Source organism: Lagenorhynchus albirostris, chromosome 3 (genome assembly GCF_949774975.1).
Source record: "Lagenorhynchus albirostris chromosome 3, mLagAlb1.1, whole genome shotgun sequence".
Classification (NCBI taxonomy): domain Eukaryota; kingdom Metazoa; phylum Chordata; class Mammalia; order Artiodactyla; family Delphinidae; genus Lagenorhynchus; species Lagenorhynchus albirostris.
This window is the reverse complement of record NC_083097.1, coordinates 164,760,380-164,863,173: the sequence shown is the minus strand read 5'-3', so window position 1 is coordinate 164,863,173 and position 102,794 is coordinate 164,760,380. Positions and strand designations below refer to the sequence as shown.

Genomic DNA, 102,794 nt, shown 5'->3' with positions numbered 1-102,794 from the left:
TTCTCCTTTTCCTTCAACATTTTACTGAAGTATAGTTGATTTATAATGTTGTGTTTAATTTCTGCTGTACAGCAAAATGACTTACATATATACATATATATAATTATTTTTCATATTTCTTTTCCATTGTGGTTTTTCACAGGATATTGAATATAGTTCCCTGTGCTATAGAGTAGGATCTTGTTGTTTATCCATCCTATATATATAATAGTTTTCATCTGTTCATCCCAAACTCCCAACTCTTCCCTCCCCCACCCCCCTTGGCAACTACAAGTCTGTTCTCTATGTCTGTGAGTATGTTTCTTTTTCATAGATAGGTTCATTTGTGTCATATCTTAGATTCCACATATAAGTGATAGCATATGGTATTTTTCAGGAAGACCTTCTTGACCATGAGAGGTCACCCAGCCTCATAGCTGCTGGCTTTAGTGAGTGAGTTCCACATCACTTAGGGGAACCAAGAAGAGCTTTGATTACCACCAGTCAGTGAGGCAGCAGAGGCTGATGGGGTGGAGTTGTGCTGGGCCATCTCTGAGGGAGACACTTTTCCAGTTTCCTCATCCCCCACCAGCCGCTTCACAAGGAGAGTCCCCTGTCTTGCCCACCCTCCACTGGTGCCACGACCACAGGAAGGCCCAGCCCAGCACTTGCTGCATCTTCTCTAAATAAACTCGGGCAGCTGAGCTATCTACCTCCCCATCTCCCTCTGGGTTTCTGTGGAGGTGTTGGGGTGGTGGTTAGGGGCGGCTCAGGCTGAGCCACAGAGAGGAGAGACTTGGGCAGGGAGCTGCACAGTGAGGCTGAGCCCTTGTCTGCTTCATGGGCTTGGCATGAAAGCCTACTGTTCCTGCTCTAGCTGACCTCTAGCCCATGCACTGCCTTCCTCCCTGGGCATCTGCTGGCTTTGACTCAGCCTTAGAGGACCCCTGGGCTGTGTCCTCCTCCCTTTCCAGTCCAGCTGGCCCTTGGGATGTGCCTTTGACACCCATCAACTCTTGGCTTTGTGAGGGCAGGGAGACTGTTTAATTTTCTTCTGCTGTCCCAGTAACCACCTTAGAACCTGACACAGTGTTGTATGCGTGAATGAATAAATATGCATCCCAAGGTGTTTTGTGAAGTCGATATTTTGTGGCCAAATACATCTGAGAACTTCGAAGTCAAACAAAAGTTAAACTTTTTTTGCAGGACTTCTCAGAGCCTTTAATGATTCTCATATCTTTGTGATTTTCATATAAGGAACAAGGAATGCAATATTTCTCAAATGTATTTGTATCTTTTTTGGGGGGGGCGGGGCAGAACACTGTTGCTACCAGGGTTCTTGAGAATATACTTTGGGAAATGTGGACCTAGGATCACGGTCAGAATTCCTAGGAGTGTTGTTATTTGACCGTTTATGCCTCTACCCTTTTTCAAACATGACCTGCATTAGCTTATGCAGACACAGACACTAAAGCCAAGAGCTGTTAGCACAAAATAAGACTAAATTCAAACAATAATATTGGAGAAGAAAAACTGCACTCCCAATACAAGAAAGCTACCAGAGTTCATCTCAAAACAGAGTGCCGAGGTTCCTGGTGGCCAAAGCAAACAGGGTGATGAGGTGGGTTTCATAGTTTTAGGAGGAGAAGGGCCAAACATTCTCTATGTACGAACAAGTTTCGGTTTTCATTCGTCTATCTGTCTACTCACTCATTCAACAAATGTTTATTTACCAACTACTATCTATGAGCCCAATGCCAGGCACAGGGATACAATGGTAGACAAAAAAAGACACATACCTGTCCTCATGGAGGTTAGTCAATGGTTTTTCAGAACAAAGATGCCAGCCCTCAATGTCCACTTTTCTCTGGAGCCCATTCTGAGTTCTCAGGCAGAAGCCTCCCACCTTACTCTAGTTTTTCTTTTTTCTTTATTTAAAAAAAAATTTATTTACTTATTTGGTTGCACTGGATCTTAGTTGCGGCAGGCGGCCTCCTTAGTTGTGGCATTTGAACTCTTAGTTGCGGTATGCATGTGGGATCTAGTTCCCTGATCAGGGATCGAACCCAGGCCCCCTGCATTGGGAGTGCAGAGTCTTATCCACTGTGCCACCAGGGAAGTCCTGCTCTGGTGTTTCTCTCCACCTGTTTTGCATCAGAATCACAGAAGGTGATGACATCCTAGGTGCAGGGAACCCAGGTGGTCAGTAGAATCAGACCGTTGTGTGAGGATTTTCAGGAAAACCAATGTGGGAAAATGGGCCGTGGCAAAGGAGGTGGTCCCCCATCCTTGCGGGGTGGGTATCCCTGGGGCCCTGGGCATCTTTTCTGAGCTCCAGCCTAGGAGTTGAGAATCTAATGACTTTGCTTCTTTTATCTGCTCCTATTCTTAATATTCTGGTTCTTCAACACTTTGCATGTGGGAAGTTCTTGTCAATTGCTTTTTGTTGGTTGAAAGAATGGATGGACTCATGGAGGGATATATAGATGAATGAATGGATTTGTGGAAGGTTGATTGGCACATAGGAAGGAACTGTTGGTTGAATGGAAGAATAGAAGGTGGATGAGTGAAGGGACCAATGAATGAATATGTGGATGGAAAGATGCCTGGCACTTAGTAAAGGTACAGTATTATTATCATTAAAATATTCTTAGTGTGGTAAAATACACATAATGTAAAATTTACCATCTTAACCATTTTTAAGTATACAGTTCAGTGGTATTAAATACATTCACATGACATGTATTGTGCAACCATCGCCACCATCCATCTTCATAACTCTTCTCATCTTCTAAAACTGAAATTCTGTATCCATTAAATGCTAACTCCCCATTCCCCTCCCCAGTCCCTGGCAACCACCATGATACTTTCTGTCTTTATGGCTTTGACTACTCTAAGTACTTCCTATAAAGGAAATCATACAGTATTTGTCCTTTTGTCACTGGCTTATTTCGTGTCTTAATGAAATAACGTCCTTAAGTTTCATCCACGTTGTAGCATGTGTCAGAATTTCCTTCCTTTTTAAGGCTGAATAATATTCTACTGTATGGATGGACCACATTTTGCCTATCCATTCATCTGTTGATGGACACTTGGGTTGCTTCCACCTTTTGGCGACTGTGAATGATGCTGCTACGAACATGGGTGTACAAATGTATCTTTGAGACCATGCTTTCAAGTCTGTTGGGTATATATCCAGAGGTGGAATTGCTGGATCATATGGTAATCCTATTTTTAATTTTTTTTGAGGAACCATCATACTGTTTTCCACGATGCCTACACCATTCTTTACATTCCCACAAACAGTTCATAAAGGTTCCAGTTTCTCCACATCTTGGCCAACCCTTGCTATTTTCTGTTGTTTTGATAGTAGCCATCCAAAGAGGTGTGAGGAGGTATCTCATTGTGGTTTTGATTTATATTTCCCTAATTATTAGTGACACTGAACATCTTTTCATGTGCTTTTTGGCCACTTATATAGCTTCTTTGGAGAAATGTCTACTCGGGTCTTTTGCTCATTCTTGAATTGGGTTGTTTGGTTTTTGTTGTTGTTGAGTTTTAAGAGATTTCTATGTATTCTGGATATTAATCCCTATGTAATCTGGGTATTATATCAGATATGTAATTTGCAAATATTTTCTCCCATTCTGTGGGTTGCCTTTTTACTCTGTAGATAGTTTCTTTTGATGCACAAAATTAAAAAACTTTCATAAGGTTCAATTTGTCTATTTTTTCTTTCTTTTCTTTTTTTAGGCCATGCTGCGTGGCTTGCAGGATCTTAGTTCCCTGACCAGGGATTGAACCCAGGTCCACAGCAGTGAAAGCGTCAAGTCCTAACCACTGGACCGCCAGGGAATAATTCCCTGTCTATTTTTTCTTTTACCTGTAGGCACAATATTATTTTTAAAATGAAGCTATCAGTGAATGAATGGACAGTTAGATGGATGAGTGAGTGGGTGGGAGATGGACAGAGGATTGTACAATCAGGTGGGGGATGGATGGGTGTTTGAAGGAGTGGATGGATGGATAAATAGATGGTGGATGGGTGGATCAATGGATAAATGGATGGAATGTGAGTTGGTTAGGTAGGTGGGTAGAGGGACGGGGAGATGAGTGAGTGGGTGGGCGAATAGAAGACCTTATGAATATATAGGTAGGGTGGCTGGGCAGGTGCAAAATTCTGGCCACAGATGGAGGACATCTTGGTGTACAACCTTGGCTCTTTTCAGATGAGTAGTAGCTTATCTTCTGACCCCACCTTGGCTCAGTTTAACTCCATGGGCACACATTCTCTTTTTCTAGGTTAAGCTTTCCTCCTATGTCTCTCTGGTTCTCCAGGAATCTTACCCTGGAGCTCAGATTGAACTGAGCCCTTGGCTTGTCTGCTGGCCTTCTCAGTGGTAAGAACTCCTGGAAAAGAGCCTGCGTCCTCCTGAGGATATGGTACCCAAGCAGCTCTCCATGACGACTGTGGTCTGCTTTTAAGCCTTATCCCAGTCAACCAACCTCTCTCTGCAGCCTCACCCACTTCTCCATCAGGCACTAAAGCATCCCACCAGGTCCTCACTCTCCCTGCTACACCTCTTTCTGCTTCCACCCTGGTCTCCGGCCCAATTCCCACTCCACCCGCGCCCCTCCCCCTGGGGATGGCGGAGACACAGGATAAATTAGAGGAAGGAGTCACCCAGGTCAGCCTCCTACCTCCAGTCCAAGAACTTTTTTCTCCTCCCCAGGGTCCCCAGGCAGCCATGGATGTGGGTCTCTTGGTCCCGCCAGATGTACCCCAGGGTTGCGGCAAAACCCTGAGGCGACCGTGGGGCCGGCGTACGGCCGTGCGTCGGCAGCGGGAGTTCATGCCAGAAGAGAAGAAGGATACGGTTTACTGGGAGAAGCGGAGGAAGAACAACGAAGCGGCCAAGAGATCCCGGGAGAAGCGACGTCTCAATGACGCGGCCCTAGAGGGCAGGCTGGACGCATTGCTCGAGGAGAACGCTCTGCTCAGGGCTGAGCTACGGGCTCTCAAACATCGCTTTGGCCTCCTGCCCCCCACTGGTGGTACCTGGACCCTGCCCACTCTGCTATGGGAGTCGCCCTGGGCTGGAGACCCCCACCCTAGGGCTGAACAGCTCCCCTCTCTTCCCGCTTCCCATGGCTGCCTCTTGAGACCGTGTTCCTTGGACGCTGGGGTTCCAGGATGCTGGGGCTGCCTGGTGGCTCCCAGCTGGACTGGCCTGGCCACTTCCCCCAGGTCCCTCCAGGACCCTGCACCCCCTACCCCCAAGAGAATGGACATGGCCTTGCAGAGTTCTCTTCCAGCTGCCTTCTTCAGCTGTCATCCCCTGGATAGACATGAGGGGCCCAGACCAGAGCTCAGGCCCTGCTGGGGGCTGTGGTCACCCATACCCCCTGGTTGCCGGGCCTCAGGGTGCTCAGATGTGTTGCTGATGCCCAGTATTGATCCCGTGGTGTTGCCTCCTGGGGTGGCCTTCCCGGTCCCTGGGAATGATCTAGAGGATCTGGCTCAGCCCTCCCTGCCCCACAAATTGCGTATCAAGCCCCAAGCCTCAGGCAGAGTACCTTGGGGCTGGGGGGATGGCTGGGCCCCCATCTGAAAGCTTCTCCTGGGCAAGGCCAGGCCTGCCAGGGTGCAGTGGGGACTGATCGTGGGTTTGTCTGGGGGTATGAGTGGCTTGGCCTTGACCCAGCTCCCAAGACTGGGAAAGGCCTGTGGGAGGCAGTGGGTGCCCTGGCTTGGGGGAGGGTCCACTTCTAAGTGTCCAGACCGGACCGTTAAGAGGAGAGGCTGGGGTACCTTGGATCATACCATGGCTCCTGTCCTGCCTAAAATATTTGTTTTGGGTAGTCATTTTTTCTTCCTTCTTCCATTCATCCATTCATCCACCCACTCATCCATCCATCCACCCACCCATCTACTCATTTGTCCATCCATCCACCTATCCACCCATCCATCCTTCCATCAGGCCATCCATCCATCCATCCATCCATCCATCCTTCCTTCCATCCATCCATCCATCCATCCACCTACCCACCCATCCTCCATCCATCCTTCCATCTATCCACCCATCCATCAGTCCATTTATCCATCTATCCATCCACCCACCCATCCATCCTCCATCCGTCCTTCCATTCGTCCGTCTATCCATCCATCCATCCTTACTTCCATCTCTCTATTCATCCATCTAACCACTCAGCCATCTAACCACATCAACTCACCCAACCATTCTCCCTTCCTTCCTCCCTCCCTTCCTTCGTTCTTTCATTCGTTCGTTCGTTCATTCATTCGTTCCTTCCTTCCCTCAATCTATCGATCCATCCTCCCAACCACTTTGCTATGAATCTACACACCTATCCATTCATCCGTTTATCTATCTACACATATGTCTATCCATTTGTCGATTCTTTTATTCATTTAATCACTCATTCATGTGCTCATTTGGTTATTCATTCATTCATTCTCTCACTCATTTATTTACAATTCATAGTGCCCAACTTGGTAACAAGCGTGAGGACACCTTCCTGGCTTTGGGGTTCCTGTTCTAGGGGGGATGATGGGGGGCTGGGAACAGACATACTGAGGACCATACTTGAAGGAGGACGTACTGTCTCAAGATGTCTGACCCTTCATTTCTTAGGGTTCCCTTGGGGTGCTTGCTTACCACCCAGTTTGGGGATCAGACTTATCCAGTTCAGATGGCTTTCTCTGTGTGTTGGGTCAGGGCCTTGAGCCATTGGAACAGGCCAGCAATATCTGAAGGGGGGTCAGTTTTCTCTCTGTCCCCAGCTGCTTGTGCCCCTGAAGACCTCTCAGCCCCAGCATACACAGTCCCAGCTGGATGGGAGAAAAGACCACTATCCAGGTACCCTGGAGCCCCCAGAGCTCACCAAAACCCCTTCCCTCATCAGTCCTCACTCAGAACCCTCCTTTTTTTAAAAAAAAAAAAATCATTTCAGAGCATTTGTTAGATTCTGGTTAAAAAAAGATCCCAGCTCCAATTGTGGGGAGAGCTGGGGTGGGGTGGGGTATGCCTCTGGGCTGGTGCAGCCGCTGAGCACTGGATGCCCCTGGTCAGCCAGGTCATTGGGCCACGGGTGCACCCTCCCCCCTCCGCCCTTACCAGGTTTGGAGGCTGGGCTAGTTCTCAGCCAGCCCAGTTTTATCATGGTCGCAGCACAGGGCACCCTGCATATCACGGCCTGGCCCTCCTCTGCCTGTTCACTCCTTGTTCTGGTCCCTCACCCATTCTCGGCCCTCCAGTGGGAGAAAACAAGTACCCAGCCAGGTCTCCCATCCTGCTTGTCACAGCTGCAGCAATCAGCCATGGGGGCCTTGGTGGGCACCTGCCCTTCTGAGGACCTGCACTGCCAGTTCAGCTGCGCCCCTGAGCGAGGGTGGGGGGGCGCCCAATGTCCTGGCCTTCTCCCCCACCTTTGGGCTGGGATTGGAGACTTACATCTCCCAAGAATGTCCTGGGGAGGCAGGAAGGAGGGCTGCCTGGAGGAGGCAACTCTGGCCTGTCCCTCCTCAGCCAGCACCCACAGCTGGGAGGGGGTAGACTGGGGGTGCAGAGGAGCCAGTTCTCAACACAAAGATGCCACACAGGGACTTCTCCGGTGGTCCAGTGGTAAAGAATGCACCTTCTAATGCAGGGGACTCAGGTTCGATCCTTGGTCGGGGAATTAAGATCCCACATGCTGCAGGGTAACGAAGCCCAGGCGCCACAACTACTGAGCCCGCCCGCCTCAACTAGAGATCCTGCGTGCCACAAAACTATAGAGCACACGTGCTCTGGAGCCTGCGTGCCACAACTACAGAGAGAAAAGCCTGCACACCACAGCTAGAGAAAAGCCGGTGCGTCGCAATGAAAGATCCCGCGTGCCGCAACTAAGACCCCCCCCCAAAAAAAAAGATGCCACACAGTTGTGTCTGATCCTGCATAGTGGATTTTAGTGCAGCCCTGGCCCTGGAAATATTAAAAAATTCTAACAAGGAGAGGGAAGGACAAAGTGGGGGCATAGCATCTTGCTGCTGGGAGATGTGGGTAGCTTAGTGCTTCCTCTTGGTGATTCCACCCACCAGGTGTGTCTAAAGTGTCTGGGCCCAGCTTACTCACATCCCATGGACTCGGGGGTGGGGATTGGCTGCCCTTGGGTGACTCAGGCCCCTTTTAACCTTCCTGCTCCAGTTGGAAAAGCCTGGAGAAGGATCTGCCTAAAACAGATCATAGAATTTTGACATCAGGAGGGGCTCCAAGAATCTAGTGATGAGTGGTCATCAGTCTCTACTTGAATTCCTCTAAGGATGGAGAACTCACTTCCTCCAAAACCCCATCACCATTCCTTCTCTAGAGCCAGAACCCACTTCTTGCAAACTTCTACCTCTGATCCTATTCTTACCAAGGGGGAGCCACTCAGACCCCCACCCTCTACCTGGAGGTGGCTGGTGGAGCCTCCTGTTCCTCTTCTCCGAAGTAGAGACCATCACACCTACCTCAGATGGTTTGAGAAGTTTAAAGCTCATTTACTGTGTGCATAGCATTTCATACACAAGTGCCTGACAAATATTAGCTCCTCTCTCCTTTTCCTTTTTAGAAAGCACTCATGCTCCCAGCCCCAGAGTAGTGCTGTCTTTAGGGGAAATGTCCTCTCATTCTTCAAAATTGTTTCCCTTCACTCTGGCCTGGCTCTTATTATTTTTTTGTCAATGCTGTTTATATATGATTGCTCTTGGAACTGAGTATGAAGCATTTCTGCATTCATCACATACCTATATGTTTTCAACAAATATTTTTTGGAGCTCCTACTGTGTGTAAAACAGGAACTGGATGAGGGAAAAATTACTCCACACTGAGGAATTTGCAAGTGGAAACTTGCACAAATGTCTAGAATGTTCACCCAAGACATGTTGATTACTGTCCTCCTGTGCTGGGCTCTGGGACCACAGGTGTGTCTTCTGCCCTCTGAGAGCCAGTGGGCATCTGGCAACCTTGTGTGTGGCTGCCTGGGAGCGGCTGCTATAAGAACTATTCAGTGCCACGTTCCACCCTGGGGCATCCATGGGTCCCTTGGGTCATGTCTGTCACACCGTGATTGACTCGGGGACTGGATTTTAGGACCCTGTGCAACTACATGTTATGTTTCCTCTTCCACCCATCCTTGAAGGCTGGGGAGATTTCTTTGGCTATCAATGCACGAAATTCCCTTCCTGCTTCGGGTGTGTCTGGCTCAGGTTGAGATTGCAACAGACGTTGAATGAATGAAAGTTTCTGCCCACTGAGTTGGTGATTGCTGGGGGCAGAGATAAAATGAGTTGAAGATGCTGATCAGGCCATGTTTATCTGTCTTGTCTGCAAAGATTCACAGACACATCCTGGCTGAACCCTGTGCTGCCTGGATCTTCGACACTCAAGTCATGATCCACGGACTAGCAGCATCAGCATCACCTGGGAGCTTGTTAAAATGCAGACTCTTAGGCCCCTCCCAGAATAGGTAAATCAGAACCTGCATTTTAATAAGATGCCCAGAAGATCCACATGCACATTGAAATTTGAAAAGCATAGATCCAGAGTAGGGGGTTGGCAAACTCTTCCTGTACAGAGGGGCCACAGAGTTAATATTTTTGACTTTGTGGGATGGCCGCTGTTGCAGCGACTCCATCTTTTCATTGTAGCATGAAAGCAGCTGTAGACAATATGTAAATAAGTGGGCATAGCTGTGTTCCAATAAAACTTTATTTCTCAAAACAGGTATAGCCAGATTTGGCCCATGGGCCATAGTTTGCTGTTGGTGTACAACTAGGAGGGAAACTGCAGATCCTCAGAGTGTTTGTCTTCAACCTGGATATTGCCAAAGTGTTCCACCGAGTGGTATTACCAACCTACAATTTCTTGCATGTAAAGGAAGTTCGTGTTCTGCCAAAACATGGTTTTTATGGACTGTTTGATTTTTGCCAATCTGGTGAGTGTAAAATGAACTTAACCTGCATTTCTCTGTTGAACATTTTTGCCAAAATCTGTTGGCCACTTGGGTTTCCTCTTCTATGAATTGCCTGTTCTGCTGGGATATTTACTTTTTTCTTGTTGACTTCTCAGAGCTCTTTATATATTCCAGATATGCATCCTTTGTCACATATGAACATCTCAGCATTCTCACCTAACTTGTCTTTTCACTTTATTTCTGCTGTGTTTTGTTGAACAACAGTTTTCAAATCAGATGTTGCCAAATGTATCCATCTTTTGTATTATGGTTTGTACATTTTTTTCTTAAGAATCCTTCCATGCCTCAAGGTCATAAAGATAATCTCCTAAATGTTCTCATAACTGTTTTAGAGTTTTGCTTAGTCCATCTCTTTGTGGGTATCTCTCTCTCTCACCTTGTAGCATGAAGTGCCATTACTCAAACTTCTTTGATCAAAAGAATCACTCATAGGTGCTTGTTTAATTACAGACCTTTTGAATTCAAACTTCCCAGGAGACGGGCCTTGGAATCTTTTTCACTAGCACCTAGGTGACTCTTATAATCAGACCAGTTTGGGAAAAGCTGGCTTAGTGGTTAACAGATGGGTTTGGGAGCTGGGCAGGACCAGCTGTAATCTGTAAATGGGTATTCTGAACACGCTCATCCTGCAGGGATGTCTTGTGAAGATTAATTGAGAAGTACATAAATGGCTGGGCACGCGCCTTTCCCTGGGAACTGGATTGTTTCATCCTCATAGAGAATATAACTAATCCTGTTTCCATTTTTGTTTTGGCCACCGGGGGGCTTGGGGCTAAACTTATGGCTCAGTCATAATAACTGTTCATTCACTCATTTAAAAAATTCCTTTACTCATTTAGAAAATGTTTATTGATCACATACCATGTTCCAGGCACTGGAGAAAGAGCAATGAACAGAACAGATATGGTTCCTGCCTCTGTGGTGCTGGCAGCCTAGTGAGGGAGGCAGATAAAAAAATAAACAAGAAAAACGTAGAGTAGGATCACTGGTGATAAGTGTCATGGAGAACAAAGAAGTAGGGGGCTTGGGAGAGGTAGTTTTGGGTGAGTTATAAAAATTGAAATCGAGAGGTCAGGTAGGTCCTTGTTGAGAAGGTAACACTTGAGCAGAGACTTGAGGGAGCTATACATGTGCTGGGGGAAGAGCCCTCCTTAGGCAAAAAGAACTCTCTGTGCCAAAGTCCTGAGAAAGGACCATGCCTGCTGAGCTGGAGAAACATAGAGGAAGCTCATGTGGCTGAGGCCATGATGGAGGGGGGAGTGTGGGAGGAGGTGGGGACAGGGAGGTGATGGGGGGCAGGTCACGCAGGGCCTGTGGGTCGAGGTGAGGACTCTGGCTTCCTCTCTGAGTGAGACGGGGGTGCCGGGGAGTTTCTGAGCATAATTCTGCTGTAACTGTCCTTCCTCCCCACCCCACTCCATCCTGTGGTGTGTGAGGCTGAGTGAAAATAAATAAAGCCACCACACAAGCACAAGAGAACTGGCTCATTGTCTTGAGAAAGGGGGTGACTAACCACAGTGTTGCTGTGACTAATCTTCCCACAGGTGGCCACACGTCCCCTGCCCTTAGAGCCAGGGTGCTTATCCTATCCCTGTTTTTAACCCTTTTTGTGATATGAGGGGTGAAGCAGGTAAAGCTGCTCCATGAGGCAGATTCATGGAAGGTAAATGCACATGTTTTTCTTTTCTTCGTTATAAAACTGCCTTCCAAAAAAACCCATTTTGGACAAGTGTGGGAGGGAGGGCTGTCAGGTATGTGTGTATTCGGCCAGAAGGTTGCAGGGCATGCCAAGGCTGGGGGGAGGTCAGCAAGTTAGTGAGCAGGAGAAGGTGATGTTGAGTGGGCTCAGGTAAACCGGAAGAGTTGGAGATAAGCTGGAGATAATTGGCTCCACCTGGCAACAGTGGGAGGACGGCTATGCAAGACCAGGGGGTGAAAATGAGGTAGAAGTTTACATCTGCTCTACAATTACTGTGACCCCTGAGGGTTTGTCACCCAGGACAAGTGGGCTCATTTCCCAGCTGCCTGGTTTGAGCCAGTCCCTCTGCCTTGGATTTTGTTTCACCTTCTGCAAAGGCTTCGTTATTATTATCCTCATTAACAGACAGGGAAGCTGAGGTTTGGAGCAGTTATACATGTTGCCTAACATCAAACAGCCAACACCAAATGGGTCATTTCACCCCCTCATCGCTGCATTGGTGTCATGGCCAAATTTCTCTTCCTTGAAATCCTTTTCTGCCTCAGGTTTCTGTCCTTGCTGTTCCCTCTGCCTATAATGCTTTCCCCTCAGTCTTTAAATGCCTCTCCTGGGGACTTCCCTGGAAGTCCAGTGGTTAAGACTCCGTGCTTCCACTGCAGTGGGCATGGGTTCAATCCCTGGTCGGGGAACTAAGATCCCACATGCCATGCAGCATGGCCAAAAAACAACAGCAATAACAACAACAAAAAATCCCCCCCAAACCCCAAAAGCTCTCCTTTTCCATTTTTAGGTCTTGGTTCAAGCACTACTTTCTTAGGGAAGGCTTTCCCTGAACACCCACTCTAAAATGCCTCTGCTTCTTTACGTCTATCCTACACACAGTAGGTATTCCATAAGTATTTGATGAATGAATAAACGAACTGGATAAGAACAGTTGATCCTCCTAGTAACAACTTCAACTGCAGTTGAATCCTGTGTCACCAGTTTTGTCTGTCTCCACCTCGAGGATGAAGGTGCCATGGGAATAGGGGGCCCGTCTGTTGTGTTCCCTGAAGGAGCCCGAGTATCTGGGATAGGATCTGTCAAAGAGCAGGTGCGTGATAAATACTGTCAAATTGAGTCTGAGGATTGACAAGGAAATTGAGGCCACGTTATGGGGCAGAGAGAGACAAGGAAGGACAGTGTCACGTGGGTCATTCATTCCGTCACTGACAACTTTTCAGAGAGGATGAAACCAATCCTTGCCCTTTGGAGCCTGTGTCTTTGAGGAGAGGGACAGCCTTTGAGTGAACAAATAGATGGTCAAGATTATGTCAGATGCTGCTGAGGGCTGTGGGCTGAGGCATTTGGGGGCGGGGGGAGGTCAGGGAAGGTCCCTCGGAGGAGGTGACATTTGAACCGAGATCTGGAAAACATGAGTGAGAGAAGCCGGTCACCAAAGGCCACGTGTTGTATGATTCCATTTATACAAAATATTCAAAATAGACAAACCCACAGAGACAGAAAGCAGGTTGGTGGCTGGTTGCCAGGGGCTGGGGGGAGTCAGGAGTGACTACTTAATGGGCACAGGGATTCCTTTTGGGGAGATGAAAATGTTTTGGAACTAGAGAGAGGCGGTGGTTGCATAACCTTGTGAATGCACTAAATACTCCTGAACTGTTCACTTTAAAATGTTAATTTTCACCACCTAGAGCGGTGGGATAGGGAGGGTGGGAGGGAGATGCAAGAGGGAGGAGATATGGGGATATATGTATACGTATAGCTGATTCACTTTGTTGTACAGCAGAAACTAACACACCATTGTAAAGCAATTATACTCCAATAAAGATGTTGAAAAAAAAGAATAAAATGGAATAATCCTGACACACACACAAAATGTTAATTTTCACCTCCATTAAAAAAAAAATGCCATTGAGTCTGCCATGCACAGAGGACAGATGGGCCCCTGAGAGATGGAAAAGAAGAGATTGACCAGGGAACTGGGCACAGAGTGCAGAGGGGATGTGGAAGGACACGGCCCCCTGTCGGGTCCCAGCCTGGGCACACCGCCCTCAGGGAGATGGGGGAGGGGCTGATCTAGGGTGGCTTTGGCCTGCAGCAGCTTGAAGCAGGATTTCGGTCCCCCGGCCAGAGATTGATGTCAGGCCGAGGCAGTGAGAGGGCTGAATCCTAATCACTAGACCACCAGGGACCAGTGGCCAGTGACAAGGCCCTGGCCTCTGTCAGCACTGTAGAAGTAAATTTCCACAAAGGGACAGAAAGTGGTGAAACAAGTAAAGTGTTTATTAGGAGGAAAAAGGGTATGTGTGGATAGACACTTGGGCGGACTCAGAGAAAGAGCTGCGCCCTCATGGTAGTTTTTGAGTCACTCACATGGGGCATTTCTTCCGGGTCTCCTCTGGCCCGTCCTCTTGCTTTGCCTGGTTCTGAGTCTGAATTTGGTTTATCTCAGGGTCCTCCCACGTGTGAGAGCGCATCTCTTAGCCAAGATGGATTCTAGAGAAGAGGCCTATGGGTACGTTGACATCAGTCCCTTTTTGACCTCCAAGGAGCCTTTCTGCACATGTACAGTCAGGAAGGTCTCCTTGACCTCAAGACTAAGACATATGTGGTCTCTGTTATCTGGGCAGGACCCAGCCTCCTCTCTGGCTCCTGTTATTTTGGAGTATCTGTCCACAGGGGACAAACTCCAGCTGCTCAGTCTGGGGCCCATCTATCTCCTGCTTCAGGGAAACTCCACCAGCCCCCCACTTTGTGGTATGCCTGGGTGACTGGGGGTGAAACGCCTGGGTCTGCCTGAGTTGACTTGTGTGCGCGCGCGCACACGTGCACACACACACAGACACACACACACACACACACACACTGGCCTGGGTGTGCACGTGTGATGTGACAAATGCATGCACATGTGTGTGCTAGGGTCTGTGTAGGGACATGAAGCACACACTTGCACACATATGCTAGAGCCTGGTGTGCAGGGAGCCCCTCGAGTCTCCACATACGTGGCCCCCTAAGCCCTCTTGCGGGGGCTGAGGCTCAAAGAGGTGGGGGGATGGAGGAGAGCGGAGCCCTCTCCCATAAGGCGCGAGCTGGGCCCCCTCGCCACCCACTCTCTCCCGCCGCCTCTCCGCCTGTGGCTCCGCAGGTTCTGGGGGCGTCCCCAACCTCCCCTCCCCCCATCATACTGTAAATTCTGAGAAATCCTGTCCGCGGTTTGGCCCGGCCCCTCCCCCGCCCTCTAACAGGGCTGTCCTGGCCACTGTCTTCCTGTCTTGGGGCCTGGGTGTGCGGCTCGAAGCGAAGGAGGGCTCTGCACTGCTTCTGGGGCCTTTGCATCACCTCCCTGGGCCTCAGTTTCCCCTTCTGTGGAGTGGAGATAATAACAGTTCTAACCTCAGAGGGAGAAGAGGAGGAGGTAACGCGCCCTGGGCGGTTAGCGCAGCAGCGTCTGGTAGGTAGGAAGGGCTGATACTTGCTAGTGGTTATTATTCTCCACTTCCTGCACCTTGCTTTCCCGTGGCTTCCACACGGCTACCTTTGCTGTTCCCCTACCCAGCATGCCCTCCCTCCTGTCCCCCTAGTCAAACCCAGGAATCATTCAAATTTCAGATCCTCAGGAAATAGGGGAGAGCAGTGAGACCAGCTGGATTCGGGAAACAGGGAACCTGGGTTCGAATCCGGGCTCTGCCAGGGACACGCTAGATGGCCTCAGGTTCCCTTGTCAGGTTCTGATGCTCTGTGGTTCTAAGCCTTCCTGATGAATGATCTTCGTGGGGACCCTCACCTTGTACCCCGCCCTGCCCCAAGCTTATCTGTCCTCTCCCGATGCTGAGCCATCTTCCTGGGCTCTTCTTGCCACAAACAATGAAACTTTTGGAATATATCATATTGGAATATATCACGACCTGCCCTCACCCCCTCCCTCTTTCTCCCCACTCACTCCACTGTGTTCTCCAAGCACACCAAGTGGGCCCTGCCTCCAGGCCTTTACCCTTGCAGTTCCCTCGGCCTGGAATGCTCTTCCCTCATCTTCTTGGGTCCTTCCTGTCTGATCACCCATCACATCACCCTGTTTAATTTTCTTCAGGGCATATTGTTTTTATTGGAGTATAGTTGATTTACAATGTTGTGTTAGTTTCAGGTGTACAGAAAAGTGAATCAGTTATACATATACATATATCCACCATTTTTCAGATTCTTTTCCCATATAGGTGATTACAGAATATTGGGTAGAGTTCCCTGTGCTCTACAGTAGGTCCTTATTAGTTATCTATTTAATATATAGTATTGTGTATTTTTACCATCTAAAATTCTTATTTCTTTTCGTGTTTATTATCTGTTCCTTCTACTGGGCAGAAAGCAATCAAACTGTCAAGTAAGTGTTGGTTGAGGACCTACTATGCCAGTTTCCAGATCTCCTGGAAGTCACAGTTCACTGGGGGAGGCTGACCTGGGCTGAGTCACATGCGCAGACATAATGCACAATCCTGATAAATGTTAGGTGGGACTGATGCCTGGTGCTGGTGGACCTGACCCACCTGGGCAGTCATAAAGGGCTTCCCAGAGCTGAGATTTGAAGCAGGGATATAGGCATTAACTAGGGAAAGACGGGAGATAAGGAAGTGTTCCAGGTGGATGGAGCAGCTTATGCAAAGTCTCTGAGGCGGGAGGGAAAGTGCTGAGTTCCAGGGAATGAAAGAAGCATTTGGGACTGGAATGCAGAATGCAGTGGGGAGCCATGCGGGGTTAGCAGGGCTTTGGTCCAGGCTTCATTGGGGTTCTGGGAAAATTATTTAGCCCCAGGGCCATGGGGAGCCATGGAGGGATATTGAGCAGGAGAGGAGTGTGATCAGATTTGCTTCTTGCAAAAGAGATTCATGGGTTTCTAAGGGGGGTGGCCGTCAGAATGGAGGAGAAGAAAGGGATGCTGGGTGCCCATCAGGAGGATGGGGGTGGCAACCCGGGTTGGGGGAGGCGTGGACTGGTGAGAAGTGGGTGGAAGATAGTGAGACCCTGGAGCTGACTTGCCCACTGAGGGGTGATTGCCAACCAGGTGGACTGGGCTTTTCCACCCATTGCTTGGTGACTTGATCAACTGTGAGTGGGGTTCCTGGAAAATCTATTAGCCCCTGATCTGGAACCCTGTCCCCTGGTCCAGTACCCCCTCCTCCACCTTTCTTCTGCACATCTGACAGCCTCATCTGTCCATACAAAGTTTCAAGAGGCCCCAGGTGATAGCTGGGGTAAGGGTGTGTGTGTGTGTGTGTGTGTGTGTGTGTGTGTGTGTGTGTGTGTGTGTGTGATTGTGTGTGTGATTGTGTGAACAATCCTGCTAAAACCAGAATTCCCTGTCTGTCGGGAGTTAAACTTCCCTGTTGGGTTTAACTTCACTGTGCTGGGATGGGGTGGGGTGTTGGCTGAGTCCTTCATTGCTCCTGGGGCAGTGACCTGGCTGGGGGTTGCAACCAGCAGCTGCAGGTACCCAACTGGGGGTGGTAGGTGGTGGTGTCGGTGATTTCCTGGAAGGAAGCAGGCCCTGCGGCCAAGGTCTAGAGGAGTCTGATCTTCGTGTGTCTCTTCCTGGGCCAGTCTCAAGAAAACCATCTGAGATCCTCACCACCTCCTAGTGTCCACGCAGCTGGGATTAGGGTGAGGCGAGTGAGGCATTCTCATGAGCAAATTTAAGGGGGCTCCCAACATCTCAGTAATCAAAGTGAAAAAACTTTGAAATATATTTCGCATATAACATTGTGTAAATTTAAGGTGTACAACACGCTAATTTGATACATTTATGTATTGTAACATGATTGCCACTGTAGTGATAGTTACACCTCTGTCGCGGTCCATTATTATCATTTGTCTTTAGTGGTTGGAATAATTAAGTTCCAGTCTTAGCAAATCTGATGATGATAATACAATATTGTTATCTATATTCACTATACTGTGCATTAGATCTCTAGGGCTTATAAAATAGAGAATATTTCAGTGCAATGCTTTTAATCGAGATTATCTCCCATACCATACAATTCACCCTTTGAAAGTGTACAATTCCGAGGTAGTTAGTACATTCACAGGGTTGTGTAACCATCACCCCTGTCTACTGCAGAACAGTTTCATCACCCCCAGAAAGAAACCCTATACCCATAGGCATCACTCTGCGCTGTCCCCTCCCCCCAGCTCCTGGCATCAATGCAATATGTAAAAAAATAAAAATTAATGCAAAAAATTCCATGATAAACAAGCGGTCAAATTTTAAAAGGAAGCCAAGCTCTGATGCTGTACTTTTCGGCCGTGCAATATTCACTCCACCTTAATCTCCAATTGGTCTGTGATTTACCTGGTGGGATGACCCCACCTCCTCCAAAGACTTCCTCTGCTGGGTCCCCCAAAGGACAGGCAGTCTGGACTAAGGTCACTTGGTGGATTCTCTCTCTGGTCAAACTCTTGGAGGAGGGTCTGTCTCCAGACTCTTGGTGGCCAGTGGGCTGGCTGGACGACATGGAATCTGTCTTTGGCACACTCTAGTTGAAACAGCTGCCTCATCACCATGTATTAACCACTTGTTGTGTACTGAGTGTGTTAAGTCCATTTTATGCATTACTCAAAATGGTTTGAAGGAATTATTTCTATGGAGGCATTTGCATTGTAGAACACTCAAACAATGCATTGATATACAGAGTAAATGCAAAAACTCCCGTCCCTCCTCACAGCCCCAAAGACAATGGCAGTTTGACATGTATCCTTCCATACTTCCCAGAGCACCTGTATGATCTGACTTAACCCTTATAAAGCCTCCCTGCAGTGAGCACTGATGTCACCCTCACTTTACAGGTGCGTTGAGTGAGACTCAGAGAGGTCTGGTTACTTGTCCAAGGTCGTACAGCATGTGAAGAGATGATGCTAGAACCCTGGTCTCTATGACTCCAGTGTCAGGAGGAAGAGAGGAAGAGGGGTCCCTATGTAGGAGGATTCCTCTTAGCTCAGCCAAAGTCACAGCTTATTCATTTAGTCATTCAACAAACGTTTATTGGGCATGACTGTGCGCTGGGTACATATACACATGGGGCCTCTGTCCTCCCCAAACTCAAGGCTGAGGCGGGAGACACCATCCATTGACATCATCCATTGACAAGGAATCAAACAAATCAGAGGATCACAGCTAGGGAGAGAGAGAGAAAACAGAGCTACCTGGGTGGACACCAGAGGAACCTAAAATAAATTTCCATATTAAAAAATATATATTCATAGGGACACACAGTTTTGAGAACATTAGCCCCCTGTGGCCCCCTTCACCTGGCAAAGCAATAAAGCTGTTCTTTTCTACTTCACTCCCCAAAAACATATTTACATGTTTCAAAATTTTAATATAGTAAGTCCCCTACGTACAAAGGAACTTTCAAAGATGCGAACGTGCGTTCTCATGTCCAATCACGTAAGTTAGTTCACGTGTCTGACGTACATTGTCATGTGTGTTCATTCATGTGTGTTCATTCTCTACAAGTGCTTTGTGTACTTTACTGTACAGTACTGTATCTTTATTTCAAGCCCAGGATGTCTGGAAGCAAGCGTAAATGTAGTGGTGATGTAGCTGGTACTATTGTACTTTTCAAGGTGCTATACTGTAAGATTAAAAATGTTTCCTTTATTTTGTGTGTTTGTTTGTTTTTTATGTATTATTTGTGTGAAAAGTATTATAAACCTTTTACAGTATGGTACTATACAGCCGATTGTGTTAGTTGGGTACTTAGGCTAACTTTGTTGGACTTACAAAAGAATTTGACTTACGAACGTGCTCTTGGAACGGAACTTGTCTGTATGTAAGGGACTTACTGTACTTCACAAGGGCAGGCAGTGAGCAGTCTCCTCCCCACTTTGCAAAGGCTCCCTGGTCACCTCCCCAAGAGCATCAATCCTCAGTGGAGATGATATTGTCCCCAAAGGAGTGAAAATTGGTTTAGGGGTGTGTGCAAAAAAACCTGTTTATGTATAAAGCACAGGTATACACAGACTATATATGTATAGATATAGTATAGATACATAGTACCTTTGTTGTGTTAAACTTTTGTATGGGACAATTAAGAAAAAAAAAGTCTAAAAATGATTGTTCCTTGAAGCGTAATAATGAAATAAAACTGGAAAAATTCTGGTCTAGCAGTAGCCACCAGTCAGATTTCTTGTGAGATCATCTAGAGATATTCTAGGCATTTCCAAGCAAATATCTACATATCCCTTTAATCCTTTTTTTTTTTTTTTACATAAATGGTAACATACCATTCTGGGCCTTCTTTTTTTTCACTTAAAATATATGTTGTCTTGCAGTCCATGTCAGTGAACAGAGCTTGCTGGTTCCTTTTTAAGAGCTGTGTAGTATTACTCTATGTTTGAATGACATTTATGTAACCAGTTTCCATGGATGGTCACATAACGTTGGCAACACATAATGTTTTTTCCTATGTTTTGCCACAATAAAGTGCTGCACCGTGCAGTGGATAACTGCACTGATGTCATTTCACATACGAGTGAGTGTATCTGAAGGAGAAATTCCTGGAAGTGTGATAGCTGGCTTGGAAGGTGTGTGTATTTGTCATTTAGGTAGATATTACCATTTGTTCTGCGTAAGGGTTTGTACCAGTTTCCTTCTGCATCATCAGAATAAGAGAGTGCCAGTTTCCCCAGAGCCTCACCAACCTGGGGAGTTATCAAACCTTTTTATCTCTGCCAATCTGACGGATTAAACAAACATGGTAGTGCAGTGTAGTTTTAAAGTTCATTTCCCTTATGAGATTGAGAATCTTCTCTTGTGACTAAGAACCATTTGTGTTTCTTTCTCTGTGAGCTCAAATTTAATATCCTTTTTTAACTTTTCCATGGACTGTTGTAATATTTTTCTTATTGATTGTTTCCAAGAGCTCTTTATATATTATGGACACTGTCCCTTTGTGTTATGAACTGTAGTTTACTCCATTTGTCATTTAAAAATTACTTATAATTTATTTAATTTATTTTTTGAATTGTCATTTGTCTTAACATTGTTCAGGGTGAGGAGATAAAGTAATTGAGTTACGTTTACCCTTCTCTTTGATACCCTAATTTAAATACTAGGATGTAAAGTGAACAATATTTAAATACTATGCTATAAAGTCAATACATCTTATGTTACATGATATGGAGATAAAAGAGGGAAGAACACAAAGATATTTGGTTTATATATATATATACATATACATACATATGTGTGTATATATGTAATATACACACATATTCATAAAAAACAAGAGAGAAGTACTCATGACAGTTATAGTCCTCATTTCTGTAATTGGCCACATGGTTGTAGCTGGCATTATAACTACCTTCCGAACCACACTTGGTAAAATCTCTCTTAGTCTACTGGGGTTGCCATAACAAAATAGATTACAGACTAGATGGCTTATACAACAGACATTCATTTTCTCACAATTATGGAGGCTAGAAATGCAAAGTCAAGGTGTTGGCAGGGCTGGTTTCTTCTGAGGCCTCTCTCCTCGGCTTGTAGATGGCTGTCTTCTTGTTGTGTCCTCACATGGCCTTCCCTCTGTGTGTGTTGTCATAATTTCCCCTTTTTATAAGGACACTTGTCATATTGGATTAGGGCCCAATCTCCAGCATAGGAATTCTGGGGGGGACACATGCAGCCCGTAACAGTATGTTTGAGGAACAGAAAGGCAACTGGTGTGTTGGGGGTGAAGGTGGTGGGAGGGAAAGTCAAGGAGAAGTCTGGAGAGGTTGGCAGAGGATTCAGAGTTATCATAAGAACTTGGGTTTTGTTTTCCACCAGAGGGTTCTAAGTTATGCTTTGCAGAAATCCTCTGCAAGGGCCTTCCAGAGGGTGAGAGAGGTGACCAGGGCACCAGGGAGGAGGCTCCCACAATCCTCCAGGTGAGCAATGAAGAGGCCTGGGCTGGGGTGGGAAGGAAGTGTGTGCTTTTCAGGCCATAAGAAGGAAAGGACTTGTGGGTCAGTGTGTGGAACAGATATCAGGCAGTTGGAAGTTGATGGAAGAAGTGACCTGGTCAGACCTTCCGAGGAGGGTTTGGGAGGCTGAGACCCCATTTCTTGTTCACTGTGGTTTCTTGAGACCCCATTTCTTGATCGCTGTGGTTTCCTTAGATTTGAGCACGGTGCCGGGCATGTAGTGGGTGGCCAGTGAATGTTTGTGGAATGGGTGCGTGAGTGACTTAAAGCCAGAAATGGAAAAACTTGAGGATGTTGGGTTTGGGAGAGAGTAGAGTCCAGGGGTGCATGTGGGCCTGAGTGGGGGGGCTCAGGGTCTCTGGTGCTCTCAGTGCTCTGGATGGGGGGTGGCAAGCAGACTGCAGAGGTTTACCTAAGACTCCTGGGATGACTTGAGATTTTTTAAAAAATTAATTTATTTATTTTGGGCTGTGTTGGGTCTTCGTTGTTGTGAGCAGGCTTTCTCTAGTTGCAGTGAGCGGGGACTACTCTTCATTGCGGTGCACGGGCTTCTTATTGCAGTGGCTTCTTTTGTTGCGGAACATGGGCTCTAGGTGCGCGGGCTCAGTAGTGTGGCGCACGGGCTTAGTTGCTCCACGGCATGTGGGATCTTCCTGGACCAGGGCTCAAACCCGTGTCCCCTGCACTGGCAGGCAGATTCTTAACCACTGCGTCCCCAGGGAAGTCCATGAGTTGAGATTTCTAACACAGACTTGAAGTAGTGAGCTCCCCATCCCTGGGAGTGTGCAAATGGGGGGCACATTTCCAGAGGGTTGCAGAGGAAATCTCTATCCCAGGGAAGGTTTGGAACTGGGGGAAACTTAGTCTGGTCTAAGTGAGTGTCCTTTGGGTTTCCCAGCAGCCCAAGGGTGGCAGGGGTTTCTGCATCCTCCTCACTTCCTGTGACTTCTGAGACTCAGCCTGTCCCACATCCCTTCTCTGTGCGTGTGTGACTGGCAGTGCCCTGACATCATGGTTTGGGTTGGGTCTGGGATGCCAAGTTTGCTGCAGCCATCGTGGTTCCAAATTCGTCTCTGCCCTTAAGGCCTTGTGCTTGGAGGTGCTGCCCCCTGGTGGGAAGAATGAACAGTTCCCCTCACCACTTCATAACCTCCTGGGAGATCTTGCTGATTCTACAGGTTGAGGCTGCCTGCGGGAGGGAAGGCAAGGCAGGGGGTCCAACCTTGCATGCCTGTGATATGGGGATCTGAGCCTGTCTGTGAGGCTGTCCTCTCAGCTGAGGACCACCCACTGGCCTGTGAGGGGGCTGGAGCCACTGCCCAGGACACAGTGGTACAGGGTGGGTGGGGATGACCAGGGCCTTCACTCCCTCCCATTGCCTGATGGCAGATGGGGGAGTGCGGTGGGCTCACACGCTCCATGAATATAGGAGTTTCCACGCTGGAAAATTCCTGCATAAGAACTAGTGCTGGCAGGTGAGTCAGAGAGAAAAACACATCAAGTGAACAAATAAAAACCAAAACCAAAGAGACACACAGAAGGACTCAGGGAGAGACAAAGCCTGTGAGTGAAGTTCAGTAAGCATTGACAGTTTGAATGAATGAATGAATGAATGATCCCTTGGACCCAGCATGAACGTGGATAAGCTCTGACAGCTCAGGCTTATTTTGTTGCTACATTGGGAAGATGTGTCCAGGCTGCTGGCCAGGGATCCTGACATTAACTGGGCTGGGCTAGACGGCATAAAGGCAAAGGGTCCTGCCTCCAGCAGGGGCCTCGGTGGCTGAGGATAAGGGCAGAGCAGGGAGAGGGGACTGAGGATACCCTGTGGGGAGAATGTCCAGCCCCTCCACCCTGCAGGTGGGGTAGTAGAGGCTTCATAGGACATCCTCAGGGCAGGTCCCAGAGAAAGCCCCTGGGGTGGCATAGTAGGAATATGCCGAGAGAGGTCTGGGGAGATGGGGCGAACTTGGAATGAAACACTAGTGGATGGAAGGCGGTGGGGATGGACAGCCCAGGACAACTAGCACTGGAGACTTGTGTGGGGTTGGCAGGAGGGAGCCAGTGTCCAGGGGGACCCCCCACCTGGGGTATCTGCCTCAGGGTCACATTGCGCCGGGCAGTCCTTGTAAATGTCACTGGCTGTTGGTGTCTCAACTAATGGGATGGGACCTTGTGGCTGGTCCTGGGGGTGAGTTCCGGGAGCCTGAGAACACCAGGATGGGGTGTCCTGGGGTTCACCAGAGGGCAACCCTGGGAAAATGTCTTTGGGGAGGGAGTTGGGGGATTCAGAACACAGGTGCATTACTGGGGTCATCACATGATGGTCCTGGGGGCCGTAGCCTTCCTGGGAGGATATTCCAGGAGCTGAGGAATGGGGTCAGGAGACGCACTGAGAAATCACGTGGGAGTATTTCTGGGGGAGTTACAGAGTGGGGGTGGGGGGTGGGCTGAGAGCAGAGGGGGCCATCCTGGGGGCTTTGGGGGTCTCAGAACTTGGTGTTCTTTGGGGGTAAAGATGGGGGATGGGTTGTGGGAGCATCTGGATGGAAGGAGTTTGGGGAAACGAATCATGTGGGGAGGTCAGAGCTTTGGAGGAGGGTGGAACTTGGGGGATGGACTTTGAACACTGGGGGATCCTTTAGTGTGCTGTTGTAGGGGAGACCCTTGAGGGTCAGATTCTGGATCTTTGTGGTGGTGTGGGGATGCAGCACTTGTGGGGGGATGTTCAGAACATCAGGGTGTCAGAGAACTTTGGATAATCAGACCCAGGAAACCAAAGAGTGGGTGGATTTGGGGTGCTGAGAACCAGGGATAGTTTTGGGGTGGGCTTGGGAAGGAGATCCCAACCCGAGTGTGGTGGGAGACTAGGATTGTGGGAGATGGGTTTGACAGGGTTAGCACATGGTGGTGGTGGTGGTGTGTGTGTGTGTGTGTGTGTGTGTGTGTGTAGGGGGGTTGATGGTGGGGGACGGAGGGTCAGGGAGTCAGAACTGGGGTGTCTCAGGGGATGGTTCCTGGGAGGTGAGTCAAAGCAGGGCAGAACCAGGGATGTCTTGGGAGGTAGTCCACCAGGGCGGGTGTGTCTGTGGGGTCACAGCCAGGCGCATCTGGGTGGGTCCAGCAGTGGACTGGGCCCGGCCTTGGGGGAAGGCAGGACGGAGCCATCTGGGTAGCAGAAACTTTACCGCCCATAACTCGCCCCAACCCCGCACCGCCCACACCCACCCCTGGCCGTGTCAGCAGCATTTGCGGTACACGACGTGGGGCCCCTGCTCTTCGTACTGCTCCCGCAAGACCCAGCAGAACTTGAAGGCGCTCAGCGAGGCGAGGATGGAGCCGCCGATCCACACGGAGAAATTCCTGGTGAGCTGGGCCGCCACTACCACGTGGGCCTCTGGGGGCAAACCGCGCTGCAGCTCAGCGCGGAAGCGATCCTCAAACCCGGTGAAGAGTGAAGAGCCCCCGCAGAGCAGCACGTTCTGGGCCAAATCGGTCCGCAACTCCAGCGGCACCTTCTGAAGACTCTGTTTCGCCATGGTGGGGACGCTCACGGGCGACAGCCCTGGGATCTCGGGGGGGCTGAACAGCAGTTCAGGGCACCGGAACAGCTCTTTGCCCAGCGTGACCATCCGCCCGTCAGGCAGCTTCAAGGTCTGGCGGCATTCCTCCTCGGGCCGGGCCTGTGCCTTCAGGAAGTCGGAGGCCACATAGCAGTAGCGGCGCTTGATGTTCTCCACCGTGTCCAGGTCATGCTGCCCCAGCGGCAAGCCGGAGCCGAGCAGCATCTCCGCCAGGAAGGCGGTCAGGTGGGTGCCCGCCAGGTCCAGGCGCTCTGTGGCGTGAGGCAGGTTGTAGCCCTGGAAGACGGGCACCGTGTAGGTGACCCCGTGGCCCGTGTCCACCACCAGCCCGCTGACCCGCCCGTGCGCGTAGGCGGACAGCACTGACTGGGAAGCCACATACATGGCGGGGGAGCTCAGTGACTCGAAAGCCACCTCCACCAGCTTCTCGCGGTTGGTGGTGGGGCTGAAGGGCGGATCGGAGAACAGCAGCGGGTGGTCCCGGGGGTTCACGAGGAGGTCGTGTTCCAGCATGTGGCGCCAGATCAGCTCGGCTGCGTCCCAGTCCACCACGATGCCGTTCCGCACGGTCTGCACCAGCATCAGCTCAGGGCGAGCGCGGGCTGCTTCGCCGATGAACGCCTCCAGCACCGGCGGCCCGGTGGTGGTCGACTTCTTGGGCTGGCAGCCGACGACGGTGGCCACGGTGTAGGTGGGCCGGGCCTGCCCCGCGAAGCCCACCTTACAGGTGCCTGTGCCCATGTCGATGACCACCGCCCGGGTCTTTGGGGGCAACCTGTCGCCCACCAAGCTGGGGGGTTCTTGCGGCATGGTATTGTTCGCCAGGATTGAGCAGGGGTTCGGGCTAGGCTTGGGGGCCTCTGGGGAGGTCTGGGGCCCCGGGGGGTTGCCCCGATTTGGATCCATGGCTGTAAGTGGTCGCGTGGGTTGCTTGGCAAGGTAGCCCACTTTCCTCTGGGGTGAGGGGGGTGTGGAGAGAAAAGGCTGAGGCCAGGCCTGGGGCAAGCACAGGCGGAGAGAGGGAGAGGGGGCGGGGCCGCTGGTCTATGACGTCATTTTGCTGCTCACAATGCAGGAGTGGGGTGGTGGGATGTAAGGGTGGGCCCTTCCTTGCTCCAGAAAGCTCCCAGAGTATTTAATCTGGGTTCCCCTCTCCGCTCTCTTTTTTAAAAAATTAATTAATTTTTGGCTGCGTTGGGTCTTCGTTGCTGCATGCGGGCTTTCTCTAGTTGCGGCTAGCGGGGGCTATTCTTTTGCTGTGGTGTGCGGGCTTCTCATTGCCGTGGCTTCTCTTGTTGTGGAGCATGGACTCTAGGCGCATGGGCTTCAGTACTTGCGGCACGTGGGCTCAGTAGTTGTGGCGCACGGGCTTAGTTGCTCCGTGGCATGTGGGATCTTCCTGGACCAGGGCTCGAACCCATGTCCCCTGCATTGGCAGGTGGATTCTTAACCACTGAGCCACCAGCGAAGTCCCTGTTATCTCTTTTCGATGCTAGTCATTCTAACAGGTATGAGGTGATGTCTTGTGGCTTTGATCTGCATTTCTCTGATAATTAGTAATGTCGAGCACATTTTCACATACCTGTTGGCCACTTGTATATCTTTTTTGGAAAAATGTCTATTCAATTCCTCTGCTCCCATTTTTTTTTTTTCGGTACGCTTGCCTCTCACTGTTGTGGCCTCTCCCATTGTGGAGCACAGGCTCCGGACGCACAGGCTCAGTGGCCATGGCTCACGGGCCTAGTCGCTCCACGGCATGTGGGATCTTCCCAGACCGGGGCACGAACCCGTGTCCCCTGCATCGGCAGGGGGACTCTCAACCACTGCGCCACCAGGGAAGCCCGGTTTAATGTGTTTTTAAAGCATCTTTCTTTGACAGTGATTAATTAGTTCTCATTTTCTACTATTTACTTAGTTGTTCAACACTAGTATACACACAAAGTAGTTTCAGAAGTGCTAATGCGTGTCATCTGAAAAACAATTTTTTAAAAACTAGAGTACAGAATTTCTGGACAGTTCTTTTTGTATTCAACCTTACAGTATCCAGTCAAAACAGTCTTCTAAAGTAAATTTGGTTTCCTTTTTGCCCTGTTCGTTGTGGTTATGTTATTCATTTGTCATACAGTTAGGTTCATTTGTTATAGTTTGCACTCCCTCCCCTATCTGGGGGATTACTTTTTCTTTGTAAACCCATAGTAATATTCACTCTCTGTGGTGGTTGGTACAGTTCTGTAGGTTTTGGCAAATGCTAGAGTTATGGATCAATCAACACAGTCACGACTGAACATGATACACACATGAACATCAACACATTTGTGACAGAACAATTTCATCACTCTCAAATCCCTTTGTTCTGCCCCTTTGTGGTCACCCCCCTCTCTTACTCCTTGCCCCTAGAAACCACTGATTTGTCCTTCCCTAAAGTTTTGCCTTTTCCAGAATGTCATACAATGGAATTATACAATAAATGTCTTTTTGTCTCTGGCTCCTTTCACTTGGCACAACTCTGATTTAAATTTAGGTATGTTACGTGCAGTACAACGTAGAGACCTTAAGTGTACAGTTCAGTGTGTTTTGACAAATGCATATACCTATGCTGCTACTAAGATACAGAACACTCTCCTCACCCCATAAAGTCCCTTCATGTCTCTTCAGTCAATCCCTGCCCCTCCCTCACAACCTGAGCTTAAATGCAACCACTGTTCTGATTATTTTCCTATCACAGATTTTTTGCTTGTCCTTGAAATACATACAAATATAACTGTACAATATTTACTCTTTTGAGTGTGGCTTATTTTGCTCAGTATAATCCCACAGTGAATTTTAATTAATTCATAATAAAAGATGAAATAAATATACGTTTCCTATACACCAGGAAGTCTCTTAAGTGTTTTACATGTATTGATTGAATCCTTAGTATATGTCTAAAAAAGTAGGCACTCTTATTGTTTCCATTTTACAGATGAAAAAACTTTGGCATGAAAAGTTTGTCACTTGCCTAAGGTATCTATCTCTAGAGAACCAGGATTGAGCAGAATAAGAGATTGAACTGTGATAACTTAAGAATGAAGACTACCCTTGATCCCATGGGGAGTTCCCGAGCTGAGGCTGACCCTTCAGGGGTGTCTCAAATTGAGGCAAAGTAATTGTACCTTTGTACCCCGCAAATGAACCAGTCATTGGAAGTGGACTGGCCCCTGGAGAGTTGCCATAATCTTAGGTGTCGCACTTTTCTTTGGCCCAAGGGAATTCCCAGAGAGGCTGTCAGCATGAGCCATTAGCAGCCAACACTTCCAGCAGCTGGGGAAGTGACTTAGTCCTAAAAGAAGAAACTGGGAAATATACTGGTCTCCCTTATGGTCCTCCAATGATGCCGCTCAGATGTACTTGCTTCTTACAGTGAATGCACATAGGATTCTGGTTGCTCTTGTTGCCTGGAGACATTTCCAAGAGAAAGATAAATGGGACGAACTACAGACAACTGTCCACAGCAGCTATTCTCAGCTGTTCTAAGCATCAGCTGCAACTGACACATCACTTTCCTCTACTACCCTACCCTACCCTACGTTCCTTTCACCCTTGACTAGCATCTCCGCTGGTCTAGGTGGCTTACCTGGCGGGATGATCCAGATCATCGAGGAGTCTGAACACCTGGTCACCATACCTTTCTCAGGATAGAGCTGCTACACTTGTTCATCAATAAAATTGGGAAAAGAATATCAAGAGACATCTCATTGGATTACCTGAATTCGAATGTTTTCTTCTTTGCCCTCACTGTGTAATAGAAAACCCACATCTTCTGGGTGACAGGACTAATTACCCATGCCAAAAGCCATGGTGACGTCTTTCCTTGTGTGCTGGCCTCATAGCAGCCATAAAGTTCAATGGGGTTCTTTGCCTCCCAGTGGGAGTGTTCGCCTTCTGGGAACCAGGACGTTTAGGTTATTTTTTGCACTTTCCTCCCAAGAACCCCATATCCATCTTGAAGAACACTTGTGGAGGAGACTAGTTTAGACCACAGATGTGAGTATATCAGCACTTTGACAGCACCCAGGATGCTAGAGTAGTTGATGGAATTCCTGGGTAGGGACATGAAGTTTCCACCCAGGTGACTGTTAAGAGTAGATTCTAAGAAGCAATAGGGGTGAGCAGTTCTGGTTTTCTTCCCCCACAGAGAACCCACTTACGCTACCTTGCTGCACCTTAGAAGGTTAGTCAGTATGAACTGTACCAATGGGCTTTCTTGACTTATAGCTTCTGGTTGGGTTTAGTCAATGGGGAGCCTGGGCATGAAACAGGAGGATGAAATAGACTGAAGTCTGGCACTGGCTATTTCTTGCAGAACCTGGGTCTGGACACCACCCCTGTCATCCTCTCAGCTCCTGGAATATGATTCTCTCCTCTCTTATCTCTGGATTTCAATAAGCATTCCCTCCCCTTGCCCCTTCAGGCTTACGGGTGTTAGAGCACTGCCTTTACCAGCTACTGGATACCAACCGCCTTTTGTGGTCTTTCTATTGATACATCCTTCCTACACTACTCTGTAAGTAGCCCTTTTATGAAAACTCTACTTGAACTGCCCTAGTCTGAACGTCCCAGCTGTTTCCTGTTGGGGCTCTAAGAGGCCAACTCATTGAAAGTATAAGGGAAAGTCCTAACAATAACCCATAAAACCCAACAAGAGCAGGATCCACCAAGTCTTTTCTTCTCCCACCCCCTCACCATCCCCAGCTTGTTCACACTGGCCTCCGTGGTGCGGGCCTCGGCATATGCTAAGACCGCTCTTGCCACACGAATTCATGTGACTCACTGTTCCAACTCATTAAGGTCTCTATGCGAGTGCACCTTAACTAAGAGACTTTTCCTTCCGATTCTACATAAAATAGCAGGATCCCAATCCCCTTTAACTATCTTACACTGCTTTCGTTTTCTACATCACACTTATAACAACATACTTTCTGGATTTTTCTGTAGGGAAAACCATTAGGATGTATTTTAATGGCAAAACTTGAGTTTCATTCATTGCTATAGACACCAGTGTCTCAAACAGTGCTTGGCATATAGAATACACTCAATAAATAGGCTAGTGGTTAAGAGCACAGACTGTCTGGATTCAAATATGGGCTCTACCATTTACTAGCCAGTGAACTTAGGCAAGTAATGTAAGTGTACCATGACAGTTTTCTCATCTGCAAAATGGGATATTAATAGTCCACCTTTCTTAAGCTTATACTGAGTACTAAGTTAATATCCATAAGGCATTTAGAAGAGTGCGTGGTCTTTGGGAAGAGCTATATAAATGTTCAACCATTTATTATTATTATATTTATTATTATTTTTTGCGGTATGCAGGCCTCTCACTGTTGTGGCCTCTCCCGTTGCGGAGCACAGGCTCCGGACGCGCAGGCTCAGTGGTCATGGCTCATGGGCCCAGCCGCTCCATGGCATGTGGGATCCTCCCAGACCGGGGCACGAACCTGTGTCCCCTGCATTGGCAGGTGGACTCTTAACCACTGTGCCACCAGGGAAGCCCCAAACCGTTTATTATTGTGTTGAAATACGTTGCTATGAAAAAATACGGCCCCTACATAAAAAAGAACAATTCACAAAACAATACCTAACCATTTATGTACCTATTTACATCAAAATACATAAAGAAAAAATGACAATTACCAAGAAGAATTTGTCAATCCGTAACAACGGTGGAAGACTTTAATTCACATCTATCACTAAATGAGCTTGAAAGAAAAATAAAAACCAACCTGAATGTACATACAGTATCTGAACATCATAAAGTCCACTTACTTGATAAAAATGTCATTAAATTAGAAAAAGGTATGTAGCAAATATAGTCTAATTTCTACTAGGATAAACTAAATCACTCAGGAGATAATCAGATATACCTTTATAAATATGCGATGTGTTAATATTTTTAGAGTAAATGATGATAAACATATTACATATAAAACTATGGAACATAATTTAAGGTTTATCTTAGGGTATAGCTATAGACATAAATGTTTATACTTAAGCAAAGACTGAAAATTAAAGAGCTAGTTGCCCCACCCTAAGGATGAGACACTGATAAAGGTAATCCCATGCTCATAATATTTACACTTTTCATTCCCAGTTTAAAGTATTCTGTGGCCACTCAGAGAAGAGCTGAGGCAATCTCATGTTGAGTATCTTCTAGGGTTCCCCACCTGCGTGGCTTCTCAGAAGTCAACAGACAGGACTCACCGAAAGATTTCCCAAAATTAATCCACAGGTTTTGCATCCAGGAATTTCATAGCTTTCCTAACATAAGAGGTATCATTAAAGGCATTCCCTCATTCTTTATACTCACAAATTTCTCTGCAACGACTTTTCAGTTTAAGGAATGTGGGAAAATGGAAGGCCTTCCAGTACTGATGCCATTCAATGGGACATTCTCTCCAGAATAAATCATCGTATCTCTTAAAAGTTGAGAGAACACTGAAGGCTTTCCCATAGTACTTGCACTCGGAATCTCTTCATCTTCTGTTCAGTAATGTAAACTCTTGTGCTATAGGGTTTTCCACATTCCTTATATGAGTGAGTGTTGCTCTGTAGTGATTCCTCATGTGTGTTCTAAGGGATGAGTGTCCCTGAAGACTTCTACATTCTGATGATATTCATAGGACTCTCCCCTTAGTGTGAATTGTCACATGACTCCCTAGATATCACCACTGTATTCCTCAGATTTATCCACAATACTTAATCTTTTGTGTACATTAGGGTGAATTTGAGCTGAAAGCTTATCACAAAGACGGGACTCATGAGGTTTCTTTCACGGGTGAATTAACATGAGAGTTATTAAATATTACTTCATACTGAACAGACTGAAAGAATGAGGGTCTCCTGAAGGCCTTACATCAGTGATTTCATGGAAAACTGCTCAGATGGTTCCGAACAATCTGTTTCCTGGTATTCATACTGAGTATGGTCTCTTCCCACACTGTATCAGGATTGGTCTGTGTGACCATTAAAATACGGAAGAAGTGATGATATGTCCTTCTGAGACTAGGTCGTAGAAGACACTGTGGTTTCTGCATTAGCTCTTCTTTAAATCAAATGCTTTGGGAGGAACCTGCTTTTACATCATAAAGACACATAGCCCTGTGGAGAGTCCTACATGGTGAGAAAATGAAGGTTCCCTGCCAACAACCAGCACTAACTTGCCAGGCATGTGACTGAGCTATTCTCGAAGTGGACTCCTCAGCCAGCAGTAAAGTAGATGACAGTAGCTCCTGCTGACATCTTGACTACAACCTAATGAGAGTTCCTGAGCTAGAACTACACAGCTAAGCTGGTTCTGAATTCCTGACCTATAGATAATAAATGTTTGCTGTTTAAAGCTACTATGTTTTGAAGGGAAATTTGTTATGCAGCAACAGATAACTCATACATCTAAGCGTGAGTTATCACAAGTTGTCTGAGAGATAAGAAATCAGTGAATGCTTTCCCAGTTATTGTAGTCATATCCACCTATTATGGATTCTCTTGTGCACAGAAAGGTAAGAGTTAGTGGTGAAAGATTTCCCACAATGATTACATTCATAGGGTTTTTCTCCAGTGTGAGTTCTTACATGTTTCTTAACAGCTGAGAGATTATTAAAGGCTTTCCCACAGTTACTGCATTCATAGGGTTTCTCACCGGTATGAATTCTCTTGTGCACAGTAAGAGAAAAGCTACTGCTAAAGGATTTTCCACACTGATTACACTCATAGGGTTTTTCTCCAGTATGAGTTCTCATATGCTGTGTGAGATATGAGCTCTTCCTAAAGGTTTTCCCACAATCACTGCACTCGTAAGGTTTCTCTCCTGTATGAATACTGTTGTGCCCAGTAAGGGAGGACCTCGTGCTGAAGGCCTTGCCACACTGATTACATTCATGGTGATTCTCCCTCGTATGAATTCTCTTGTGGCTTTTGAGGTTACAACTAGTGCGGAAGACATGAAAACACTGGTTACATTCGTAGGGTTTTTCTCCAGTGTGGATTCTCACATGCAGTCTGAGGGAGGAAGGATCATTGAAGGCTTTCCCACAGTCATTGCATCCATAGGGCTTCTCCCCATTATGTATTCTCTTATGAATAGTGAGGTAGGATCTACTGCTGAAGGATTTGCCACACTGATTACAGTCATAGGGTTTTTCTCCAGTATGAATTCTTTTGTGCTGAGTAAGGTTAGATTTTGTGCTGAAGACTTTAAAACACTGATTACATTCATTGAGTTTCACTCCCAGATGACTTCTCTCCTGTTAAGAGATGAATGAAAAGTATAATTTATAATATTTTTTTAATATTCAATGCTGTTATACAAATTCTCTCTCCCAGGAATTCTGTTACATTATTATAATTGATGTTTTGGTTACCTATTTTAAATGCCTGTCAAACTGGGCTTCTGCCCACTTTGAGCTCTTAGAAGTTAAAAAAAGAGAGACAGACACATTGCCACAAGTCCTTATCATATTCATAGAGCATTTTCTGATAAATTTAAGACCACTTTATAGTTCAACAGTCAATATTTTCATCACATTTAAGGAAATATTTACTTGTGGAAACTCTCAGTAAAGAAACAAGTCTGGAGTTAATTTATAGTTTTCTCCAAATTCACAACTGATTTACAGTATCTTTTCTGAGACACCATTATCTCATATGTAAATGACATTTCCCTTTAATGACTCTCCTGTTTATTCTGTGGCTTTTCTAACTTATGGAATTCTCCTACTGTGAAAAAACAGCAATCAACCATGTTAGTCTTACCACTTTTACACCATTAGAATGTTCTTTTCTAAAAACATGCTTCTTAGGAGTTAACCATTTTGCTTTAAGTACCGTCTCCAAATCTGAAACAAATTGAAAAGAAATTTAAGCTGATGGAGAAAAGAAACACAAAAGTACACACGAGTATAGACAGACTGAGGGATTAGGGTTTTTGAGCAAGTTTGCAATGAAAGGGATATGAGTATTCAAATTACAGGTATTAAAAAAGGATTCTAAAAGGATTAGGACTGATCAGAGATTTACAAAGGGAGGAATTATCAGGAAGGTAAAGTAGGAAGGAGTTGGACAAAGAGCTCATATGAGACTTAAATTTAAAAAGGAAAAGAGACGTCTTTATTTTTCCCCCCTCTGAGTCCAAAGTAAAGTATGAAATGTTGAACAGAAAGTTAAAGAGGAAAGAAAGAAGGTGCATGAGGAAGCTCATAACAAATGTTCATGGCCATCTCTGTCAGAAAAAAAGGACATTTTACAAAGTTCCCTGATTGCCATTTCCAAATGTAATACTCCCATGCCCTGAATCATTGGCTAGAGCTATTCCTCAAAAAGACTATTTCTCATATCTTCCTAGTGCTCACCTGGACAGGTGCCTGGAAGAATTCCTCTTTCCTCTGTCATCACCTTGTCTTCTTGCTCCAACTGGGAGATCAGACTGGGTTTATCAACATGATACCCTATTTGCGGAAAAAAGCCGTGTTATAGGGGGGCTGTGCAAGTGACAAGCAACTGCATGAAACTGAAGCCAGGAATTCTGAAGACGGGCAAGTGTGGCTTTGGGAGCAATGAAATAATTACATCTAAATTCTAATGAATATAGTAACTCTCAGGAAACAAAAATACGAGCAACTCATTCAATATCCAGGTGACAGGGCACACATAGGTCCAAAGTCCATGCCCAAGTTTTTAAAAAAATTTATTTATTTATTTATTTTGGAGCAGAGAAAGGTTTATTGCAAGGCCATGCAAGGAGACGAGGTGGCTCATGCCCTAAAAAGCCTCGAGCTCCCTGAAGGGTTTTGGCAAATCATTTTTAAAAGTCAGGTGGCGGGGGGCAGGGGAGTTGCAAGATACATGATCAGATCGTGCACAATTCTGATTGGCTGATGATGAGGGAACAGGGTGGTGCCACAAGGGTTAACTTTATCAGTCCTTAGGCTCCAGGAGGCCTGGGGCTATGTGCTCATGGTCATCAAGTAGTTAATATCTTCCATTTAGTGGTGGCGGTATGTGTGGGGGAATCATGCCCAAGTTTAAATACACACTTCAAAAGCTATAAAGCTTTTACATATGGAAAATATAAAGTCAGGGTAAGGAAATATTCAGTTCATAGGGAAGGAATTAAACAGAAAGCTCTATGAGCATGGGGACCATGTCTCCATCACTGTATTCCTACACCCCAGTAACAGACCCAGAAACAGACACATGCTTGACGTCTTGTGAAAAATGATGACAATGAAAATCATGGAATATGGAACTTCAGAAGTCCCCCTCTCTATGAAAACAGTGAATAAACTGATAAAAACTGTCAGAACAACTTTATCACAACTCTGAAAACTTATCAAAAGTCTACAGCAACCAGGAAAATGCTTAATCAAAGACAAAAAACAGCTGACATTTTAACTGACCCTTGCCTCATCCTCTACTCCTTGCTTTGGCTGTGACATTGAAGACAACTCCTAGTACTAGAGGGAGTAGGATGGACCTTATTCTCAACAAGCTATGGTTGTTTGTTTTGACCTTTCTGGTGGCTCCCTGAAGGACTGGCTCAAAGAGCTTGCCTTTACTTATCTAACCCCAAACTCTCTGAAGGCTGAGCTGGTTACCCAGTGGGCATGTGCTGAAGACATTAAAAGGCAATATATTAGCCACTACTGCCTGAGGCAAGTGGAAACAACAAAGGAAAGCAAAAGGCAAACCAAGAAGCCTGGAGGAAAAGTATAGAATAAAATGTTTGGGGGAATTTTTGAAAAGCTTTCTGAAAAGCTCCCTCATATTTCTTTGAATCTAGAAAGCCATGTGCATACCCAGGCTTGGGCACATGCTCAGAAAAGACATGAGAGGGCACTAAGTCCTCACCTTTGGCAGACCTTCAGGCTCTGCACAAACAGGAAGTGAAAACTAAGGCAGAGTTATAAACTGCTTGATTTTGAAGGTATGCCCCTGTATAGAGAGACTAGGAGTTTTTTATTTTTTGTTCCAAGTGTTCAAGGAAATCTGATAAATCACTAGCTAACCATTAAGATAACAGAACAGAGTCTTCAGTGGCCACATACAACAAATACTGACATTACAAAAATGAGTTCAGAAATATCACTAAACATACATACCACAGCAACAACAACAAACTCTAGGGATGGGGAAAAATGTGATTCCAGAATTACTATGTTGTAATATTCCAAATGTCTAGTTTTCAACAACAAAAAATTATAAGGCAGGCCAATACACAAAAGTATGGGCCATTACAGGAAAAAAAAACCCAAATTTAGTAGAAACTATCCTTCAGGAAGTCCAAACATTGGACTTGCTAGACCAAGAATTTAAATCAACTGTTTTAAATATGCTTAAGGATCTAAAGGAAACCATAAGAACAAATTCTGACCAAACAGAAAACATCTTAAAGAGACAGAAATTATAAAAAGAAACCAAACAGAAATTATGGAATTGAAAAGTACAATAACTATAATGAAAAATTCAGAAGAGTGGTTCAACAACAGATTTGAGCAAGAAGAAAGAATCAGTAGCCATGAAGATAGGACAACTTATATTACTCAGTTTGAAAAACAGAAAGAAAAAAAGAATAAACAAAATATGACCAGCACCTAAAAGACCCACGGGATACCATTAAACATACCAACATACACATAATAGGCGTCCCTTAAATGAAGAACAGGCAGAAAGAATATTTAAAGAAATAATGGCTAAAAACTTCCCCAAATTTGATGAAAGGCATAAATGTACACAACCAAGAAGCTTAACAAACCCAAAACAGGATAAATTCAAAGAGTCAGAATCCATCCTGAAACACATAATCAAACTCTGGAAAGACAAAGACAGAGTATCCTGAAAGCAGCAAGAGAGAGGAGATTCATCATGTGCACAGGATCATCAGTGAGAGTAACAGATAATTTTGAATCAGAAACCACAGAGGCAACAGGCATTGGGATAATATACTCAAGCTGCTTAAAAAAAAAAAAAAAAAGTGAACCAAAAATTCTGTCCTTTGAAAATAAAGAAATGAAGACATTCCTATAAACAAAATCTGAGTGTTTGTCACTAACATATCTATCCTACAAGAAATGCTAATAGGAGACTTCCAAGCTGAAACGAATGGGCAATGAATACTGACTCAAATCCACACAAAGATATAAAGAACACCAATAAAGGAAAATAAATAGGTAAATATAAAAGTCAAAAACAATTGTTTATTTTTGGTTTGTAACTTTCCTCTTTTTTTTCTAATATGATTTAAAAGAGAAATGTCTGAACTAAAAATTATAAATCCATGTTAATGAAACAATGTATGAAGTTATAATTTGTAAAAAACAAACAAAAAACAGCATAAGGAGGGGCACAGCTATACAGGAGCTAATTTTTTGTATACTGTTGAAATAAGTTGATATGAAATCAAAATAGATTGCTTAAAATTAAAATGATAATTGCAATCCCTCAGGCAACCACTAAGAAAATAACTAAAAAATATAAACAGAAATGAGAAGGGAATCAAAATGGTCCACTAGAAAATACCTAACACAAAAGTAAACAATAATGGAGAAACTGAGGAATAAAAATGATATAAAGCATGTAGAAAACAAACAGCAAAATGACACAACTAAGTCCTTCTTTATAAGTAATTCCATTAAATGTAAACAGACTAATCTGTCCAATTAAAAGGCAGATTTTGGCAGAATGGATAGAAAATAATCAATTATACGCTATCTATAAGAGACTTACTTTCTATCTAAAGACACTAACAGGTTGAAAGTCAACAAGTGGAAAAAGATATTCCATATAAACCACAGCTAAAAAAGAGAGAATGTGACTATACTAATATCAGGCAAAACAGACTTTAAGACAAAAATTTTTACAAGACACAACAAAATATATGATGATTAAAAGATCAATTAATCAAGAAGATATAATAATTACATATACGTACCTAACAACAAAGGCTTAAAATATACAAATTCAAAACTGACAGAATTGAAGGGAGAAATAGAGTTCTACAATAATAGTTGCAGACTTCAATGCCCACTTTTAATAATGGGTAGAACAACTAGTTAAAAGACCAACAAGGGAACAGAGGACTTAAACAATCCTATAAACTTACTAAACCTAACAGACATAAAACACTTCACCCAAAAACAGAACACACATTCATTTCAAGTGCATGGAAAACATGCTCCAGAATAGAGCACATGTTAGTCCACAAAACAAGTCTAAATAAATTTAAAAACAATAAAATCATACAAAGTATCTACTCTGACCACAACAGCAGCAAATTAAAAATAAGCAACAGAGGATATGTATTGAAAAATTTAATATTGTTATGACAATAATAACCAAAATCATCTACAGATTCAATGAAATCGCTACCAAATTTCTAACAGCTTTTTTTACATAAATGGAAAGGTGATCCTAAAATTCATATGGAATTGCAAGGCATCCTGAATAAACAAAGCAGTCCTGAGAAAGAACCAAATAGGAGGAATCACACTTACTGACATCAAAGCAATGGTAATGTGGTACTGGCACAATGCTAAACACAGATTAATGGAAAATAATTGAGAGTACATAAACTCGCATTTTATGGTCAAATAATTTTTGACAATTGTGCCAAAACAATTCAATGGGGGCAAGAATAGTCTTTTCTACAAAGATGCTGGGACAACTGGATTAATACATGCAAAAGAATGAAGCTGATAATTTCTCCTAAGCCATATAAAAATTAACTCAAAATAGATAAAAGATTTCATTAAAAAAAAAAAGATTTCATTGAAAAGGTAAAACTATAAAATTTTTGGAGGAAAACATAGAGCTAAATTTTCAGGACCATGGTGGCAATAACTAGGTATGATACCAAATGCACAAGAAATAAAAGGAGAAAGTACATAAATTGGACTTCGTCAAAATTAAAACTTGTGTATCAAAGGATACTATCAAGAAAATGAAAAGATACCATACAATGGAAGAAATCATTTACAAATAGGATCTAGTATTCAGAATATAATAAACCTCTAAAACCCAGAAACAAAAAAGATAACCCAATTAAAAAATTGGCAAAGAACTTGAATAGACATTTCTCCAAAAACGATATACAAACAGCCAATAATTACATGAAAAAAATGTTCAGTGCCATTAGTAATTAGGGAAATGCAAATCAAAACAACAGTGAGATACCACTTCATACCCAGGAGGATAGCTATATTAAAAAAAGCGAATGTTGGGGAAGATATGGAGAAACTGGAACGCTCATATATTGGTGCAGCTGCTGTAAAAAACAGGTTGGCAGTTCCTCAAAAAGCTAAACATAGTAATCTATAACCCAGAATTCCACTCCTAGATACATAGTGGAGAGAATTGAAAATAGGTGTTTGAACAAAGACTTGTACACAAATATTCAAAGCAGCATTATTTACAATAGGCAGTAAGTGGAAACCACCCAAATGTTTATCAACCAAATGAACGGATAAACAAAATGTGGTATACCCATAAAAGAGCATGTTATTCAGTCATAAAAAGGAATAAAGAAACTATACATGCTACAACATAGCTAAACCTTTAAACATTAAGTTGCTTGAAAGAAATGAGACACAAGGATCACACATTTTATGATTCCATTGATATGAACTGCTCTGAATAGGCAAATCCACAGAGATAGAAAGCACATTAGTGGTTGCCAGTAGTGGGGAGTGGGGAAGGTAACAGGTACTGGCCACTTAATGGGTACAGGTTTTAGGGGTGATGCACAACACTGTGAATTTATCAAAAGCCACTGTACAACTGATTCACTATGTTATAAAACAGAAACTAACACACCATTGTAAAGCAATTATACTCCAATAAAGATTAAAAAAAAAGCCACTGAACTGCATACTTTAAAATGATTAAAATGGTGAATCTTATGTTATGTGAATGATACCTCAATTTTAAAAAAGTCTTGTTACCTGAGTCATTAAATAAATGCAGGAATGATGTCACGCTTACCAAGTGAAGCCAGGTTCCTGCAGTTCTCCAGCATCACATCTTTGTACAGTGTTCGCTGAGAAGGGTCCAGCAGTGCCCACTCTTCCTGGGTGAACTCCACAGTCACATCCTCAAAAGTCACCAAGTCCTAAACCACCACAAACATCATGGCTTAGCCAAGGACCAACCCCACCAATGTGGACAGGAAAAGAGCCAAGGATGAGAGAGGAGTAGGAACAGGGAATCCAAAGCAGAAGCTGTATGGGCAGGGTTCTGATCTCTGCTCTCAACTGCTCCTAGGGTCAGCCCTGAACTCTCTTCTCCTGTCTATTCATGCCCACCCCCAATGTTAAATGTACCTCTAACACACAGGTGATTTTCTTTCCCAGTGAGACTGTGACATCCTGCAATCGAATTCCCCTCAATCTCAAAGGATGAGCATAGGCCTAGGACATTGCAGAAATCAGAGAAGTACTTGGTAAATGGATGAATGATGCCCTAATGGCCATCACCAATTGCCTGAGTTTAGGACACAGTCATGTCTTTCCTTAGCTTCCCCTTAAAACTCTCAGCAAAGGGGGAGGAGAGTAGGGAGGGAAGGATTGGGAGTTTGGGATTAGCAGAGGTAAACTATTATATATAGGATGGATAAACAGCAAGGTCCTACTGTATAGTACAGGGAACTATATTCAATATCCTGTGATAAACCATAATGGAAAAGAATATGAAAAAGAATATACACACACACACACACACACACATATATTCTGTCACTTTGCTACACAGAAGAAATTAACATGACATTGAAAATCAACTATACTTCAATAAAATTAAAAAAACAACAACAAAAAACAAAAAACAAAACCTCTCAGCAGAACATGGTGTAGACAGTGACCCTGGAGGAGGCTCTACATTGCAGTAAATGCTGACATATGCTAACACTGTTTGGGTTGCCTCAAACCCTCCATCAGATGCCCAAAGACCTGATTTGGCTCTGATGCTGCAGGTCACTGAAGGATAACAAGTCCAACTTCTGGTCAAAGGAATAATGATTTGGAAACAGGAATATCTGACTCACCTGTAACCAGTCTGTCAGGAAGCCATTAGCCAACCCTTCCTCCTCTGTGCATCCTTTCTGGTGAGAGGCTGGGTACGGGGAAGACTGAGCTGGAGAAGAAGAAATGTCCCAAGAATCCAGGATTGCCCCCTGTTCTCACACTCACAAATCTGGAGGCTCCCCCACCTACTTGTGATTGACTGTATCCCCAACAGACACAAATGACTATTCCCACACACAGCACATACCGACACCCAAACACCCACACCCAGCTTCCACAGGAAAACGGAACAGAGCACTGTCTCACCCAAAGCCAGAAAAAAGGGCCAAGCGCCCTCCCATGCTGGAGGAAAAGACTACTATTTCCATTTTGCAGATGAAGAAACTGAAGCCCCAAAGGACACCACTGTTATTTTTTTTTAATTTATAGAAAGAATTAGAAGTATAATTCAAAAGCTCCCACACATTCGCCACACAGGTGACATCTCCAGAGACACTCAAACCAGCTAAGTCCCAAATCCCAAGAACCACAGAGTCAGGCACCAATGACCTCCAGGTTCCTGGGGTAACACACCCACCTCAACTTCTCAGTCCCTTCCCTCTACCTGCTCTGTGGTGCAGGGGCCTTTAACACCTGGGCTCTGAGGGCTGACCCTCAAACTCACCAAAAGTGGGGGACAGAACCATGGTCGCCATCCTGTGATTCAGACAGTAAGTTTTCCTGAACAACAGGGAGCAGAAGAACGAGGATGCTCCTCCTCGTATCCCCACAGTGCACTCAGGACAGGGCTCTGGAATAAACGGGAAAGCACAAAGTGTTCACAACCAACTTCCCTCTCCAGGGTACTGAGGACAAATCTTTAGCCTGTCCACCATTTCCTCCTTCAAAATGCGTCTGCCTCTGCCCACAATGGTGGCTACTTCTCCATCCATCTTAAAACCTCAGCTTCACTGAGTCTCAGGGCACATTCTTCCCATCCACGTGGTTGTCACAAACACATTTCCAGCTACAATCCCTCATTCAGTGGAGACTCTGGCCCCTGACTCCCAATATTCTTTCAACCTCCCATCCTACCGCACTCGAATGACATCAGAGCCCAGGAGGGTGGCCCTCACAGTACTATGAGTCTGTCCTCATTCCACCTTGGCCACGCACTTCCCCAGGCACCACCCTAGACTTTGTTATCACCGGACATGATTCTACACCTACAACAATAGTTCAGAAATTTCTCTCTCTGAAGCCAATCTCCCAAACTTCGACCTTGCTCATTCACGTTTTTCTTTCACTACATGTGTTCTTCTCCCACGCAAAGGGCTCAGTCCACACACTCTCCCACCCTCCTGCTAGAGCCACCTCCTCTCCTCATTTTTTACTTTCCCAGCTTGGGTCTCACCGTCCTTCATTTCAACAAATTTCCTCACCCCTACCTCCTACCTTCACTCTGGCCCAGCAGAACTCCAACCAGGCATGGTTCCAATCATCTGCCTGCTCATGGCAACATCTGGGCAGACCAACCTGCACAAGAGTGGTCATGTTGCCACCTCTAGAAAAGCACGGTCAGCAACGTGAAAAGAGCCCTCAACACCGCAGGGCAATTCTATAAGTCAGTGTAACTTCCTACTCGTGAACCCTTCTCTTATCTCTTTAAATCTCACACAGCCTCACCTTTTCCCTCTATGGTTATCAGCTTCCTGAATAGCTTGAATGATCCAAGCTTCCTGGTATTCACAGCCACACTGAATCAGGGCTGACCTGTGTGACCAATAGAAAATTGTGGAGATGACTTCTGAGGGTAGATCCCTACAAGGCACTGTAGCTTCTGCTTAGTCTTCTGAACTGCTTGCTCTAAGGGAAGGCAACTGCCATATTCAAAGACACTCAAGCAGCCCTGTGGAGAGACCTACTTGGAAAGGAACTGTCCCCTCCAACAGTCAGCACTGATGTGCCAGAATGTGAGGGAACCTCCTTGGAAGTGAACCCTTCGGCACCAGCCAAGCCTTCAGATGACTGCAGTCCCAGCTGATAACCTCCTGCAGCCTCATGAAAGTCCCAAGCCAGAACCTTCCAGCTAAGCCGCTCCTGAATTCTGAACGACAAAAACTGTGAGAGATGGCAAATGATTATTGTTTTAGTCACTAAGGTTAGGGATGCTCTGTCATGCAGCAATACATAACAAATACACCCTCACTTTCAGCAGATGGTCCTGCACCTTACTTCTCAAAGTCATCTCCATGAGAAGGAATCCACCCTTCGTATCTTGCCACCAAAACTATATTCTGCACCATGGTTTCCTCCCTCTCTCGTTATAAACCAGGACCTGCCTTCTCTATAACACTGGGCTCTGCAGTTCTGTTCTGTGTTCCACTCCATCTGCCTTTTTAGGAGCTGGACACCATCGATTCTCTCTCCTTTACCCTTCCCTTCAAGCTCTCCCACTCTACTGGACTCCCTCACACCATTTAAACTCAATAAAGTGTTTTTGGTAGTGAGACACATTTATCCTAAGGGCATAGTTTTCTTTCTAGTTACCACCCAGTCTGTCTCCCTCATCTTTTTTTTTACTCTCTGTCTCATTTCCTCATGTCCCACCCACTCTGAGACACAGTTTAATTTGGTTTCCACCACTACCAATTCAATCAGTAGAATCATTATTGATCTTATTCACAGGATGAAGATGCAGATTGCAACTACACTGATACCATTTCTTATCTGTCAGATCAACAAAGACACAGGGGACCAACCACATCTTTCATTGGCAAGGCTGTAGAAAAAAGCACTCTCATACACTGTTGGGATAGAACTCCTGTGGAAGGAAATTTGTTATCCTCAAGCAAAATGCAAAAACATTTATCATTTCCCTGTCAATCACACTACAAGGAATCTATTTGAAAGATACACAAATACTAAAAGACAAGAGCGAGGTTACTCACTGTAGCATTATTTATAATATCAAAGGATTGGAAACAACACAAATTGCTATATATAGGAAATTGGTTCAGTAAACTACTGAAATGAAAAAGCATGAAGCCAAAAAAAGAAAGACACGATCTCTAGGTATTGATGGAGAGTTTTATCTCCAATAAATTTAAATGAAAAACAAAAACAACAACAACAAAATCAAGGTACAAAGCAACAGAAATGGTATGTTTCCTTTCTATAAGGGAATGCCTCCTCTCCCTGGAGTTGCAGAATACAACATAACACCATAAAACCAGCTTCTCAAGGTCTCTATCTGTGTCCTTCCTGCATCCAAAAGATAAAAGCAATAAAGTGAGTGTGTGCAGGGAGGGGAACACTGGACACTACGGTTGAGTGTCCAGGTGAAAAACTGTTGCAGAGAGTCTTTGACTCCTGGGCCTGTGGGGTAGACAGATTAATGCCTCTGCCCCAAAGATGTCCATGCTCTACTCCTCAGAATCTGTGAATATGTGACCTTACATGGCAAAAGGGACTTTGCAGATGTTAGTAAGGTTAGGATCTGGAGATGGAAAAAATTATTCTGGAATATACATATTGACCCAATGAAATCACAAGGGTTCTTCTTTATAAGAGGGAGGCAGGAAGGTCAGGGTCAGAGGAGATGTGAGGATGGAAGCAGAGGTCAGAGAAAAAGAGAGAGAGATTTAAAGATGTTCTCACTGGCTTTAAAGATGGAGGAAGGAGCCACAAGCCAGGGAATACAGGTGGTCTCTACAAGATGGAAAAGGAATGCAGCCCTGCCAACCCATTTAGGATTTCTGACCTCCAGAGCAAGAAAATAAATGTGTGTTACTGTAAGTCACTAAGTTTATGGTAGTTTGTTACAGCAGCCATAGGAAACTTGAACAGCTTCTCATACCAAATCTTCCCTGAGATCTTAGTGTGAGTACAGCAGACCCAGATAATTGCTGAAGATCTTCTCCACTCTCTGCAGGTAGAAGAAGTCTACATTCTTCCCACCAGGAACCAAATTTGCCTTTAGGAATAGTTACAGTCATGAGCTGAGGAGTGACAGGAGGGGTGGGATCCAGACACCCCCAAAGCCCCAAGAGGAAAGCAGGCTGGGAAGGTGCCCAGGACACTCCCAGGTCCTGAGTACCCTCTCCAGGTCTTTTGGCAGCTGAAGTCTCCTATTAGGGGAGGAGGGGGTCTCTGTTCAGTTTACAGATTCAGTGACTCCTGCACCTGGAGTCAGTGTTGAGAGAGGGTCAGAGAATGGGCCACTCTATACCAGTGTTGCTCAACAGAACTTTCAGGTATGATGGAAATGTTCTATACTTCTGCTCTGTCCAACATGGCAGTTCATATTTTCTATTTCTCTGATGAAACAGAAAATCTAAACAGACTGATCACTAGCAAGGAGACTGAATCAGTATTCAAAAACCTCCCAACAAACGAAAGTCCAGGACCAAGCAGCTTCACAGATAAATTTTACCAAACATTCCAAGAAGAACTAATACCAATCCTTCTCAAACTCTTGCCAAAAACAGAAGAGGGGGTAGTTCTTCCAAACACAGTTTACAAGGAAAGTATTACCCTGATACTGAAAACCAGACAAGGATGCCACAAAACAAGAAAATTACAGGTCAACATCCCTGATGAATACAGATGCAAAAACCCTCAACAAAATATTAACAAACCAAATTCAACAATAAATTAAATCATACACCATGGTGTAATCATACACCATGACCAAGTGGGATTTATTCCAGGGATACAAGGATGGTTTAAATCAAATGTGATACACCACATAAACAAAAAATAAAGAAAAAATATGATCATCTCAATAGATGCAGAAAAAGTATTTGACAAAATTCAACATCCATTTATGATAAAAATTCTCCACAAAGCAGGTATAGAGGAAACACACCTGAACATAATAAAGGCCATATATGATAAGCCACAGTTAACAACATACTCAATGCTGAAAAGCTGAAAGCTTTTCCTCTAAGATCAGGAACAAGACAAGGATGTCCACACTCTTGCCACTTTTATTCAACATAGTATTGGAAGTCTTCACCAGAGCAATTAGGCAAGAAAAAGAAATGAAAAGCATCTAAATTGGAAAGAAAAAAGTAAAACTTTTTCACTATTTGCAGATGGCATGATTTTACATATGGAAAACCCTAAAGGTTTCATTAAAAAACTGTTAGAACTAATAAACGAATTCAGTAAAGTTGGAGGGTACAAAATCAATACACAAAAATCTGTTGTTTCTTTGCACTAATAATGATCTATCAGAAAAATATATTAAGAAAACAATTCATTCACAATTGCATCAAAAAGAATAAAATACCTAGGAATTTAACCAATGGTGTGAAAGACCTATATATTGAAAACTACAAGACATGAATGAAAGAAACTGAAGAAGATACAAATAAATGGAAAGATATTCTGTGCTCATGGATTGAGAATGAATGTTGTTAAAAATGTCCATTCTACCGAAAGCAGTATGTAATCCCTATCAAAATTCCAATGGTATTTCTCACAAAAATAGAGAAATTTTGTATGTAACCACAAAAACAATCCTGAGGAAGAAAAAAGCTAGAGGCATCACATGCCCTGATTTATACTATACAACAAAGCTATAGTAATTAAAACAGTATGGTATTAGCACATAGCTCAATGGAACAGAATAGAGAACCCAGAAATAAACCCACTCATATATGGCCAATTAATTTATGACAAAAGAGCCAAGAATATACAATGAGAAAAGGGCAGTCTCTTCAAAGAATGCTGTTGGGAAAATTGGAGAGCCAAATGCAAATGAGTGAACCTGGACCACTATCTCACACCATAAACAAAAATTAACTCAAAATGGATTAAAGACTTGAACATAAAAACTGAAACCATAAAACTCCTAGAGGAAAACATAAGTGGTAAGCTCCTTGACACAGGTCTTGGTGATGATTTTTTGAATCTGACACCAAAAGCAATAAAAGCAAAAATAAGCAAGTGAGACTACATAAAACTAAAAAACTTTTGCACAGCAACATCAACAACATCAACAAAATGAAAAGACAACCTACTGAATGGGAGAAAACAATTGCAAATCACATATCTGATAAGGGGTTAATGACCAAAATATACAAAGAACTCATATAACTCAATAGCAAAACAACAATCAGATTTAAAAAATGGGCAAAAGACATTTTTCCACAGATGACATACAGATGACCAACAGGTACATGAAAAGATGCTCAACATCATTAATCATCAGGGAAATGCAAATCAAAACTGCAATGAGATATCACCTCACTCGTGTTAGAATGACTACTACGAAAAAGACAAGAAATAAGTGTTGGTGAGGATGTGGTGAAAAGAGGACCATTGTGCACTATGAGAAATATAAACCAGTGCAAACACTCAGGAAAACAGTATGGAGGTTTCTCAAAATTTTTAAAAAAACCTACTATATGATCCAGCAATTCTACTTCCAGGTATTTATCAGAAGAAAACAAAAATACTATTCAAAAAGATCTCTCTCTCTCTCTCTCTCTCTCAGTCCTGAATAAAAAAGCATGGTTGGTCACCATAAATTGTGCACCTGAAGAATATCTATTGCATGACAAGCAAACATTCCCCTTAAGAATGTCACAGGTAAGACAGAATGAAAAAGGCGTACGCACACACACTATTGATAAAACCCAACAGTATAAAATTACTCAAAATGGTTCTCTGCAATATGAATCACCAGACTGTTATTTCATAAAAGCTTAGAGAAACAAAGTTAATTCTTATAGAAGCCAAGTTGTAGAGTACAATCTTTGGAAACTATTGCCCTACCCTTCAATCTGCAAGTTGTTGCTTAGTACTCCTCCAAGTGATTTTAAATATCATGAAGAAAAAATAAAACAAACAAAAAACAAAACAAGAAACAAAACCAAACAGAAAACACTTGCAAGCAGAAAATACATCTGGTTGCTGGTCAATTCAATTTTAAATTTCTGTTGCCAATATAAAGAAGTTCAAATTATTTTTCCCCCATGTACCCCTATATTTTGAATCTTTGTGGAAGATGTGTAGGGTTTTAGAAGTCAAACTGAACTGGGCCTGAGGAATGTTGTTGAGTAATCCTGATATACACATAAAAAATTTATATATTTATACTTATATATAAAATCCTAAAATTTTTAGTATTATGGAATGCAAGTAAATCTATATTTGTTACTTATTTACAGTTATTTACATGCTTGCTTAATGTGTATTTATTTGCACATAACTGTATTTACTTATTTATACTCACATCACCACACACCTTACTATCTTTCCCTTGAATATAATCCGTCAAAAATAAATCATTTTTTTTAAGATGCCCTCACTCTTAGTGACTCCTTGTGTTTACACCTGAGCACAGGGAAGGCCTAGTAGCAGTTTTGCCAGCTGAGGCTGCTGGCACTATTGTTACAAGTTCCACACGGTACTCACCTGGTCACGCAGAAATCCACGGGTCAGTGAGGACAGGTGAAACTTGAGGCTAGTTTCAACTTAAACTTGAACTCCAGAGATAACTTGTATGTAGGAAAAAAAAGAAGGGTACAAAGATTTCTTTTGAGGCCTTTTATAGGGCATAATACAGCTGCTGGATGCAAAGGCCACACCACTCACTTTTCTTTTTTGTATTTACTGTACTGATTGAACGTATAATTGTTGGCTATGACTGGATTTTCCTGATTCCTATCCAGCCATCTGCTCTCCAAGTGGGAGAAGGCGGCTTCATGCGGTGTGCATTCATTCGCCTTGCTGAACTCTTCTGGCTGGATAGTGATTTGTGACTCCAGACGCTTTTAATACGGCTTGTCACTCAGGGGCGCTAAAAGTGACTCAGCTAACTTTTAAGTTCATTCAGGGCTTTGAAGATTGTAAGACCCTAGAGCAGGGTTTCCAAACCTCGGCACTACTGATAATGCTTTGTCACGGGTGCTGTTCAGTGCGTTGTAGGATGTCCAGCAGCACCCGTGGCCTCCACACACTAGATGCCAGTAGCAGCCCCTCCCATTTGTAACAACCAAAACAATGCCTCCACACGTGACTAGAAGTCCCCTAGGGGGCAAAGTCACACCGAGGAAAGGTGATGGGGAGAGGGGGAACTCTGAGGAGGGGACGGCGGCGCCCAGAGCTAGGAGGGAACGGAGGCTTTGGGCCAACCAGAGGGATGAGCCTCAGGGATCGAAACGCGGCTCGCGGGAAAGGGGGAGGAACGCCGGAGCCTGTGACGGGGGTGCCCCAGACCCATGCCCCTCCCTAGACTCCTACAGGAGTCCCGGGACTGCCCGCCGCTCACAGAGTCCTGACCCTCGCACTAAGGCCGAACGTACCACGTGAACCCAGTCCCCCGCGGAGAAAACTTTACACACAGCACAGTGAGCCACCCGCGTCTCCTTCCTCAGCACCGCCCGGCGCTTCCGCTTCCGGTCTCGGGCAGTAGCCCGGGGCTTCAGTTTCCGGTACCTAGCAGACGCGGATAGCGGGGCATTACGGGGCTCTGGGTTAAGGAGGCGGGCCGGGCGGCGGCCTCGCACCCAAGCCTCCGACGAGGTGTTCTCGTTTGCTTAGTGAGTGCAAGGCTGGGCCGTGGGCTGGGCCAGCGCCAGCGACTGAGACCCACTCTAGGGGCGGGGCTGTGGGATGGTACCAGCTTGTGGGCGGAACCAAACCCAGAGGGCAGGGTTGTGGGCGGACACCCGTTTCTTGACGGGACTGAGGGCGGGGCTGTGGCTGGGTACCGGATCTGGAGGGCGGTGCTAGAGTCTCAGCCTGAAGGTGGGCAGAGACTAGGCCCAGGGGCGGGGATAAGGCGGGGGTGGGTCTTGGGTAGGCGGGCAGGAGAGTGGGAGAAAATCAGCTCCAGGGACGTGGATGAAGACGGGGCTTTCCGTGGACTCTCCAGGCTGTACAGGTAGACGGATGCTAAACAAACAACTTTTCTTCAAGCCTTTCCCCATGTTCAGTTCGGAGCCTCACACAGCCCAATTAAAAGATATGCTCATGCTCAGGATTTTTTTTTCTTGTTTTTACTGATGTTCTGAATTTTTTTTAAAAAATTGGATCATATATTCACCTTTCTCTTTAACTTGCTGTCACAAGCCAGTAGATAGGGATCTAACGCTATTTTTTTAAATGTTTTTTTGTGGGGGAGGGGGCTAGGTCATAGATACACGTATAGGAAATCTTCAAACAGTGGTAGTCAGTAAAATATTCTCACTCCCATACCGTCTCCCGGTCCTTTCTCCCAAAGATAAACATCATTTTCTCCTCTGTCCTTCCAGATACAGTGTGTATATGTATGTATGTGTGTATGTACGTACAGGCCCAAGAGGGATGCCCCCCAGCAGGAAATAAAGCTGGTAAATTGTCTCATTCATTTGGATCTACTGAAAAGAGATTTAAATTTATGCCGGAGAGGATGAACCAGTGATGAATTGATAGAAATAAAACAAAGAAACAAGGAATTTTACCATTTAAAAAATCCAAAGAAAAAAGTGAGAAAGAGAATGTATTTATAAAATCTGGATCAAATAAAATAAAATAAAATAAAATCTGGATCAGACTCATATGTCATAAAATGGTAAACATCTATGTAATAAAACAATAGACACTGACTTTCGATTTATCCTAATTTATTATATAATTATATTGGGGGAGGGGAATTATGTTTTAAAATAGCAAGAGAACTACATGTTAATTTTTTCAGAGAAGAAGGTAATTAGAAAAAATCAAAAGCTGAAAAATGAAAAAGCTATATAAGGAGCTAATTTAGAAATACAGAATTACAACCAGAAAAACAAATAAGTTGTTTGTGGGAGTCAGAATAAAGACTGGGGGATGTAGCTTTTCATAAGGCTTAAAATATTATTTGAGACATATGTGTATAGACATACACACACACACACACACAGAAACCTGAAGTTTTATTCCAAAGGGATCATCAAACTCTAGGAAGAATTTATTTAAAAAAAAAAAGGTTCCCTTTGCAAAAATAGATTTTAAGAACCTCAGACTTCAAGCATTAAAAAAAAAATGCTATAATCACCCTGGTGGAAAAAGGAATAGGCATTACATTCCACAATACATGACAAGCATTTTATGTACATTACTCCTGAGTATTTTCATGGAAACCCATAAGGAAATGCTATTATCTATCTCCATTTTACAGATGAAGAAATCAATGGAAGCGTATTGCTAAAATGTTCATATTTCATTGAAATTTTCAACAGATATCATTTTATTTCAAAATCATTTATTGAACTTTATTTTCATTAATAAAATATCTCATTCTAGCAAATAATCAAACAGTAAGTAGAAAACAGTTTAATAAAACTACAGTTTTCTTTTGATATATTTAAATGTATCAATGTACAGGACATGATGTATGAAAAAACACAGAGATTGATGTGTATGTAGTAAAATTAGTGATTACCTTTTCCCAATTCCTCCTACATTCTGTGAAGGAAACAGGAATCTTTTCACATTCGCTTTTTGACATGTAATTGAGAAATTTCTATCCTCACTTTTTTATCCCTTTATTATTTGTAGAACTTTTCAAACCCCACCCTTTATTCTATGAATCTTAATCGTGCAGTGACTATTAGAGAAACAGATTCCACTGAGGGTCCTGATAATAAACACAAGGAAACCATACTTTTTTTTCTCTTTCAGGCATTCCTGGAGGTGTCTATAGAAGGTGAGGGTTCCAGGGAAGAAGAGAGGTACTGGATGAATAAATGTTAAATTGTCTTCACTTTTTCCCATAGTGAGTAGTGAATAATTTATTCAGTGTTACACAAACTAGAGCTGTGCCTAATCTCCACCTACACTGTGCTACCTTCTACTATATAGAAAAATGATATTTATCAGTCCATGACCTCAACCTGGTCAAGGTCTCATTGCATAAAAATAAAAATGTAATGGTCAGTCAGGCATCCAAGATAAAGTACTAATGGTATTCAATTAATTTGAAATATACCAACCTCATAATAGATGGTAGAAAGGATATCAACCTTTATTAATATCTTACCATGTGCATATATTATCTGCTTATTCCTAGAGTGCTTTAAGTTCTATGATTAAAAATGATTAAGAATTATACTGCATTGAGATTAAAAAAATACTGTCCCACAAGGTTAAAAATTTAGAAAGGTGATAGGGAAAATCAAATTTTCTGTCTGAAAAGTGCATTAGTTGAAACACTGCACTGGCCTATTAACGTGATGAATATGATAGTGTACACTTATTGATCCATTACTATGTCATAAACACTATTCTAATAAGTACTTTGGTTACCTCCTCTCAACCACCCTCTCAGTTAAGAATTTTTTTTAACACTATTCTACAGACGAGGAAGTTAAACAGAAAGATGATTTGTATTATACCCAAGATCACAGTTTGTAATATCAGGTAACTTATGAATTCTGGAATGCTCACTTAAAATTAACTTCATTATCAGGAAGAGATCAAGATGGTGGAGTAGGAGGACCCTTAGTGCACCTCCCTCCATGAACACAGCAAAAATACATCTGTATGTGGAGAGATTCTCACCGAAAACAAACTGGAAACTGTCAGAAACACTCTTCTGCAAACAACAACAAAACTGTAGAGAAGGACCCACACGGAGTTGGGTAGGAGGAAAGGAGAAGCGATCAGGTCAGGACCCGTGCCCCTAGGAGGGGACACAGAAAAGGAGGGGAATATAGTACAGGCTGGGATAATCTCCCTAGGGCGTGAGGGGTTTAAACCTCATATTAGACACCTCAGTGTGGGATCTGACACCGTGAAAACAATTCTCCCACCTTACACCTGTTAGACTGGCTATTACCCAAAAGCCAAAGAAAACAAATGCTGGCAATGATGTGTAGAAAAGGGGAATCCAGAGGCACTGTTGATGGGAATGTATAGCCACTGTGGACAACCATATGGAAATTCCTCAAAAATTTTAAATAAAACTGACATATGATGCAGCAATTGCACTTCTGGGTATGTATGTCGAAAGGCGATGACAAAACTATCTTGAAGAGATAACTGCATTGCATGTTCATTACAGCATCTTCCACAACAGAAAAAAGATGGAAACAACCTAGTGGCCATTGATGAATGAAGGGATAAAGAAATGTGATATACTAATAGTACATACAATGCAATATTATTTAGCCAGGGGAAAGAAGGAAAACCTGCCATTTGCTACAATATGGATGAAACTTGAAGGCATTATACTAAGTGAAATAAGTCAGACAAACAACTGTGTTATCTCTCTTACATGAGGAATCTAAAAATATTGAACTCATCAAAGCAGAGTAGATGGTGGTTGCCTGGGGCTGAGGGGTGATGGGAATGGGGAGATGTTGGTTAGAGTTATAAGATGAAACAGATTCCAGCGATGTAATGTACATCATGGTGGCAATAGGTAACACTATGGTGTTTTGTACTTGAAACTTATTATGGGAGTGAAGTTAATGTTCAAACCCTAACAACAACAAAAACAAAACGCTAGTTATGTGAGGTGAAGGATGGGTAACTAACCTTTTGGTAAACAAGTCACAATAGATACATGTATCAAAACAGCATATTGTACGCCTTAAACTTACACAATGTTATATGTCAATTATGTCTCAAAACGCTGGGAAAAAACACAAAAAACGCTGCTCTATTTTTGTTGGGAAACAGGTGCATCTACCTCTAGAAGAACGTCTGTAGTTATGTTCACCACTGTTCCAGAAGAATTAATGGAATGGGATAACAGCCAGAAAAGAGGACATGAAATGGTTTGTTAGGAAAAAGCTGTCCTGAATGACAAGGTGAAATGTAAGTCTAAATTATCCCATTTTCTAGTCATTAGGCAACATTTTAAAACTAAATCAATTTCACATTGTTTTTTAATCATTTAAATTCACCCAATCTTGTCCTGCAAGTGCATTTATTACCATTTTACCAATAGTGAACATTATGGAAAGGCATTTCATGAATTTGTAGAAAATCTAAGGTTAATACTCAAGTGTGTATATTCTATTATAATATTTTCAGATTTAAAAATCCCTATGTTCATTTATCTTTGAAATTTTTATTTATTTTTACTTTTATTTTTTTTAGCTTCTGCACAAATCTTTCTTTTTTTGTAACATATTTATTGAAGTATAATTGCTTTACATTGTTGTGTTAGTTTCTGCTGTATAACAAAGTGAATCAGCTATACATATACATATATCCCCATATCCCCTCTCTCTTGCATCTCCCTCCCACCCTCCCTATCTCACCCCCCTAGGTGGTCACAAAGCACTGAGCTGATCTCCCTGTGCTATGCGGCTGCTTCCCACTAGCTATCTATTTTACATTTGGTAGTGTATATATGTCCATGCCGCTCTCTCACTTCGTCCCAGCTTACCCTTCCCCCTCCCTGTGTCCTCAAAAATAGAACTACCGTATGACCCAGCAATGCCACTACTGGGCATATACCCTGAGAAAGCCATAATTCAAAAAGAGTCATGTACCACAATGTTCATTGCAGCACTATCTACAATAGCCAGGACATGGAAGCAATCTTTGAAAATTTTAAGAAGGTGCTATGTGAAAATAAGAGCTAGTAAATTTAGCGGAACATACTGGAAATTAAACCATGCACACACAAAAAAGCAACATTCCTTTGGTGCTTTCCAAGGTTTCTTGGCTATCTTTTAAGCTGGCATAAATAGATATAAAATATAATATTTTAAGATATATATTTATATAATATTTTAGAAATATTAATAATTTTAATGAGCAATATTTTTTCCCACTAAATAATTGTAATTCTCTTCTGTCACATGCATTCCCTTAATATCTAAGTTTGCCATCAATGCAGTAGTTGTTTATCCTCAGTTAGAAAATGCAAAGCAATAAAACTAGTTATGGAAAGCTTTCAGAAAGCCAAGATAACTACCACAAAAATGATGTGTGACATCTCTAAGGAATATTGGAAAACCATCTTGTAGGAAACAAAAGGAGCCCAAAGACTGAGTTACCCTGACTGAAGACAGTGAAGCATGGTGAAGTGCTAATAACCAGGCTGATACTAGTTAAAGGAGAGACCTCCCCATTCTGACAACATGATCCTTTGCAATCCTATAGTAATGTAAAAGAAGATAAATTTATTTTGATGACTTGGGTGATTTAATGGTCCTCAGGCATCATTAGAGCCAGTGCAATAGGAAAAATACTACCAATGCCTATTTTCCAGTTGCATACCCATGCCTAAGACGTATTATTGACAACCACCCATCTTACCTGTGCACATTTTGTAATCATGCAATTGCAGGCACCTCACAACACACTTTTATAACTTGTGCTACAATATCAGTCAAGGTTCAGTCAAAAAAAAAAAGAAGCCAATTAGTTATTTTAATGAAGAACATTTAATATAGAGAGTTAGTTAAAGCATTATTGAGAGACTGAAAGGCAAGAAAGAACAAAGTGGTAACATAGTAATCATAACTGAAGGAAGAAGCTACTCCACCAAGGGCTTGAGGGGTATAAAGGGATCAGTTGAGCATTTGGGGCACTAAGGCTTTTACAGACCACTGTTGAAAATATGTACGATGAGCACAAGATGGAACATAGAGCAGTGATTTCAAGCACCCCACCCCAAAGCAAGGCCCATGAGTATGATGTTGAGAAGCTATGTGAAGAAAATAATCAGAAATAATGGGGAAGGCCTTCCCTGGTGGCGCAGTGGTTGAGAGTCCGCCTGCCGATGCAGGGGACATGGGTTCGTGCCCCGGTCCAGGAAATCCCACATGCCGCAGAGCGGCTGGGCCCGTGAGCCATGGCCGCTGAGCCTGCGCGTCCAGAGCCTGTGCTCCGCAACGGGAGAGGCCACAACAGTGACAGGCCTGCGTACCGCAAAAAAAAAAAAAAAAAAGAAAGAACGGGGAAAACACATTGCCTTTACTACAGTAGGCTCTTCATATCTTCCCCCTTTGACCGCTGATCTCTTTCAGATCTTGGGCATTCGTCCATGAGCAGTTAGGACACAAGGCATACAGGTCACCTTTGAGTGAAAGATCTGACTGGGATCAGTAGTTCTCAACCTTGGCCACACACTAGAACCACCTGATATTCCTTTGTTAATATATACACGCCACAGTTTCTTTCAAGAAAATGAAGAGTTCCCTTAAACTCCACAACCTCATCAACATTTGTTATGTTTTTTTTTTTCAATAATAGCTATCCTAACAGATGTGAGGTGATATTTGATTTAGGTTTTGACTTGTGTTTCCTGATACTAACTGATGTTGAGCACTTTTTCATATACCTGGTGGTCTTGTTCTCATCATAAACCCTCCTATATATGGAGGGTTTAGGAGTTCAGCACCAGGGAAGGTCCCACAGCTGGGTCTGAACCCAGTCTTCTGATGTAGATGCAGCAGATTTTCATGTCAATTCTTCCTGATACAGGGATTGCAATTCCTTGTCTTCTCCTACCTGAAGGTAACTCAGTTTAATTATTTTGGCATGTCACACTATGATTTAATCTAGAATTATTCAAAATAAGTACTGTAAACACAGTTGGGCAGTTTCCTTATCTATGAAATTATGATAATAATTGAACCTACCTAGTAGGAGTATTGGAAGATTTTTTTAAATTATTAATATTGCTTAGACCAATGGTTTTCATCGCCAGTTGATTGGTAATTTACGTGTGCTTATTTTAAAGTTCACAGGTACCCTGGTCTCAGCCTAGGACCTATTTCAGAATCTCTGCATGTGCGTTTCTTGGTCACCCTAATGTCAAGCTGGACTTGATAAATACCACTTAGAATATTGCCTAACACTTATAAAAATTTCCATTAATATTACCTATTATTAGTCTCATCAATAACCAACACCTATTTTTAAATATAAACATTTAATAATATTTCCTTCAGATCTCAGCTTTTATAGAGATTTGAACATTTACTCATAAAAAGGGACTTTCTTGGTATCTAGCTCAATCCCATTCCTCTATATAACTGGCCCCCAAAAGCAACCATTGTCATGAAGTTGATGGGTATATTTCCCTGTCAGTGCTTCTGTAATGTCAATATTCATTTATGTATCTAAACTGCATTCTTAAAATCTTCCCTAAACAGAATACTACACATATTTCCTCTGAAATGTGCTTGTTTACCACAGCTTTGTGGTTAAGTCTCTTTGTGAAGTACATACAATTACTCCAAACATCTACCCAATGCACATTATTACATAAGGGAAAACATCCTTTACTTTATAAATTTATATTTATACATATAAATATAACAAATTTATATTTCACATATATTTAAAATGTAACAATATAATATAATGTATTTTCACTATTAAATAAATATTTAATTTACATTACATATTTTATAGTATGCTATTATTTATATCATTTTCTTCTTACAACAATCCTATGAAAATTCTGTACCTCGCTCATATGGTATCATACAAATGAGAATTTGTATATAATATGAGACTGGTGGCTAGTTGTGCAGTTTCTAAGAATTGATGCATGTTCAGTTTTACTAATGTTGTCTGTATTTGTTTCAATGCAAATATCATTTTCTATCAACCACATCATCATTTGTTAAGATATCATTTGAAAATATTCCTGAGGTCTATCTTGTGACAATGTCATGATATCTGCACATGACATTTTCATATTATACAGGAAATTGTTTCAACCTTAGATTTCAAAACTGGACTGCACAACATCACTATTTATAGAAAATCCTATAATCCATCATGTTAGTGCCATTCTGGCCCCTGTGAACTACTGGTGCTTTCCTGTAATTCACAGGTAGACTCACTGAACCAAAGAGGATGAATCAATTCTTCTACCTTCATTTCACATTCTGAGCCAAAAAACTAGATTAGAAAAGAAATGCTATTTAGCTACAGTGGAGATGACTGAGAACTGGTGCAGGAATAAGCAAATCAAGCATTGAGTCCTGGATTTTTCACCCCATGTATGTGGAGTGTGTATAAACGTCTCCTCCTCTCTATGCTTCTGTACCTTCCTGGAAAAAAAGTCTAATACCCAGCACTACACCATGTGTGGCACTTAAGGGATGTTTGTAACTTATAAATATTGGGTCATTTTTATAAAGAATGTCAATCATTATTCAGATAGTATGTTTATTAATTAAATATAATCCCCCAAATTTAATAATGTTTTATATGGCAGAAAAGATCGAAGCCTTTCCTGGCGCAGGATACTGGAGCATGGAATGATATGAAATCCTAAAATGTGTCTCAGCCCATGCATTAAGATGTATCATCCCCTCCATTTCTGACTCTTTTTTCCCCATACTTACGAAAATTTCTGCAATGGCTTTTCAATGATTGAATCCTGCATATGCTGTTAAATGAAAAGAAAATATGTCCCTTAGAAAGTCCATGACATAGACAGAAACAAGCACTATTTTATCTTGTCTCTATTCCTATGTGACATTCTGAAAAAGATGAAAACACCAGCATGAATGGTCCACCGTGTGGAAGCTATATTGCCCACACGGTTTATTCAACACTTAACAGTTTTCTTTTTTTTTAAATCCTTGGTGCCTCTTCTGTGCCAACAAGGTATAGGCTCTGGGGAATCAGAAATAAATGAGCCTCAGTCATTTCTTTTCATCTATGAAGAATGTACTTGTATAAAATAAAATAAAGTGTTCTGTCAGGGATGTAGGGAAACCATAACATCAGATCAACAGATATTTAAGTCTAATGACACGAGCATTAGCTTTATCATTATTAGTAACAAAATATCAAAAATGTATTTTGCCCTTTATGCATCCATCACATAGCTATTGCATAGAGGGCGACCATTATGTTTTTAGTCCTGATTCAGTGGGTTTGAATCAATGAGGAATCAACTCAGTTGACAATACTAAGTCTTATGGATTCTAAGAAATTGTCCCATAACACACTAAGAATTAGTGGAGCATACACGATTCAAAATTAAGTTTTGTTTTTTTAAACATCTTTATTGGACTATAATTGCTTTACAGTGGTGTGTTTAGTTTCTGCCAGAGCCCCCGAATCAGCTGCTCCAAAATTAAGTTTTTATGCTCCTAAGTTCCATGCCCTAAATGTCATTGTTTTCAGACTTTCTGAAAGTTTTAAGCAGAGGTACAGCAGTCTAACCACAGACGCATCTTGGGTAGATTTTTAAAACTGTTTTCATTTTCCTGCATAGGAATGAACCTTAAGACTCTGATTTTATGTCTCCTTTCATGATTGAGTCAGATGATTATAAGTACAGAGGAGAAGGTGGACAGGTGATGTGAAATCCAGGAACAGGGTCAACAGAGAGACCTACCCTGAAATGTCAGGTGCCGATTATTTCTATGACCTCACCTGTGTTCTTAGACATCCTTCCTATAGTTGATGCAGCAAGTGCTACCTACTACCCTCCCCTGTGTCCTCCAGAAAACTCCAAATAGGAAGGGCAAAGTGAGCAGGGAATCTCTACCAGGACTGACAGGAAAGTAACATGACTGTTTGGGGTGGCAGGGCGAAAACTGCCCAGATGCCCTGTGTCTGGACTCAGTCTGCCCAGAATGACTGGCTTCAACACTTTCTAACTCATGACCTGGTACCTGTTACATAAAATGCTGTGCTTCTTTCCTCTTACTATAATAATACTTAGGTGTGCACTTATAATTTGGGAGAAATTATGCAGGTGTAATCAAACAAGAAACATAAAAGTCATACCTCAGAGCCTGACACTTAGGAAGCCTTCAATAACATAACATAACATAACATAACGTAACATAACATAACATAACATAACATAACATAACATAACATAACATAACATCATAACTGATGTTATGGTTCATGTCATCCTCCTCATCCTTATTGCCACTTTCATAACTATTTGAAGTGCTTAGGGGGAAGGTTCCAGAGACCCATTTGCTGCTACAGTGGGGGAGATGCCAGCCAGAGCCAGAACCAGTGAGGGTGGAAGCAGATCTCTGAATGAGAGTTCTCACACCCCAACCAGAACAAAGAACGTTAAGCTTCAAAAGCCTTTATTCCAAAACTGTTTGTATTCGTGCCCTCTCATCTTTCTATACCAAATATCACATTTGTCCTCTTGAGGAGGAAATCCCAACCAGAACCAAGAACATAAATGTCATAGGGCTCTAATCTGAAATTTGTATACTGGTGTCCCCCCAACTGTCTGTCCCAACTGCCATGTTTGTCTTGTTGAGGAAAAAATCATGCTCCCAACACTCCCTTCATCCATCACTTTCTCCCTCAGCACTTACTGGGCTGGGCTGCATCTCTGCTGGAGCAAGACCAAGGAGCACAGATTCACTGCCCCTCTCCTGCCTGCTGTGTGATGAAGTCTCAGGGTGTGCCCTCAGGACTGGCAGGAAGACAGGCTCAGGCTGGGACCTTCTGATACTGCTTCCTACAAAGGATGGAGACACAGGTGGGGAGCCACAATGTTAGAACTGGCCAATTAATGAGCTGAAGACACTGGCCAATTATTTACAATGGTATGACCTTAGGGCTCAATGTCCAAAGCTCATAATTAGCCAGTTGGTCCACATTGTCCCAATCTCTGGAGACTTGCTAATATTCACGGAACAGAAAAAGGATAAAAGTGAATGTTCTGGGAAGGATCTAGGTCCCTCTTCTCCTCAAGAGGAAATTTACCTGTACTCTTGCTTCTTACTTCTAACTTGCAGAATTCTAACATAAAACTCAGACTTTTTTTCCTCAGTTTAACCACTCAATGTGTGGTTTTGTTATCTACAAATCCATTGTATCAATCATGAAATCTATGCAGCACTAGGTCTATACCAAGGATGTGATACTTTCCATTTTCACAGTTAATATGTGTCTCTAAGGATAACTTCTTATTTTCATTTCTTTACCCTTGCTCAGCTGGCATTAGATATGGTAGAGATTACTGGGTTGGACTTCTTTCTTTCCTTTTTTTTGTGTGTGTGCTAATTTGAATGAATCTTCATTTCTAAGTTTTTTCTCTAAATGAATTACATTGGCATATTAGAAAACTATTGACTTTTATTCTTTAATACCTGATACTTTAATTAAATATTTCACTGGGCCTCCCAGAAGGTTGCAGTCAAGATCAGCCAGGGCTGCAGGCATCTCAGAACTGGATCAGCAGATGTCCACTTTCAAGCACACTCACGAGGCTGTTGGTAGGATTCACCTGTTCACAGAATATTGTCCAGAGAATTCTTTCAGTTCCTTGACACATGGCCTCCGGGTTGGGCAGTTGTTTTTTTATCAATATGAGCCGTCAAGAATGCAAGAGAGAGGCAGCAAGAAGAAAGCCAGATTTTTTTTTACTCTATTCTCAGCAGGGACTTCCCAACCTTTCTTCCACATTCTCATTGTTGGAAGTGGGTCTCTATGTACATCTCACCCTCAATGGCAGTAAGATACACAAAGCAATGAAAACTAGGAGTTGGGATCAGTGAGAGTATCTCAGATACTGCCCACCACACAGGGCTCATCCTCTGTAAAGACTATGTGCTCCAAGCAATTCAAGACTCAGGCCCTGTCCATCTACTTTTCAGCATATCCCCAAATTAGTCACACCACCATGATCTCAACAAAAATTCCCTGGACACAAACTAGCATATGGGTAGAACTTTCTCTCCATTGGGTACTGCATTTTGTACGACAGACCCCACTCTACTGCTTTAGGTCATGCAGTCTCAAGTAGACCCCCTTGTTTCTGATGCACTAGGAGAGCCCCTCTATCAACACCAGGCCAATCTACAGCTATTCCATGGCCAAACGTAACAAATGTTCCCAGTGAACATGATTTCTTCTAAGTAGAGATGAATCAACTCACTCCAGAATATATATTTTCATTAGATTTCATTGTGGTCTTAGATCTTGAAGACTTTAGTAAGTAAAATGTGCTTGGGCTCACCTGTTTTTTCCTACTGTATAAAGTGGGATGTAAGTGGAAAGTGGAGTGATGTAACCTTCTAAATCCTGTCCATGCAGCCTTCCTGACTCAGAGACCTCTTTCTGAGGAAGGCAGAGATTGGTTTGTCATTGATATGAAGAAAACTTTATACCAAAATCATATTGGATATGGAGAGAAGGATGTTATTTACCTTGTGGGGATAAGTGACAGGGGGTATTTTTAGGGTAGAGCACATGGTGGATAGGTACAGGTGGATATGAGAGGGAGAGACTATGTGTTGACATATTTAAAATAATTCATCCACGGCAAAAATGTATTACTAAAATGCAGTTATTTCATAGAGAGTAAAATAAATAACTTACTAGAGTCAATGACAAAGTTGAATTTATAGGAATTGGGATATTAAAACCAAAGGTAGTTATGTCTGTGCCCTATAATGTGACGTATGCTTTGTTCTTTTCCCAATTCCCAGTGTCCCCCCCCCCCCACCCCCATGGTGAGTATCCTTGGCCAAATACCAAGTGAACAAAGGTGGATTGGAGAGACTGGAGGTAAATGCTGCGGTCCTTTAATGTGTTTGGACCTTAGCAAAAATAATGTTAAAATGAAGTTATAGCACTGTGAGTAGAAAAGATCAGATATTAGGGTCACTGCCAAAGATGAGCGTACAAGAAGTGGTACATGAAAAACAGATATTGATGTTTATGCAGTACAATTAGTTATTTTTCTTTTTGTTTTTCTCAGTTCCTCCACACATGATGAGTATCTTTGAAAGAACACAAACCTACTCACATTAATTTTTTGATGTGTAATTGGGAAATTTCTAAACTCACTTTTTTATCCCTTTATTATTTTTAGAACTTTTAAAACCCCATCCTTTAGTCTGTGAGCCTTAACCTCACAATAACAGGGGACATTTCTGCTTATCATAACTCAGTGCTGGCATCTAGTGGGTAGAGGTAAGGAGTGCTTTTAAATATCATACAATATACAGGACAGTCCCCTATGAAAAAGAATACAGACCAAAAATATCAATATTGTTGAGGTTGAGAAACCCTGGTCTAGACTGTTGAGGAATGATATTAAAATTTTTATCTAAAAAATTCCAATCAATCTCTATTATTTTATAATGACATTGAAAACATTATCTGAAATAAATCTCAATCTTTCTCCATTATTTTGCACTACTTAATGTTTTTTATTGTGGTCAAATTTATACAACATGAATGTAAAAGAATGAAATTAGAACATTCTCTAACACCATGTACAAAAATAAACTCAAAATGGATTAAAGACTTAAATGTAAGACTGGGTACTAAAAATCTTTTAGAGGAAAATATATGCAGAACCCTCTTTGACATAAATCACAGCAATATTTTTTGGATCCATCTCCACCTTAAGCATTTTTAAATGTATAATTGTGTACACTTGACATTAAACACATTCACATTGTTGGGCAACCATCACCACCATCCATCTCCAGAACTTTTTCATCTTCCCAAACTGAATCTCTGTACCCATTAAATGCTAATGCTATTTCCTCCCTTCCTCCAGCCCCTGGATGCCACCATTCTATTCTCTGTCTCTTGCTACCTCATGTGAGTGGAATCATATAATATATATCCATTTGAAATATCTCAATTTTGACATTTCAAACTTGAATCTCTAATGTCCCCTTTCCTTCCCAAATTTGCTCCACCCACAGCCCTCCCTGTCTCAATAGATGCAATTCCATTTTTTCAGTTGTTCAGGCCCCAACCCTGGAGACATTCTTGTCTCCTCTCTTTCTCTCACACATGTATCCTGCCTGGAAGCAAGTCCTTTTGGCTCTGCCTTCAAAATATAGCTCAACAGACCGATTCTCAACCCTTACACTGCTATCCCCACCTTGGTCCTACCCACCTATATCTCACCTAGCTTGCCTACAGGTAAACTCCAAGCAGGCTTCCTCACATCCTACAATCCACACTCAACCCAGCATCCAGAATAATCTTTTAAAATTCCTAATCATGTCATGTGTCTGCTGTAAACCCTACAATTATTCCTCACATCACTCAGAGAAAATGAAAGCAGAAGTCCTTCAGTGGCAGAGAAAGCCTCACACGATCAGCCCATGATACCTGTTCTCCTCTTCTTCTGTGCTCACTCGCTGTGCTCCAGCTACATTCCCCCCAGGCAACCTCCTACCTCAGGGTCTTTTTATTAACCTTACCCTCTGCCTGGGGCACTCTTTCCCCAGAAACCACTCACCTAAGTCATTCACCATCTTCACCAATGTAACTTTCTCAATGAGTTTACTAGGACCACCCTTTTTTACTAGGACAAACTGTCCTCCCCATGCTCCTGATTCTCTTTATCCTGTGGTAGTTGAGCCTAAAATAATGATCGACTCATAGTAAATACTCATTAAAAATAGGTTTGATAAATTGAATAAGTGAATGTGGCTCTGAAGGGGCTGCCAGTCACACTGTCTCTTGACCACAGTTGATTTGTCCAGCGTGGAAAGAGGACATGATTGTACCAATCAGAATTCTTTTCTGACAGATATAGATATATGTTTTTAGTCCTGAGCAGCTAAGTTGAATCCAGTTCCTCTTTAGTAGTGAAGCTACCAGGTATGAGTGGTGAGAGCTGCTGAAGCTGAATCTGACCTCTGTACACCAAAAACCGAATTAAAACTTGGAGACAGAGTTTTGGGTGAAGTAGAAAAGAATAGCTTTATTGCTTTGCCAGACAAAGGGGGCCACAGCAGGCTAATGCCCTCAAAACTGTGTGTCCCAACCTGGAGTGGGTAGTGAGGCATTTTACAATATGGTTCAAAGAGGGCATGATCAGCTCCTGGACATTCTTCTGATTGGTTGACGGTGAAGTGAAAGTCACTGTCATCAACCTTCTGGTTCCGATCGATCTGGGGTCTACGTGCCTGTGGGCAGCACACAGTTAAGTTCTTCCACCTGGTGGGGTTTTCAGTATCTGCAAAACAACTCAAAGATATTGTTATGTATATTCCTGCTCAAAGGCTGCACTATTGTTTCTTTTTTATTTTAAATCATCTATATTTAAAAAAATAATACTTGAGACACAAACATATCTGTTTTACCTATTAAGTATTTTTACAGGAAAATATGATGATAGATTATCTTTAATTTAAATCTCCTCTGTTTTAAAAACAGTTTTTTAACATCTTTGTTGGAGTATAATTGCTTTACAATGGTGTGACATTTTCTGCTCTATAACAAAGTGAATCAGCTATATGTACACATATATCCCCATATCTCCTCCCTCTTGCTTCTCCCTCCCTGCCTCCCTATCCACCCCTCTAGGTGGTCACAAAGCACTAAGCTAATCTTTCTGTGCTAGACAGCTGCTTCCCACTAGCTATCTATTTTATATTTGGTAGTGTATATATGTCAGTGCCACTCTCTAACTTCGTCCCAGCTTACCCTTTCCCCTCCCCATGTCCTCAAGTCCATTCTCTACATCTGCGTCTTTATTCCTGTCCTGCCCCTAGGTCCTTCAGAACAATTTTTTTTTTAGATTCCATATATATGTGTTAACATACTGTATTTGTTTTTCTCTTTCTGATTTACTTCACTCTGTAGGACAGATTCTAGATCCATCCACTTCCGGACAAATAACTCAATTTCATTTCTTTTTATGGCTGAGTAATATTCCATTGTATACATATGCCACATCTTCTTTATCCATTCATCTATAGATGGACACTTAGGTTGTTTCCATGTCCTGGCTATTGTAAATAGAGCTGCAATGAACTTCGTGGTACATGACTCTTTTTGAATTATGGTTTTCTCAGGGTATATACCCAGTAGTGAGATTGCTGGGTCGTATGGTAGTTCTATTTGTAGTTTTTTAAGGAACCTCCATACTGTTCTCCATAGTGGCTGTATCAATTTACATACCCACCAACAGTGCAAGAGGGTTCCCTTTTCTCCACACCCTCTCCAGAACTTATTGTTTGTAGATTTTTTGATGATGGCCATTCAGTGTGAGGTGAACCTCATTGCAGTTTTGATTTGCATTTCTCTAATGATTACTGATGTTGAGCATGCTTTCATGTATTTGTTGGCAATCTGTATATCTTCTTTGGAGAAATGTCTATTGAGGTCTTCTGCCCATTTTTGGATTGGGTTGTTTGTTTTTTGATATTGAGCTATATGAGCTGCTTGTATGTTTTGGAGATTAATCCTTTGTCAGTTGCTTCATTTGCAAATATTTTCTCCCTTTCCGAGCGTTGTCTTTTCATCTTGATTATCATTTCCCATGCTGTGGAAAAGCTTTTAAGTTTCATTAGGTCCCATTTGTTTTTGGTTTTGTTTTTATTTCCATTTCTCTAGGAGGTGGGTCAAAAAGGATCTTGCTGTGATTTATGTCATAGTGTGTTCTGCCTGTTTTCCTCTAAGAGTTTTTAGTGTCTGGCCTTACATTTAGGTCTCTAATCCATTTTGAGTTTATTTTTGTGTATGGTGTTAGGCAGTTTTCTAATTTCCTTCTTCTACAAGTAGCTGTCCAGCTTTCCCAGCACCACTTATTGAAGAGGCTGTCTTTTCTCCACTGTATATTCTTGCCTCCTTTATCAAAGATAAGGTGACCATATGTGCATGGATTTATCTCTGGGTTTCTATCCTGTTCCATTGATCTATATTTCTGTTTTTGTGCCAGTACCATACTGTCTTGATGACTGTAGCTTTGTAGTATCGTCTTAAGTCAGGGAGCCTGATTCCTCCAGGTTCGTTTTTCTTCCTCAAGATTGCTTTGGCTATTCGGGGTCTTTTGTGTTTCCACACAAATTGTGAAATTTTTTGTTCTAGTTCTGTGAAAAATGCCAGTGGTAGTTTGATAGGGATTGCATTGAATCTGTAGATTGCTTTGGGTAGTACAGTCATTTTCACAATGTTGATTCTTCCAATCCAAGAACATGGTATATCTCTCCATCTATCTGTGTCATCTTTAATTTCTTTCATGAGTGTCTTATAGTTTTCTGCATACAGGTCTTTTGTCTCCTTAGATAGGTTTATTCCTAGGTATTTTATTCTTTTTGTTGCAGTGGTAGATAGGAGTGTTTCCTTAATTTCTCCTTCAGATTTTTCATCATTAGTGCATAGGAATGTAAGAGATTTCTGTGCATTAATTTTATATCCTGCTACCTTACAGAATTCATTGATTAGCTATAGTAGTTTTCTGGTAGCATCTTTAGGATTCTCTATGTGGAGTATCATGTCACCTGCAAACAGTGACAGCTTTACTTCTTCATTTTGGATTTGGTTTCCTTTTATTTCTTTTTCTAGTCTGCCTGCTGTGGCTAAAGCTTCCAATACTATGTTGAATAACAGTTGTGAGAGTGGACAACCTTGTATTGTTCCTGATATAGAGGAAATGATTTTAGTTTTTCACCATTGCGAACGATGTTTGTTGTGGGTTTGTCATATATGGCCTTATAATTATGTTGAGGTAAGTTCCCTCTATGCCTACTTTCTGGAAGGTTTTTAACATAATTGGGTGTTGAATTTGTCAAAAGCTTTTTCTGCATCTGTTGAGATAATCACATGGTTTTTCTCCTTCAATTTGTTAATATGGTGTATCACATTGATTGATTTGCATATATTGAAGAATCCTTGCATTTCTGGGATAAACCCCACTAGATCATGGTATATGATCCTTTTAATTTGCTGTTGGATTCTGTTTGCTTGCATTTTGTTAAGGATTTTTGCATCTATGTTCATCAGTGATATTGGCCTGTAGTTTTCTTTCTTTGTGACATCTTTGTCTGGTTTTGGTATCAGGGTGATGGTGGCTTCATAGAATGAGTTTAGGAACGTTCCTCCCTCTGCTATATTTTGGAAGAGTTTGAAAAGGATAGGTATTAGCTCTTCTTTAAATGTTTCATAGAATTTGCCTGTGAAGCCATCTGGTCCTGGGGTTTTGTTTGTTTGAAGATTTTTAATCACAGTCTCAATTTCAGTGCTGGTGATTGGTCTGTTTATATTTTCTACTTCTTCCGGGCTCAGTCTCAGAAGGTTGTGCTTTTCTAAGAATTTGTCCATTTCTTCCAGGCTGTCCATTTTATTGGCATATAATTGCTTGTAGTAATCTCTCATGGTTCTTTGTATTTCTGCAGTGTCAGTTGTTCCTTCTCCTTTTTCATTTCTAATTCTATTGATTTGAGTCTTCTCCCTTTTTTTCTTGATGAGTCTGGCTAATGGTTTATCAATTTTGTTTATCTTCTCAAAGAACCAGCTTTAATTTTATTGATCTTTGCTATTGTTTCCTTCATTTCTTTTTCATTTATTTCTGATCTGATATTTATGATTTCTTTCCTTCTGCTAACTTTGGGGTTTTTTTTGTTCTTCTTTCTCTAATTGCTTTAGGTGCAAGGTTAGGTTGTTTATTTGAGATGTTTCTTGTTTCTTAAGGTAGTATTGTATTGCTATAAACTTCCCTCTTAGAACTGCTTTTGCTGCATCCCATAGGTTTTGTGTCATTGTGTTTTCACTGTCATTTGTTTTTAGGTATTTTTTGGTTTCCTCTTTGAGTTCTTCAGTGATTTCTTGGTTATTAAGTAGTGTATTGTTTAGCCTCCATGTGTTTGTAGTTTTTACAGATATTTTCCTGTAATTGATATCTAGTCTCATAGTGTTTTGGTCGGAAAAGATACTTGATACGATTTCAATTTTCTTAAATTTACCAAGGCTTGATTTGTGACCCAACATATGATCTATCCTGGAGAATGTTCCATGAGCACATGAGAAGAATGTGTATTCTGTTGTTTTTGGATGGAATGTCCTATAAATATCAATTAAGTCTATCTTGTTTAATGTATCATTTAAAGCTTGTGTTTCCTTATTTATTTTCATTTTGGATGATCTGTCTATTGGTGAAAGTGGGGTGTTAAAGTCCCCTACCATGATTGTGTTGCTGTCGATTTCCCCCTTTATGGCTGTTAGTATTTGCCTTATGTATTGAGTTGCTCCTATGTTAGGTGCATAAATATTTACAATTGTTATATCTTCTTCTTGGATTGATCCCTTGAACATTATGTAGTGTCCTTCTTTGTTGCTTGTAATAGTCTTTGTTTTAAAGTGTATTTTGTCTGATATGAGAATTGCTACTCCACCTTTTTTAAAATTTCCATTTGCATGGCATATCTTTTTCTATCCCCTCACTTTCAGTCTGTATGTGTCCCTAGGTCTGAGGTGGGTTTCTTGTAGACAGCATGTATCCAGGTGTTGTTTTTGTATGTCTATGTCTTTTGGTTGGAAAATTTAATCCATTTACATTTAAGGTAATTATTGATATGTATGTTCCTATTACCAGTTTCTTAATTGTTTTGGGTTTGTTATTGTAGGTCTTTTCCCTCTCTTATGTTTCCTCCCTAGAGAAGTTCCTTTAGCATTTGTTGGAAAGCTGGTTTGGTGGTGCTGAATTCCCTTAATTTTTGCTTGTCTGTAAAGGTTTTAATTTCTCCATCAAATCTGAATGAGATCCTTGCTGGGTAGAGTAATCTTGATTGTAGGTTTTTCTCCTTCATCACTTTAAATATGTCCTGCCACTCCCTTATGGCTTGCAGAGTTTTTGCTGAAAGATCAGCTGTTAACCTTATCGGGATTCCCTTGTGTGTTATTTGTTGTTTTTCCCTTGCTGCTTTTAATATTTTTTCTTTGTATTTAATTTTTGATAGTTTTATTAATATGTGTCTCAGCACGTTTCTCCTTGGATTTATCCTGTATGGGACTCTCTGTGCTTCCTGGACTTGATTAACTATTTCCTTTTCTGTATTAGGGAAGTTTTAAACTATAATCTCTTCAAATATTTTTTCAGTCCCTTTCTTTTTCTCTTCTTCTTCTGGGACCCCTATAATTCGAATGTTGTTGGGTTTAATGTTGTCCCAGAGGTCTCTGAGACTGTCCTCAATTCTTTTCATTCTTTTCCCGTTATTCTGCTCTGCAGTAGTTATTTCCACTATTTTATCTTCCAGGTCACTTATCCGTTCGTCTCCCTCAGTTATTCTGCTATTGATCCTTTCTAGAGAATTTTAAATTTCATTTACTTTGTTATTCATCACTGTTTGTTTGCTCTTTCATTCTTCTAGTTCTTTGTTAAATGTTTCTTGTATTTTCTACATTCTATTTCCAAGATTTTGGATCATGTTTACTATCATTATTCTGAATTCTTTTTCAGTTAGACTGCCTATTTCCTCTTCCTTTGTTAAGTCTGGTGGGTTTTTGCCTTGCTCCTTCATCTGCTGTGTGTTTCTCTGTCTTCTCATTTTGCTTAACTTACTGTGTTTGGAGTCTCCTTTTCGCAGGCTGCAGTTTCGTAGTTCCCATTGTTTTTGGTGTCTGTTCCCAGTGGCTAAGGTTGGTTCAGTGGGTTGTGTAGGCTTCCTGGTGGAGGGGACTAGTGCCTGTCTTCTGGTGGATGAGGCTGGATCTTGTCTTTCTGGTGGGCAGGTCCACATATAGTGGTGTGTTTCAGGCTGTCTGTGGTCTTATTATGATTTTAGGCAGCCTCTCTGCTAATGGAAGGTGCTGTGTTCCTGTCTTGCTAGTTGTTTGTCATAGGGTGTCCAGCACTGTAGCTTGCTGGTCATTGAGTGGAGCTGGATCTTGGCGTTGAGATGGAGATCTCTGGGAGATGTTCACTGTTTGATATCACATGGAACTGGGAGGTCTCTTGTGGACCAGTGTCCTGAACTTGGCTCTCCCACTTCAGAGGCACAGCCCTGACACCTGGCTGGAGCACCTAGAGCCTGTCATCCACACAGCTTAGAATAAAAGGGAGAGAAAAAAGAAAGAACGAATGAAAGAAAGAAAGAAAGAAAGAAAGAAAGAAAGAAAGAAAGAAGATAAAATAAAATAATGTAAAATAAAAAAGTTATTAAAATAAAAAATAATTATTAAAAATTTTGTTAAAGTAATAAGAAAATTAAAAAAAAAATTTAAAAAAAGAAAGAAAGAAGAGAGCAACCAAACCAGAAAACAAATCCACCAATGATAACAAGTGCTAAAAACTATACTAAAAAAAAACCAAAAAAACGGACAGACAGAACCCTAGGACAAATGGTAAAAGCAAAGCTATACAGACTGCAAGCATACACATACATACCCCCAAAAAGAGAAAAAGGGGGAAAAAATATATATTGTTGCTCCCAAAGCCCACCTCCTCAGTTTGGGATGATTCGTTGTCTATTCAGGTATTCCACAGATGCAGGGGACATCAAGTTGATTGTGGAGATTTAATCTGCTGGGAGAAATTTCCCTTTCTCTGTTCGCACAGCTCCTGGGGTTCAGCTTTGGATTTGGACCCGCCTCTGCGTGTAGGTCACCTGAGGGCATCTGTTCTTCGCTCAGACTGGACGGGGTTAAAGCAGCAGCTGATTCGGGGGCTGTGGCTCACTCAGGCTGGGGAGCGGGAGGGGCAAGGATGCGGGGCGAGCCTGCGGCGGCAGAGGCTGGAGTGACGTTGCACCAGCCTGAGGCGCCGTGTGTTCTCCTGGGGAAGTTGTCCCTGGATCCCGGGACCCTGGCAGTGGCGGGCTGCACAGGCTCCCAGGAGGGGAGGTGTGGATAGTGACCTGTGCTCACATACAGGCTTCTTGGTGGCGGCAGCAGCAGCCTTAGCTTCTCATGCCCGTCTCTGGGGTCCGCCCTGTTAGCCGCGGCTCGCGCCCGTCTCTGGAGTTCCTTTAAGCATTGCTCTGAATGCCCTCTCCTCTCGCACCAGGAAACAAAGAGGCAAGAAAAAGTCTCTTGCCTCTTTGGCAGGTCCAGACTTTTCCCCGGAATCCCTCCCGGCCAGCCGTGGCGCACTAACCCCCTGCAGGCTGTGTTCACACCGCCAACCCCAGTCCTCTCTCTGCGCTCCGACCGAAGCCTGAGCCTCAGCTCCCAGCCCCCCGCCCGCCCCAACGGGTGAGCAGACAAGCCTCTCTGGTCGGCACCGATCCTCTGTGCGGGAATCTGTCTGCTTTGCCCTCTGCACCCCTGTTGCTGTGTTCTCCTCCGCGGCTCCGAAGCTTCCCCCCTCCGCCACCCGCAGTCTCCGCCTGCGAAGGGGCTTCTTAGTGTGTGGAAACCTTTCTTCCTTCACAGCTCCCTCCCACTGGTGCATGTCCCGTCCCTATTCTATTGTCTCTGTTTTTTCTTTATTCTTTTGCCCTACCCAGGTACGTGGGGAGTTTCTTGCCTTTTGGAAGGTCTGAGGTCTTCTGCCAGCATTCAGTAGGTGTTCTGTAGGAGTTGTTCCACATGTAGATGTATTTCTGATGTATTTGTGGGGAGTAAGGTGATCTCCATGTCTTACTCTTCCGCTATCTTGAAGCTCCTCCTGATTCCATTTATTTAAAATTCTAGAAAATGTAAAAAAAATCTATAGTGACAGAAATCCAATCAGTGGTTGCCTGATGGGAAAGGCAGAGGGTTGGCAAGGAGGAATTGCGTTGGACAAAGAGGAAACTTCTGGGGCTGATGAATACGTTTATTATCTTGAGTAAGGTGGTGTTTTTTTTTTGTTTTGTTTTTTTTCTTTTGCGGTACGCAGGCCTCCCACTGTTGTGGCCTCTCCCGTTGCGGAGCACAGGCTCCGGATGCACAGGCCCAGTGGCTGTGGCTCACAGACCCAGCCGCTCCACGGCATGTGGGATCCTCCCGGACCGGGGCATGAACCCGTGTTCCCTGCATCGGCAGGCGGACTCCCAACCACTGCGCCATCAGGGAAGCCCAAGGTGGTGGTTTTATAAGTATATACACATGTGAAAACTTATTAAATCATGTGGCTTACTGTATATCAATTATACCTCAACAAAGCTCTTAAAAATGTACTTATGGTTGGGTGAGAACTCTTAGGATGTACTCTTTAAACAGCTTTCATATATAATGTATAGTAGTGTCAATTAGCTTTGTCATGTTGTGCATTACATCCTTAGTACTTATTTATTTTATAGCATAATGTCTGTGCCTTTGACAACCTTCATCCAATTCTCCCTCCCCCACTCCCCATTTCTGGTGGCCACAAATTAGATCTCTTTTTCAATGAGTTTGTTTGTTTTTTGAAGTATAATTGACCTACAACACTATGTTAGTTGCTGGTACACAATATAGTGATTTGATATTTCTATACATTTTGAAACGATAACCATAACAAGTTGTCATCTGTCACCATACAAAGATATTACATAGTTATTGACTATATTTTCCACAGTGTACATTTCATATCTATGACTTATTTATTTTGTAACTGAAAGTTTGTATCTCTTAATTTCCCTCTCCTATTTCTATCTCCCCCCACCCACCTCCCTGACAACCACCTGTTTGTCCTCTGTATCTATGCCTGTTTTGTTTAGTTATGTTTGTTTATTTGTTTTGATTTTTAGATTCCACATACAAGTGAAATCATACAGTATTTGTTTTTCTCTGTCTGACTTATTTTACTTAGCATAATACCCTCTAGGTCCATCCATGTTGTTACAAATGGCAAGATTTAATCCTTTTTTTATAATATTCCATTGTATATATATATACATACTTATGTATATGTATGTATATATATATATATATATATATATATATATATATATACCAATCTTCTTTATCCATTCATCTGTTGATGGGCTCTTAGGTGGCTTCCATATCATGGCTATTGTAAATAATGTAATGAACATAAGGGTGCATGTATCCTTTTGAATTAGTGTTTTCATTTTCTTTGAGTACATAGCCAGAAGTGGAACTGCTGGTACTTCTATTTTTAAATTTTTGAGGAATCTCCATACTGTTTTCCATGGTGGCTGCATCAATTTACATTCTCAACAAAAGTACAGGAGGGTTCCCTTTTCTTCACATCCTCATCACCATTTATTTCTCTTGTCTTTTTGATAATAGCCATTCTGACAAGTGGTTTTGATTTGCTTCTCCCTGATGATTAGTGATGTTGAGCATCTTTCCATGTGTCTGTTGGCCATCTGCATATTGCCTTTAAAAAAAAGTCTATTCAGGTTTTCTGCCCATTTTTAAATTTTTTTGGATGTCGCCATTCTATCACCATTTTATTGTGTTACAAGGAGAGGTAGCCTATGCAAAAGGGAAAAAACCACAATGATGAATAGTTTCAGATAATATACTTCTACTCAAGAAAAACAACTAGAGGCACTCTTAGAATAAAGAGTGCTAGACAATGCAAATATACAATTTAATTATTTTCTACTATGCCAAAATAAACCAATTAGGAATAAATAAAACCAAGGGGTTTCCCTGGTGGTGCAGTGGTTGGGAGTCCGCCTGCCGATGCAGGGGACACAGGTTCGTGCCCCGGTCTGGGAAGTTCCCACATGCCGCGGAATGGCTAGGCCCATGAGCCATGGCCGCTGAGCCTGCGCGTCCGGAGCCTGTGCTCCGCAACAGGAGAGGCCACAACAGTGAGGGGCCCACGTACCGCAAAAAAAAAAAAAAAAAAAAAAAACCAAAAAAAAACCCCAAGGATATAATTTAAATTAGCAACAAAAAATTAATACGGACTAAACTCTACACGGAATGAGAAGGACTTATATTGAGAAAACTGTGAAGGTTTTCTTGCTCATATAAAAGTGTTCAAACATGGAAATACTTTCGGATTCTAGCATGGTAAATGTTAACAATAAAGACGCCAATATTCCTGATATTATTTCATCATGAATGCAATTTCAGTCATCAATATTGCAATTGAATTTTAAGGTGAGGAAATGATAAGCCTGATCTTTACAGGAAGGGCCCTTTGGATATGTGACGAGAGGAGGCCAAGTGAACTTTCCCCTGGGAAGACGTGGGGCTCAGAAGTAATTGAGCTGAACCATGGACACTGACTTTTCTCTTCTTGTGGTTCTCCCAAAGTTGTGAAGTCTTCAGAAAATGGAGGGCATGGACTAATCTAGCTAATTAGGAGCTCTGTGCATCAAGCATTCAAGGCCCCGCAACTGTAAATAGTCAGCCTTTGTCTCCAGCCCTTCAGGTTGCCGGTCCATGTCTAGCAGGCTTCACACCTGAGCCTCCTCCTCCCAGACTAGTCATCCCCATCAGGAGGCTCTGGCTGGAGTCTGTCTTTCTGCCAATCCTGAGGATAGAGCTTCAGCCATCATTGCTCACCAGGCAGAGAGGGGCAGCAAACTGGTCCCCCTTGGGCATGCACCAGCAGGGTCTCAGCACAGCCCAGTGAGTGCTATGGGAGACAGTGGATGGAGGAGGGGTCACGGGAGTGGTGTTTCCTCATGGTCAGAACAAGCAAAACAGTTGGGATAGACAGATGGTAGGGCACTAGTGTGCAAAGTTTCAGCTCCGGGCACTGTGACGTTTTATGTCCTTGGTTCTGGTGGGGTCCAAGAGCTCTCATTCAGAGTTCTGCTTTCCTCCCACATTAGTTCTAGTTCCCATGGGCATTACCCCCATGATAGCAGGAAGCAGTTCTCTCTAAACTGTCCCCTAAGTACTCCAAAATCATGAAGTGAGGACGTGGATGAGGATAAGACAGTAAACATGGTATCATGATTCTTCATTGAGGATTTCCTAGGTTCCAGGCTCTAAGTGTTCCATGTAGCTTGTTTCATTTCAACTGCGTAATCACCACCAAGAAAGAGGAATGAACAGTATTGTCACTTCACAGATGAATAAGGGAGCACAGCATTTAAATATAACTTGTATTAGGTCATGGGGTAAAATAGGAGTGAATTCACGTTTGAATCCAGGCATCCAGCCTCCAGACACAGGGCACTTAGCCAGAATTCTCTCCTGTCATTTTATTTGCCTGGTCACTTCAGGCAGAGACCCCATGTTCACTGCCCTCTGTCCTTTTAGGGGTTCCTGGTAGACCTCAGTGGAGGGTAAGTGGTAACCTTGCTGCATTGACTCTAGGAAGGAGAGCTGAGATCAAGGGAGGACTCATAGAGGATCAGCAGATTGTAATGTAGCACAGATGTCTCTCTTGCTCCTGCCCCTAGATTTTGCTTCAGCTGTCCATGTCCTCCTTTATTCTTGTGCTTTAGTCCTTCTCAATCTCTAAAGGAGACATAAAGGCAGAGTGTTGGGTTCCATTCTTAGTTAGGAAACAGAAATCAGTTAAAAGATATTTCTTAGCTGTGCTTTTAGTTAAGACCACCGTACTTCTGAAGTACTTCTGTTGTACTTTATGAAGTGCATGGAAACAAAGTGAAGATATTTAGTGTATGGGCATCAGAGACTGATAATTTAATTTTGTCTCCTGTATTTATTATCTTGAGTGACGTGGGGCAAGCTCTTTGTATCTCTGAAACTCAGTGTTGTCATCTGAGTCAATCCCTAGTTGATACAACTGCTTTGTTGTAAGAATTAAACAGTATAGTGGAAACTACATATTTAATTACATATGTAATGAATGTACACAGGGCACAATAAATTTCAGATACTATTAACAGGCTAGCTTCATACTATTTGATTAAAATAAATTGTCATCTAAAGTATGAATATCTCTGGATCTGAGGAGATATTTTATTTTGTCCTTATCCAAGTAGATACTGAGTGTTTGGAGGGAAATAGACTGAGTCTCATTCATTTCTGATTCCTCAGAGCCTATACTTCTTTGGCACAGAGTAGGCAACAAAAACAAACAAAACTCTGTTAAAAAAAATTAAATAGACCCTTAGTTCACATAAATGCAGAGTAGACAATACTCTTTCCACCCACTGGGTACTTTTATTTTATTTATTTGTTTGTTTATGTGTTTATTTTTGGTTGCACTGGGTCTTCTTTGCTGGGCGCGGGCTTTCTCTAGTTGCAGCAAGCGGGGGTGGCTACTCTTTGTTGCGGTGCACAGCCTTCTCATTGTGGTGGCTTCTCTTGCTGTGTAGCACAAGCTCTAGGCACGCAGGCTTCAGCAGTTGTGGCACATGGGCTCAGAAGTTGTGGCTCGTGGGCTCTAGAGCACAGGCTCAGTAGTTGTGGCGCACGGGCTTAGTTGCTCCGCAGGATGTGGGATCTTCCCGGACCAGGGCTCGAACCCGTGTACCCTGAATTGGCAGGAGGATTCTTAACCACTGTGCCACCAGGGAAGCCCCGTCTGGGTACTTTTCTGCCTGTACTTTCATCCTTCCAGCAATATCCCATCAGACTAGAGAAAAGATACAGTGGGGCTTGGGTGTTTTTATGGCATGGGCTTTCTATGAACATATTATTTTCCTTTTATAAGACACACGTCATTCAATTATCAAAAGTTGTGGAGATTTGGATGAAGTCATGTCATTTGAAACAACAAGGATGGACCTTGAGGGTATTATGCTAAGCGAAATAAGCCAGAAACAGAAAAACAAATACTGTACGATCTCATATGTGGAATCTAAAAAACAAATGAACAAACAAAACAGAAACAGACCTTTAGATACAGAGAGCAAACTGGTGGTTGCCAGAGGGGAGGGTGGTGGGGAAAAGAGCAAAAAATGTGAAGAGGATTAAGAGGTACAAATTTCCAGGTACAAAATAAGTCAAAGGGATGTAATATACAGCATAAGGAATATAGTCAATAACACTAATAATTTTTGTGGTGACAGATGATTACTAGACTTATCATGGTGATCATTTCATAATGGGTTTGATTGTCAAATCACTATGTTGCACACCTGAAAGTAACCTAATATCGTATGGCAACTAACTTCAATTTTTAAAAAAAAAATAAATAAAATTTATTTATTTATTTATGGCTGTGTTCGGTCTTCATTGCTGGGCGCGGGCTTTCTCTAGTTGCAGTGAGCAGGGGCTTCTTTTTGTTGCGGAGCATGGGCTCTAGGAGCGCAGGCTTCAGTAGTTGTGGCATGCGGGCTCAGTAGCTGTGGCTCGCGGACTCTAGAGCGCAGGCTCAGTAGTTGTGGTGCACAGGCTTAGTTGCTCTGCAGCTTGTGGGATCTTCCCGGACCAGGGCTCAAACCCGTGTCCCCTGCATTAATAGGATTCTTAACCACTGCGCCACCAGGAAAGTGCCCAATATATTTTTTTAATGTATTAAGTGAAAACAAGACAGAACAAAAATACAAGGATTACTGCAGGCAGACGTTCATCTTCAAATCAGAAGCATAATCAATACATAAAATTAAATCTTGCAATTCATTTCTTAAATAATAAAAAGATGATTCGTGAGTGTGTGGCACGTGGTAAATGTTTAACAAATGTTAAGTATATGAAGTTATTACTATTTGGAAGTGTACTTTGAATTAGAAAATGGACCTAAAGACTGTCAGTGTTTGTTGCTGTGCAACAGAAAAAATACTATTCCCACGAATTCCTCTTTTGAGTACAGTTGACCCTTGAACACGGGTTTGAACTGTGCAGGTCCACTTACACACAGACCATAGTACTATGTGATCGGTTGGTTGAATCTGCGAATACAGAATCACTTACATGAAGGGTCAACTGTAGTAATACATGGATTTTCTACTGCTCCATGTTGGTGCCCCTAACTGCAGCATTGTTCAAGGGTCAACTGTAGTAACACATGGTGGTTACACGTGTGAATTCTGAGGCCAGGCGGATTTTAGCTGCCAGTTGTGTGACCTTGGGCAAACTCCTTAGTTTCTCTGCCTCAATTTCCCCATCTGTGAAATGTGGATAATGACAGAATCTATCTCAGAGTGTTTTGTGTGTGTGTGTGTGTGAAGAGAAAATGCATTAGAGCTGTAAAGTCCTTCAAACAGTGCCTGACACAGAGCTCAATAAACCTTAACTAGTTCAGTTGAATCAAACTAATAATATTTATGTAATGCTAACAACAAGCCATATGTTTTCACGCAAAGATAAAGCAATGTTGGTCTCATACTTTATTGACTGGATTCTTTCCTTCCCTTGTAATCACACTCTTTCCATAATATAAGGAGCCCATATGCTGTGGATGGTTGAAAAGATATCTGGTGCTTGCCCAGAAGATGCTAAGTGAAGGTTATATGAAAATGCTCTCAGCCACAGCTTGCCCTAATAGTTCCCTGTCCAACCACACACAAGCCTGATTGTCCTAACTGGTTCTTCAGAATTCTTTGATCTCTGGAGGCAGTATAGTATAGTAATAAAAACCATGGTTTCTGGATTCAGGCATAGTTCCCCTATGTACTAAATATACAACGCTGGCCAATTATTTGAGCTCATTTCTGCCATTTCACTATGGTGTGTTAGGTGGATAATAAGTATCTGCCTCATAAGGCTTTTGTGATGATCAAATACGTTAATATATAGAAATATCTTAAATATTAAGATAGTGAATGATACAGAGTGAAACTCATGAAATGTTAAATATTATTTTCTCTTACTTTTATGATATCATAAAACCAAATAAGTCCCTTCTCTTCAAAGCCCTCTCTAAATCTGTCTTCTAAACTCCTCCATGGTCTAAAAACTTGGGACAGAAAAGGAAGTGTTTCTGATCCCACAGAAAGGATGTGGTCCCACCGCAGCCACGGCAGTAGCACTTCCTATGTGCACCTTTGATGCTACTGAATGGCTTTGATTAATTTATGGCTAGTGTTGATAATATATCTGTCCTAGACTAAACACAAAAACTGTTTCTTGTCCCTTGTCTATTTTTTAACACCTTCCAGATTTTTAAAAAATATATTAGCCTTAAAATATATTTTATGATTGAGAAAGGTAACAGAAAAGCAGGTAATTTAGAGCTTCTCTGGATAATCTGGCCTCACAGAGGGAGGTGCTGGGTTTAGAATTTTTTTTTTTTTTTAACATCTTTATTGGGGTATAATTGCTTTACAATGGTGTGTTAGTTTCTGCCCTACAACAAAGTGAATCAGTTATACATACACATATGCTCCCACATCTCTTCCCTCTTGCGTCTCCCTCCCTCCCACCCTCCCCATCCTACCCCTCCAGGCTGTCACAAAGCACCGAGCCAATATCCCTGTGCCATGCGGCTGCTTCCCACTAGCCACCCACCTTACTATGTTTGTTAGTGTGTACATGTCCATGACTCCCCCTCGCCCCGTCACTGCTCACCCTTCCCCCTCCCCATAGCCCCAAGTCCGTTCTCTAGGAGGTCTGCGTCTCCATTCCTGCCTTACCCCTAGGTTCTTCATGACATCCCTTTTTTCTTAAATTCCATACATATGTGTTAGCATACGGTGTTTGTCTTTTTCTTTCTGACTTACTTCACTGTGTATGACAGACTCTAGGTCTATCCACCTCATTACAAATAGCTCAATTTCGTTTCTTTTTATGGCTGAGTAATATTCCATTGTATATATGTGCCACATCTTATCATATTTCATAAAACAATGTGTATGATGAATTGCAAGATAGATCTGATCAGAACACTGTGTCCTATATACCTTATTAGCAGAAAGCACAGGTAAATGTATTTATTCAACAAATGTTTGAGTCATTATGAAGTGTCAGTCACTTTAAAAGAAGGAATCCAGGACTAGTCATAAATTTTACTTTAACTACTGAGGAGCTATGGATGTCATTTATAAGGGTAAAACAGGTTAGTTGTTCCATTAATCTACACAAGTGCTAAAACTGCAAACACACACACACACACACACACACACACATATTTAAAATTGGTGAAATCTGAATAAGTTCTGTGGATTTCCACTGGAGGAAACTGGGTGATGAATACATGGGACTTCCATATACTTTTTTTTTTACAAAAATATGAACTTGTAATTATTACATAATAAAGACTTTAACACACACACACACACACACACACACACACAAACTAAGGACCAGAAAGCTTAAATGACTTTTTTCAAAGGTCACAGAGGTAAAGTTGAGAAGTGAAGACTAGAAATCAGGTGCCTTGATTCCAGTCCAGTTTTCTTTCCATTCCAACAAGGAAACCATACGGCCTTATGATAACAGGCACATAAAGGTGATCCTCTGCATATATCTCAAATTCATTTCAACTGATAATGCTAATAGTAGAATATTCTGATTGGATGGTTATATAAGCAAATTGGACACAGTAGAAGGCAGGCACTGATACAAGTGACTATCACAAATAGCTAGGGAAATAAGAGAAAATTAAACCCAAATTCAGTAGAAGGAATAAGACCAAAAATTAAAGAATTAGAAGCATAATAAACTGAGAGTTGGTTCTTCAAAAATAATTAACATATCAAAATCCCTACCAAGATGAAGAAAAAGAAAGGGACCACATAAACTACCAAGATCAGGAATGAAAAAGGGGATATAATTACAGCTTTCAGACATTAAAAAGAAATTATAGGATATTATGAATAACTTTATGCCAACAAATTTGGAAAGTTATGGAATGGACAGATACAATTTAGCAAAACTAACACAAAAACAAATAAAAAAATTAAATAACCTTTTGTCTATTTATGTTTGGTGTAATTCATGAGTGAAACTATCTTACAAAAGCTTCCTATGAAGAAAACCCAAAACTAGATTCCCAGGTGAATTTTTCCAAACACATAAAAAATAGATAATAGATAGTTTAAATTTCATATAAAGTTTTTCAAAACAATTTCCAACTTCTTTTATGAAGCAGTGTAAACCTGATACAAAGCATACAAGTATATTAACATAAAAGAAATTACAAGACAAGCCTCATTAACACAGACACAGAAATAATTTTTTTTAAATAGCATTTTGAATCTAGCAAAATGAAAAGGCTAATAAGCTAATATATATACCATTTCCAAGTATAGTTTATTCCAGGAATACATCTTGTTTTACCATTTGAAAATCAAGGAATGTAGTAATTCACCACATTGAGACCAAAGGAGTTTTTAAAGACTCTGACATAGACAGAAAAGGCACTAGATAAAATTCAATATCATTGATGATTAAAAAAACTCTTTTGATAATCGAGGAATAGAATTCCTTTCATTTAAAAAAGTTATCTATGAAAAACTTACAACTATTATTATACTTAATGGTAAAATATAGAATACTTTCCTCTAACATCAGGAACAGGGCAAAGATGTTCATTTTTACCATTTCTATTTATCACTATAAAGCAATGAGGCAAGAAAAATAAAAGGTAAAGTTTAGAAATCAAGTAAGACTTTCTTTTATTGGCACTGACAGGATTGTATACACAGAAAATCCAAAATAATTCATAAACTATTTGAATAAATAATTGAATTTATAAATATCATGGATAAAAGATCAATGTACAAAAAGAAATTGCAATCCTATGTGCTAGCCCCCAAAATCGAAAAATAAATAAAAATATTTACAAAGGAAAACATATCTCATACCTAGAAATAAATTAAAGTTACTTCAAGACCTCTACAATTAAAACTACAAAACACTGTTAAGAGGAATTAAAGACGACCTAGATAAATGGATAATTATACTATGTTCATCAATTAGAAGACTCAGTATTGTAAAGATGTCAATTTTATTCAGGTTATTCTCTAAAGTCAATGCAATCCCAAGCAAAGTCCCAGAAGATTTGTGAAAATTGGTAAGATCTAAAATTAATATAGAATCAAATCAGGAACAGAGAAGGAAGACAATCCTGATGAATAAAAAAGTTGGAAGGCTCTTGCTACCGGATATCCAAAAATACTGAAAAGCCAAGTAAAGATTGAGAAACCATCTTAGCAATCTAAAGAGATGGTAACAGATGGAATCAAACCTTTCTGAAAGGATTTCTAGAACTACTTAGCCTTGGCTGAGAGTTCCCAGACTTCATAGTTCCCTACCATTGCTAAGACCAGAATGAGCATATTGTGCTAGCTGATGTTATTATTGCCTCTATTTCTACACCCTACCTGCCCCTGCTGCCTCCTTCCCTTCGCCATATACATCACAATTGCCAGGACCCTATGATTCAGTTAGGACTGACTCCACTCTCTTTTTCTGGATGAGTATGGGAGCCAGTCCTAAACAAACCAGAGAATTATATTCCTCTGGCCACAGTGATTCGATAACAGTTGGCAAGTGAGCCAATCAGATTTAACTGTAATAATCATATTGGAATTGTTCAGAAAGACAATCACTCTCTTCTCCCTGAGACTTCAACCCAGAAAGAAAGCAGCTTGGATCTTCTGAGGGCCACTGTGAAGAAAAAGAGCCCACAAGGAAGAATAGCTAATGCAGAATGATGCACAGACAAGACATGGAAACAGAACTCATCCAGATAACATCTTTTTAGCTCCAGGACCCAGCCACCTCTGAAGTTACTTATACTCAAGGATTTTTCAGTAATCAAACCAATAAATTCCCTTTATAGTTTACAAAAATGAAAAGCATGAAGACATGTCAGAGACTGGGAAAAGTTATCTGCAATACACACACACACACATATATAAAATACACATAATTTACGTGTATTATAACATATTTTACGTATATGTATGTAACTAGATATAGACAGAGATACACATACATTAAAAAAGGACAAGTAGGGCTTCCCTGGTGGTGCAGTGGTTGAGAGTCCACCTGCCGATGCAGGGGACATGGGTTCGTGCCCCGGTCCAGGAAGATCCCACATGTCGCGCAGTGGCTGGGCCCGTGAGCCATGGCTGCTGGGCCTGCGTGTCCAGAGCCTGTGCTCTGCAATGGGAGAGGCCACAACAGTGAGAGGCCCGCGTACTGCCAAAAAAAAAAAAAAGGGGGGGGTGGGGGAATATTGGGTAGGCAATTTCCAGTTTCTGCCATACTAGATCAAAATGAAATTACCATTTACAAAAGAAATTACAAATACCGAAGTGTTGATAACCACAATGACTGCATACTTCGAGAACAATGAGAGTAAATTAGAAACTAATAATAATAATAAAAAAAGACCACTCATGCCTGCATACAAAAAAATACACTTCAACTCCCCGATGGGTCCAAAAAACTCTGTAATGGAAATAACATTTACATCCAAACCAAAACAAAAGCACCTCATAAAACATATGCAGCTACAGCTGAAAGGTATTAGGGGAAATTTATCACCTTAAACATTCATCAGAAAATTAAAACTGGAAATCAACAAGCCAGCAGTAGTCCACTTTAAGGATGAGGCACCAATCTTTGCTTCTAGTATGAATTTTCTTAGAACACAGTAAGTGACGTTCATGAAGGTGTTACCACATGATTTACATACACAGGGTTCCTCTTAGTTGTGAGTTCTCAAGTCTTCAAAACGATGAGCGACAATTTCTTACATTCACAGGGTGTCTCCACAGTGTGAGACCTTGCGTGCTAAGATCTGAAAAAGCCTTGCAGACATTTCCTTATTCCTTACTTTATATGTTTCCTCTAGTGTGAGTTTTCAAATGTCTTCGAAAGTAAGCGGGACAAACAAAGGCTTTCCCACACTCCTTACATTCATAGGGCTTCTCACCAGTGTGGCTTCTTACGTGTCTTCGAAAGGATGAAGGACAACTGAATGCTTTCCCACATTCCAGACATTCAAAGGGTTTCTCTCCAGTGTGCATCCTTGTGTGGACAGTAAGGTATGAAGAATGGCGAAAGGCTTTCCCACACTCCTTACATTCATAGGGTTTCTCCCCAGTGTGCGTTCTCATGTGGATCCTAAGGGCTGAGGGGTAAATGAAGGCTTTTCCACATTTCTTACATTCATAAGGTTTCTCTCCAGTGTGAGTTCTTGTATGTACCGTAAGGTGGGAGGAACTAATAAAGGCTTTCCCACATTCCTTACATTCATAAGGCTTCTCTCCACTGTGAGTTCTTAAGTGTTCGGTGAGGGATGAGGAACGACTAAAGGCCTTCCCACATTCCTTACATTCGTACTGCACCTTTCCAGTGTGATCTCTCACATGTGCTCTAAAGGACGAGGGACAACTGAAGGCTTTTCCACATTCCTTACATTCGTAGGGTTTCTCTCTACTTTGATTTTTCACATGTGTATTCAGGGAAGTGGGAAGATAGAAGGCTTTTCCACATTCCAGACATTCATAGGGTTTCTCCCCAGTGTGTTTTCTCATATGGATACTTAAGGAGGATGGACAATTGTAGGCTTTCCCGCATTCCTTACATTTATAGGGTTTCTCTCCCGTATGTGTTCTGACATGTACGGTGAGCTTTGAGGACTCACTGAAGGCTTTCCCACACTCTTTACATTCATAAGGCTTCTCTCCAGTATGGATTCTTATATGTATTATAAGGTGAGAAGAGGAACTGAAGGCCTTCCCACACTCCTTACACTCATATGGCTTATCTCCACTGTGAATTCTTTTGTGTTTGGAGAGTGAGGAGGAACAACTAAAGGCTTTCCCACACTCCTTACATTCATAAGGCTTATCTCCACTGTGAATTCTTTTGTGCTCTGTAAGGGATGAAGAACAGCTAAAGGTTTTCCCACATTCCTTGCATTCATAGTTTGTCTTTCCTGTGTGAATCTTCATATGCGCCCTAAAGAATGAAGAACAACTGAAGGCTTTGGTACATTCCTTACATTCATAGGGTTTCTCTTCAGTGGGAGTTTTCATATGCTTCTTAAAACAAGCAAAAAAATGGAAAGCTTTCCCACATTCCTTACACTGATAGGGTTTGCTTCCAGTGTGAGACCTTATGTGATTCTTAAGGGATAAATGATCTGTGAAGGCCTTTTTACACTCTTGGCATTCAAAGGCTTTTACTTCAATAGTTCTCTTGAGTATATTAAGATTTGAGATATGGCTGAAGGTTTGTCTACACTGATTTTCTTCGTTATGTTCATAGATGTTCTCCACCATGTGACTTCTTTTAAAAAATAAAAATCACATTATTAGCAGCAAGTAAATTTTTACCATTTTCAGTGACTACATCTGTTTCCTTCCCTGTCCAATGATAAGCTGAAAGTTCTCACAGAGGGCTCTACGATAGCCAATATTATCACTGAGTTTTTGGCTTATGGGGTTTTTCTGATGGTTGCTTACAAATGAATTATGTGTCAAACATGGAAGAGCTCAATCTCATTTGTGGAAAAAATATCTTATGAAAATTCCATATGAAATCACAATTTTTGACCAAGTTTTATATACATGTTTTTTTAATTTCGTGACATTTTAAGATTCTCTCCTGAGACACTACTCTCTCTTATATGAATAGCACTCACCTCAAATGTCTCTCATGGTTTTTGTTCTGATAATCAAAACCATGGTATTCCCAGCTTTTGTGTAAAATGGACAACGAGGAAGCACTCCTTTTGAATCTTACTACATTCTGTTCACTGGATATTTTTTCTCCATAAATATCTTGTGCGGCGACTAATTCATTAGTTTTAAGTTGAGTCTGAAAACCTGAAACAAAAAAGTAAAGGCATCATGAAAGAAGGACTTTTGGCAGTGTGGCTGGTTCAGGACTTTCCCAATAAGCACAGGGTCAAAATGGCAAAGCAATTAAGAAATAATCCCACAAAGATTGAGACTGATGGTAACATAAATAGGGTATTGCTAGGGGAGCAAAACAAAAAGGAACTGGGTAAAATGCACATGACCGAATACTACATTACAAAGAGGAAATATGGGCTTTCCCAAGAACAAGGACTGATGAAAAGTCAAAATAGTAATCGAAGGTATCTGTGGAAGATCAGCTTCCTCAGACATGGCAAAGTTTCACTTTGCTTTTATTTGATTTTTCCAAATGTAATATCCCCCAACCAAGTCAGTTTCTCCCAAGGATCCTTGCCTTCCTGATGCTTCCCCTGGGTGGGTCCTCTCTCTGCTATCTCCAGGTCCTCCTCTTGTTTCCACTGGGAGATCAGATAGGGTGTGTGTAGTGGATACCCTGTTCATGTGGAAAGGTATATCATGAGGGAAAACAATGAGGAACCATAAACATTTCCATGAGACAGGGCAAAAACGTTGCTCTTCTGTTACTCTAAAGCAAGTAGGAGCTTAATTGCAACAAAATGTTGAATTTTTTTTTTTAAGGTGGGACGGGGTGGTGTGATGTCTAGAACTGATCTGACATTCACACCTAAACCTCAGTATTATTAGAAACTGGTCCAATATTCACAGGCAGGACAGACATACTGTTCTCCTGTTGAAGATAAATAATCTCAGAATACCAATCTCAGACAAGGTTACTCTGAGACCATGATAAGATGAAACAAAATAAGGCTACTTCATAATTTAGCCTAGGGACAGACAAAAAGTGTCACTGTGCCATCCACAAAATACTAATAGAATTTCCCCTGCATCCAGATTTCTGTCAGCATCCAATCTAAAGTGAACACCTAGGGACTGGGTTGAATGGTGTCCCTAAAAAATTCATGTCCATATATACATTACTATGTATAAAACAGACAACTAATGAGAACCTACTGTACAGCACAGGGAACTCTACTCAATGATCTGTGGTGACCTAAATAGGAAGGAAATCTAAAAAAGAGTGGAAATATGTATACGTATAACTGACTCACTTTGCTGTACAGCAGAAACTAACACAACATTGTAAAGCAATTCTACTCCAATAAAAATAAATAAATAAATGACAGCATAATATAAAAAAAATTCATGTCCAAACAGATCAATGGAACAGAATACAGTCCATAAATAAGTCAATATAAATATAGTCATACATATAGTCAACTTATCTTTGACAAAGGTGCAAAGGCAATACAATGGAGAAAAATATAGTCTTTCCAACAAACAGTGCTAAAATAACTACTAGACATCAACATACATTAAAAAAAAAAAGAATCTTGACCTTACACTCTTGCAAAAATTAACTCAAAATACAGGGGGAGGCATCCAAAGCTTCAGGAAAAGTTGGGGCCCCATCAATAGGGAGTAAAAACTTAGTTCAAAACAGATCACAGATCTAAATGTAAAACATAAAACTATAGAACTCTTAGAAGATAACATAGGAAAAAATGTAGGTGACCTAAGATTTGGCGATGACTTGTTAGATAGGTGAAAATTAATCAGGGGAAACGTCACTAAAATGGAGTTGAGAGGCTGGAAGGAGAAGCTTTCATGCAGTTCCACAGGACATCAATTATAGGAAGAGGGCTTCCCTGGTGGCGCAGTGGTTAAGAATCCGCCTGCCAATGCAGGGGTCACCAGTTCGAGCCCTGGTCCAGGAAGATCCCACTTGCCACGGAGCAACTAAGTCCGTGTGCCACAACTACTAAGCCTGTGCTCTAGAGCCCACAAACCACAACTACTGAGCCCACGTGCCACAACTACTGAAGTCCATGTGCCTAGAGCCCATGCTCCACAACAAGAAGCCACCAAAATGAGAAGCCCGTGCACTGCAACGAAGAGTAGTCCCCACTCACTGCAACTAGAGAAAGCCCACGTGCAGCAAGAAAGACTCAATGCAGCCAAAAATAAATAAATTTATAAAAAAACAAATTACAGGAAGAATTGTCGATTACAGACTCCAACAAAAGAATCATCAGGGCTTCCCTGGTGGCGCAGTGGTTGAGAGTCCACCTGCCAATGCAGGGGACACGGGTTCGTGCCCCGGTCTGGGAAGATCCCACATGCTGTGGAGCGGCTATGCCCGTGAGCCATGGCTGCTGAGCCTGCGCGTCCGGAGCCTGTGCTCCGCAACAGGAGAGGCCACAACAGTGAGAGGCCCGTGTACCACAAAAAAAAAAAAAAAAAAAAAAAAGAATCATCAAGAATCACCAGTTATAATCCTGACAGGAAAAGATGTACATTGCTTCCCCTATAAGAAATCAACTACCCCAGCAACTAAGCCAATATGAAACCATCATCACCCTGAATTCTCATTTTTCTCCAATAGACTTTCATCCAAAACAACCTCTCCCAAATTCCTCCTTTTTCTCTATAAAATTATGTTCTTCTCCCTTGTTTTTTGGACTTGCCTATGGCTTTTGTTATAGCTTTCTTGTCCTAAATTGCAATTCCTCTGCTATGCCCAAATAAACCATTTTTGTTGGTAAAATAACTATCTTATTTTTAAGGTCAACAGATAATGACCTGAAAGACACAATTCATGAGAGAAAGAATTGACAAGTTGGACTTCATTAAAATTAAAAACTTTTGCTCTGAGAAAAAACTGCCAAGAGAATAAAAAGCCACAGACTGGAAGAAATTATCTGAAAAAGACATATCTGATAAAGAAGTGTTATCCAAAATATACACAGAATTCTTAAAACTCAAAAATAAAGAAAATAAACAACCCGATTTAAAAAATGGGCCAAAAACCTTAACAGACACCTCATCAAGGAAGATACACAGATGGCAAATAAGCATATGAAAAGATGTTCCACATCATATGTCATCAGGAAGATGCAAATCAAAACAATGAGATACCACTATACACCTATAAGAATGGCCAAAATCCGGAACACTGACAACAAAGAATTTTGAGAATGTGGAGCTGGTGGGAATGCAAAATGGTACAGTCACTTTGGAATACAGTTTGGCAGTTTCTTACAAAACCAAACATACTCTTAACCATACAGACAGGCAATTGCACTCCCTAGAATTTACCCAAAGGAGTTAACAACATGTCTACACAAAAACCTGCATGTGGATGTTTAGAGCAGCTTTATTCATAATTGCCAAAACTTGGAAGCAATCAAAATGTTCTTCAGTGGGTGAATGGATAAACAGGCTGTGGTACATCCAGACAATAAAATATTAATCAGCACTAAAAAGAAATGAGCTATCCAGCCATGAAAAGAGGTGGAAAAACCTTAAATGCATATTACTAAGTGAAAGAAGCCAGTCTGAAGAGGTTATATATATATATACTGTGTGATTCCAACTACTTGACATTCTGGAAAAGGCAAAACTATGGAGACAGTAAAAAGATCAGTTGTTGCCAGGAGTTGTGGGGAAGGAGAGATAAATTGGGGTGAAGGGGATACAGAATTTTTAAGGGTAGTGAAGCTACTTTATGATAATATAATGGTGGATATGTCATTATATATTTGTCCAAACCTTAAAATGTACAACACCAAAAGTGAACACTAATATAAACTCTGGACTTAAGGTGATAATGATGTGTCAGTGTAGGTTCATCAACTGTTACAAATATACCACTCTGGTAGGAAGGCTGTGAGTGTATGGGGACAGGGGGTATATGGGGAATATCTATCTGTACCTGTTACTCAATTTTGCTGTGAACCTATAAACTGCTCTAAGAAAAATAAAGTGTACTGAGAAAAAAATCCCTGTCCTCCCAGAATTTCAGAATGTTACTTTATTTGGAAATAGGGCCTTTGCAGATATAATCAAGTTAAGGTAAGTTATACTGGATTAGGGTAGGCCCTAAATGCAATGACTGGCATCCTTACAAGGACAGAAAGACTTAGAGACAGAGGACGAAGGCCATGTGAAGATGGAGGCAGAGATCAGAGTGATGCAGCTGCAAGCCAAGGATTGCTGGCAACCACCAACAGCTAGGAAGGGGACAAGGAGAGATTTTTCCTGAGCCTTCGGAAGCGTCATGACACCCTGATTTCAGACTTCCAACCTCCAGAAATTTAAAAGAATAAGATTCTGTTGTTCTTGGCCACCCAGTTTGTGGTGCTTTGTTATGGAAGGCCTAGGAAACCAATACAGCCTGCTTCCACAGACCTACCCCCAAGTCATTCAACCTAAGTACACAAATCCTATAATATTTACTTTCTAACATCTTCTTTCTGAGACATGCCATGGCTCCCCATGGCATGTGTTCTCCCTCACTGCTCAAAGTAATAAACCCAACTTGCTTAACTGGTGGTCTCTGGGTACAGGGCACTAACAGCTGTAAAATTCTCAAAAGGTCCCAAACCACCAATTTTCTCCCTGTGCCCCAAAGTGACCCCCGAAGTCTGTGCCCACAATTTCTACACTTAATAAGCCTTGAGGCTTCCAACCACAAGAAAAAGAGAAAGTCAGTTCAATACACGTTTATTTTCTTTCTTTTTTAATCTTAATTTCATATTTATCTTCTTGCCCATTACACCTAAGCATTTTGAATACAGTCACATCTTGTTTTTTATAGTATACATTCAAAAGGGTTTGATATAGAGTTCACCCTCAAAAAAATGCTTAATGAATGAAAGAATGACTGAATGAAGAAAAATAAGACCAACAGCATCTTTATAACACTGGATGAAATGAAAAGTCTGCATTCAGTGCCAGTGTCAGAATGGATAAGGAGATTTCCACTGATTCTTTTTCTGTTGCTGTTTTATACTGGTAGAATATTTCAACAATATGCATTGTTATTGTTTATTTTCATGGTGAAGCCACTAGACTGTAAGTTCCTTGGGGTCAGTGACCATGTCTGTCTTATTTACCAATTTATTCCAATTCCTCCACCCAAATCCTAGAACAAAGTCAATTAGTAAGATAAAACTGTTTTCTAAACGACTAAATGAAGGAATGTTGCCACCCTTACCTAAAGAGGCCAGGTTCCGGAAGTTTTCCAGCATCACATCTCTGTAGAGGTTTCTCTGAGCGAGATCTAGCAAAGCCCACTCCTCCTGGGTAAAGTCCACAGCCACATCCTCAAAGACCACTGGTTCCTAAAACATTCCACATATTTTGTTCAGAAAAGTGCCAACTCCCCCAATGTGTGCAGGAGGATGAATGAGGCTGGAAATACTGAGGAACTGAGAATCAATTCATAGGAAGTTCAGAAGATTCTATTCTCCCAACATCTACCCTAGGATTCAGTCATCAGATCTTCTTCGTTCTACATAAGCATCCTGACTGATCAAATTTTCTCACAGATTTAACAACACTTTTGAAACAATAAATTTATCTTTCCACAGTTTGATGGTGACCAATTCCAGTCTTACAATAATCCAGAACATCCAGAGGATCTAGCAGAAATGAAATGCTCTAGAAATGAAATAATAATTTCTACATTGAAACCAGCAAAAATTCCTTGTTACAGAAACAATTTCACTGCTTCCTTATATCCCACCACAGCAACCAGCACAACGCGAAACACTGGGTCAAATCTGGATGAGGTTTTAATGAATAAAAACACACTGAGGGACAGAGAGCTTTTCTTTTTCTTTTTTTTCTTTCCCCACAAACCTGGGGCCCAGGAGTCTGCAAGAAGCACAACATTCAACCCAGGCCCACAGCCGGCCACATTTTCTTGCACTCAAGGCCAGGGGCTGTAAATTACACAACATGAGCTAAATTCAGCCTATCATCTATTTATGTAAGTAAAGTTTTATTGAAACACAATAAAACATTTGTTTATCCACTGTATATGGCTGCTTTCACACTAAAATGGCAGAACTGAGTAAAACAGAAACTCTATGGCCTTCAAAGCCTAAAATGCTTACTATGTGGCCCAATGCAGGAACAGGTTGCTGACCCCTGCTCTAAACAATTAGGAGATCGATGGCCCGGTGGAACTGAAATATTCTTTTGGAGAATTATTAGCTCTTACTCACCTGTGTCATATTTTTCTGTAACTCAGCAGCTGTTCTTTCTTCCTCCATGTTCCCTTCATGAAGAAAGACAGAGTATTGAGAAGTTAGAGCTGAGGCAGGAGAAAGAAGACACGAGAATCTGGGTCTCCCCACAATTTCCATAATCAAGACTGTAGATTTTGCAGCATATCTGTTAGGAGTGATCACTCCCCTCAAAACACACACACACACAGACATGCATAGCCCCAAGACACCCAAGCAAACACACATCAATCTTGTAAGAAAATAGAGGGAGGGGGGAAGAAGTTAGAGCAATCTTATCTCCTCTAGAGCTATAAAACAGTCCTCTGGTTCTTGTAGATCATAAAAAAAACAGGTTAAGAGTCCCATTTTGTAAGCAAGTTAACTGTAGTCTAAAAAAATTTAACTGTCAATTTGACCATAATAATGAAAACATAAAAAAAAAATCAGAGAATGTCTTCAATAGTAAGAATATACACACCATCTCAAATCCAGGAAAGTGTGACCTGTATGCCAGACTTCCGGGGGTTCCACTTGCAATATTTATTTCTGTACTGCTTGGCAGGCTAACATGTATTACTCCTCAGCCCCTGACTACTAGACCCTCTCCCACAAGGGCTGCAGGGTCCCCAAAACCTGGTTTTTGAGAAAGAGCATCAACTGACTGAATTCCACATGCAGGTGGCAAGAGAAGACTTCTCCTACTCAATTCTGCAGGAATTGTACAGGAGGTACAGCAGCAGCAGAACAAGAACACTCGGAGTGAAGTTAGCAGTGTGTGTCATCTCTCACAGTGATATCTGTAGCACTACTGCACAAATTTCAAATAACGAAAATGCAACAGTTTCTTCCACTGCCGTGGATGAAGTATGTATTTTAAAGCCAATACAAACTGTAACATTCTTTACTAACATGCTCCATTTAAGCAACCAAGATATGAGAATGACTTGGCAAAGAGATGCCCACACCTCTGCAAAAAGATTATTCATAGAAACTCTGCAAATCAGATCCTATCAAAACCAGTTTATAGTTGAAGAATCTTGGAAAGAGTCACTTAACTATGTGCTCAATGCTACCCAATTAGAAAGCTGCTGAGGAGCTGTGTGTATGCAGCTGTATTTACCTTCAAAGCCTAAATGCCCAATGAGTGTATTTCTGAACATATACCCTACAATTTAGTTGTCAGTGAGGCCCTTATGCCCTAACATTACCAGGGTCTGGCCTAGAACCCTGTTGGGCACACTATGGAGAGTAGACAAATGAAGTATTCTATTCAAGTGTTTTATCTTTGAGCTCCTTCTCTTGACTAAGCCCTATGTCTTCAGCAGGGATGCTTCCCTTAAGGCCTTGACCTCCTGCTCCTTCATCTCATATTTATTTCGGTAATATTCACCCTGTCCTACTATGTGCAGTCACAGGAGACACAGCATTGAACAAAACAGAAAAATACTAAAGTGCCTGGGTCTTATAATCGTTTGAAGGAGGACCACTAAATTAACAAAATATTATCAGGTGGTGGTATATGCTATGTAAAGATGCATCACATTATAGGGATAAGGAGATACGCACATATTTATCTTTAGCAAATCAGGACTACTTATGTGACAGGGTAGAAGCAGGAAATTAAAATAGCTGTTTCAGATAACACTAGAAATCCATGGCTGGTGTGGTACATATATTTATATACAACTAACCCTTGAACAATTGCAGGGGTTGGGCCACCAACCCTCCAGCAGTAGCAAATTTGAGTATAACTCATAGTCAGCCCCCAGTACCCAAGGACTCAACCAACCACTGATCCTGTAGTATTGTAGTATTTAGTACTGAAAATAATCTGCATATAAGTGGACGCGTGCATTTCAAACCCATGTTGCTCAAGGGTTAATTGTATTTACAAATATCATCCATTCCTGTAGAAGAAAAATCAGTATCAATGGGTTAACCATTGACTTATAAGGGCAGAAAAAGAACAGCATAAAGGTTTAGGGAAAAAAATGAGTATGTGACAAAATTAACAATATTTTAAAAAACTTAAACAGAATCAGATAAAGCTAAATGGCAATACTACCCAAAGCAATCTACAGATTTAATGCCATCCCTATCAAATTACCCATGACATTACAGAACTAGAATAATCCTAAAATTTATATGGAACGATAAAAGACCCAGAATTGCCAAAGCAATCCTGAGGAAAAAGAGCAAAGCGAAAGGCATAACCCTCCTAGGCTTCAGACAATACTACAAAGCTACAGTAATCAAAACAGTGTGGTACTGGCACAAAAACAGACATACAGATCAATGGAACAGAACAGAGAGCCCAGAAATAAACCCACACACCTACGGTCAATTAATCTTCAACAAAGGACACAAGAATACACAATGGGAAAAAGACAGTCTCTTCAGCAAGTGTAGCTGGGAAAGTTGGACAGCTGCATGTAAATCAATGAAATTAGAACACAACCTCGCCGGTGGAGGAAAGGGAAACCTCCTACACTGTTGGTGGGAATGTAAATTGGTACAGCCACTATGGAGAACAGTACGGAGGTTCCTTAAAAGACTAAATATAGAACTACCATATGATCCAGCAGTCCCACTCCTGGGCATATATCTGGAGAAAACCATAATTCAAAAAGATACATGTACCCCAAAGTTCACTGCAGCACTATTTACAATAGCCAAGACATGGAAGCAACCTAAATGTCCATCAACAGAGAAGTGGATAAAGAAGATGTATATATACAGTAGAATATATATATACAGTAGAATATTAGTATATCTATATTAGAATATCTATATACAATAGAATATTAGTCAGCCATAAAAAAGAATGAAATAATGCCATTTGCAGCAACATGGATGGACCTAGAGACTATCATACTGAGTGAAGTAAGTCAGACAAGAAAGACAAATATCATATGATATTGCTTATACGTGGAATCTAAAAAAAGGTATAAATGAACTTATTTACAAAATAGAAATAGAGTCATAGATGTATAAAACAAACTTATGGTTACCAAGGGGGCAAGGAGGGAGAGGGATAAAGTGGGAGACTGGGACTGACATATACACACTACTATATATAAAATAGATAACTAATAAGGGCCTACTGTATAGCACAACAACTCTACTCAGTACTCTGTAATGACCTATATGGGAAAAGACTCTAAAAAACAGTATATATATATATATATATAAAACTGACTCACTTTGCTGTACACCTGAAACTAATACAAAATTGTAAATCAGCTATACTCCAATAAAAATTAAAAAAAAAGAACACACCCTCTCACCATACACAAAAACAAACTGAAAATGGCTTAAAGACTTAAACATAAGGTGTGACCCCATAAAACTCCTAGAAGAGATCATAGGCAAAGCATTTTCCAACATAAATTGTACCAATGTTTTCTTAGGTCAGTCTCCCAAGGCAACAGAAATAAAAACAAAAGTAAATGGGACCTAATCAAACTTACAAGCTTTTGCACAGCAAAGGAAACCATAAACAAAACGAAAAGACAACCTATGGAATGGGAGAAAATATTTACAAATAATGCAACCAGCAAGGCTTAATTTCAAAAATACACAAACAGCTCATACAACTCAACAACAAAAAAACAAACAACCCCATCAAAAATGGGCAGAAGGACTTCCCTGGCAGTCCAGTGGTTAAGACTCCACACTTCCAATGCAGGAGGCACGGATTTGATCCCTGGTCGGAGAACTAAGATATCACATGCCACACAGCCAAAAAAAAAAAAAAAAAAAAAACGGCAGAAGACCTGAATAGACATTTCTCCAAAGACATACAGATGGCAAATAGGCACATGGAAAGATGCTCAACAATGCTAATTGTTAGAGAAATACAAATCAAAACTATAATGGGGTACCCCACCTCACACTGGTCAGAATGGCCATCATTAAAAAGTCTACAGATAACAAGCACTGGAGAGGGTGTGGAGAAAAGGGAACCCTCCTACACTGTTAGTGGGAATGTAAGTTGGTGCAGCCACTATGGAAAACAGTATAGAGTTCCTCAAAAAACTAAAAATAGAATTAACATATGACCCAGCAATCCCACTCCTGGACATATACCCAGAGAAAACTATAACTCAAAAAGATACATGCACCCCTATGTTCAAAGCAGCACTATTCACAATAGCCAAGACATAGAAACAATCTAAATGTCCATGAACAGATGAATGGATAAAGAAGATGTGGTACATATACACAATGGAATACTACTCAGCCATAAAAAAGAGAAGGGAATAATGCTATCTGCAGCAACATGGATGCAACTAGAAATTATCATACTAAGTAAAGTAAGTCAGAAAGAGAAAGACAAATACCATATGATATCACTTATATGTGGATCTAAAATATGGCACAAATCAAACTACAAAACAGAAACAGACTCACAGATATAGAGAACAGATTTGTGTTTACCAAGGGGGAGAAAGGGTGGGAGAGGGATAGACTAGGCGTTTGGGGTTAGCAGATGCAAACTATTACATATAGAATGGATAAACAACAAGATCCTACTGTATAGCACAGGGAACTATATTCAATATCCTGGGATAAACCATAATGGAAAAGAATATTAAAAAAGAATGTATATATGTGTATAACTGAGTCACTTTGCTGTACAGCAGAAATTAACACAACATTGTAAATCAACTATACTTCAATTAAAAAAATAATAAAGTGAAAAAAAATGTTTAAAAAATTAAAAAATATAGGGACTTCCCTGGCAGTCCAGTGGTTAAGACTCTGCGCTTCCAACGCAGGGGGCACGGGTTCGATCCCTGGTCAGGGAGCTATGATCCCGCATGCTGCAGGACCAAAAAATAAAATAAAATAAATAAATGAATATAAACACAAAACCTGTTTACATCCAGTCATTAAAGAAAAAAATTAGCAGTTTAGAACATACCTACAAAGGAAACAGAAGTTGCAGATTGTTTTACAGACAGGTTCACCAAGTAAGTAAAGGATTCATAATTCCATTTTTTGGGGGGGTGGGGGGGTGCTGTTTTCCTGTGTATTTCCAAGACCAGAAAAGTACTCAAAACTCAAATATATGTGTATACACACACACACACACGCACATAAATATATGAAAGATCTCATTCATATACACAAGGGCAAAATATTAAAATATTAGTACAGTCCAGAAATGAATAATGAAGATAATAATCACAAAATAAGTTCATTTCCTCCTAGGAATGAAGTGTGGTTAAAATGATTAACATAATTAAAATGATTAATATAATTCACATTAATAGAAAAAGATCACATGACTCATCCCCTTCGATACAAAATAGTGACTGATCTCTATCAATATGCATTGATGATAATAATTTAACCCACTAGGACTAGAGGGAAATAGGCTTTAATTAGAAAAAATATATATTATTTACAAACACCTACAGCAAACATCCTATTTAATGGTGAAATGGCAGAATAATTCCCTCTGGGATCAGGAACAAGACAAGGATGCAACTTAAATGCTATTCTACATTGAACTGAAAGTCCTGGCAAACGCACTAAATAAATAAAAAGAATATAAGGTACACAAAATTAGAAAGAAAACGCAGAAACTGACATATGATCACACTTTCGGTGTGAAATTCAAAAAAATCTACAGATAAATGACTAACATTTAGAGCTGCAACTGGCAAGGGGGTTAAAAAGATACTAAGTAATCAGTTCACTTTTACGCAGCTGAATATAATGTAGCAAACTGATGCCCACAGGAAGAGAAAAAAAAAAATCACAGGTTAAAAATAATCTCTCTCGCATCAGGAAGGGAGAGGTGGGGACGGAGTTAGGCAAATGTCACCCCATTCTCACAGAACAAGCCGAAATCCACAGACCTGCGCAGAGACGAGGTTGAGACTCTCGTCCCCGTGACCCGAATGGCAGGGATGCTTTTCCTTTCTGGAAAGAGAGCAGAGGATGATTTTGGAGGCCGATTAAATACGAGGATGGCTCTCCAACTCTCGCCTGCAGCAGACTCACCCCGACTGCTGGACCCTCACAGAGTTCCTGATTCAGTGAGTTTGGTACCAGCCGCGGCTGCTGGAGGCCCCGGGCGCGGGTGTCCCAGCGTGGAGCGGTGGGCACAGCCCAAGCGGCCGCCTTTTGGCCTCTGACCCCAAGGCCAAGCTCTCCACCTCCCGCGCACCAGACTTGGGGCGGGCTGGGCTGAACCAGGTAGGACGCGGACCGAGGCTAAAATTTACATCAGATTTAGACGGGGTTGCAAGGGGACATGGCCGCCGGCTTGCGCACGCGCAGAAGTGCACGGCTGCTTCCGGTTTCTGCGCCACGCACAGCGTCTGGGGCCGGGCCTCGGGAGCTGGGAAATTTGGGTTGGGAGGGGCGGTGGCAGCTTCCAGCCGCAAGTGGGGGAGAAGTACTAGTTTCCTTCCACGGAGAGACGCGACTGGGTCTTGGGGCTGTGTCAACCTAGGACTTGGGGTTGGAGAGGGCCTGGAGCGGGACCAGGCTATGGGCGGGGCTTGGTTTACTAGGCCTGTGGGGCGGAGATGGGGCGCGACCAGGCCTAGGGGCGTGGCTTAGTTGAATATTCCAAAGAGCTGAGTTTAGGGTGGGATCAGGTCGAGGGGTGGGACTGTAGCAAGAGGAGGTCCCACAGTCAGGCTGGTGATTTGGGGCACTTTGAGACAAGACGATGTCCTCATCCCTGGGGACCACTATAGCAGGTTAACTAGCCAGTAAGGCAGAAATGGCAAGCCAAGGCCGGTCTCCGAAGCACAGTTAGGGGAGGCATCTTTGTCCACAGCCAGCACGCCTCTGCTGTGACCCAGTCAGATCTGCTGTGAAGGACAGCATCATTCTCGCTGCTCCCCAGAGGGATATTGAGACCCCGTCCCCAATCCTTGGGCTGGCCCAACTAAAACACTGCTTAAAGTAACCAAAGTCAAGGAAGTTTATATCCCTGCCTCCCTAGGAGCCCAAAGGAGATGGCTTACCCTACTAAAAGAATGCTCCAAACCACGAGATGGGCGTTGGGCCCTGCTTAAGGGAGCTTCTCACCAGGAGGACACCTAGAGAGGAGGTAGGAGCCCAAACTCTTGGGGAGATGAGAAGTGATGGAGTGGAGGATCCTGGAAAAAAAGGTCTGGTGCCCTCTACTGGAGAAAAAAAATGCAGCACGGTGTCCCACAATAGGAATACTGTGTAGAAACTGAGATACTTTATCCTCTGCTTTGCCAGTGACCATCCAAAAAGTAACAAAAGACCAAAAGGGCAAAAGGAGAAGGCCAAAAAAAGAGGCGCTGATTCTCTCTTGAAGGAGGAAATACACATCATCTCTCTCCTTAAGGACCTCCCCCCAAGAAGCACTCCCCCTTCACCCCAGGAAGTGAATGAATTGGGAGGAGAATGAGTTAAAAGGGCAATTACCTGCTTAACTATTAAAATCGGCCCACTTTTGCTAAGAGATCCTTCTGTCCTGGTTGTTCCTCCCAGACGCTCCCTTTTCCCATTATTGGAATGGACCTCCTTGGTCAACCTCATGAAACAAGCCTAAAGCTTTTGCTATGGTGGGTGTCACCTGGTGGGAACCAGTTAACTTTCTCCTACCCATGTGGGTGACCAATATGCCACAGTACTGGCTAAGGACAGGCGCTGAAGGATTACGGTCTGTCATAGCTGACTTACTGAAAGAAGGTACTGATTCCTACCATGTCACCTTTCAGTTCCCTGGCGTGTCCTGAGCCAGTATGAATATATGGAGGCTGCCTACAGACTATAGAGGGTTAAACAAGACTACTCCCTTCATTATAACATCCCTACCAAATATCATCACCTTAATGGATGACATTCAAAATAACATGGGTAAATGGTTTGAAGTTATAGATTTAGCTAAATGCATTCTATTCAGTAAAAGTTTCACAGGAGAGAGTGACGCCCTCACCTACTGCCCATGTACTTTATCCTTTGCTCCACTGAAGGCAAAGTGGAACAAACTCGAATCTGCTCTGGAGACCCAGGAAGTGGAACTAAAAACCTTGGACTTGGGAATTTCCTGGCGATCCAGTGGTTAGGACTCCATGCTCTCACTGCTGAGGGCCAGGATTCAGTCCCTGGTCTGGGAACTAAAATCTTACAGGCCGTGTGGCACAACCAAAACAAACAAACAAACAAACAAACCAAAACCTTATATTTTTTTGCTTTTCAATATCTATATTTAGTTTTTTTATATAAACTGATCTTTTTTAAACTTTTATTTTATATTGGAGTATAGCCGATAACAATATTGTGGTAGTTTCAGGTGCACAGCAAAGCGACTCAACCATACATATACATGTATCCATTCTCCCCCAGACTCCCCTCCCATCCAGACTGCCACATAACATTGAGCAGAGTTCCCTGTGCTATACAGTAGGTCCTTGTTGGTTATCCTTTTTAAATAACAATGTGTACATGTCAATCCCTAACTCCCTAATTATCCCTTACCTCCACCCTTCCCCGCCCCCTGAAAAAACCTTGTATTAGACCACACCATTTGAGCGATACTCTGGGGAAAATCAGATCCTCTACTTCTGGCTCCAAATGACCACCAACTTTAACCCCTAATCTGTGACTGGGCCTCTTCCCTGTAGTCGAAGAGCCAAATCTAGACACAGCTAAGCAGTTTTATATTCTGAAGGTGGCAGAGAAGAAAGCCTCTTACAGCATCAGAACCCAGGAGGCAATGAGAAACTCTCATGACAGGCCTCCCATCCTCTCATGTTCTGGGAGGATCACAGGGCCAACTCCCAGACTCACCACAGGTCAAGTCTCTGCCTGCATAGTCTATGTGGATAGAGGCAAAGTCTCAAGGGCACCATTTCTCCACACCTCTAGCCCCCAATCTTTCATGTATCTAGCTAAGAATTCTTTTTAGGTACTTTTTGTGGTAGGCAGAACAGTGCCCCTTGCCAAAATTACCCATGTCTTAATCTGCAGAACCTCTGAATGTTACTTTATATGGCAAAAGGGACTTTGCAGTTATGACTCAATTAAGGCTTTTGAGATGGGGAGATTACCATGGGTTGCCTAGGTGGACCCAATGTAGTCACAGGGATCCTTGTAAGTGAAAGAAGGAGGCAGGAGTCAGAGAAGGAGATGTGAGGATGGAAGTAGAGGTCAGAGTGATGTGGAGCCATGACCCGAGGAATGGAGGCAATCTCTAGAAGCTGGAAAGACAAGGAAATGAATTCTTCCGTCCAGCCTCTGGAAGAAATACAGCCCTGTGGACCCCCTGATTTTAGCCCAGTGAGACCCAGTTCAGATGCCTGACCTCTACAGCTGTAAGATAAAATACTTGTGTTGTTTTAAGATACTAAGTTTCTGGTAACCTGTGATAAAAAGAGAGGTTCACATATTGAGGTATGGGGAAGTCATTCTGGCCTATACATGAGTTAACTTGCATTTCATGCTAAGAAAAATAGCCTGTTTGTGGCCTATCAAACATGCACTGCCGTCTGCTTTAATTATTAAAGAAAAGTGTCCATTGACCAGAAGTAAAGAATGTCCATGTTAAAAATAAAGATTAAATGCCTCCCTTCCTGGGACGCCAATGCTGGTACTCCTTCCATACTAAGACTCCCTTTCCAGGTGCCAAGACCACACTGACTAGCTGTGCACGTGCTGATCTGTTTTTTTTAAACCTTGAAGGAATGTATCCCTGATCTTCTTGATGTTCTTTGTTCTCACAAGACATAAAGCTGTACTGAAAACAAGGCTTCTCTAGAGCAGTTTCTCAAAGTAATCTGGGAAGCTGGCTTCCAAGCTATAGTCCTCAGTTTGGCTCAAATAAAACTCTTTTCTTTTCCTATTGTAGACTGCTTATTGATTACTTTTGTTGACACCTATCATAGCAGCAATAGGGGACTAACACAGATACCCTAACAAACTGTACTGATAGAGCTTGGACCAAAATGGTTCTGTTCCTTTTAGGGAACATCTGACAAGAGTGACTGGGACCATGACTCCCAGTAGGGTGATTCGAGGTAAATGGAGGATATACCACAGCCAGGCTCCCCATCCAGAACCAAGCCAGTTAAATATTAAACTAGGTACAGCAAGAGATGCTGGCAGCCAAACACACCCTGCTTTGACTGGCCAGCAAGAAGTCCAGGGTAATATGATTGTTCATTACCACTCACAGGGCATGCGGGATCCTAGTTCCCCGACTAGGGATCGAACCCACACCCCCTGCAGTGAAAGCTCAGAGTCTTAACCACTGGACCACCAGGAAAGTCCCATATACCAGAGTGTTTAGAACAATGTCATCATCTGTGGAAAATATACAAAAT

At 42.1% G+C, this 102,794-nt stretch overlaps 3 protein-coding genes across 7 annotated transcripts; 1 reads left to right on the top strand and 2 right to left on the bottom strand.

Annotated features, from left to right (window-relative positions):
* Positions 1-4,727: 4,727 nt before the first annotated feature.
* Positions 4,728-5,591, top strand: NFILZ (NFIL3 like basic leucine zipper). The gene has a single exon (XM_060146423.1). It carries the CDS (start codon positions 4,728-4,730, stop codon positions 5,589-5,591), a length of 864 nt encoding a protein of 287 aa, XP_060002406.1.
* A 19,291-nt stretch (positions 5,592-24,882) lies between these two features.
* Positions 24,883-26,133, bottom strand: ACTL9 (actin like 9). The gene has a single exon (XM_060146691.1). The coding sequence runs from the start codon at positions 26,131-26,133 to the stop codon at positions 24,883-24,885; it is 1,251 nt and encodes a 416-aa protein (XP_060002674.1).
* Positions 26,134-30,908: 4,775 nt separating this feature from the next.
* On the bottom strand, positions 30,909-98,732 carry LOC132517661 (zinc finger protein 699). 5 transcript variants are annotated; one of them, XM_060145288.1, is made up of 8 exons: positions 49,571-49,634; positions 48,681-48,763; positions 41,938-42,063; positions 41,294-41,382; positions 40,237-40,363; positions 34,611-34,706; positions 34,015-34,097; positions 30,909-33,506 (listed from the first exon to the last, which is right to left on the bottom strand). In XM_060145288.1, exons 3-8 carry the CDS (start codon positions 41,966-41,968, stop codon positions 32,724-32,726), a joined length of 1,209 nt encoding a protein of 402 aa, XP_060001271.1. In that variant the 5' UTR covers positions 41,969-42,063; positions 48,681-48,763; positions 49,571-49,634; the 3' UTR covers positions 30,909-32,723. The 5 variants fall into 5 exon arrangements, with proteins under 5 accessions (XP_060001271.1, XP_060001270.1, XP_060001272.1 ...); XM_060145287.1 differs by lacking the exon at positions 49,571-49,634 and having other exon boundaries at positions 48,681-49,156; XM_060145289.1 differs by lacking the exons at positions 34,015-34,097; positions 34,611-34,706; positions 40,237-40,363; ... (2 more) ...; positions 48,681-48,763; positions 49,571-49,634 and adding exons at positions 84,436-85,841; positions 86,197-86,380; positions 91,452-91,578; positions 92,467-94,431 and having other exon boundaries at positions 30,909-33,128; positions 33,204-33,454.
* Positions 98,733-102,794: the final 4,062 nt, after the last annotated feature.

What these genes read in the sequence shown, in the direction of transcription:
- LOC132517661 (XM_060145289.1), bottom strand. Translation starts at nt 92,715, where the DNA reads ATGTGTGTTTGCTTGGGTGTCTTGGGGCTATGCATGTCTGTGTGTGTG. An exon ending in CCGGAACCTGGCCTCTTTAG is followed by an intron (nt 86,381 to 91,451) that starts GTAAGGGTGGCA and finishes TTTTTGTTTCAG; the next exon opens with GTTTTCAGACTCAACTTAAA. An exon ending in AACCATGAGAGACATTTGAG is followed by an intron (nt 85,842 to 86,196) that starts GTGAGTGCTATT and finishes ATTTTTTAAAAG; the next exon opens with AAGTCACATGGTGGAGAACA.
- NFILZ (XM_060146423.1), top strand. Translation starts at nt 4,728, where the DNA reads ATGGATGTGGGTCTCTTGGTCCCGCCAGATGTACCCCAGGGTTGCGGC.
- ACTL9 (XM_060146691.1), bottom strand. Translation starts at nt 26,133, where the DNA reads ATGGATCCAAATCGGGGCAACCCCCCGGGGCCCCAGACCTCCCCAGAG.